The sequence below is a fragment of the Panthera leo genome, chromosome A1 (genome assembly GCF_018350215.1).
Source record: "Panthera leo isolate Ple1 chromosome A1, P.leo_Ple1_pat1.1, whole genome shotgun sequence".
In the NCBI taxonomy this organism is placed as follows: domain Eukaryota; kingdom Metazoa; phylum Chordata; class Mammalia; order Carnivora; family Felidae; genus Panthera; species Panthera leo.
The window spans coordinates 94,363,276-94,502,365 of NC_056679.1; the positions used below are offsets into that span (position 1 = coordinate 94,363,276).

Here is a 139,090-nt window from a genome sequence, read left to right on the forward strand (position 1 = left end):
AAAGGAGAGACTTTTTCACCTCCTTCCAGTCTGTAGCCCACCTCCTCTTTCCTTCAACCAGAATCTGCCTCTTCCCAGAATGACACCCCCCTTTGGGGAAAGCCTGCCCCAACCTATCCTCCATCCCCTACATCTGGGTATGACTGGCCCTCTGGCTGCAGCAGGACACTCACAACAGAAAACGATCCAACAGCAATGCTTACTGAAGTTGGACTCATTGGTTTTGAACAACACCGAGAGAGGATCACATGCAGGATTATTCCAAGCCAGTCCAGGGCCTTCCCAAGTCTCTTCTGCAGAGTGAGGGGATCCTGAAGCTATCTTGTGTCCTCCTACAAATCTCTGCAACTAGTCTTCTGTGGGCCAAAGCGTGACCACACACACGACCCATCCAGAGAGAAGATCCCTTTGTTGCAAAGTAACAACAAAGTCTGTGGAGAGACATACATCCAATTCATATGATCACCCAGAGCATTTGGCTTATTTATCTCAACACTGGTGTAGAGATAAACAATGACATCACAGTTTTCCCAAAAGGAAGGGGTGGGGCTCCTTGGTTCCCTGATTTATATTTATGTTACTCCAAGATAGAAAATATTTTCCAAGAACAAAACATTAGTGTTTCCTAAAAGTAATTCAGAAGGTGCTTGCCAGCACTGTTGACAACAGCCAAAGTATGGAAAGAGCCCAAATGTCCATTGATGGGTGAATGGATAAAGAAGATGTGGTATACATATACAATGGAGTATTACTTGGCAATCAAAAAGAATGAAATCTTGCCATTTGCAACTACGTGGATGGAACTAGAGGGTATTATGCTAAGCAAAATTAGTCAGAGAAAGACAAAAATCATATGACTTCACCCATATGAGGACTTTAAGAGACAAACCAGATGAACATAAGGGAAGGGAAGCAAAAATAATATAAAAACAAGGAGGAGGACAAAACATAAGAGACTCTTAAATACAGAGAACATGGGGCGCCTGGGTGGCTCAGTCAGATTAGGCATCCGACTTCAGCTCAGGTCACAATCTCGCAGTCCATGAGTTCGAGCCCTGTGTCGGGCTCTGGGCTGATGGCTCAGAGCCTGGAGCCTGCTTAGGATTTTGTGTCTCCCTCTCTCTCCTCCCCTCCCCCGTTCATGCTCTGTCTCTCTCTGTCTCAAAAATAAATAAACGTTAAAAAAAAATACGGAGAACAAATTAAGGGTTGCTGGAGGGGTTGTGGGGGGGGGATTGACTAAATGGGCAAGGGGCATTAAGGAGGACACTTGTTGGGATGAGCACTGGGTGTTATACGCAGGGGATGAATCACTGGCATCTATTCCTGAAGTCACTATTGCACTATATGCTAACTAACTTGGATGTAAATGAAAAAAATTAAAAAAAGGTGCTTGCAACTCTCAATCATACCCCCCCCCCTTTTTTTTTTGTCATCCACGTTTCTAAAAATACTAGGGCATCCCATAACACTTACTTATCTCCTACCTGAGAAAAATGTGGAGGCTTCCCTGTGTCATGTATGTTTAAAGGAAGTACTTCACTTTTGTGTGTGTTGATGACAATGATGCACATTTGGAACCTTTGGTAAGTGCCTGTTGCCTGCCAAGGACCAAGAATGACTAATTTCTTTATTTTATTTTCTTTATTTATTTTTAAATTTACATCCAAGTTAGCATATAGTGCAACAATGATTTCAGGAGTAGATTCCTTCGTGCCCCTTACCCATTTGGCCCATCCCCCCTCCCACCACCCCTCCCGTAACCCTCTGTTTGTTCTCCATATTTAAGAGTCTCTTCTGTTTTGTCCCACTCCCTGTTTTTATTTTATTTTTGTTTCCCTTCCCTTATGTTCATCTGTTTTGTCTCTTAATGTCCTCATATGAGTGAAGTCCTATGATATTTGTCTTTCTCTGACTAATTTAGCTTAGCATAATACCCTCTAGTTCCATTCACTTGGTTGCAAATGGCAAGATTTCATTCTTTTTGATTGCCGAGTAATATTCCATTGTATATACATATCACATCTTCTTTATTGTTCATCCATCGACGTACATTTGAGCTCTTTCCATACTTTGGATATTGTAGATAGTGCTGCTATAAACATTGGGGTGCACGTGTCCCTTCGAAACAGCACAGCTGTATTCCTTGGATAAATACCTAGTAGTGCAATTGCTGGGTCGTAGGGTAGTTCTGTTTTTAGTTTTTTGAGGAACCTCCATACTGTTTTCCAGAATGGCTGCACCAGCTTGCATTCCCAAGAATGACTAATTTCTAAGCTGCTGTAATGTAAGACGCATATTTGCAGAAGGAGGCCAAACAAAGTGCATCTCTCAGCTAGCTCCACAAGCTTGCAACGGGCTCACCACATCCCTGAATGACACTGACCTCTGTATTCTTACACCACCTGTCTGTGCCCTTTTGCTCCAGACTTGAACTTATTTTGAATTAGAAAGCAAAGTGTTTTTAGCAGATTCTTGCCCTGGGGTCCAGTGGGGGGCAAGTCAATGAATCTGATCCCAGCTTACAGAAAATCCCTTTTCGAACTCAGCGTTGGCTTCAGCAGCCAGGATCTTATCCAACATTGAAAGCGTTTTATTTTTCTGTAAGTCAAATTTAATTCCACCTCTTGGCCAATATCCTGCCAGGCTTTTTGTTTTTATTGGAGGGAGTGCCTTCCCCTCTCACGATTATACTGGAATGCAAGTAGGTGCAGGCTGAGAAAATAAGTGTCTCTGGGATCCAGTTCATCTTTGTTGTGACTGGTAGGCTTAGTGCTTAAATCTGTATGGTCCCTGGAAAGACCTGCTTTGTGCCATGGCTGGGGGCACTAGTCCCTAGAGTCTGACCTGCTTTTATTTAAAAAAAAAATTTTTTTTAACGTTTATTATTTTTGAGAGAGAGGGAGAAACACCATGGGAGCAGGGGAGGGGCAGAAAGAGAGGGAGATACAGAATCCAAAGCAGGCTCCAGGCTCTGAGCTGTCAGCATAGAGCCAGACACGGGGCTTGAACCCATGAACCACGAGATCATGACCTGAGCGAAGTCAGACACTCAACCGACTGAGCCACCCAGGCGCCCCTAAGAGTCTGACCTTCTTAGGTGCACCAGAAATCTGCTCTTTTTGGAAATACTTCTTCTTTTTTTTTTTTTTTTATGATATTTATTGTCAAACTGGTTTCCACACAATACCCAGTGCTCATCCCAGCAGGTGCCCTCCTCAGTGCCCATCACCCACTTTCCTCTCCTTCCCACCAACCCTCAGTTTATTCTCAGTTTTTAAGAGTCTCTTATGGTTTGGCTCCCTCCCTCTCTAACTTTATGGAAATACTTCTAAGAAAGGAGTCACAGGTCCTACTAAAAGAAACCATGTCCTTTTCTATTCAGCTAGTATCCTCAAAGACTTCTAAGAGCCTGCCTACCCACCCCCCTGGAACATCCACCATAATCTCCTCAATCAGTTTAGGCTTTAGGGGGAGAAAAAGACCAGGAGGAAAGGTTGTTCAGAAGCCACGTGCTGGGGCACCTGGGTGGCTCAGCTGGTTGAGCATCCGACTTCAGCTCAGGTCATGATCTCACGGTTCATGAGTTCGAGCTCTACGTCAGGCTTGCTGCTGTCAGTGTGGAGCCTGCTTAGGGTTCTCTCTCTCTCTCTCTCTCTCTCTCTCTGCACCTCCCCCACTCGCATGCTCTCTCTAAAAAATGATCATTTAAAAAAAAAAAAAAAAAAAAGAAGCCACTTCTTTACATCCCGAGGCAAGAGTTTTCAAAGGCCACTACTCTCTTGGAATGAGGGAAGGAAAATACAAGCAGAAAAAAAGCCAGTGCCTGATATTCTTTCTGATTTCTGTAAAGAAGCCTAAGCAAGATACAAACAAATAGTCTTTAAAAAAAATTGTCTTGCTCAGTACAAGGAGAATAAGCTGGGGCCCACAGAATCAGGTTCTGTCCAGCCCTCGGGAGTCTATTATCTGGTAGTAGATCAAACACAAATTCCTGCGGCAGAACAGAACGTGCAAACAGCTGCAAGAAAGTGAAAATGAAATTCTATGGAATCCTAGAGATGGAGAGATTCCCTCCCATGGGGGTAGCTTATGAAAGACATGGTACTTGAGCTGGGGAAGTATCACCTTGAGAGGAGTTGCTATTTCTACCAGAAGGCAGGGTACTGGGGCAAGGTGCATTTCAGGAAGGAGATGGGAGAACAGAGCCAGCGAGGTAGGAAAGTGTGATTTGGCCAAAGCTCAGGAATGCCTAACATCTGAATGGAAAACCTGGCTCTGTTGTGAGCTGGGGGGCGGGGGAGTGAAGTGTGGTCACAACAGGAGCTGGGATGTGGTTCTAACAGACTTTACTGCGGTTCCGGTCTGGGAATGAATGTTACAAGAGTGATCTGGTCAATTCACAATGGCGGCGAAAAGACTCCCAACTCCCTAGCCTTATTTTATGTAGACTGGGGAGTAGATGGAATGGGGTTGCTGCTAGGACAGGAGGATCTGCCAACTCCTGATAAGTCCTGAACAGAAATGCCTGTCGCCAACCTCTGAGTGACTTTTGGCAGCCCTTTTTAACGTAGGAGGTATTTGATACCTTGTTTTCAGCCTTAAGACTTCACTAGATTCTGGGACGATGGAAAATTACAAAATGTGGTAATTCTAGTGGAAAAATTTTGATATGGGCTTGATGGAGGATATTTAGATATTGGAGTTTTCTTAAAAAAAAAATAAGTTTACTTACTTATTTTTGAGAGGGGGGAAGGGCAGAGAGAGAAGGATAGAGAGGATCCCAAGAAGGAAGCACAGAACCTGAGGTGGGGCTCAAACCCATGAACGGTGAGATCATGACCTGAGCCAAAACCAGGAGTTGGACACTTAACCGACTGAGCCACCCAGGCACCCCTGGATATTGGAGCTTTCTTTGGAAAATACCCGTGAGTCCATCTGTAAAGTCCTCTGTCTTTGGAGCGATGGAGTGTTTTATAAGTTTCAGCAGTAAAAGAAGAGAAAGAAAAACAATTAGTCTTGCATTGTTTAAAATGGTGTTATCAGGGGTAAAAAAGGTGATGATTTAGTTGCCGTGATCTTTCATTCTGCACCCTTGGTTCCTTGATTTATATTTATGTTACTCCATATTCATTTATTCATTAATTCAACACATACCTATCGGGCTCCTATGTAATGGACATCTGTTGATTTTCTGCTTACCTACTGTATATAGTCTCCTCTTTCTTCTTTCTTCTCATAGCAGAATTCTAATTTTCCTCGATGACCCCAACCCCCACACCAAGCTGTTTGATTTGGTGGACCTTGTTCCAGCCTTGACTCCAGAGGCAAACACATGACTCAGGCCAGGGCAGAGATCACACCCTGCTGGCCGCAGCAAATGGGTCAGGGATGGGCGTGTGATGTAATCAGAGTCCATATACCTACATTCCTTAACTTCTATTGAGAGATTGTGAAGAAATAACCCCTAATCCTACCAAAATTGAAATGGAAGTTGTGAATCTGGAGATCTTAATGCCACAAGGGTAGACTTTAGAGTCAAAAAATATGGAGAGCAAGATAGAGTCCTAAAAATCAGTTTGGATCCCTTGATACAGCCTTGCCTGAATTACATGAGCTTGTTTTGTTCAAGTCAGTTTGAGTTACATTTTGTCAGTTGCATTTGAGCGAGTCTTTATCAAAATAATGTGGAATCCTGGTCTGGTGCCATGTGGTAGAACTAACATAAAAGTGACATAACCCTAAGAATTATAACCTGTACCCTGTCACATAAGTAAGAATAAAGCACAACCCAGTCCCAACCTTTGCTGCGACATGAGAACTAATTGGATTCACTTGCGGAAAAAAAGACTCTTAACTGACCCATCCAGACTGAGTACCTCATGAGTGTTTTTTTTTTTAAACTACAACGTCTCAACCAGTTGACAGATTTCGGACGGAAGAGCCATAGAAACACCATTGCATGGGGCACCTTGTTGATTTTCTGTCCTTGCTCAATAGCTTTTCTCTTTTGCCAAAGTTCCAACGTGTCTGAGCAGAACCAATGTCTGTTTTGGTTTTTCCATTACCTAGCTGTGTGTCCTTGGGTAAACTATTTCATCTGCATTGTGCCTAAATGTCCTTACCTCTGAAGTGGGCTGGGGAGAAATAATATTGCTCTCTAACCTTAAAGGATTTCTCTGAAGTGACAACAACATATATCTATATATACAAAAAGCGATTTAAATTTTTAAGGTGCAGGGGCGCCTGGGTGGCTCAGTTAGTTAAGCGACCAACTTTGGCTCAGGTCATAGTCTCTGGGTTTGTGGGTTCGACCCCCGTGTGGGGAGGTGTGCTGACAGTTAACAGCCTGCTTTGGATTCTGTGTCTCCCTCTCTCTATGCCCCTCCCCGCTCATTCTCTCTCTCTCTCTCTCTCTCTCTCTCTCAAATAAACATTAGAAAACATTAAAAAAATAAATAAATAAAAGTGAAATAAAAATGAAAGGGTAAGAATGTATACTTAAATAGTCCAGGCAAACATTGTCTTTGTTTTGAAATGACTGAATGGCCTTAGACCCAGTGGAATGTCGGCAAATGTCTAACAGGCTCTTTGAGGGAAGAAAACTACCCTGATTTATAGCATTGACAGATTCCCACAGTGTAAATACTCCTGCTGTGATCAATTTTCATCTACCAATCAGCTTGCAGAATTCCTGGATATCAGCTGTCATGTGTGAACCTGCACTGGTATAGCATTGCTTGGGCATTGCTTGGTTAACTTTCACCTCACTTGCCTCAGTTTCTCTATTTATAATACGACTTGTTTGGATCAGTGGTCACTCAAGTACATTTCATCTTCATGACTGCATAAGATCATAATTTTATGTTTATCAGTTAGATGAACCACAGATGCATAAATTTACAATCATACAGCTTTTGCCGGAAGCTACATTGCAGTGATCTGTAGCGTAACGACACTTTTTCTCTTTGCTATGGCATGCCGAGGACGACTCTTGGCATTGAAGGCTAATCCACCATCCTCAATTGCATTTGATTAATTTCTAGTTCTATAATATTTCGACCCCTGCTGTGCAAGTTTTTCTGGTCGCACTTTTAGGTAAACATTATACATATCACTATAGTGTATGGATATATAAATATAAATATATTAAACAGACCACCACTTTTCGAGCTTGTATAAGGAAGGATGTCCCTCAGACCACTGCTTTTGGTTTGACTCAGTGTTTGGAACCATGTTTCAGTAGCTCTGAGTCTCTCACAGCTTCTTCTTGTGAATTACTTGTCTTTTTGTGAATTACTTGAAAAAGAAACAAAATGCCCCGGCATTAAACAACTGGAGACGCGTTTTTTCAAAGCTATCACCTGTTCTCGCATCTTCATTACCCAAAAAGCTCAGTGATAAAAAAAAACACAAAAAACAAAACTCAATGACCACATCAGGAAAGCATTGACTCCCCCGTTGAGTGCAGGAGGAATTCTAAACTGACCATGACCAGATCATTAATTTTCTCACGAACACGTGGACCTTCTTGCCTGTGGTAAGTAAGCCCTGTGAGTCTCAAGCTTCCGAGAGCATTGGAGGCTTCACATGAATGCATGTGACCACTTCACAGGGTGGAAGCCCTAAAATGGAAAGCAGTGACATTGGGGGACAGCTCCTGCACGGTGGGGGTACTCTTCAGCCAGGGCAATTTGCCACAACCTTGTGCTGTCACCTCATTTCCTGGGGCCGAGTTATCTCGTTTGCTTTGTAATAAAGAAGTGTGTCAACTGATACTTGTGAAATGACATTATGCACACGGTTGTCATTGTGGAGCGGTTTGTAATTGTAGAAGGCTGGAAATCATGTCAAAGTCCAGTAACAGGGGATTGGTGAACTAAACCAGGGTACGTTTGTGTGATGGAAATACCATGACCCGTGGCTACAAAAGAACGAAGGACATGTTTGTATTCCAGTGTGGAAAGCTCTCCTTGTAAGTGTACAATGTGGACTTCAGAATGTTACCCTACGTATAAATGATAAAAAATAAACAAGCAAACACAGAAAGTGGTAATATAGGTTACCTCTAAAGAGGGAAACTCCATATAATTTTTTTTAAGTTTATTTTTTTTTTGAGAGAGAGAAAGAGCGCATGTGCAGATGTGCAAGTGGGAGAGGGGCCAAGAGAGACAGAGAGAGAGAGCCCGACATAGGGCTTGAACCCATGAACCAGGAGATCATAACCTGAGTGGAAATCAAGAGTTGGATGCTTAACCAACTGAGCCAGCCAGCTGCCCACACCAAATTCTTTTCATGTCTTTATGTTTTCCATGACAATATGTCTCACCTATTTCAACATACACACGTATCTGTATGCATTTTTTTCCTCACATTCGCTCTTTTTTTTAAAAGATATTAGAGCTTTCTGGAAAAAAAAAAAAAGAAAGAAAGATATTAGAGCTTTCTTTGGGGAATACCCATGAGTCTATCTGTCAACTCCTCTGCCTTTGAAGTGATGTTTTTTAAAAATTAAAGTATAAGGGCACCTTATACTCAGTTGGTAGATCATGTGACTCTTGGTCTCAGGGTTGTGAGTTTGAGCCCCACATTGTGTCTAGAGATTCCTTAAAAGTAAAAACTTAAAAAAAAATTCAAGTATAATTAACATACAGTGTTATATTAGTTTCAGGTGTATAATACAATGATTCAACAATTCTATACATTACTCAGTGCCCATCACAATAAATGTACCTTTTTTTATTTATTTATTTATTATTTTTATTTATTTTTTATTTATTTTTGGGACAGAGAGAGACAGAGCATGAACGGGGGAGGGTCAGAGAGAGAGGGAGACACAGAATCGGAAACAGGCTCCAGGCTCTGAGCCATCAGCCCAGAGCCTGACGCAGGGCTCGAACTCACGGACCGCGAGATCGTGACCTGGCTGAAGTCGGACGCTTAACCGACTGCGCCATCCAGGCGCCCCTAATGTACCTTTTTTTAAAACTCATTCCTTCATTGTCCTCTCCTCAGCAGCAACCTCCCCACTGTGTGCCACAATGAGTGTACTCTTAATCCCCTTAACCTATTCCATGATGGGGCATTTTGTAAGTTTCACCAGTAAAAATATTCATAATTATGGAAAAATATACATAATATTTATTATATTAACCAGCCACAAAAGTACAATTCAGTGGCATCAGATATATTCACAATGGTGTGTACCTATCACCAGTATCTACAAGCAAATCATTTTCTAAATATATAATTTTATTTTAATATAAATATATATTTATATAATATAAATGAATATATTAATGTTTAATTATATTATAATTACATTATGTTAGAATAGATGAATGTTATATGAATATTTATGTAATATAAATATCTAGTAATATAAATATTTTATTTTATTATTATTATTTTTATTTTATTTTATTACTTTTTTAATGTTTATTTATTTTTGAGAGAGAGACAGAGAGAGAGCATGAGCAGACAGGGGCAAAGAGAGAAGGAGACACAGAATGTGAAGCAGGCTCCAGGCTCTGAGCTGTCAACACAGAGCCTGATGTGGGGTTTGAACTCACAGGCCACAAGATCATGACCTGAGCTGAAGTCAGCTGGTTGGTTAACCGATGGAGCCACCCAGGCACCCAAATATATATTTTATACAAATACTTAAATATATATACGTATATTACTTTAGAGAGAGAGAAAGAGCACAAACAGTAGAGGGGCAGAGGGAGAGACAGAGAGAAAGAGAGAGAATCTTAAGCAGGTTCCACATTTAGCACAGACTCTGACACGAAGCTCCATCCCACGACCCTGGGATCATGACCTGAGCCGAAATCAAGAGTTGGTCCCTCAACTGACTGGGCTACTAAGGCGGCCCCAAGCACATCACTTTCATGACTCCCAACTCTGTACCCATGAAACACTAACTCCCTCTCCCCCCAGCCCCTTCCCTCCAGGAAACTCCAGTCTATTTTTTGTCTCTATGGATTGGCTAAGTCCTTATCTAAGAGTGGAATCATACGATATTTGTTTTTTTCTGTGTCTGGCTTATTTCACTATTTTATACACTTTTTCTTTTCTTCTTTTTTTTTTTTCCATATATACTTTTTAAAGAAAACATCTACCAACTGGATACACAAAGTTGTGAAAGTCTAAAATGTCCTTCATGTTTTTAGAAACAAAGAGAACAGAACTTGTGAAATATGTGGACCTGCCTGGGACAAGGTAGCACCAGTTTCTGGTGTTTCCTGGAACCTTCCCCCACCTCCTCCTCCCACCCCCCCCCCCCCCCCCCCCCCGTCCCCCCACCTTGTAACTTTTAAAATGTTAACTAGTAGCCTAGCTTGCCAATGCCCTCCTATCTCAGAAAATGAACTCAAATAGCCATCACTTCCCACAAGCTTTGGCTCAGTAAGACAGGGTTCCTGGGGCGCCTGCGTGGCTCAATTAAGCGTCTGACTCTTGATTTAGGCTCAGGTCATGATTTCACGATTCTGAGATCAAATCCCACATCAGGCTCAGAGCAGAGTGTAGAGCCTGCTTAAGATTCTCTCTCTCTCTCTCTCTCTCTCTCTCTCTCTTTCTCCCCCTCCCTGGCTCATGTGCTCTCTCGCTCTCAAAATAAATAAAATAATCTTAAAAAAAAAAAAAAAGACAAGCTTCTTTAATGCGGATCCAGGGACCTAGGAATCTAGGAATCTAGACCCTAGGAGGGTCCAGGAATCTTTTCTGAAATTGTATGCAAATTTATGGTGTGCTGGGCTTTCTGGAGAGAATTTTCTCATTCAGAGGTTTTCAAAGTGGTCTGTGAATCAGAAAGAAAGAAAGAAAGAAAGAAAGAAAGAAAGAAAGAAAGAAAGGCTGGGCACCATTGCTAAGTGGGATAATTAATGCTGTCCCCACCCATGAAATGTATCTAAAAGCCTTTTCTTCATCAACTGGTTTGTCTAAGTACATAGTCAATGAACTCACACCAAAAGATAAGCCACTGACATGGGCCTAATGAAAGAAGTCTCTGGCTTCAAAATATGATTCTCAGAATTTCCATACTTAACAGAAAATAATATAACACATGTGTTTTGGTAACACAAGGAAACGACCGCAGCATCGGGGTACATTAATGCAAAATTGTTATATGAGGAGATTGAGAGTTTTTTAATTAAGTCTGTTTATTTTGAGAGAGAGAGTGGGAAAGGGGGCGGAGACGAAGGAAGAGAGAATCCCAGGCAGGATCTGTACCGATGCAGGGCTCAAACTCACAAGCCATGAGATCAAGACCTGAGCCAAGCCAGATGCTTAACCCAATGAGCCACCCAGTCACCCCAAGCCTTTTTTCATTCACTTCATACGTATTTATTGAGTACCTGCTCTGTGTCAGGTCTGACCTAAGGTCTGATAAGGCAGTAAATGAAATCCACCCATTGGGGCTTCCATCTTATTGGTAGGGAGGAAAAAAAGGAAGAACACTTTTCAGATAATCCTAAGTGGTTCAGTGAAATCATATGGAGAGTGGCTGGGTTTTGCTTTTTTCTTTTAAAGTTCATTTATTTTGAGAGAGAGAGAGAGAAGTACGAGCAAATGCATGAGTAGGGGAGGGGCAGAGAGAGAATCCCAGGCAAGCTGCGTACTTTCAGCACAGAGCCTGATGGGGAGCTCAATTTCACAATCAAGAGACCATGACCTGGGCTGAAATCAAGAATCGGTCGCTTAACCAACTGAGCCACCCAGAGGCCCTGAGAAGGAGTTTTAAAGGAAGTGGCTTGGGGTCAAATCCTAGCTCTGTAACATCTTGGCTGGATGAATTTGGCACATGTCTAAACCGTGCTGAACAATTCAAAATGTGGGGAACAATGGAGTCCCAAGGATTATGATAGAGCCTTACCCATTCCTGATTTAAATGATGAGATTTGGTCAAAATTTTGGACTTTCAGTTGACACTGTGATGGAGACCCTGGGATGGGGTGAATCTAGTTTGCATGTGGTATGGACATAGCTGTCTGGGAAGACGGGGGCACACTGTGGTAGGGTGACCCCCCCAAACATCCACATCCTGACCCCCAGCACCTATAAATACATTATCTCACATGCCAAGAGACTTTACAGATGGAAGGGTACAATCTAGAGATACAGATACTTTCTGGTTATTTGAGTGAGGAAAGAGTAGCAAAGAATGGGTCAGAGTGCCTAGATACAGGACTCAGTCCGCCATTGCTGGCTTAAAGATGGACAAGGGGATCCTGAGCCGGGCATTCCGGCTAGTCTCTAGAAGCTGGGGGAAAACACTCAATAACAGACCCCACACAAAACTCACACAAAGGAAATGCAAGCCTGCCGTTATTATGGATTTTAAGGCCGTGAAAGTCAGACTTCCGACCCATGGAGCTGTAGGATAATAAATTCGTGTTGCTTTAAGCCACTAAGTCTGTAGTGAAATACATTCAAGCAGCAGTAGAAAGCCAATATAGGACCTAATTCATGAAGAAACATTCCAGGAGTTTGTTAGTACGTCTGGACAACTGGTTAACAATGCCTACTACGTAGTAAGCACTCATTAAATGAGAGGAAGCAAGATGTAAATAATTCTATAGACGGTGGTGTGGTGTAAACAACACAGTGACCGATACAGAACCATCTTCAAAGGACTTTTTTTTTTTAAGAGAGAATGAGTGTGCATGCACACATGAGAGTGAGTGGAGGAGAGGGACAGAGAGGGAGACAGAATCTTAAGCAGGCTCCAGGCTCAGTGTGGAGCCCAACATGGGTCTTGATCTCACCATCCTGGGATCATGACCTGAGCCAAAATCCAGAGTCGGACACTCAAACGACTGAGCCACCCAGGCAACCCAAAGGACTTTACTTTCTAATTAAGCTTCTGGAGATAATGAATTCCAAGATTATGACAGATATTCCTAATATGACTGCCTGAAGCAGGGCAGAAAGCCGAAACGCATATGTGGTCTCTGCAAGTAACATCAACAGAGAGACAGGTAAGCCGGACACAGACTGGAGAGGTGGTCCCATCCAGCAGGCAGAGCTGAGCCCAGCTAACGGACATCCGTGAAAATGCCGAGAAGGAACTAGAAATGTTCAAGAAGCTAGAAATCTACATCTTCTAGGAAATCTCATTTTTAAATGCTGGAAACCAATTCGCATTTGAACACCTACAGAACACCCACAGATCCACCCACAATTCTCAGGCAAAACTGTTTATGTCAGTGAATCCCAAGAGAGCCAAGGGCCTCTGGGGTTGGGACTTCTGGGCAATTCCTGAACAACTGTGAAACACAAAAAGGTGAGCTCTTTTGAACTCATTTTTTGGCACTCTCACAACCGTAAGGGTTAGACCATAAAAGTATCTTTTTTAAAAATTTAAGGGGCACCTGGGTGGCTCAGTCAGTTAAGCATCCGACTTTGGCTCAGGTCATGATCTCTTGGTTCGTGAATTTGAGCCCCGCATCAGGCTCTGTGCTGACAGCTCAGAGCCTGGAACCTGCTTCAAATTCTTTGTCTCCTTCTCTCTCTCTCTCTCAAAAATAAACACACACAGGGGCGCCTGGGTGGCTCAGTCGGTTGAGCAACCGAGTTCAGCTCAGGTCATGATCTCACAGCTCATGAGTTTGAGCCCCGCGTCGGGCTCTATGCTGACAGCTCAGAGCCTGGAGCCTGCTTCTGCTTCTGTCTCCCTCTCTCTCTGCCCCTAACCCACTCGCATTCTGTCTCTCTCTCAAAAATAAATAAACATTACAAATAAATAAATAAACACTAAAAAAATTTAAAAATTTAGTTTTTATTTTTGAGCGAGAGAATACACGACCTGGGCAGAAGGGGAGAGACAGAGAGAGGGAGAGAGAGAATGAATCTCAAGCAGGTTCCACACTGTCAGTGCAGAGCCTGACATGGGACTCCAACTCACGAACCATGAGATCATGACCTGAGCTGAAATCAAGAGTCGGACCCTTAACTGACTGGGCCACCCAGGCACCCCCATCAAAGTATCTTTTGTCGTGCTTTCGGTACTTCATGTAAATCTAAGAAAGTATGAATTGTAGGAAATTCTTATCAAGTTAAACAGAAAGACAACACTGAATTGTATTCAAATCCAGTTTTATTAAAATTATTTGGCGATTTCAGGAGCAGTACAAAGTCTTTGACTATGACCGCTGCACACGTTTAGACAGGAGTATAATATTTTTTGGTCTGGTTTGTGTTTGGGTATGTGTACTTTTCTAAACCTTCTGTCCTTCCTTTCGTTACCAAATGACAAAGTTCCTTATGTTTTTCTCTGTCTACAATACCTTACTACGTATAGGACAGGAATTTGTAAAGTAAGACTGAAAAAATAAAATCCATAGATCCAAAAATTTCTCTGCAAATATTAAGAACATACAAAGGATACTAAAGGAATCTACATTTAGTCCTCCAAGTAGCAAGGCGAGCATTTGACGTCTGTGGTTTCTTGTTTTTATTTATTGCTAATTACAGTTCAGGGACCAAAGAGTTTCCAAAAGCATCCTTCATTGACATTCCCACCGTGGTTCCCCTGAATTTAGAGGATAAAACCAAGAGAGTACTTGATTTGGCCCTTACAATTACGATGCTTATTTTCTCTTTAGTGGGATTTTTCTTCTGCAGTAGCTCAGGGCACTATTTGCTTGCTCAATGCCTTACAATTAGCGTCTGCTTTGTAGTAGATCTAGGTATTGGCTTTGTAAAAGGTGTATTGTTGGACAGCAGATGGTGGGGAGGCCTCCCTGTCCAAGGCAAAACTTTTAGCAGACCTTAGAGTAAAACCTTAGAGGATTTGGTGCTTCTTAGTTGTTCTCCAGGGATCCTGAAACTGTCTGTAAGAAAGAAAGAAAGTTGTGTAAGAATCTTTTACACAAGACCTTTTCGGCTTGTTCCTAAGCAGTCCTGTTTTTTTAGCAGCGTACGTAAACTTGGCTTTGGCAGTGGAGCCCTGTAGTTTCATTCCTGTGATAAGACTATCTCTTGGGGATCAGAATGCAGAAAACCAAGCGGGGCAATCACCTGAGAAATGTCTGCCCTTGTTTCCCTCCAAGGCTGTGCTTTAAGATTTGTAAGGATGGCTTCCAGTATTGGATTTTCACGCATTGTCTATTTCTGGACATTCCTGGACATTCTTTTTTTTGAGAGAGTGGCTGCATGCGTGAGCAGGGGAGGGGCACAGGGAGAGGGAGAGAGAACCCCAAGCAGGTTCCCCGCTCAGCGTGGAGCTCGATGCAGGGCTTGATCTCAAGACCACGAGATCATGACCTGAGCCAAAATAAAGAGTCAGATGTTTCACCGACTGAGCCACCCAGGCACTCTGAAAACACATTTTCTTTAGTAGTGAGCTTACATTTTAAAATTTCTCAATAAATAATTCTTTGCATCTAATTTACATTATTTTATTTAATTAATTTATTAACAAAATTTTTTTCTATTTATTTATTTTTGAGAGAGAGACAGCATGGGAGCAAGGGAGGGGCAGACAGGGAGACACAGAATCCGAGGCAGGCTCCAGGCTCTGAGCTGTCAGCATAGAGCCCAACATAGGGCTCGAAGTCCTGAACTGTGAGATCATGACCTGAGCCAAGTGGGATGCTTAACTGGCTGAGCCACGCAGGTGCCCCAAATCTACGTTATTTTAAATAAACTGAAAACATTGTCATGTCTCCAAAGAAGAAAAGAATTAGGATGTCAGGGGCCTTTGCACCAAGTTAAGGTTCATCTCATTCTTCACTTTGAGAAAACTTAATTACAGTAAGACATACAGACAATATCTAGAACAAGCAGCGCATACAGTGTGTAATGTTGCCAACAGACAAAGCACTTAAGCCGAGAAGAGAGAAATTATACTTACAAATGGAATCCTGATTCCAAATTTGCTGTGGAATGTCATGGTGACTTTGTTTTTATGTCCTGTTCTTTGATCAAAGGCGTGGCATGTATCAAAAGGCGGGCTGTACAAGTGAAGGCTGACGGCAGGCTCTGTATGGCTGATATTCTCTACTCGATGTAAACCAATGGAATCTATACAATACCCAAGAAGGAAAAGCAGATGAAGGAGCTTAAATGACAGGTGCAGGTGAAAATCTGTCATCCTCCTAAGACCGTAAATCAATTCGATAAGGCTGGAATTAACAGAAATTACTCACTAGGGACTTTCCAGTTTAAGATAATAAGTGACATGTACTCTACTTTCCTGAAACCCCTCTACAATTACACCTGAAGAATTTTAAAAAGGCATCAATCCACAAAGACAAAAAAAAAAAAAAAGAGACAAGATAAAGCATCAATAAAAGTTTGAGAGCTTGAAAGAACATGAATAGCTTTACCAAGGACAGAAAGAGAAATCCTTAGCTACCCATGGGGAGAGCCAAAAATTAACCTGACTTCTATCCTGATATCATATCTATATCTATATATCTACATATCTATATACACACAATATATATATGTAAATGAACCTCACTGTTATCTTTAAAAAGAGTTTTTTTCATTTTTGAGAGAGACAGAGCATGAGTGGGGAAGGGGACAGAGAGGGAGACACAGAATCCGAAGCAGGCTCCAGGCGCTGAGCTGTCAGCACAGAGCCCGACGAGGGGCTTGAACTCATGGACTGCGAGATCATGACCTGAAGTTGGATGCTTAATCGACTGAGCCACCCAGGCGCCCCATAACCTCACTTATATCTTGATATCATAAATATGTATACATAAATATATAATATCTGTATCTGAATCTGTATCTGTGTCAAAAGTTTAGGGACTGGCAGCACAGATACTTCTGGAAATGAGGATGAAGGCAGGGCTAAAAATTCAAGACCTGGTTGAAAAGCCTATTTAAGTAGAGGCTCTGATCTCTTTTACCACTTTTCCCCCATTCCCCAGAGTATAAGTCTGAGATCTCTAGTCTAAAAGGAGTAGAATACATGAACTCAGGACTGGTGAATACCAGGTGAAAAACAAGTGACTTAACATACTGAATGGTGAGATCCCTGCTTTCTTCACCACCTAGCTGCAGGAATGCTGCCAGACAGGATTGTTTTCTCAGCGGTGGAGGGTGGAAATTCGAAGGAGCTTCTCAGAGAATCTGAACGGCTCCAGAATAAAGCTCTTAAAACACTGCCATTGGCTGTTCCTCAAGGAAAAAGCTCTGCCAGATTATTCTAGAGTGAAGGCCAGTTGACAGACACCATTCTTGTGTTCAGAGCTATCAGTTAACTTTTTTTTTTTTGTCCCTGGTTTTCAAATATTAGCCCACAGCCAAGGCCCCTAGATATTTGAGCAAGATCTCTAGTATTGGAGCACGTGGGTGGCTTAGTGGGTTAAGCATCCAACTTCCACTCAGGTCATGATCTCAGAGTTCATGAGTCTGAGCTCTGCATGTTGGGCTCTATGCTAAAAACAGCTCAGAGCCTGAAGGTGCTTCAGATTCTCTGTCCTCCTCTCCCTCTGCCCCTCCCCCGTTTGCTCTCTGTCTCTCAGAAATTAATTTAAAATGTTCAACAACAACAACAAAAAGATCTCTAGTATTAAAAAGGGCCAGAGAAAACCTCCCAAAAAACAACCTGAACAAACACTACTCAGGAGAAGACTGTAAGAAATCAGACAACCAGTTCAGGAGGTTTCCTAATTGAGCAACAGGAGTTTCAGAAATAGAATGAAACCAAACCCCAAAGAAATAACCTGAAAATATTTCCTGGATTAGAAGGACAGAGGTTTCCAGAATGAAAGAACCCACGGAGTACCCAACACAATGACTGAGAGTCGTGAAACAAGGGACATGACTGTAATGCTTGGGACAGGAAAAGATACCAAAAGAGAAGATCCCAAAGTTTCTAGAAAGAAAAAAATAGTTTCATAGAACGATTTAAGAATCAGAGTGGCAGCAGGCTTTCACAAAGATGACTGGAAACTAAAAGTCAAGGGATTACCTTTCATAGTTCTGGGAGAAGATTCTAGGCCCTAATTCCATATCAATCATGTTGTAACGATGGACTATAGAGACTTTCAGGTGAATGAGGTCTCAGAAATTTACTTTCCACGAACCCTTTCTCACCAAGGGAGATGAGATTGAGGAGATGTTCCACCAAAATAAGGGCACGAACCAAGAAGGAAGCAGACAGCATATCAGGAAATAAGGGTATCAGCAAAAGGAGGAAACAGAGGGAAAGACTGAATGATGTGAAGGTACTCCAGGATGACAGCTGAGCCCTGGCTTGGAAACAAACCAATTCAAACTGAAGCAAGTCTAGGGGCCCTGGGGGAGAGGAAGGAAGGAAGGAAGGAGAAAAGGAAGGAAGGAGAAAGAAAAGACAAAAACAATTTAAAAATATGTTGAGAAGAAATTTATAGTTAGGATAGAGTTTAAAGAATAATCAAGGAAGGAATTCAGGGTAATTTGTGTCGTTAATGTAGGCACCCAATTTGGTGCCTTTTTTATGATTTGTGATTCATGATCTGGCTCCACGAGCTTGCGAGAGAGAACAGAAAAGCCTTTAAGCGGAAGACTGAAGTTCTCCTCCCGGGCAGATAATAGCCAAGACCGCCTTCCCCCAACTCACAACTTCTGGGATCTTCAGCAGTTTTCCTCACTTCCAAAAATGGGACATAATTCTCACAGGTGCAACCTCTTTGGTTCTATAGCTTACTGCTCATAAGACGCTGGCTTAAGAACAATCTTGAACACAAGTTCCACCTTCTTAAGGAATGACTATCCCTTATGCAAATTATCATTTGTTTCTCCAGGTGCACATGCGTATGCTACCCAATGCAAGCCGTACAACCCTGCAAGCACAGACCCCACAAATCCTAGCCACCATCCTTTACAGAAACCCTGGAAACTCCTGTCTAATACCTATTGTTAACAATCCCAGCATCCATCCATCCATCCATCCATCCGTCCGTCCATCCGCCTCTGCCTCCTTTCCTTTATGCCCATGGGGTACCATCTTTCACAATAACCTTGAATCTTTCTTGGTGGTAGTTATGGACGCCAGACATGTCTACCATGTGCCTTTACGATAAGTAATTTGGTCTCCTTGTCCCAGTTTTCTCTTTCCTCCACCCTGTGTTGCATACTGCTACGGAACCCATCAAGACACTCCTGACAGAATTCTACTGACCAAAGCAGGCTCTTACATCAGCAGGTCATGGGAGGCCCAGGCCCTGATCTCACTTTACTCTCCTACTACTCCTGTCCAAGCCCACTGTCCCTTCTTCCCTCTGGCAAGACCATTCTTTGCAATCATTGTGCCTCCCCTGCCCTCACACTGTTTCCTGTGCAGGAAACATCCTTCCCGCTGACCACTATTCACCTGCACCCCTTCTCCTGCGTCTGTAAAAATCAAAGGTTGAATTTTTGAGGCCTTTGCTCTTACGGGAAATTCATCCACAGACCCATTCAGCTTATCCCACCCAATATTTTACCAATTGGCAACATTTCCCATAAAAATGGGAATTTCCCACTTTGGTGGAAAAAGAAATCAGAACAAAGGGCTGGAAACGGACGGCGGTCACTGCCCCTTGGACAGTGTGGCTTGCACACACCAGTACCCCAGCCTTATTCCTGCCCTGCGTCACTCACTGCTTGGCTCTGGTAGGTTCTCCATCAAAGACCCTTGAAAAAAGCTTACTTATTCTTTAAGATCTAATCTAGTTTTGTAGACTCTGTGACTCCAGCTGAAAGTATTTATTATGAAAGGCTCTGGGCTTTATTGTGAGTGATAGAGGCAACAAAATCGCTCTTGGAAATCTGGTGTGCCTTATACATACAGCAAGCCTCAAATAAAAGCTTCCTGTCACCTAAGAAACGAACATCTCTGTGTTTTGTGAATGGGAGAGAAAAGTTCCCATACAATCTGACCTTTGTAACTGGCTTGCATTCTTAAACTAATGAACAAATTCAGGCCAAGTATTAAAGCCAAAATGGGACTTTAAGATATAAGAAGAAACAAGGCGCCTGGGTGGCTCAGTTGGTTAAGCCACAGACTCTTGGTTTTGGCTCAGGTCACAGTTTCACGGTTCGTGAGTTCGAGCCCCACAACAGGCTCTGCGCTGACAGTGCTTGGGATTCTCTCTCTCCTTCTCTCAAAATAAATAAATAAACTTAAAAAAAAAAACAACAAAAGATACAAGAAGCAGCTGCATGACCAGAAAATCTCTGCAATATTTTACATCATGGGGATAGTATCCCAATTAAGAGTATGGTCTTTGGAATCGAATGGCTTGAGTTCAAATCCTGACTTGCACTAAGAGCTGAGGGACCTTGGCTGCATTACTTATTCTTCCTATGTGTTGGCAATCTCATCTATTAAATGGGAATTAAAAATGATCTCCTATAATCATTAACAGGCTATTTGGAAAGTTACTATCCTCTTTAGAAATACGATGTTAGGGGCACCTGGGTGGCTCAGTCAGTTAAATGTCCGAACTCGGCTCAGGTCGTGATCTCGCGGTTTGTGAGTTCCACCCTGCGTCAGGCTTTGTGCTGACAGCTCAGCGCGTGGAGCCTGCTTCGGATTCTGTGTCTCCTTCTCTCTCTGTCCACACCCCCACCCTCTGCTCGCAGTCTCTCTCTCTCTCTCTCTCAAAATAAATAAATAAACAACATTTAAAAAAAAAATACAGATGTTAATCACAGACTGTTCTTGAAAAGCATTTGGCTCTGCCAAATCACCTTTAGGAAAAAGAATGAATTCTTGGTTAGAGAGCTAGAAATCACTGCTAAATAACGTGCTTTGTAAAAGCTCCCTTGAGAATACTCTTAAGTATGCTGTATACATTTTATAAACAAGGACTATAGCTCACATTTCTAATTGTTTCCAGAATGTTTCTAACACAAAGACTAATATTTTCCACATAGCCTCACTCCCTTATTAAAACAATCTACTTTTGTAAATTCATATTCGATTCTAACTGTCCTAAGACTTGGCAGGAAATGCCTTTTCAGTGGACACTAATCTACGTGCATATATTTTGAATAAGTGATTCCAATTCAGACGCAAAACTTTAAAAACAAAACCAACTGCTTTTTAGGCCATTTTCCAAGTATCTGAAGTCACGACTCCATGATCCAAATTCGGCCGTACATGTGCAAGTAAGCAATATTGCAGATGGGGGTTCAAGGCTTTTCCCGCTCGCCCTTAAAGAAAGAAAGGTGTTGGATGTTACCGTTGATGTAGGCACACTGGTTTTCTCTCAAGATTCTTTCAGACTTCTTGATCATCTCGTTGGATTTTTTGTCAGGCCAGGCAAATAATGTCTCCTTTAGATTTCCCTGCAGCATCTTCAGAAAGCAGTGGGAGTCAGTGTGATCATGGATGCTGCTATATATACACAAAGAGACAACTGAGCTCAGTAAATGGTCCAGGCCCCACGCGTGCAGTAAGTCTGCCCAGAGCTTCCCGCCACATCCTATCATGAGGACAGGTCACAAATCACTTCAGCTGTATTTGTAAAGGTCATCAATTTATAATTAACATTGTTCAGGGCGACATATAAGATACAGTAAAACCTTGGATTGCAAGGAACTTGTTCTAGGAGTGCTCTGCAAGATGAGCGAACATTTTTCTTTTTTAATGTTTATTTTTGAGAGCCAGAGAGAGACACAGTGTGAGTGGGGAAGGGGCAGAGAGAGAAGGAGACACAGAATATGAAGCAGGCTCCAGGTTCTGAGCTGTCAGCACAGAGCCTGACGCAGGGCTCAAGTCTTGAACCGTGAGATCATGACGTGAGCTGAAGTCAGACGCTTAACCGACTGAGCCACCCAGGCGACCCAACGAGTGAACATTTCTAATAAATTTTAACCTGATAAACAAGAAATGTCTTGCAGTACATACCACATGATCACAACTGAGCCAATGGTTCTTGAAATTGTCTGTGATATACAAGTGCTTTGGATTATACACGTTTCCAAAATGAATTATATTCACAAACCAAGGTTTTACTGTACTATGGCTTTCATATCAATGTACATATGGCATTTTTTTCTTCTCCAAGACATAGCTTTTAATAACTTGGTTAAGCTGGGCTACAACCTGATTATACAATTACATTAGGGAAAATCTGGAAAGAATAAAGATAATTATCTACAATAACTGTGTCTCACTTGTAAGATCATGTAACATATAGTGTTTTTTTCTCACCCCAGGCCTTTTCTCTCTTTTCCTTCGAGGGACAAAAGATATGTATATGGATGTTAACACCCAGAAGTTATACTGTAATAATGTTAACATTTTGTAGGTTTAAAGTATTCCACCTGTGATTAACTCCCAATAACGGAGGGAGAAAGAAAGGACATTGGATTTGCAGGAAATATTTATTCATGTAATCGTAAACGGTATTTCAGTTTAATAAGTAGCATTAGCCATAGGGTTGATTAAAAGATAGGAAGCCATATATGTCATTAGCATTTAATGCCTATGTTGAATCCATTAAACTGTAAGAATTCATAAAACTGTAAGAACTCATTTCCTAAACCCACAGAGCCTAGTCCCACTTTCGACATATAATCTACTTTCAAAATATATTGAAAGAATGGATGCAACCAACTCCATTCCATAGGAGTAAATAAATGTCCTCGAGATAGACCTGACTCGCCCCCAAATCTCATAAATTCAGGTTTTCTTTCTCCCATCAAAAATGGGTCTGCAATTTTTGTACCATTCTCAAAAGCCTGAGAAGGATCTGTTTACAGAGAATAGCAACTCACAAATGTATCAACTAAAGACCAATGAAGGAACCAAGTTTCAAAGAATTGGAATTAGTTTAAGCTGCCTTACCCTCTACATAAAAAATTAAAAAGAAAACTAAAAAATTAACAGTCAACAATTAACTTGACGCAGAAAGAAATTTTCTGAACTGGTGAACTGCTTTTCTAGGTCCAGATGTGGACACTTTGGTCTTTGGTCCTGCAATTGATTGCATATCTCAAAGCACCACAAAGGTCAAGATTTAGCAAAATTCCATATATACTTAACTCCACAGAAGACAGAGATGAAGTTAAACTGGTTACATACATCCTTTGATTTACTACTCATTTTGGGGGGCTGGTTTTGACACCCAGGGTGTATGCCTAACTCCCTGACCCTAATTCCCGTAAGAATTTTTGTTGGGACGTTGTAAACAAAATAATTGTAACATGAGATGTGTTAGTGCTCCCAAGACCTGTGACCATTTTGGCACTGTACTTTCCTTACGATGGAACAGAGAATTAATAAGTATCTGCAAATGAATAATTGTATTACCTGCCATGACCTTCACCCCAACAGAGAATCATTAGATTAAATTTTCCATTTCCTTCATCCACAAGATTTCGGGTATACCTAAAAGGAAGGTATTCAGAAGTTTGAATCTGGTTGATGAAATATGCACTGGGAAAAAGAAGTGTGTCACAAAGTATGGCTGGTTGACAAATGCTAACATTTCCTCCTCCAAACAACTTCAAATGAAAACAAATAATTTTTCACAGTTCAACATTTTGGACATTTTTTGTATTTTGAACCACCATGTTTATAGATGTTCCGTTTTAATTAAAGGCACAAAAAAGATAACGGGGAAAAAAAGGAAATTCTTTGATTCTCCACATGACAGCCTGGAGGTGATAAAGAATCAGTTTCTCACAGAGGTATTTGCAGAGTGCATTGCTGCTGTATATGCAAAAAAGTTGCTATTGCTTTCTTTTTTCTCTTGTAAGCTAAACCATAAGAAACAAGGTTTCATTACACAGCTGTTTTTAGAATTCTCCATAATTTTTGCTATAGCCCAGACACAAACCACATTCAAAAGCACTCATGATTTAAAGTCCTCCACAAATAGGGTGGGGATTGATTTAAGTATACAACAAAGGAAATTTACATGAGCATAGTAAGTAACACCCTAAAACTTTTCCAGGAGAAGCCAGCAACTGGCCCCCTCAAAAAAATCCCAAATCAAAACCACCACAAGCCCATCATCAGGGAAAAAAAAAAAAAAAAAAAACCACAACAACCCACTTTCAAGTTTCTATGGATCAAAGGGGTACCATCCAGGGGTGCGTGGGTGGGTCAGTCAGTTAAGCCACGACTTCTGCTTAGGTCATGATCTTGCCCTCCAGGAGCTCAAGCCCCGGGCGGGGCTCTGGGCTGACAGCTCAGAGCCTGGAGCCTGCTTCCCATTCTGTCTCCCTCTCTCTCTCTCTGCCCCTCCCCTGCTCATGCTGTCTCAGTTTCTCAAAAGTAATAAACATTTAAAAAAAAAAGGGGGGGGGTATCACCCATACCATCTAATTAGTAAAGTTTGATAATTATGACATTCATTTAGATTTATTTATTTATTTATTTATTTATTTAATTATTTAAATTTAGATTTATTTTTTTAAGAGAAGGAATCTTTACCCCATATTTGGGGTACTGTTTGATCACAGAGTCATCTGTTCACTTATGTCCCTAATGCTCCTTCCTCCCCTTTCTTCCAGCAAGGCAGGAAGCCAGGTACTGGCAGAGGGAGAGAGTGGATTAGTAAGTGCTATTCAGATGTCAGTCATCCTAAATTTGTAGCCCTTGAGGACCTACCAAGAGGCTGTGCACACAGCCTTTAATTCACAATAAACTACATTTTGTTTCACACACACACACACACACACACACACACACACACACACACACAGACTCTTTCTCCCTCTACCAGTCTTAGGGGCCCCCCTCTTGCTTCTCTGGGACTGTTCCCAGAGAAATTACTGTCTGGCTCACACTAGAATATATTCTTAATTTTTTTTTTTGTAGTGTTTATTTTTGAGAGAGAGAGAGAGACACAGCGCCAACAGGGGGAGGGGCAGACAGAGAGGGAGACACAGAAACTGAAGCAGGCTCCAGGCTCTGAGCTGTCAGCACAGAGCTTGACGTGAACCTACGAACTGACATGAACCCATGACCCGAGCAGAAGTCCAGTGCTAACCCCCTGAGCCACCCAGGCGCCCCACACACAGAATATTCTGTCCTGGTTCTTCTGTACTGGCCTTCCCAAGGTCAGAGATCAGAATCCTTTGCAGTGCTAGGATACCTATTCCACACACACACAAATACTGCCCAAATGATTTCTGCTCTCCCACCTTTCTCCAAATGCCCACCCATTTATCTTCATTAGTTGCGCCCCGCATACCCATGCAATAGATCAATCCAAATGCTTGCATCTCAAGTGATTTAATTAGAGCTTGTCAGTCAAGATGAACTCAAAGCCTGGGGAAATGGCATTGTTCTATAGATAAAGAGCCCTCAGCCTACCCTGGTTGATGAATTTCACTTGATCAATAATCTACCTTGAAAGCAAACTATTACCACATCATCTGTCTGCAGTAAGTTTAGTAGTTGTTTGGAGGAAGGGCTCTGGGCTGTGGGACAAGGTTAATTTGAATCCTGGAGCTGCTACCTGATAGAAGTATGACCTGACGCAGGTAATCCAACCTTTTTATTAATGCCTACCACTCATCATCTGTAAAAAAAAAAAAAAAAAAAGGGTAAGAAATTGTACCTATCTCACAGGGCTGTCATGAGGTGCATGAGTTAATACAAGCATAAGGTAAGGAGTATCTGGGCCATAATAAGCCCTTGCTTACTTGGAGCTGGTGGCAAAATTAAAAAGTGGCCTCCGGTAGCTTTACTGGCAACCACTTCAGGATAGGAACCGAAGGAATTTCCTGGAGCCACTGCAAGCAGCCAATGGGATCTTACAAAGGCTTCACATTTTTATTTCAAGCCCTAAAATGCAGAGGAAACTGCCCTTGCTGACAAACACCTATGTTTAGGTGAGGGGACTAACAAAAACTGTTCCCAAGGAACACAGTCTCGGTTTATTCTGATCTTTCAGGGATCCTCCTCTCCCTACCCTCAGCCCGACTAACCATAAAGACTGAATCGCGAGCTGCCCGTCGGCAAAGAAACCCTCACCCTTCAGGGTGATTCAGGTTTACTTCTGGCCCCGGACGCCTGGTAGGGAGATTCATTTGTATTGGTACCACCAAGCGAGGGCTGCCACGGGCCCCCTCGCTCCATCACATGTGGCAAAGGCAGCGGTCTTCAACTGACATGCCTCAGAACTGAGGATTCGAGAAAGCACAACTGCTTGGGAGGGCTCAAACAGAAGCAGCCCTTCAACGCACACCCCTGATCGTGGGTTGAAACAAACCCGCAGTCCGGGAAGTTAAATGGGTTTGGGAGGGGCGGCACAAGTTGAAAAACAGCAGCAGCTGGGAACCCCACGACGCTATTTTAATATCGGCAAAATAAATAAATAAATAAATAAATAAATAAATAAATAAATAAATAAAAATGCGCGTTGGCAGGTGCCTGGCTGCAGGCGATCGAGTGATGGAGAACTGGCGGGGGGGAATCGAGTCCTCCAGCCGCCACCCCTGTCTCCCGGGGGCACGCTCCGACATTCCGGCCAGTCGGTCCCCCCCGGGCGGCGGGCCCGGCGGAGAATGAGTGCTTGGGGCCACCGGGGGTCCCCCCACCCCGCGCCGTGGCGGCCGGGGCGAGCGACTGCGCCGGAGGGCAGGGCAGTGCTCCCGGGGCCCGGAGAAGGCGGTGCACCGGCACGAAGAGGACAAAACCCTTTGCGGCCGCGCGGTGGCCTCCGCACCCGGAGCCTGCCGCAGTCTCCGGCCAGGCGGGGATGATCCACGTTTGGCCCAAAGCGCCGAGCCGCGGGCGAGCAGGCGTAGCGCGGGGGGTGCGGGAAAGGCTGACGAGCGGCGGGCCCGGAGCGGCCAGACCCCTCCTCCGCCGCGCCCTCGGATCCCTCTTCGGACCCGGATCCCGCGCCGGGGCTCCCGCGGCCAGGGCTAAGGCGCGCTCACCTGTACTGGTCGAACTTGGCGTACACTGCCCACTCGGCGGGGTCGCTCTCGTAGGCTTCCATGACGGCCTGCACCTCCTCCACGTTGACCTCCTCGCCGGCGAAAAGCTGGTGCAAGATGCGGATCAGATCCGCCAGGGTCCGCGGCTTTAGCACCTCGGTCTGCTCCATCCCTCGCCGAGCAGGCGGCGCGCGCGGCTCTCCGGTGCGGGAGCTGAGCGAACCGAGGAGCCGGCGGCGAGGGGCCTTAGCTGCTGGCTGGACGGCTACACACGCTCGAGCGCCGCAGCCGAAGGAACGCCCCCCACCAAGACGGCAAGAGACCCCCCCCGACGTCCTCCAGCGGCGTGGCGGATCCGGGATCGCAGGAGACGCGCCGCGCACACAAATCAGGACCAAATCGGCTGGCTTGGGCGGCCCCGGCCCTTTTTAAGCTCTCGGAGTCAGCGGGACTGTACCAACGGCTCTTGGAGGGTGGGGAGAGGCGGGGAGCGAGCTGGGCAGCCGGGCGGAGGCGGCGAGAGCGTGCGGACAAGGTCCACGCAGGCGGCCCCGAGCCCCCCGACAACGCAGCGCTCTCGGGAGCCCCCGTCTCGGCGTCCGCGCACTTGCGGTGGGCTTTGCGCGGGGTGTCCGCCACCTCCGCGCGGCGCCTTGTGTCCGCCCATCCCAGCCCCTCTGCCCGCGCCCCCTCCCTCCGCCCCCAGCTACTCTGGGAGGCTCCCCTCCGCCGCTGTAGTTGGCGACACTGGGACGTAGACAGAAGGGATCGGGAGGACGCTGGGGGGACCCGGCGGAGGGCGGAGGAAAGCGACCCTCGCTTCCAAACAGAGCTGAGGTTATGAAGAGCTTGCGAAGGTTGACGATGGAGTGTACTCTCTAGCTGGAGAGCTACTGTTTTGTTGATTGACACTGTCCATAATATGCTCCAGGCTAGGCGGGGGGAAAAATGGAAGTCTTTCTTGAAAAAAAAAAAAAAAAAAAAAAAAATTAAATGTACTGTACTGAAAGTACATTTTTCACAAAGGACACTCGGGACTCTAGCAAGACTAGCGAAACGAAGTAAGGCCAGGTAACCCTGTCTGATTTTAAAATCAAACATTTCCTTTCAGATAATATATATTCGGTGCAAAGACCTGATGTGTCAATTAATGGTGAGAGAAATGCTCTTCCGGGCTCCTAATGCAATAATTTATAGGGTTCTAATTATACTATTAAACTCAAATCTAGGCGTGCGCATGAATGAGCCTACTGGTTAGGGAAACATTTTCTGTGTGCTGTGCAGGGCACTTGGCATGCTTTGTGAACAACACAAATTGAGTAGGAATGAAAATAAATGTGAGGGACGGGAGAAATGCAAGTCTAGATTAATTCTCATTATAAATGGACCCAGGGAAGAGTTCAAATTCAGTGTTATTAAAGGCATAAATTTATGAAAGACTGCTCTTTGCATCAATGTATGTGTGTCTATTTTAAATTTACTTGTGCCGCCTAAGGTCTTATTTTGTAAGTTTATTTTTGGAGAAAGAGAGAGAGAGAGACAGCACCAGTTGGGGAGGGGCACAGAGAGAGAGAGAGAGAGAGGGAGAGCGAGAATCCCAAACAGACTCCATGTCAACAGCTCAGAGATCAGGAGTCTGAAGCTTAACCTTCAGAGCTACTGAGGTGCCCCATAAGGTCTAGTTTTGTTTTTTTTAAGTTTATTTTTTGAGAGAGAGAGGGAGAGAGATAGCACCAGATGGTAAGGGGCAGAGAGAGAGAGAGAGAGCGAGAGAGAGAGAGAGAGAGAGAGAGAGAGAATCCCAAGCAGACTCCATACTATCAGCTCAAAGATCAGAAGTCTGAAGCTTAACCTTCAGAGCCACTGAGGTGCCCCATAAGGTCTTATTTTAAACATCCCTGGTTAAACTAATTATACTGCAAGTATTCTAACAATGTTGTTAGGAAATAAAAATGACAGTTCAATCCCCATTGTTCAAAAAAAGGTAGAAGGCACTCCAGAACCCAACCTTTGGTGATATATGTTGCTGAGAGGTGGTTAGCTGGGGACAGAGTACATTGAACAGTTTTTATTGTTTATTCAAAATTATTTTTTTTATTCTTGTCAGTGTTTTCTATTGAGTCTCTTAATTGCTTCATTTCAGCTATCCTAATCTACGTTCACTGGCTCTTCTTCTGGACTTTCAAAGACTTCTAGAATCTACCTAATATACCCACATTCACACATTCATATTCATTGCCTCTCTTCTCTAAACCTTCCCGCAAACTCACAATTTCATTGGTCACTTCTGTGCGGATGCCTCCCACATCTCCCTAATTTTAAATACTGAGAGCAATGTCTATTTAACATCTTTTGGCATCTAAAATGCAAGATATTTGGAACTCCTTCCAAGCAAGCTTTTCAACTCCTGGAGTTTCTATTTCTTTTCTTCTTCTTCTTTTTTTTTTTTTTTAAGTTTTTATTTATTTATTTTGAGATAGAGAGAGATGGAGGGGCAGAGAGAGGAGAGAGAGAATCCCAAGCAGGCTCAGCACTGCCAGCACAGAGCCCTATGTGGGGCTCAAGCCGTGAGACCTAACCTGAGCCGAAACCAAGAGTCAGATGCTTAACCGACTGAGCCACACAGGTGCCCCTGGAGTTTCTATTTCTGCAGTGAGGCTACCTTGACTCAAAAGCCACATCCACCACTGCCTACCCTTTCTTTGCTTCATTCTGAAATCCTCCAACCCAATGCCAAATTTTGTACCTCCATATCTTTTGTGATTTCCTGCTTTTCTATTCTTAACTGCTACTGCACTTGCTCAAGCTGAATAATTTTGGCTGGATAATTGTACTGACCTCCTAAACTGTATTCCTTAGTTCCAGCTCCGCCCCCACCCCTCATGCCTTGTCAAAGCTTTTCTTCACAGCCACCAGATTCATTATCCTAAGGCAACAACTAAGGATGTTGTTTCCCAGATACTTTCAATAACTCTTATTTCCAACACATATGGTTTGTCAGGCTGGCATTCAAAGTTCTACACCTTTGGTTCTAAATAACGTTTTTCATCTTTCACCTTTTGCCATTCTTCCCCCCCCCCCCCCAATATATATCTTCCAGTGAAATGGGATTAGTGACTATTTCTGGTGCTTACCCAATCCATTCTTTTGCTTTAGCTTTTCCTTTTGACTAGATTCTAGAAGACTGTTTCTATGTCCAAATCTTAAGGACTTAGCTCAAATGCCTTCCTTCAAATAAGGTGTAGTATTTCTCCCTGAACTGGTACAATAATCAGTATCTTTTTTAGGGCACTTAACTACGTCAGAGCATGTATCCCAGTTGCTATGTGCATCATCTTAACAGGGAGAACCTTTAGGACAGACTCTGTTTACGTTTTATTTTCATATCCCCCTCACTGCCCAGTACACATTGCATTGTGTATGCAGGAATGGCAAAGTTAGGAAAAGCATAGGTAATTGGCTAGGGCAACTGAATTGCTAGTTTTTCTTTAGGGATCCTGGGGTAGTGAATTCAAATCCAAGAGACTTGTTTCTTTCAAGTATTTTTGGATTCTTTGCAAAGGACACCTGAATTCTTCAAGGGGGTGGAGGAGGAGGAAAGAAGGAGAAGGAAAAAAGAGGAAGAGGGGGAGGAGGATGAAAGGAGGAGGAGGAGGGGAAGGAGAAGAAAGTGATTGCCATTACAGGCTCTATTAACATAAGTAGAATACCCAGGTCCAGGGATGTAGGTTCACTGCACTTTGCATCGCCAAGGGTAAGGATTATCACATTTTCAGACATTGACATAGGGTAGATATCCAGAGAAAGGAATACGAATTACTACAGGTCTGGAAATAATGGTCTATCCATCCATTGAACACATTTTTAAAAGCATGTGCTATATACCAGGCACTCTTCACAAAACTAAGTCTTTGCCGTTACAGGGCTTATGCTCTAATAAGGTTGGGAGGGGGGGAGGTAGACACTGCCAACAAATATTATAGTATATAGGGAGAAATGGATACATAACGTACACAGATATATAATGGAGAAAAATAAGGCAGAAGCAGGGTGGGATGTGCTGAGGAATTGTCACTTTAGGGGAGTTTAGGGGAACACTTCTTGATGAAGTGGTATGTCAGCCGGGACTGAAGGAAGTCAGACTGCAGGTGTCTGGGGGAAGTTTCCAGGTAGAGGAAACAGTTAAGTGCACAAGCCCTGGGAGGAAACACTAAGTGTTTGAAGAACATGGATGTGGGTGGCAGGGTGTGGAAGTAGGGAGAACAATGGAAGCCATTCAGGGATTTTGGCCAGAGAGCAAGCAAATCAAGGGAAGCCAATTAGCTGGCTATTAACAGCAATGGGAGTGAGGGATAACTGTGGGCTGTGGCCAGAGCAGGGGCAGAAGAGAAATGGTTACACCAATGACACGTTTTGAAGGTAAAGCTGTCAGGATTTGCAGAGATTTGGAAGTGGGTTGTTCAAGAGGGATCAAGAATGAGTCTCACTGGAAGGAATAAATGTGCTATAGACTAAGAGAAGATTTAGGAGGACTGGGGGTGGGGATGTGGAAAAAGATAATCTTCAGAGATCTAGATACTAAAACTGGGAACAAACAGTTGGAGGAGGCAGGGAGGACCACAGAAGACGTTTCTAAGGAACTGAGCATTGTCAAAATGAATAGGGCCTTCTTTGTGGCGACCACGACAGGTGATCAACTTAAGCTTCCAGTGTATCTGCTAGGAGGACACAGAAGGAACTGTGGATTTATAACCTGAGATTTTACCCACTCATAAACATACGTGGTTTACTTTTCATTATTATGAAAGAAAACAGAGGTAAATCTAGTATCTGGTATAAATTCTTTTTGCTTTCCATCATTTCTAAAAATTCAGTGTAAAAATTTTCAAGATTTCAGTCTCCATCTAAAAACCTGCCTAATTAGAACAAAAGTGCTGAGAATATGGATCCTGTCTTACTCTAGAGCTGAGGGCTTAATAGGCACTTGGTATGTGAATGAACCAAGGGAAGGTACAAATAAGAGTTCAGGCTAGGCTTTTGATAGGTTTTGCTTAACTGCCCCTTGAAAATGTAGTGTCCATTCATATTCCGTGCACCAAGAATAGGACAGGATTTATTTCCCCACAACTTTGCCAGTACTGACAACTACAGTGCTTTCTGTGATGGCCACTATGATAGGTGACAAGTGGCATCTCAGTTATTTGCATAATGGAGTTTTGCACTTAAGCATCTATATTTTTAATGTTTGAAAAATTTTAACTCCAGTATAGTTAACATACGGTGTAATATTAGTTTCAGGTATACAACATAGTGATTCAACTCTTCCATACATCACTGGATGCTTATCACAAGTGTCCTCCTTAATCCCCATCATCTATTTCATCCACTCCTCCACATTGTATTCTTTCTTTTTAATTGTATTTTAAGGTTTTTTTGCCCATTTTCCAGGTGGTTCTTTTATTCTCATCAATTGAAATCAGTCCTTTATGCATACTGAGTATTAAAACCCTACACGTTGCAAATAATTTCCTTTACCTTCCCCCATACAAAAATGTAAAATATATTTCCTTTAATGTTGCTTTGCTAAATTGAATATTTTAAAGCCACATTTAAAAAGTTCGTTCACTCAGGCCACTTGGGTGGCTCAGTCAGTTAAGTGCCCGATTCTTGATTTTGACTCAGGTCATGATATCAGGTTTTGTGAGATAGAGCCCTGCATCGGGCTCTGCGCTGGGCTGTCCATAGAGCCTGCTTAAGATTCTCTCTCCCCCTGCCACTCCCCCACTTGTGTGCATGCACGGGCTCTCTCTCCCTCTCTCAAAAAAATTCATTCATTCAATATACAGTAAAACCTTGGTTTGCAAGCATAATTTGTTCCAGAAACATGCTTATAATCCTAACCACTTGTCTATCAAAGCGAATTTCAAGAACCATTGGCTCAGTTGTGATCATGTGACATTTGGTGTTGCATACTACATATCGCAAGACCTCACTCATTTATCAAATTAAAATTTATTAGAGACGTCTGCCTGTCTTGCGGAACACTCGCAGAACAAGTGACTCGCAATCCAAAGTTGTATTGTATAATCAATTACTGATTATATATGTATAAGGAAACATACTGAATATTATGCATGGAGACCAAATAAAACACCAAAAAGCATCCCTGTTTTCAGAGACATGACAATCATGAAAGGTGTTATAATATAGCTTATAAGTTGAAAGGTGCTTATAATATAGCATACAGTAAGTGCTGAAAGAGTGGGAGTTCGCTGTGAGTGTTCTTATGAGGGAGAGTATCCTAAATGATTTAGACAGGCTTTGAGGAAAAGTTAAAATCTGAATTAGGCAGAGAGGTAGGATTTTCAGAGGGGAAGGTCTCCGTATACTTCTAGAAGTGGACTGCATAAGTAGATGTAGGAAACAAAGCACAAGGCCTGTTCAGGAAACAGTGAGTAGTCCAGTGTGGGTTGGATAATGTAGGGAAAGAGCAAGACATTGCTGAACTATTTTGAATACTTTTCTTCCACCATGAGGTCTGTAATTGACTTCCCTACTGCCAGATGCTTACCCATTGTATTATGATCTTTGGAAAATGAAGAAGGTGCAGGAAAGGGGATTTTCATTTCCATAGTCCTTCAACACCGAGACCCCTCGGGCTCTGGGTTGAGCACAAATGAATCCAGCTGACTAGCGCCATACAATCTAAGGAGCAGTTTGCACTTGGTTTTCTAATCTGATTAGAGTAGATGTTTAAGGTCCCTTGGGGGTTAAAACTTCTACAAAATCATAGATTCCATGATGTAGCAAATCTTATTTTGACTACAGATAAAATTCTCAGCATACCTTATACCCTAAATGTGGGGGGGCTCATTATGAAATCCTTGGCACTGGGACCTTCAAAGACGGAAGCACAATATTCCATTACTATATATGTTGTGTGTGCTGTGGGTCATCTTCGCACAGCAAGGTAAGGCATGAAGTTACTGACATTGATTTTCTCATAAAGATGCAAAACTTGAAGTACAACTGGAAGGTTTGGTGCTCCCCGCCCCAGACTCAGTTACAATTAAGGCAGTTTAAACCAGATAATTGTAAAAATACTTGTGAAGTGTGTTTTAGTTTCTAGCCACTCAATAACTTATGAGATCCAGGCTTAAAAGTTAACTGTTGCAAAGTTAGCACAGAATGACTAAATCCTTTGGGCAAGGATTTAAGAGATAATAATGTAAATATGGTTTGAAAAATACATAAAGCCCCATATATTTTTCAAGGTTATTAGGGATGAAAACAAATAAGGTATGTATATTTAGCTAACCTTAGATTTGTCATTTAGATCAAAAAAGAATAATTAAGTTGATGTTACAAAGTCAAACTCAAGCAGTTTTGAATGCTGAGGTAGTAAATATTCTATCCGAAACCTCAATGGCAAATTTAATGTAATTTAAACACATTTTTGCTACATACACGCATATAAATAAATATATCCACACCCTTCAGTAACTATAAGTGGATAAAGCTAGAGAATAGATCTTTTCCATATCCAACTTATTTGACTTAAAAATAATACCCTTCCCAGCTTTCAACATATATATAAATTTCTTCCCCAGTCTTACAAGATAAATTTGCATAATTCACCCTGTATTATTCCAGCGCTAACTCCTAGCTATATTAATTTAGTACACAGGGCCATCAGTATAAGGAGACTTAAGAATTCATTCTTGGGCAGAAAAATGAGTACCGAAGAGTGATTGCATCACTGTAAACTGAATTGTTCCTTAGCATACCCTGATGCTAACATATGGCAGATCATTAACCATAAAGTACATCGTGGGATTTAAGGGACAAAAGTGTAGTTCAAAGTCTTTTGACAAAATCATAATTACCTTTGAAAATAAACACTCAGAATTCTCATCCATGTATTAGCTCCTGTTTGAACATTCCAATCCATTTATTGGAATGCTTTTTTGAAATGCTGCATTACCATTATAGTACAGAATGATAAAATACAGAATCTCACCTGTAAGCAATTACCAGTCTTACAGCATCAGGAAAAATGGTACTTTTAGTCATAGAATGAAATACACAAAAAACCTAAGGCTATCCATTATTCTTTGAGCATTTTCAGGGTAGAAAATGGATTATAAAAAACTCAAAGATGTTCCTGGCTTTACTCATTAAATGCTTTTGACATTGTAAAAATAAGACACAAAATGACACCACAGTTACAACCATTAGGACTCACACTCCTTAAATGATAGGACTGAAGTGCTGTATGCTCAGTTGTCCAGAATTTGTAAAATTCCTTACGTTTCCCACTAAAATAATTGTAAACCAGGCACATTCTCTAAAGCAGCCTTCTAATGTGTCAACATGCCTGCTCTCTCGGCTAGATGTTTGCTACAAAGTAGCAGGAGACGCTTTTTCCCTCCAATATCATCCGGGAAAAATGTAAAACCAAACTGCTGAAATCTTTCTGCCAGCTAGGCTGCCACCTACTGGACCATGTGAGATATAAAGCCAGTCAGTCTCTGTTCCTACTTCCTAACACCGTAGGTCTAAATGCACATGAGAAAAGGCATAACCCATACCTCAAACTGAACTTCCCTGAATGCACACAAAAAGAATCCCTTAGTAAACTGCCTTTTACAGTGGAAAAAATCAGCAGAGTGTTCATTCGACAAGTAAACAATTTCAGTCACTGAGAACTGGTAACGAAGAAGTTTTCTACAGTCTTAGTCTCCTTTTCAACACACTGGAGGCAGATTTGGAGCAAGAGCTGTAGTAATGGGTATACTCTAAAGTCAATCTTCTATGATGATTTGTGTATTAATACAAATCACATTTTTGTGAGCCCATCTACTCTATGGATTTCCTTAGGCATAAACAGAAGTCATGGTAGATACATGCTAACTAGATCACATACACAAGTCTCTTGTCACAAGTATCAAAACTTTTTCCAAGGCTGTTTCCTTTGTGAAGATTCATTTGGGTAGCAAGATCTTTTTCTCTGTACTTCATCCCCAGGCCTGAGATTTGCAGTAATGTAGGACCAGTTTACCATCACTGCCAAAACACTACAAAAAAAAAAAAAAGAAAAAAAAAAGGCAGTAAATTAAACTCAATTTTTGATGTTCCTGGATAAAACTAAGAAAAAAGTTACATGTATTATAAATGTCCTCATACACGTAAGTTATCTATAAGACTATTTCTTTCCACAGGTCCAGGTTACTCTCAGACACATATCAGTAATCATAAATATTTAATAAAACCTAGTATTTTAGGCATGGCTGGGCTTGCATAGTACCTTGTCCCATCTCTGACTATAAGGTATGTACTGTTTTCCAGTAGTGCTGCTAGTATGCACACTTGAGTGATTAGGACCAGTAACCCCCCGTAAGAATGTGGGATAAGAAAGTCATTCTTGGGTTGTCTTCCTTTTCAGTGTCTCGGGAGGCAGATCTGGATTTACTGTACTTCATAGTCATCTTCTGTTTGTATTATGCGTTTCCTAATTCCCCCATCACTATAATTTGAGATCCAACTATGTTCAAAGTGTTAGATATGACAAGAAAGTAATCTCTCCTTTCACGCCGACTAAGAATGGCCTATCATCTCTTCAAATGTTGTCAGTTAATGATCACATAATATATACAGATGTGCAGACTCCATCAAGAAAACAAAGCGCTGGGCACCTGGTAGGCCCAGTCGGTTAGGTATCCGCCTTCAGCTCAGGTCATGATCTCACAGTGCTGAGTTCTCAGGCTCCGTGCTGTCAGGGCAGAGCCTGCTTCAGATCCTCTGTCCCCCTCGCTCTTTGCCCCTGTCCCCGTGCACAAGCGCACAGGCCCACGTGTGCTCCCTCTTAAAAATAAACAAACTTAAAAAAAAATTATTAGGGGCGCCTGGGTGGCTCAGTCGGTTAAGCGTCCGACTTCGGCTCAGGTCGTGATCTCGCGGTTCGTGAGTTCAAGCCCCGCGTCGGGCTCTGTGCTGACAGCTCAGAGCCTGGAGCCTGTTTCTGATTCTGTGTCTTCCTCTCTCTGACCCTCCCCCGTTCATGCTCTGTCTCTCTCTGTCTCAAAAATAAATAAACATTAAAAAAAAAAAATTAAGGGGTGCCTGGGTGGCTCAGTTGGTTAAACCTCTGACTTCGGCTCAGGTCATGATCTCACAGTTCATGAGTTCAAGCCCCACGTCGGGCTCTGTGCTGACAGCTCAGAGCCTGGAGTCTGCTTCAGAGTCTGTGTCTCCCTCTCTCTCTGCCCCTCCCTTGCTAGTACTCTGTCTCTGTCTCTCTCTTTCTCTCAAAAATAAATAAAGACATGCAAAAAATTAAAAAATATATATGCCATGCTTTAAAAAAAGGATTAAAAAATTATTAAAGAAAAAAGAAAGAAAGAAAACAAAGCACTGATGTTTTACCTCATAGAGGGTTCCAACCTCCTGGTCTGGGGAGGGAGCAAAGGACTGATTCACATAAATAAACTGCAAGAGAGAAGAAAAAAGGTGACTCATGTTCAGTGGTATCCTGATTAATCTATACTTTTCTGTGCTCCAATCAATCAGCTATTTCAAGGTGTCTTCACAAGTGAAAAAAGCTTCCCTAAACTCCTTCTAATACTAATAAGTTAGTCAACCCAATGAAAGCTTTATAAAGATCAATCACCTCTTTCCTCTGGGTGAACACACATAACAAAATTTCTGGTCCTACAACAGTGGCTCCCAACTTTTTATAACTGAGAAACTTTTAAATACTGTCTTTACAAATAGCATTTAAAGGTTTATTCAAGGAATTGCTGGAAATATAAATTTTCCCATTTACTCATAATTAAAGACAGGCTTTCTCCTAAGGAAATTCCACACAGATACAGCCCCAAATCAAGAAATCTAGTATTTGAGCTACTTTGTGCATTTTGGGATGGGAGTATAAATGCCACACGTTTGGACTTAAAAACATTTTTTTTTTTTTTTTTAACCTTTATCACCTTTGAAGACTCTCAAAAGTACTGAACATCAGTGGAGTACCACTACTGTTTAGTCACACTTCCAGCCATATGAGATTAAAAAAAAGTAATGTAACTGAAACCTAGTATCCTTACAGCCTTGTTCTTTAAAGGATTCACTGTTCAATGCTTCGGTGGTCTGTTCTTACTAAAACATTTCTAGTACTTAAAACATTTCTGAAGATAACTGAAACAAAAGGCCTCGGTGTCAAAGTGGGTTTTGATAATTTTCTTTTTAGAAAACAAACAACATTATTTGCAGGTAACATATTCAATTTTCCTTTGTAATCAAACTTGAAGACTAAAATTTCCTGGGCTTAGCATAGTCTTAACTGGAAAAAAAAAAGACAACCAAACATCAGATCCTACGTGGATCACCAGCTATAGCAAGAATAAATGTTCCTTCCATTTCTCCCTTAGGCAATACAGTGTGGTAACTAAGAACAGAGGCTCTACAGAGATGGATCTAGGTTTGAATCTTGGCTCCAAATACAAATAACCTTTCTCACCCTGCTTCTTTATCTGCAAATGTGGAAAATAACAGTACTTGTGCTTCATGGGACTGTTGGAAAAGATAAAATGAGATAAGACACATCACCTATCAGTGCCTGGTACATATACATATACATATACATATACATATACATATACATATACACATACACATACACATACATATACTGTGCTGACAGCACAGAGCCTGCTTGGGATTCTCTCTCTCTCCTTCTCTCTCTACCCCTAACCCTGGCTTGTGCACTCTCTCTCTCAAAATAAATAAACTTAAAAAAAATTCCACAGAAGTAAAATGTGAAAAATGCAATCTTTTGGGGGCACCTGGGTGGCTCAGTTGGTTAAGCATCTGACTTTGGCTCCGGTCATGATCTCGCAGTTCATGAGTTCGAGCTCTGCATCAGGCTCCGTGCTCACAGCTTGGAGCCTGGAGCCTGCTTTGGATTCTGTGTCTCCCTCTCTCTCTGCTCCTCCCCTGCTTGCACTCTGTCTCTGTCTCTCTCTCAAAAATAAATAAACATTACAAAAAAAAACCAAAAACCTTAAAATGCAATCTTTTGTTAAATGCTACATCTTCAGAAGATAAATTTTTTTTCAAGAAACATTTAAGATTGTATTTATTTTATTTGAGAGAGAGAGAGAGCGAGAGAGAGCGAGAGAGAGCGAGAGAGCACGTGAGCACACAGAGGAGGGGGGCAGAGGGACAGAGAGAGAGAATCCCAAGCAGGCTCCATACCCAGCATAGAGTGTGATGCAGGGCCTGGGGTCATGATCTGAGCTGAAATCAAGAATCAGATGCTCAACTGACTAAGCTGGCCAGACGCCCTGGGAAGATTAAAAATTGATTTTGTTTTTAAATCACTAGTCTTTCATTGTTATGAAGTTTTTTTTTCTAGTAGCTTCTGCAGGAAGGGTTCATGGGGACAATTCCAAATTCTTGCACATTGCTAATAGTTTGTGCCTATTAAAAGTCAGTTTTGTTGCATATAAAATCCTTATCTCACATTTTCTTTCTTTGTAACTTTGCTGTCAAAGCTTGATGATAAACTAATTTTCTTTCAAAGTCATGTCCTCTTTTTCTCCCCTGTATGTGCAAAGGAGTTTTTTCTTTTAGTTTCAAGTGTAGTACAATCTTACCAGAATGTTTCTTGGGTACTTGTTATTCTTTGTTGATATTCTCAGGCACTTTTTCACTATGTAGTTTCAAATCTTTTTAAGACATTTTCCTTGGGGCACCTGGGTGGCTCACTCAATTAAGTGTCCGACTTCGGCTCAGGTCATGGTCTCATGGGTTCAGGCCCAGTGTCAGGCTCTGTGCCAACAGTTCAAGCCTGAAGGCTGCTTTGGATTCTGTTTCTCCCTCTCTCTCTTCCCTACCCTGCTCGTGTCTCTCTCTCAAAAATAAGTAAAAACATTAATAAAAAAATTTATGGTTTCAAATTATTGTTTTGATTTATAGTTTTAAATTATTTGTTTTGTTCCTTTGCTTTGCTTTCTCAGGGACCCCTGTTAACCATATGTTCACTCTCCTTTGCTCATACTCACCATTTGCCACCTTTTCTTATTTAATTTTTTTTATGTTTGAGAGAGAGAGAGAGAGAGAGAGAGAGAGAGAGAGAGAGAGAGAACATGCAAGTAGAGGAGGGGGAGAGAGGGAGACACAAAATCTGAAGCAGGCCCCAGGCTCTGTGGGGGCTCGAACTCATGAACCACGAGACCCTCAATCAACTGAACCACCTAGACGCCCTTGCCACCTTTTCTGAAATCTTTTCTACCTTCCATTTTTTTCTTTGTTTAAAAAATTGGTTTTTGCCTTCTACTTTTCCTAAAGCATTATCTGTTATTTGCTTTTATGTTTCTTCTACTTAAATCTCCATTTCTGAAATAACTTTTATTTATAAATCTTTTCCTTAGCTCTGTCACTTCACTTGAGTTTTACTGATGCTGATTATGGTTTTCTTAATGTCTTTTAGCTCGTTTTGAAATAAGTTAGTTATTGACTTCTATCACAGGCACATCTTTCTGGCATGCCTTGGTCTTCAGGAATGTCATTATTTTCTTGTAACATTGTATGGGACTTGAGCTTTGTACTTCTCCATTGCTTACTTTTATATATAATTTGTTTTCTTCAACTTTGAGCTTTCCACTGTTCCTCTCCACTTTGATCTGGTCTTTCTCTCTTCTCTCAGGTTGTTACGCTGCTCAATTTTGTTTCACTTCCAGAAGCTCTTCCTCAGTAGAGGAGCCCCACTGAGTCTGTTTTGACAGCTCTTTGGAGCTAGACTGTTCCAGCCTCTTCAGTCCTCCTTAGCACTGATACATATGTAATCACCTGCTACTGGAGAGGACCCGCTCAGGTTCAGCTACCATTCTTTTTTTTTTTAATTTTTTTTTCAACGTTTTTTATTTATTTTTGGGACAGAGAGAGACAGAGCATGAATGGGGGAGGGGCAGAGAGAGAGAGGCAGACACAGAATCGGAAACAGGCTCCGAGCCATCAGCCCAGAGCCTGACGCGGGGCTCGAACTCACAGACCGTGAGATCGTGACCTGGCTGAAGTCGGACGCTTAACCGACTGCGCCACCCAGGCGCCCCTCAGCTACCATTCTTAAACTGACCTGCTCCACTTTCCAGGGAATACTTGTTGGCTATTTTCAGGTTCTCCTTTTCCCAGTGCTGTCAGATACCAATCTGTTGCTTCCATGCTTCTCTTGGCATATTTGCTGATACCATGCATTTTAGGGTTCATGAGGATACTCTGTCATACAGTTTTTTCTTTTAATTTTTAAAAATGTTTTTATTTATTTTTGAGAGAGAGAGCGAGCGAGCACGAATGGGGGAAGGGCAGAAAGAGAGGGAGACACAAAATCCGAGGCAGGGTCCAGGCTCTGAGCTGTCAGCACGGAGCCTGACATGGGGTTCGAACTCACGAACCGTGAGATCAAGACCTGAGCCCAAGTCAGACGCTCAACCAACTAAGCCACCTAAGCGTCCCCAATTTTTTTTTTTTTTTTTTACTGTTTATTTATTTTTGAGAGAGAGAGGCAGGCAGAGCATGAGTCAGGGAGGGACAGACCTGAGCTGAAGTTGGAAGCTTAACCGACTAAGCCACCCAGGTGCCCGTCATCCAATTTTGTTATAAATACTGATCAACGTTTTTTGGTTTTGGTATCTAGTCGACTCTGTTTTTGTGGGAATTTGGAAACTTGATGACACCTCTGACACCACTTTGCTTAAAATAACATCCATTTTACTCAAAATAATGTGGGGTACACCTGGATGAAAGTCAGATTGAGTTCTACTTTAATTGATGAAAGTGACAAAATGATTCTACTTTTTTTTTTCCTACTGCTGAAATGGGAAGAACTAATCAGATTCACTACAAAGGTTTAAAGTCAAACCATACCAAACTGCTATTTTTATGTTACAGTGGTTGACTGATGACAATTTTATGTGGTTCAACCTAATACATACTGATATCTATCAGGTCCTTTCAGATTACTGGATATAGGCAATACAAAGAGTCAAGAGTCTAACATTAACATAGAACACAGCATCATTTCATTTTGTATTCATTAATTTCTAATAGTAATGCCTTATTTGGTACTCCTCTGGGTTTCTATTTCACCATCCCTTCAGGCTGCACCCTTAGTAGAGACAGCCTCTGCTCATTTCTTTTAAGTATTAGGTCCTCATTCCCCTAATTTTTCCATTTAGACTTGGAGTCTAGGCAAGGTCCTCTGCTACCACATGCATGTGGATGACACTATAATCTTGTGCCCATCTCTGGCATTTATTTAATTAAATTCTATATGGCATTCTTATAAAACAGATGCTTTACACACTCTCATTGGTCACAAAGGCAACTTCCTCTGGAAGAATCCTTGGTTTTATGCTATTCCTGTCTCAAATAACTTCTAGTGATTGACCTACCTTGCACTTACTTTTGTGCCTATAAACCTTTCATGAGAGCCACTTCTAGCCAAACTCTTAGATCTGTTTCTTCCTCTTTAATGGCAGAAATATATTTCAACACATTCCACTTTAATAAATTAATTCACTCATCTTATACATTCTCACTCCTAAGTTTACAAGCAACTCTATCCCTCCCCAACACTAATACATACAAACTCTTAATTTTTATTTTAAAAATACTTAGTGATTCTTCAATTACCTATCCACTCATACACTATCTGTATTAATACTAAGATTGTGATATGCAGATAAAGGGATCTTATATACTACTACGTGACAAAAAAATACCAGATGCCTGGAGACATTTAAATTTCTGTAGTCAAATACTAAATTAAAAACCAGTGGCATTTAAAATATTAATCCTTACAAATGCTACCACAAAGTACTATATTATGAAATAGATATCTCTCTTAGTTCTTCGATGATATGTGGCAAAAATATATTGCTTACCTCAATACTGGGAAGAAAGGAACATTGATAACAAAATAAATAAATAAATAAATAAAAAAACCCAGAATTTTTCTGTACTAATGTTCTATGAGAGATCTTTCTGCATGGGCATTCAGTGACTGAGAAAAACCACCAATATAGTAGGTACAAAAGTGGTTCACAATGTAAAAGCAAATCTAAAATTCATTTCATTTTGGGGTTCCCCAGAGAATTTAATAAAGTACAGAAATTCCACCAACATCTCAGTATACAACAATTATTTGTGGTTGCCTAGGAACTAATGTGAATTTATGTAGGCAAATGATCACTGTTGCTTTCATACCAACTGTTCAGAGGCCACAAGCTTAAGGAATTTTTTGATGAAGTCAATGAGTCCTTGAATGGTTCGGGTTCGCTCTACAGCCCACTTCTTTGTTTTCATTATAGGGGTGTCTCCCACAGCCTTCAAGAGGACATCAACTGTCAAAGAAAAAAAAAATACTGGCAATTATACTGAGCATCCAAAGAGAATGTGATATAAAAGACTTCAGAAAACTTAAACCTTTAATCTACACACGTTTGTGTATTTATGATACTGGAGGGATGTCCAAGACGTAGAAATGTTAGGCGATATTCTTTTTCATCATACTTTTGTGGATTCTTTCCTGTGATTCTACAGTCCCACAAAGGTTTCCCCATGAAACTGACCTTTAAAATGTATTTGGACATAACGGGCAATTCCAAAGAGAATAAATGTAAATATTTGGTCAATAAAGATACGAAAAAATCTTTATGATAAGGTCATGGCCTTTTTCATCAGCCAAACTAGTAAAATTACAGTAACTGTGTAGACATTATTACTGTTGGGAAAACAAAATGGTACATATACCTTTTCTGGAAAGTATTATGGTAATACAAATCAAAGTGCTTAAGATATGTTTTGACTCAGCAAAACTTCTAGGAATCTAATCTAAGAAAATATAAGATGTGAAAAGAGTCACTTAGAAGGATTTCACCTTTGCTGAAGAATTCATTTTTATAGAAACAAACAAAAAAACCTGGTAAACCTAAATATGTAGCAAGGATATTTAGAAGAGATTGGCTAAATGAAGGATATTACACTCTCTGATAAAATTTAAATAATATAGTAAAGTATACACATTCTAAACTCCTTGGATTCAAAATCCTGGCTCTGCTACTTGCTAGGTATATATATCTGGATAAGCTTTTATTTATTTATTTATTTTGAGAGAGAGAAGGTGAGAGAGAGAGAACGCACAGGGAAGGGGCAGAGACTGAGAGGGAGAGAGAATCCAAGGCAGGCACCACACTGTCAACACAGAGCCTGACACAGGGCTTGAACCCACAAACCGTGAGATCATTACCTGAGCTGAGATCAAGAGTCAGACGCTCAATCTACTGAGTCACTCAGGCGCCCCATGGATAAGCTTTTTAATCTCTCTGTGCCACAGTTTCTCCATTTGTAAAACGGTATCATCATCTACTTCATAAGGTTGGCAGGATTAAATGAGTTAATATGTGTAAAGTACTCAGAGCAATATCAGCTCATACTTACTGAGCCTTAGGATTAAGCAGCCATTAGAGAAACATTATAAAAGCATATTTAACAGTATGACTTATCAAAATGCACTAAATATAAAACAGCATGTATAATAGGATATTGATTTCATTAAAACCATCACACATATTCACGTAAATGTGAAATATGCACCAAAATGCTACTTCTCAGTAGTGACATTATAGACGATCATTTGATTTGATTTGTGCTTTTTGTAACCACCAACTTTTCCACAATAAACTTAATAAAGGAAAGTAATAGTATTAAAACGAAAGTACTAGATAATTTCAGATAGAGAAATCGTTTCAATAATCCAAAACACAACAGTGCTAATAATGCAAAGACTATGAACCTTTCTCCTAAAGTTACTTTGTTTACAACAAAAAAACAAAACACAAACAAAACCCAGACATCTACAATCAAAAGTAACACTGAAAGCAAAGTAGTGTACTGCTGCCCCCTAAAGTTAGCTCTCTTCTATTACATCCTTCTTGACTCACTCTTTGGTATTAAAAATGGATGGAGATTTCCACCAGGTCACTGAAATCAATTTCTCAAGCTTACCCCTGGAATGAAGGCACCTAGAACACAGAACACATACAACTTATCTTCCTGATAAAGTTTATCTTCCTTTTTCCATATAATAATTATGGCTTCAGTTACCTAAATAGGGATGAATTGGGAGGTAACAGAAGATTTTGGTGGATTCACCTTCCACACCTCCCCTAATTCCGTGGGGACTATCAATAACTCGGTTGTAATTGGGAATTTCAGTAAAGTGAAGCAGAAAATATTGTGAGTTACATATGCTGCTGAAGGAACAAGAGTGGGAGGGCAAGAAGCTAGAGAAGGGAAAGTTACTTATTGTAGTTATACCTTAACTTTTTCTTTTTTAAAATTCTACATGTGATTTGCCTAGAGTTCTCAACCCTAGCTATATATTAGAATCAACTAGGAGAACATTTACAAGAATACAGGTATCTAATATCAATTAAATGAGAATCTTTTGAAAGCAGGGCATTGGTATGTTCAAAATCTCTCCCAGGACATCCTAATGAGTTCCTAAGGACCAACAACCTTGGTGAGCTTCAAGAATCTTTATTCTTCTGTAGATTAAAACAAAGTGGATCATATGAAATACTGAAGCTTCTTTCACCAGAAGAGATCCTCAAAAAAAGGACAACTTCAGGGTAGAAATTCAACAGCTAGCAGCTAAGTTTTACATCACAGAGGCAAACTCCAATGTTTCCAAGAGCCAGAAAATGAAAATAGGATCTTCCAAAGGTGGTTTAAAGAAAAACAAAACAAGGGGCGCCTGGGTGGCTCAGTCGGTTAAGCGTCCGACTTCGGCTCAGGTCACGATCTCGCGGTATGTGAGTTCGAGCCCCGCGTCGGGCTCTGTGCTGACTGCTCAGAGCCTGGAGCCTGTTTCAGATTCTGTGTCTCCCTCTCTCTCTGACCCTCCCCCGTTCATGCTGTGTCTCTCTCTGTCTCAGAAATGAATAAATGTTAAAAAAAAAAACAAAAAAAAAACCACCCACCCAACTATGTAGACCAAAGAAAACATGCCATATAACCCCGAGTCCATATCTGGGTTGTGAGCCATTGTTTTTTCGCCTCTGTTTTACTCAGCTATCTTCAGGATCAAGTAGTAAGCTTTTGACTAAGGCTGTTAAAGCCAAAAAAACAAAAGAACCTTTGAAAAGTCTGTTCCTGCTTACAGTAAAAATGAAGGAAAAAAAAATAGCAAGAATCCATAAAAACCACGGAATTCTTCAGAAATAAAGATTCTAGTGGTAATCTACACACATAATCTTGGGTTTCTGTTTCTCTGCTAATGTATCATGTGGAAATAATAGAACAAGTTTTCCCACAAATGTAAAGGCGATCTGACTTAAAAGGGAGACAGTGCTGGGAGAGTCAATTCTCCAAAAGCAACAGCAACTGAATGAAGTTCTATTGAGAGGCTGTGAGATCAGGAAGTAGAAAACATACCATACCCATATTTAAAATTCTGGAGTGAGAAAAACGGTCTGAGGCCCAGGGTCAAATGATCCGCATCGTAATTGCTGATTTCAGTCCTTTTTCATCTGCAACTCTACATACAGTGCTCGAGGACAAGTGATTTCGTTAGGATTTTCCGTATTTTACAATGACAAACCAATTCTCAAGCAATGAAGGGTTGAGGGTTCAACCAATGAAATGACTCGCTTATAAAGGTTCCAAAATGGGCTGGAGGGGGTGGGCGGGGGAGGCGATGCTTATGCCTTTGGTTTTCTTTGAACATTCTTTACCCTTGATCAAATTTTAGTTTTTTGGTACAAGGAGTGAATTCGCGCGCCGTTGGTACAAAAAACAGCGAACCGGCCGGAAGGCGTGGATTCTAATCCAGGCTTGCTACCGACCATCCCTATCACCGTCCATCCCTATCACCATAAGTCGTTAATCAAATAATTAGGTCCCATACACACTAAGAGCCTGCAGCCACCGAGATCCCGCTCGGCTCCCATCTTCAACGACCTCGCAGTCTGGACAACTGAAAGGAAGAATCGAAGGCAGTGTAGTAAGTACCGTGGCAGCCAAGAACCGGTACCACACTGCTAAGGTGCGTCCAGAGATGGCTTTCTAGAGAAGGACTCGACTCAAAGGTCTCGAAAGCCGAAAACTACACTTCCTCTCTCCTGACAGGTCAAAAGCCACGCCTGGGACCAGCCCTCCTCTAAATTTTGCTTCTTTATTGGCCGCCAGGGACCTAGTCGGACGCACTCTAAGCCTCCCGCCACTGCCTAGAAAGAAACTGCTCTCAAAATTACTTTTTTTCTTGGTGTCGCCGGCAGGTTCCTCTGTTCCCGGGGAGACTGCAGCGGAAGAAGGAGGCTCCGGAGTGGCTGTTTCTGGGGAGACCTCCGTAGGTCCTTCGCCATCAGTAGTACTTGAGGGAGGGAGCTGCAGCGCAGACTCCGGCTCCTCAGCCATCTTGCTCAGTGGAAGGCGAGGGCGGAAGTGGTGGCTCAGCGCGTGCAGTGGGCGGGCTTTACGCCGAGGGCGTCGCTACGGAGGCGCCAGAGTAGGCGGGGACGACCCAACCCAACGGGGCTGGTTGGAGTTGCCGGTTGGTCCTCTATGTGGAACCTGTCGCAGAGCCCTGACTCTTAATACCGCAACTACGGTTTTCTCACAGCAACAGCCCCCGGAAGGAGTCACTGAACCACGTACCCGCGCCCCGCCAAGCGCGCAAGCGCCTGTGCGACAAGCGGGCTCGGGGCTGGAGATGTTTCCGCTTCCCTTCACGCCGGCCCCGCCCCGGCCCCGCCCAGACCCCGCCCCGCGGCTCGGGAGCGCGCGCGCGCGCGTGCGGGAGGGGGCGGGTGGGGAAGGATCGCCGGCGAGATCCCGAGGCGAGGCTCGCGCGCCCGCCCCCGCCCTGGCCCCCAGCGCGGTCGGCCCGGCTCAGCCATGATCAAGGCGATCCTCATCTTCAACAACCACGGGAAGCCGCGGCTCTCCAAGTTCTACCAGCCCTACGTGAGTATCCCGCCGCCGCCGATCCGCGAGAGGGGGAGTCGTTGGCGGCTGGCAGCGCCCTCAGGGCGACCCCCTCAGGCGCGCCTCGGCCCGTCGCGCGCCCCGGCCGCCTCGCGCTTCCCGGGCTGTCAGCTTCCCGCCGGGCGTGAGCTAGGTGCTCACCTCCCTCCGCGCTCCCGTGCTCCGACGGGGCTCTGCCCAGGCGGCTCCTCCGCCCGTCTGTGGGCTGGGTGTCTCCCCGGCGGCGCGGGCGAGGCCCGGGGGACTGCCCGGCGCGGGGCCCTCGGCGGTGGGGCGGCCGCAGCCCACCTGTGCCCTCGAGCCCACCCGGCGGAGCCCTGGCCTTCCTGCCGCCCGCGGCTTCTGTGCGCGCCGAGCCCCACCTCCCCGACTCGCAGCCTTTCCTGGTCGAGTTCTTTCTCTCCTCCTGTGGACAGAGAGGCTTCTGTTTTCCCCCCGTAATCCTCTGGTCGCGCAGGAACTTGGGCTTCCTGCGATCAGCCGGGCGCTCGCTCTGTGCGGTCTCTCCCTTGTGTTGCCATACAGCCAACGGCCGCCCGGTGTGACTTTCAGGTGTCTCTTTATTAAAGAAGAGAAGTGAGGACCTAACCTTTCGCTCGGGCTTCTCCCCTAGTGGCTGTAAATTAGGTCCTGCAATAACCGGCGACGTTTGTCCGCTGAGAACGGTTGACTCTCTCTACCTGAAAGTTACGATGTCAGCCTGCTAGTCTGGCAGTTCCCGGCCGAAGGGAATTTGCCCTCGTTTGTAGCTTTTCTCCCATTTAGGAGGAATAGTCATATTCCTGAAACTCTTTGACAAGTGTAAATGTTGTTGAAGAAAACGCAGGAGGTTTTAAGGGAGTAAGGATAAGTAATTTATCAATGATTGAGGAAGGGTTACAGACATATGTGCCCATCTGGGGGCAAAATTCACCCCCAGGTAAAACATAACATTGAGCTGTCAGGGTAAGGATTAATGTAGGGGTACAACTATTGGGGCGCTTCTGCTTATAGTCAGAAATGGACTTTCAACTAAAGATTGAACTTGTGCCAAGGCTAACACTTCTCTGCAGATAAAGCCCAGATGGAAAGGATTGCTGCCGTTAAAAATTAAATGTGAAAATGTCACTTTGCTGAAAATGATAATGCAGTCTGTGGAGGTGTTAGTCGAAGTGAGAAATCTTGAGCTTATTCCTCATTTTCTTAAGTGGTTTTGCTTTTGCTAGTGAGAAAGAATATTTTCTCCTTTTCCTGTTTGGTTTTAGTGTATAATTCAAATACTCGTGCTCTAGTCGCGAACTCAACATTGTTTGTTAACCCAGAATAAAATGGTAGTCGATCCTTCTGACTGGGGAAAAAAAAATGCCCTTAACTTTACATTGTTACCCATCTTTTTCTTAACCATATTGCGTTGGCTGTCCATTTGCAGTATAGAAAAGCTACGTTGCAATACAGAAACAGAAATCAAAGATGTGTTTTTTCATACTTACACTTAACAATCATTATTCAAAACAGTTAGGTTTCTTGCAAATCCGTAATGTCAGTGTAACCACTCATGTGGTGCAGTATTTAAGCATCTGCAGAAAAATGTATTTAATTTGGAAATCCAAGAATACATGTTTCTCTGATCCAAAAATGGATCAGAAATACTTTTTGCTTTTGCTTAGGGGTAACAGTGAAGGTTAATGTGGGAAGAGACAGTTCTGGCAGCAGTGGCAACTCTGGTGTCATTTTTGGCCATTGCATTAGTGACAGTGTTACTGGCGGCAGGGAGCTAAGAGGTGTGCACAGAAGAGCCTAGCGCTCGCTGGACATGTAGAAGTGGGGATGCCAGGAGCTGCTTCTGTGCATCAGTCTTTTAGAAATTAGGTTTTGCCAACTATGTTTTTGTCTTTCAAGAATAATGTAACATGGGGGCACCTGGGCAGCTCAGTCAGTTAAGCGTGTGGCTTCAGCCCAGGTCATGATCTCGCGGTCAGCAGATTGGAGCCCGTGTCAGGCTCTGTGCTGGCAGCTCAGAGCCTGGATGGAGCCTGCTTTGGATTCTGTGTCTCCGTCTGTATCCCTCCCCCACTTGTGTGCTCTCTCTCTCTCTCTCTCAAAAATAAACATTAAAAAAGAAAAGAATGATGTCACATAATTATTTGCTTCTACTAGATCATAACCTGTTTGAGGGCAGAAATCTTTTTTATGCGTTTATTCCATTAGCCAGTTTGTCAGCATATATTCATTTCATGCTTACCGTGTCCAGGTGGTGTTTTAAAATCTGGAAATGAGCAACTTCTCTTTTGGCAGGGGACGGACAAAGCCAATACATAGAGTATATACTGTGTCAGATGGTAGTAAGTGCTGTGGAAAAAATAAAGCAGGGAAGGGTGATAGGGGTGATAGGGAACACAAGGATGACTGTTTAAAATAGGATAGTTGTGGAACTTCTCACTGAGAGGGTGATGTTTGAGCAAAGCCTTGAAGGAGTTAAGAAGGCCAGCCTTGTGGGTATCTGAGGGAAGATCATTCCTGGCAGAGGAAGCAGCAGATGCAAAGGCCCTGAGGATGGAATGCCTATTTGAAGATCCAGAACACCAAGAAAACTGGTGTGGCCCAAGCAGACTGTGCATGGAAAGAGTCCTTGGAAACAAGGTGTATTTGTGTAGGGCTTCCGAGTTTATTCTTTTCTCACTGCCTGGAATGTCCTTCTCTTCTATTGCCAGATGTCCAGATTTGACCTCCTGTTCCCCATTTAACTCAAACATCACTTAAACATTTCCTGAACCTTTTTTATCTTGCTGGATGACTCTGCCTGGTTCTTAGGATTTTATTTTTATCTTAATGGTATAATATTTAGTTTCACAGCCTGTAATTCCTTGGAGGCATCCTATAGGTTCCTTGAGAGAAGGGATCAGGTTTGAGATATATTTGTGTCACCCCCAGCAATCACCATTGAATTTTGAATATAGAAAGTTCTCAAAAATCTTTGTTTAACGGATTCATTAGATTCTCCTAGCTTAATATGGAGTCTGGATTAGAAGTGACTTCCTAGGGCTCCTTCCAACTTTTAATGTTTTGTCCTTCATTAACTAGAGGTTTTAAGAATTCATGCCTTCAGGGCCACCTGGGTGACTCGGTTAAGCCTCTGACTTTGGCTCTGGTCATGATCTCACAGTTCGGGAGTTTGAGCCCTACGTTGGACTCTGTGCTGACAGCTCAGAGTCCGGAGCCTGCTTCGGATTCTGTGTCTCCCTCTCTCCCTGTCCCTTCCCCACTCACGCTCTGTATCTCTCTGTCTCTCAAAAATAAATAAGCATAAAAAAAACGAAAAGAATTCATGCCTTCAGGATAAGAGCAATGGTGGAATAGCTGTTACTTCAACTATTTGTTTTAAGTTGAAGAAGTTTCTGAGAAGTGTATATTCAATAAGATTGACAGTTTTGAGTTTAATTTATTAAGCAGTACCTACGAGTGTGGTCCTGATAAGATGCAGAGATTTGAGTCCAACAGTAAAGGGGTTTAGCAGTGAGCAGTTTGAAAACTGTTGAACCATTTGCCAACCAGTTTCCCTTACTGCACTGAATTTCCATTCCCTGTTTATCGTTCCTCATGATACAACAATTTATTTGTTCATCTTTACCCTTTAGTAGTGCAGACTTCCGTTTCCTGCTGTAGTAGATTTTTAGATTTGATTGTTCCTTCACACTGCTGTGAGGTTTGATGTATATGAAGTCACACACCTGTTTTGCTAAACTGAAGTTTTTGATTCATTCTGCTGGAGTCACATATTAAGAATTCAAGGGTGGACTCAGAATGTCATCATTTCTTGTTTTTGCCCTCTGTATCCTTGAGCTATGACTGCAGAAGTTCAAACGTTTTCCTTGGTTTAATTGTTTCTTTAATTGATGTTTAGCCCCAGCAACTTGGCAACAATAAACTTTAGTCTTTTAATATTTGCCTGGCTGTATTTGTGTATTACTATGAAGGACTAATGGGATGTATAGTTCATAAGCCAGATATATTTTTACATAGCCATCAAACAAATAAAACCCTTGGGTTTTCATTCCTGTGTTATTAATAAACCCTGACATATCTATCGCTTTAAGTAAAGTAAAAGTGGGTTTTTTTTGGTATGAATTATAGTGGTTGTTTCTGCAGATACAAAAGATTGTGCATGTAGAGCATGCACTGTTCATACTGAGTTACAAACTGTTGTGTAGGTGAGTTGCCTCAATTGTCATATGAACTAAATCTGATTATTATTGTTTGTCAACTAAATGCAGGCCCTAGAAGGAACCTAAGATTGTTCTTTCCTTTGTTGAATTGGTTTACATGAAAAGTAAAAATTACAAGTATGTGCAAATTTTTCTGTTTAAATTTTTTAGAAAATATTTATTTTTGAGAGAGAGAGCACACAAGGGTGTGTGCCAGCACACGTGCACGAGTGCGGTACAGGCAGAGAGAGAGAGAGAGAGAGAGAGAGAGAGAATGAGAGAATCCCAAGCAGGCTCTGCACTGTTGTGCGGATTCCGATGCAGGCCTGCATCTCGCGGTTTGTGAGATCGTGACCTGAGCTGAAATCAAGAGTCAGACGCTTAACTGGACTGAGTCACTCAGGCGCTCCCTCCTTTTTAAATTTTTAGAAAGATGCATCAATGTTTACCGATACCTTTTCTTAGTGACTCTTAAGACAGTGTGGCAGATGGGATAGTTAAACTTCTTTTTATGATCAAAATATAATTTTCAACGGTTGTAAGGATTAAGGTGTTAGTATGTAATAATGTATACCATTGGAGCTCTTTTTGTTCGGAAAAGAATTCCAAATGACTTGATTTCTTTCCATATTAATTGGGATGCTTTGGCTATATAATTAGGGTTTTATGTAGCCTGACTTAAATTTGCTTGTAAAGAATCGTGTTAGGTTACATAATAGGAAGCGCAAAATAGTAGACAGATTCCAAAGTTATTTGTTTCGGCAAATTGATGACTTCATTGTAGATCCAGTTTCTCTCTCTTTGTCTGCCTTGCCTCTTCACAAAATTGATACCCAAAGGTTGGTTTCCTCATTGAAATCAGTGGTAATCAGTGTAGTCCACAAGGACAGTGTGATCTATTTCTGCAGTCTTAGAGTATGTCTTCCCCTTCAGTCTGGTTAGTTCCACCCAAGATAAATAACAGCTCATACTATCAAGATCCACCCTCGGAGCTGAGGATAAGGGTAGAAACATGAATGAAATGAGTATTCTGTTGGAAACGTGTAAGAGAAGAGTGGATGTTGGGTAGGCAAACAAGTGTCACTATTCCCACTTGATTAGTGGACGTTATTTCTTTTGAATAAATACTATTATTTCTTTCCCTGTAATTTTACATTGCTTCTGAGGTTGTTAATATCGGGAAACACATATTGATAATATGTGATTCTGAACACTGTACCGCAAAAGATCTGAGTTCAAGGTATTCCTTATATCAAAGTATCATTGAAAAATTCAAATTCTAATATCATCGTTTTTGTAGGTAGTATCCTTGAAATCTTCCTTTAAAAAATTAATATTAAATTTGTTGAAAATTCTGAAGAAGGAAATAAAATGCTCAAAATTACAGTGATTTTTCAGGGAAGCCTGGGTGGCTCAGTCAGTTAAGTGTACAAATTCAGTTCAGGTCATGATCTCACAGTTCATGGGTTCAAGCCCTATATTGGGCTCTGTGCTGACAGCTCAGAGCCTGGAGCCTGCTTCAAATACTGTGTATCCCTCTCTCTCTGCCCCTCCCCAACTAGCGCTCTGTCTCTGTCTCAAAAAATAAAATAAAAACTTTAAAAAAAATTTAAAAAAATACAGTGGTTTTCAGTTTTCATGAGAAGGTTATAAACAATATATAGGGCATTCCTCTGCCTGTCAGAAAAGTGGAGCGCTCTGTATAGGGTGGTTGTGTTATGTTTCTTTAGTAAAGTTATTGATTATTAAATTACTTATTTTGATTTTTAAATACATTTCCTTTTTGTGATTCCATGGAAAATATTTAAGTGTTAAGATCACTGAGGTCACCCTTGATTTCACCATTCATAGTTAACTGTTAACGTTTATTGTATTTCCTCCCATAACGTAATAGCTAAAAATATGTACCTTTTAGACATTCATAACATAAGATGAATGCATTGAAGCTATTGGTGGATTTGTCGAATGTTTGTGGCCTTAAGATAACCAAATATATTAATGTCTGGCTATCGTTAAAATGTTTAAAAATAACATTAATGTAAATCGCACTTTAATAATTTGCGTGCATTTTTTTCCTCCGTGTATATCTTTTTTCACAAATTGAACTTATCCCTTCCATTTCTTATCCCAAAGGGAAATCTTTGCTAATTTTTTTGGAAAGTCCAAGAATTCTTTTGTGTCGTTAGCACTTGGAATTGTCTTTGTACTTGTGGGTTATGGATTTCTTCACTGCTGCTGCTGAGCAAGGTGATTCTGAGTTGTCGTCTATCCAGATGAGCCAGTCTTCTTCCAGCCTCTGGTCACATAAAACTCTTACATTGGGATAAATTATACACGTGCTTTCCTTGCCCATTCTGCCTTATCAGCCTTCCCTTACCACATCCTTTGAACTGAAGTACAGATATGCATGCACGTTTTTTCACAGAAAGATCAGGCAAGGTAGAAGGATATTGCAGTGTAGGAGGAATAAAGGCCTGCGTTCTAGCTAATGGGTGTGAAATTCTTAAGCCCCTGAGGGGAGGCACTTCGTGACAGTGCTTTGAGAGGAGGAATGGTCTTTTTGGAGACTACCTGACCTGTCCATTGCACTCTGCTTTCTCTCTTTCCCAGCCCATGTTCCTTCCACAAATATCTGCTTTTTGTTTGTATAGCCCTGTCCTAAACAGCAGGTAACGCTGTCATGACTAAGACAGATACCATCCTTGTGCTATGAGTTTTACGTTCTAGTGATAGGGAATAGACAATAAACAAATCATGTGGGATTGTGATCAGTCTGTGAAGAAAAATCAAACAATGAAAAGGGAGAAAGAGTGATGGGGGAGAGATTATTAGATAAGATCATCAAGGAAAGCCTCTTTCAGGACGTGACATTTGAGAAGAGAACCGAATGAGGTAAGGGAGTATATGAGAACGGCTGAGGAAAGACTGTTTCAGGCAGAAAATGGTGCAGGATCTCTCACATGGGACCAAAGTTGGTGCCAAGGAATAAATAGCAAGAAGGAGAGCTGAGTGATCCCAGGGAAGAGTGGCAGGAGATGAGGCCGGAGACAAAGGCAGGGGCAGATCACGCCTGTATACCAAATCCTACAGCCCCTTTCCCCCCAAACTCTTTCAGTCTCATGACGTCACCCCCAACACGCTGTCCACAAGAAGAGATATTTCTCCTTGAATCCTACTTGTAGTTTGCACGATTGAGCAGTGCCTCTGGCCTCTACAGGATAGGCAGTGATGCTTTCTTCTGCTCAATTATTCTTTTCTCTACCCAGTCTACAATAGGCTCCAGAGAGGTGGGAGTGCCAACCCAATGAGTGCCCCAATTCTGTGCAGCCTCTATACTGCTGAGATCTGTGATCAAGCTGGCTCCATTTCCTAAGTCACCTGTGAACTCAAAAAAGCATTTATTTTTCTCAGACATCTCACAACTTTAATTATAGGTGAGCAAAGTTTAGGTGAAGCCCAGTAGACCACCTCTATTATTGTGCTGAGAAGCATTTACATCTTTCCTGCCTTGTTTGAAGCCTGGTGTAATTCAAGAGTCACTAGCTGTCAGTCATTGTTGTCTTTGTTACCCAGGCGAAAAGGGCTCTTTTTCAATGTGCCAGACCCATTGAATTGTTTTGATTTCTGTGTGCTAACTAAACGGGGAAGATTGCCAGTTCGTCCCACCACAAATATATTCTATTTCCTGTCATTAGTATATCTTAGTGTGATGGTTATAAGTTTTTTAAGATGGAAAAATATATGGGGGTGCCTGGATGGCTCAGTTGGTTGAGCACCCGAACTCTTGATTTTGGCTCAGGTCATTATTCCAGGGTCATGGGACTGAGCCCTGTGTTGGGCTCCCTACTGAGCACAGAGCCTGCTTAACATTCTCTCTGTCCCTCTGCCCTCTCCCCTGTGCGCCCCCCCCCCAATTAAAAAAAAAAGATTGAAAAATATACATAAAATTCACCATTTTAAGCATATAGTTTTGTGGCATTATGTCCATTCACATTGTTGTAGAATGGACACCACCATCCATCCCTGGAACTTCTTCATCTTTAGGAATTGAAACTTTGTACACGTTAAACTCTAACTCCTCATTCTTCTCTTTTCCCAGCCACAGACAACCACCGTTCTGTTTTTTGTCTCTGAATTTGACTACTCTAAGAACCTCATGAAAGAGGAATCATGTAATATTTGTCCTTTTGGACTGGCTTATTTTACTAGTATAATGTCTTCAAGGTTCACCTGTGTTTAGCTTGTGTCAAAATTTCCTTATTTTTTAAAACTAGATAATCTGTTATACTTCTTTTACTTCTTTTTCTACCCAGTGGAATCATGTGACTGGATCATGTGACAATTCTGTGTTTCATGTTTTTGAAGATTTGCTGTACCATTTTCCACGGTAGCTGTACCATTTTACATTCCCATCAGCAGTGCACAAGAGTTCTAATTTGTCTACATCCTTGCTGATGCTTGTTATTTTCTGTTTTTTCATTACATTTATCCATACAGCTATGAAGTGGTATCTCCTTGTGGTTTTGTTTTACATTTGTGTAATGACAGCGATGTTGAGCATCTTTATCATGTGCTCACTGACTATTTATATATCTTTGGAGAAATGTATATCAAGTCCTTTTCCCATTTTTTAACCTGGTTGGTTGTTTTCTTGTTGTTGAGTTTGAGGAGTTCTTTATGTATTCCGGATATCAGTCCCTTATCAGATACATAATTTGCACATATTATCTCCCAATCCATGCACAGCCTTTTCACCCAAACTGCAGTATCTTTTTTCAAAGGGATAATGTCCTTTGATGCACAAACGCTATTAATTTGGTAAGGTACAACTAATCTTTTATTTGGTCTCCTGTGCTTTTAGTGTCATATCCAGAAAATGATTTGTAATGACTTCATAATAGTTCATTGTATAATGTATCATAATTTATCTACCACAGCCTACTACTGTGGACTTTTGTTTTGAATAAGGTTTTATTTTATTTTATTTTATTTTATTTTATTTTATTTTATTTTATTTTTTTTAAGATTAAATAAGGAAATACTGTACTTGTAAAGGCTGACACATAATACAGATAAGTAATAAATAACAACAAAGTTGGTACTAACAATTATTTTTATTATTTCTAGTACTTGCTACTTCCTACCGTTGGTTGGAAGATTATATAGCTAAAGAACTGTAGAATATCCCAGAGATTGTTCTGAGATATTTTTTTGCATTTCCGCAGAATGAATTGTCTTTTTGTAGGCTTTGTTTTAGAATGAACTTCTTTGTTATTACAGAATACAGAGTCCTCCAAAATTATTCCAGAGAGCAGTTTTGTAAGAAGACTTTTTAGGAGAAAGTTAGTTATAAAACTTGCCCCAGCTTTTAATTTTTTTGTTTTTTTTATTTTTTATTTTTTTAAAGAATGTCCTAATCTTTAAAATATAAAATTCACATGCTATAAAACTCACCCATTGAAAGTGTACAGTTCAACACAATTTATAGTATTCACAGTTGTGTGTATGACCGGCACCATAATCTAAATTTGGAACATTTCCATCAAACCAGATGAAACCTAGTACCCGTTGACAGTTCCTTCCCACTCCCTTCTACCCCCCAGTCCCTGGCAACCACTAATCCATTTTTTGTGTCTACAAGTTTGTCATTTCTAGATTTCTCATTTAATGAAATCATGAAATATGTAGTCTTTTGTGACTGGCTTTTTTCACTTACCATGATGCTTTTAAGATTCACTGTTATAGCATGTGTTAGTACCGCATTCCTTTTAATGGCCAAATAATGCCCCATTGTATTGCCATACCACCTTTGTTTATCTCTTTATCAGGTGATGGGTGTCTGGGTTGTTTCCACTTTGACTACTATGAATAATGCTATGAACATGCATGTACAAATTTTTGCATGGCCATTTGTTTTCATTTCTCTTGGCGTATATCTAGATGTGGAATCGCTAGGTCATATGATAACTCTATTTTTAATTGTTTGGAGAACTGCCAGAGTGTTTTTCAAATTTTCTGTTCCATTTTACATTCTCATCAGAAGTGTGCGAATGGTTCCAATTTTTCCATATCCTCATTAACTAATTCTTGTTATTGTCCCTTTTTGATTGTGGCCATCCTGGTGGATGTCCAGTGCATCTATTGTGATTTTGATTTGTATTTTCCTAATGACAAATGATGTTGAGCATCTTTTCATGTGATTATTATTTGCGTATCTTCTTTGAAAAAAAGTCTTTTAAAATTGTTTGCCCATTTGTAAGTTGGGTTGTGTTTTTATCACTGAGTTGTAAGAGTCCTTTATATATTCTGAATGCAAGTGCCGTATCAGATACATGATTTGCAGATAATTGCTTCTCTTCTGGTTGTTGTCATTTTCCTGCTGATACCGTTTGTAGCTCAAAGATTTTTAATTTCGATGTCCAGTTTACCTATTTTCTTTGCTTGTGCTTTTGGTGTTACATTTAAGAAAGATTTGTCTAATACAAGATCATGAAGATTAATACCTGGGTTTTCTTCCAAGAGTTCTGTAGTTTTGGTTTTTACATTTAGGTTTCTGATCCATTTTGAGTTAGTTTTATATATGATATGAGGTAGGGATCTAACTTCATTCTTTTTGCATGTGGCTATCTAGTTTTCTCAGTATCATTTGTTGAAAAGACTGTTCTTTACTCATTGAATTGTCTTGGTCTCTTACTCCAACTCTCCCTGCCCCCCACCCTGGCCAATTTTGGCTTGTTCTTGAGTTCTCAGACCTTTTAGCAGCCACCAAGATTCAGACTCTCTCTTTAAATATTTTAAACTCAGTCTGTCACCTTCTCAGCTATATGTTATTTAAATTAAAAAAACAAAACAAAACAAAGAACTAGGATCTTTGCCACCAAAACTGGGTCATGTCTTACTATAGTGGATGGGAAGTTTCAGAGTGTCAATTAACAGCTGCCATTTATTGAGCACTTTCCTTGTTGTGCTAAGTGGTTTTCATACATTTTTATACGTTGTGAGGGAAGATGCCAGAGGGTTTTTGGGCAAGAACTAATACTCCTCCCTCCTTGTTTGGGATTTAAGTGTTGCACCATCCCAGTGGTTCATTCTTTATGCACTCAGGCTAATGTAAGGCCTGCTCACATATACCAAGTCTCCAGCCAGACTTCCTACTTGGGAGAGGCCTGGCAGAAAAACCACACTCCCTAAATTTTCTTTGCTGGGATCTTTTCTTTTTCATGATTTCTAAATGTTGGGCTGGTCTGAGGCTTAGTCTTCCTACCTCCCTTACTTTTAAAATTATTTCTTTATTATTTTTTTATTTTTGAGAGAGAGAGCGCAAGTTGGGAAGGTGGGGGGGAGGAGAGAGAGAGGGAGGGGGAGAGAGAGAGAGAGAGAGAGAGAGAGAGAGAATCTGAAGCAGGCTCCAGGCTCTGAGCTGTCAGCACAGAGCCCTATGTGGGGCTCAAACCCACAAACTGTGATGTCATGACCTGAGCCGAAGCTTAACCCACTGAGCCACCCAGGTGCCCCAATACCTCTCTTGCCTTTAATGAATAGCGAACTAATTATGATTCCTTATATATGCTCCTTGTTTTCCTGATCCCCAGTGTTTGTCCATTTTTTTTTTTTTTTCTGCTTTGGATGTCTTGCAACTTCACATTCTCTGTTCTCTGAATTTCTAAATTACTAAGTTTTTTTGTAGATACCTGTCTCTTTTTTTGAAGATGATGATCTTGCTACTGAAAATCATTGTTCCCCTTCACCTCTTGTAGCTTGTTGTGTGTACTGTTCTTATGTCAGGAAATGATCTCTAACTTTGATTATAAAGACGTCTATTTCTTTTGGAGAATGTTAAAAAAAAATAAGATACAGAACACTAAATAAAAATTTTAGATGGTTATATTCATTTTATTTCTTGTTTTAAGCTCTCTGAGAAAAAGATCTGTTTCTTGGTAATCTTTGATATTCTAGCATCTAGCAGAGTGAGTGAATGCGTTTTAAGAAAAAATTCTCCGAGTGTGTGTAGGAGGGAGGGATGAGGATTATGACATATTTACTGTTTGATTAGAGGCATGTTTTGGTTTTAAAATTGCCATTATGACAAAAGCACAGGAACAGGAAAGGAGCGTTGAGAAAGAGAATGTTTTATTAGTAGGTTACTGAATCTTTAAAATTTAGTTTTGATTAATTCATTAAGAAGTATTTAATAAAAGTTGTTGCCTTTATGCAACTCTAATTATCTTTAGACTGATGTAATCTAGGCGTTGTGACCAACTACAATGTATCTGTTGACTTCTGTGATGGAGCTACAGTGTTAGGAAATCTGATCAGCCTGAAGCAAGCTCCAGGCTTCTTTATGAAAGCCATTAAATTAAATTGATTATTAAAGAAAGGGAAATTACCTTATGTCAGCAGAGACTTGATTTGTTTAATCTTAGACTTTGGATGTTTGATTAAAATTTTAAGGCATTCTTTCCAGTATTGATTTTCTCAGATGAGTATTGCTGGCATTTTAAGAAAGGTAATTACGAGTGGCATTCTTAAAGTTTATATGAGGAATTTTTTTCACTGATAAAATAATAAAACATCCTTAAGGTTTAGCTTATGTAATCTGTAATTTGTTTATAAACAAAACATAATGCAAAAAGATAATTTTCCTTTTCTTTTCAAAAAGAAAACTCCTATAAGGTCTTTACACCCATCATTAGAATTCAAGAGCTTATTTCACAGACAATCCCAGACACAGATATTTTAAAATAAGTCATTGTTAATCAATACTTGTTATGTGCCAGGCATTGTTTTTAAGAGCTTTATGTGTATTAACTCAATCCTCCCAACAACTCTATGAGGTAGATATTGTTTGTTATTCATGCTACAAATGTTGCCTTATTCAGGCTCAGAGAGGTTAAGTAACTTGTTCAAAGTCACACAGTTAATAAAGAGTGTGTCCAGGAATAAACCCATGTAGTCTGCCTGCAGACTTCATACTCTCTTTCCTTCCTTCTTTATTTTTACTTTGTTTAACAAAGTTATACATACACATGGGTTAAAGAATCTAATGGTTCTTCTATAAGGTTTATTATAAAAAGTAATATTCTTTGATTTCCCCCTTCCTACAGGTAAGTACTTTGAGCTGCTTACTCAGTATTTATGTGCATGTCTCTAACACGCTTGTTTTCCTGCCTGATTTTTCAGTTGTCGGCATAATCTATTGACTTCTGCTATTGAAAATGCTTATTTAGCTCCCCACCCGTCCTGCCCAATGTCTGTATCCTTGCCAGTCTTCTCAGTGTTATTTCATAATATTGCTTAGAGCAGTATTCCGTGTTTTCTTTAATTTACTGTGTAAAATGCTTTTCTCACCTGAACCGTGTGGTAAATTGTGCTTGTTTTTTTCTCTCCTGACAGTTTATTTTCCTTGTAAATAAACAATTGCCTTTTACTTTGATGGGTTTTTTTTTACTTACCACTAATTCACGTCTTTGTCAGTTGTGTCAGTCATATGCTTCTATTGGTTTCACGTTCCTGGAGAAATAGCTTCTGGAGCCTTTTGCAAACTAGACCCAGTTTAGACCTGTTGGATGGCAGATGTGTCTGTTATCTTTTGCCTGTTTTTACATTGGACCTCCTGTTGCTTGATGGCATGGTTTAGTACCTTACCACGGTGAAACATGTCTTCCAGCAGCTTGTTGAGAAAGGCCATACGGAGATTTTTTGAGACCTTGCTTGTCTGCAAAGAGTCTTACTCCTAACTTCACATTGTCTGCCTACAGAATTCTAAGTTGGAAATAACTTTTCCCCAGTATTTTGATGGCATCACTCCATTACCTTTTAGTTTCCAGTATTGCTATCAAAAAGCTTAAAGCAATTTTGATTACTTTTTCTTTGTGTATGGTCGATTTTTACTGTCCAGAAAGTATGTACACTCTCGTTTTTCTGCATTTTCTAAAGTGTCACAGACCCTTTGTCTGAGGCTGTTTTTACCAGCTGTGCTGAGTACTTGATGAGCCTTTTATTTTGGAAATTCTTTTTCTCTCTGCTTGAAAAATTTCTCTGTTTTCTCTGTTCTTTTTTTGAATCTGCTTTTATTCAGCATCCCTCTGGACTGTTCTGTTTTTCTTATTCTTTCTCTTCTGTTTTCTATCATTTTGTCCTTTGGCTCTGTTTTCTGGTTGATTCTTTTTTTTCTCAGCTTTATTTTCCAGTCTTTCCCCTGAATTAAAAGATTTATCCTTATATTTTTAATTTCCATGAGCTTCTTCTAAAATTTCTGAATGTTGGCATCTTATAGTATGCTGTTTCACAGGTGCATTTTCTTTATTACTTCTCTGATATTAATTATAAGTATTTTACAATTTTCTTTGCCCTATGTGGTGTGTTTTCTCTGAGTTGCTTTCACCCACTATTTTGTCCTTAGTTTTTATGTTAGAACTGTCTTCCGATGTCCAGTAATGCTTGGTAGACTGATCCTGTCTAAGGGTGGCATACTGAAAGCTATAATTTAGAAGCTCTGAATTCATGATCAGAGGTTGCCCATATGAGCCGTTCTTGAGTTGATCTGAGTTGGCAGTTTAGTTGGTTTAAAAATGATAGTTGCTGTAACAATTCCCCAAATCTTAGTGGCTTTAACACAATAAAAGTGCATTTTTCACATAAAGTCCAGTATTGGTGAACCTGATCAGCTAGAAACTTCTGTGTTTGTTCTTTGTTTTTGAGGAAGGGCTTATCAAAGGAAACTCTGCTTCTAGTTAACATGGGAGATTGTGCAGGAATTTTATGGGTGAAGCTTGGACGGCATATTTTTATTTTTTTATTTAAAAAAAAATTTTTTTTTTTAACATTTATTTATTTTTGAGACAGAGAGAGACAGAGCATGAACGGGGGAGGGTCAGAGAGAGGGAGACACAGAATCCGAAACAGGCTCCAGGCTCTGAGTGGTCAGCACAGAGCCTGACGCGGGGCTCGAACTCACGGACCGCGAGATCACGACCTGAGCCGAAGTCGGCCGCTTAACCGACTGAGCCACCCAGGCGCCCCTGGACGGCATATTTTTAACAACCAGCTCACCTGGGAGGAAAAAGTGGTAGCATTTGCTGCGTGGGGTCAGTACTCCCGTAAGGGCCAGGTTTCAGGCTGTCAACATGGTGTCACATAATGCAGAGTTGGGAAGAGATGGGACAGTTGTGTTTCACTTGTGGCAGCTCTGGCAAACCACTGGCAGCCACATTTCACTGGCCAGAACCAGTTTGTGTGGGTCAACCTTAATTCAAGAGAGTATGAAAATCATTGTTGACTTGTGTGTCTGGGAAGTAAAGGAGCTATATTTTGGTGAACAGGTAACTGTTTCCACCATTGTTAGAGCTTCCAGTGTCATTCTCTTTAGATTTAGGTAGAGTTTCTGGAGAAGTTTGGGCCAGGCTCCTGCCTGCAGGGTGAAGAAGGCCTGGCCCAGGTATTCTGGGACCTGATTGAAAAAAGAGCTAGCATCAGGTATGTGTACATTTTCCTCAACTCCCTGTTTTCAGTATGATGCCTGTATTTGCTTTTTACTGCTGCCCTAACAAATGACCACAAACTTAGTGGCTTAAAACAATACAAACTTCTTACCACGCAGTTCGGTGAGCTATAAGTCTGACGTGGGATTTACTGGGCTAAAATCAGGGTATCGTCAGAACTGCATCCTCTTCTGAAGACTAGAGGAGAATCCATTTCTTTGCCTTTCCCAGCCCCCAGAGGCTGCCTCTATTCCTCAGCTCATGACCCTCTTCCTCCATCATCATAGCCAACTGAATAGCATCTCTTTGACTACTCTCTAGTCACATCTCCCTCTGACCACAGCCCAGGAAAACGGTTCTCTGATTTTAAGGAGCCATGTGATTAGATTAGGTAATGAGATAATCTGGGTATTCTCCCCAACTCAAGGTCTGTACTTTAATCAAACCTGTAAAGTCCTCTTTGTCATGTAAGGGGATATATTCATAGTTTCCAGGGATTAGGAAGTTGTCATCTTTGGTGAGCAATGCATTATTCTGCCTACCATAGTACCACTTGTTCTCCAAAGACCCTTTGCTTTATCTGCTCCTTGAAATAAGTTTACAGACTTTTCTTCAGGATGAAAAAGGGAATTTAGGGTCCTTCTACTTCTTAAGCTCATTATTTTACACTCCTCTTTTCATCTTCCCTTTCAGAAGTACCTAAAAGCACCAATTCTTGAGGCTTTGGCTAATTTTGTGATACATATTGGGTTAGCTCTTGGGTTTCTCTGTAACCAATTTGGGATTAAATTTTCTGAGGTTTACTTAATGCTTGACCACTCATTTAGCCCCTTGCTAAATTTTGTTGCCCTTGCCTTCCTTTCCTATTTTCCTCATCCTTGTGATTTATGCCTTTAAAAAAAGGTGTCGGGGGGGGGGAAGATTTTGATATTGTTTGAGCTGAGATTTGGCAAGGCAACAAAATAGATGTTTTTGTGCATTTAGTCTCTTAATTAGAACAGAGCTCATACCTTTAACTACTATACCATCCTGCATTTACTTTATTCCTCCCACCTTTTTTTGAGTATGTAACGTAACCCATGTATCTGATAATATAAATGGATGTGGATCCCATCTTCTACATTAGATATTCATTTATTCAGTGTACTCTTACTGGTGACTCTGTGCCAGCCACTCTTAAGCATTTCAGATTTAAAGAGATTTGTAGGGGTCAGAGTCTAATAGAACTCAGCTGCAAAGGAAATTTGAGCACACCATTAAAAGTATGCTGTAGGGGTCATCTGGGTGGCTCAGTCAGTTAAGCGTCGGACTCTGATTTTGGCTTAAGTCATTTTGGCTCAGGTCATGTTCTCATGGTTTGAGAGATCAAGCTCAGGGTTGGGCTCTGCACTGACAGAGTGGAACCTGCTTGGGATTCTCATTCTCATTCTCTCTCTCTCTCAAAATAAATAGGTAAACTTATTAAAAAGTATATCATAGGAATAGAAACAGTACAAAGGAAGCACTGGGGAATAAGGAACTAATTTTTCTTGGGAAAGTAAGAAAAGACTTCACATTTGATCTGAGTCTTCAAACGGTGTTGTTAGAGAATGGGAGAGAGTAGGAAAATGGAAGGGAGTGAATGGTGAGAAGTTCAGTGTGGTTGAAGGTGGGTTGTGTAGGGAGGAGAAATAGATGATGAAAGCTCAGAGTAGATCTGGATTCGATTTTGGAAGGCTTTGTGTATGGCGTGGTAGGGAGTTTGGATGTTAGGTCAGATGGAAACTGGACAACTTTAAGAAAAGGATGGAACAAATACTGTTTATTAGGAAGCAATTCTAGTGGCATATGTGGGGTGGTTTGGAGTGGAGAGACAGGTGGCAGAGTGAATGTTTAAGGTTTTTTTTTGTTTTTGTTTTTTAATTTTATTTTGAGAGAGAGGGAGAGAGAGAATCCCAAACAGGCTCCACATCATCAGCGCAGAGCCCGACATGGGGCTGGATCTCAGGAAGTGTAAAATCATGATGTGAGCCAAAACCAAGAGTAGGACACTTGACCAATTGAGCCACCCAGGTGCCCCTAGGTGGTTCTTAGAGTATCCTGGGTAAGAAGAATATGAGTTGAGACAATATCTTCGAATCCAGGTTTACTGTTGTTTCTGTGGTTGAATTAACAGGATTTGGTGACTGAAAGACTTGGGAGGTGAAAGAAAAGGAATCATCAAGATTTTTGACTTAAGAGACTAAATGAATGGTAATGCTATTAACTGAAATTAGAAATATAGGAGGGGCGCCTGGGTGGCTCAGTTGGTTAAGCCTGCGACTTCGGCTCAGGTCATGATCTTGTGGTTCATGAGTTCGAGCCCCGTGTCGGGCTCTGTGCTGATAGCTCAGAGCCTGGAGCCTGCTTTGGATTTTGTGTCTCCCTCTGTCTCTGCCTCACACTCTGTCTCTCTCTCTCTCCAAAATAAATAAACATTAAAAAAATTTTAAATAAGTTAATTAAAAAAAGAAATATAGGAATAAAAATGGGTTTTGTTAAGAGGTACAGACTTCTAGGTAAAATAAATGCATTGTGAAAAATGATGAGAAAAATGAGATGAAAAATACAGCTGAGGGAATATAGGCAATAACATCGTAAGGATGTTGAATGGTGACAGATGGCGATTGCACTTAAGCGTGCTGAACATTAAGCAGTGCATAGACCTGTCGAATCACTATGTCCTCCATCTGAAACTAATATAACAATGTATGTTAGTTGTGAAAGTCTTTCACAAGTTTTAATATCACTTTATGGAATATAAATGGAGATGTCTGTTTGCAAACTGGAAACATCTGTCTGTCACCAACTCAGAAAAGAAGATAGGCTTCTTTTAAGCACTGGGGATGTAGGAGAATTAAAGATTAGGGAGATCTCTAAAAAAAAAAAAATTAAAAAAAGACGTTTGTCAAGAAAAAAAGATTGGGGAGATTAACAAGGTTGAAGCTACATGAATAAGTCAGGTCATTCAAGGGACACCGTTTAGCTCTAGATGAAGAGTAGGAGGAGGTGATGGAGATGATAAAGGAAGAGGGTAGCAGTCTTCTACATTGGTTTTTCTTCCTCCCTCACTCTTTTCGATATTTTTCTGAAATATTGAATAGATGAAACATAAATGTGCCTATTAAATATCCACAGGGTACAAGAAATGCTACTCTAATTGCTGTGTGTTCACTATCCTCTTTCAAGAAAAATTACCAGTATCCTTGAAGTCTTTCTGCACCTCTCCCATTCTATCCTGTTACCCCTGTACTTAGATAACCACCACCTTGAATTTTTAAAATCATTCTCCTATTTTTGTTTTACCACGTTTTTGCCCTCAAACAGTTCACTGGTTAGTTTTACGTGTTTTTGAGCTTTTAAAAAACAGAATCATAGTATTCATATTCTTCTGTGACTTGAATTTTTTTTTTTTTAATTCAACATTTCTAACATCATTCCTGGTGTTTGGTCATTCATTTTCATCGCTGTGTAGTATTCCGTGCAAGACTAAAACACAGTTTATTTCTACATTTTGCACTGATGGACATTTTACTTTGTAATTGTTTTTGCTATTACAAACAGTGCTGCTGCTCTAAGCGTTCTTATAGATGTCTTTTTGAAACTCCTTAGGGTATAACTAGGAGTTGGGTCTGTTCATGTTCAACTTTACAAGGTAGTGCTGGTCTGTTTCCAGAAGTGGTTGTATCAGCTTACAGTTCTTTTAGCAGTATTGGTGCTTTGTTGCTCCGTATTCTTGCCCACACTTCATATTGTTAGACATATTTATATATCTTCCCTGATAGCATGAGTACTTAATGTTGTCATTATAGGTTTAACTATAAGTTTTTTTTTCCTTTCTCCCCTGTATGAAGTTGAATATCTTTCATAGTTTATTTACCATTTTAGTTTCCTTTTTTTGATGGTTTCCTAAGTCTTCTGTTTTGCTAAGTCATTTTTATGTTGAGATGTTTTTCTTATTGACATCTAAGTGTTTTTTATATATACTGGGTATTATTCCTTTGCCGTTTTTATGTATTGTGACTATATTCTTTGTGTTTGTAGCTCTCCTTTCTTTTTCTGGTGTCTTCTGAACATTAGGCATGCTTGCTTTTGATATCAAATATCAAATTTGTCAGTCTTTTTTTTTTTTTTTTCTTTCTTGTTACCCCCCCTCTTCCCTTCCCCGACCGGTCTTTTTCTTATGGTTAGCCTTAATTTGTGTCTTACTTAAAAGTTCGGCACTATTACAAAGTCATATAGGTATTTTCTGATTACGTCTTCAAAGCCTTTGTAGCTTGAGCATTGACATTCATTTTTAACCAACCTGGAGTGATTTTTTTTTTAGTGTAATGTAAGAGGTCAAAGTTCATTATAATAAAACAATGAAAACAACAACTGACTCTGGCACAATTCATGGAAATGTCTTTCTCTGTTGATCTACAGTGCCTACTTCGTTTTAAATTAAATTACCTTATATTTGCGTGGGTGTGTTTAAGGTTCAGTTCCATTAGTCACTTTCCCTATTTCTGTACCAATATCATGTTATCTTAATTACTGTGGCTTTATAATAATTCTTACCGGCTCAGCAGGTCCTCTTAACAAATTATTGTGGTTTTATAATAATTCTTACCTGCTCAGCAGGTCCTCTTAACATTCTACTTGAGAGTGTCTTGTCATTCTTGTCTTCTGATCTAATATATATATTTTGGAATCAGATTCAGGTTTTCAAGTTTCCCTCAGTCTCTCTCTCTCTCTGTCTCTGTCTCTGTCTCTGTCTCTGTCTCTGTCTCTGTCTCTCTTGGGATTTTCATTAGAATTACCTTGACCCTTTGGAGCATTTTGGAGATATAGAACATCTTCTTAATGTTGAATCATTCATTCTGTAATCACTGTACATTTCTCCATTTATTTGGCTCCTTTTTAATTTTTTTCAGTGAAGTTTTATATTTTCTCCATAGTAGTCTTGCATGTTTTGTTTCATTTATTCCTACACACTTCATATTTTTTTGATGGTATTGTATGTGGTATCTTTTTTAATTACACTTTCCAACTGATAGTTGGAGAAATTTAGAATTGCAATAGAATTTTATGTGCTGGCTATGTCTTGTTATATCTATTAGTTTCAACACTTTTGTGTAAGCTGTGTTAGATTTTCTACATGGAAAATCTTGTGGCCTTTGAATGACAGTTTTCTTTCTTTCTTTCAAATTCTTTTATCTTTTATTTTTCTTGTTTTTCTGATACTGATGACAGCTGGTATGGTGCTGAATAGGAAAACCATTATTAGTTATCTTGCTTCTGATCTTAAAAGAGAGACTCTGTAAACATTTTCTTCGTGACTATGTTTGCAAAAGGTGTTTGATAGGATAGTCTTAATTAGAGGAAGTTCTCTCTTTTTTTTTTTTAATTTACTAAGAGTTTTCTTTTTAATTCAAGAGTTGATGTTATTTTATCAGATGCTTTTTCTTCACCCATTGAAATGACCTATTTTTTCTCCCTAAATCTGTTAATATAGAAAATTACATCAATATGTTTTCTAATAAATCAACCTTGCATCACCAGGACAAACACGTTTATTTGGGTCATGTTATGTTAGTTTTTTTAAATATTAATTTTTGTATCTCTGGTCTTCAGTGAGATTGGCCTGCAGTGTTCATTTCTCATACATTCCTTGTCTCATTTTGTGTCATGTTAACCTCATAAAAATGAATTGAGGATGTTAATTCTTTGTGCTCTGGAGAGTTGTGTTAAATTGGAATGATCTGTCTCTTGAATCATTGGTCAGACTTGGTGTTAAAGTCATCAGGGCTTGATTTATTTTTGGTAGAGATCTTTTAAATTACTGTTTATTCTCTTTATGATAATAGGATTAATAAAGTTTTTCTATTTCTCCTTTGGAGTGTTTTACTAATTTTTTGAAGGCATTTTTTGCCACTTCATCTTAGATTTTTAAATCTATTGGCTTAAGATCTTCATCATACTAATTTATTATCTATTAAATTTCTGCAGCATCTGTAACTAGGTCTCCCTTTTGGATTATATATTGCTAGTGTATAGAAATACAGCTGTTTTTTGAGTGTTAATTTTGTATCTTGAACTTTGGTAGATTTGTTTATTAACTTTAATAGTTTTTTATGGATTCTTTTGAGTTTTGTAGACATATGATAAGTCTATCACAGATGTCATGTGTGAATAGAAATTCTACTTCTTTCCAATTTGAACGCCTGTTTGTGATTTTTAAAAAACATTCTTTTGGGGCGCCTGGGTGGCTCGGTCAGTTGAGCGTCCGACTTCGGCTCAGGTCACGATCTCGCGGTCCGTGAGTTCGAGCCCCATGTCGGGCTCCGTGCTGACAGCTCGGAGCCTGGAGCCTGTTTCGGATTCTGTGTCTCCCTCTCTCTCTGCCCCTCCCCTGTTCATGCTCTGTCTCTCTCTGTCTCAAAAATAAATAAACGTTAAAACAAAAAACAAAAAAACCCCATTCTTTTAATTATTATTTTTTTTAAAATTTATTTAAGCAATCTCTACACCCAATGTGGGGCTCAAACTCACGACCCCAAGATCAATAGTCACATGCTCTTCTGCCCCCCGTCGGGCTCTGTGCTGACAGCTCAGAGCCTGGAACCTGCTTCGGATTCTGTGTCTCCCTCTCCCTCTCTGCCCCTCCCCTGCTCATGCTCTGTCTCTCAAAAATGAATAAGTATTAAAAAAGAATTGTAAAAAGTCATATGCTCTTCTTACTGAGCCAGCCAGGCGCCCCAAAACATCCTTTTAGTTATTGATTATATTATCCAATTGCAATGTGGTTAAAGAATACAGTCTTTATAAAACCAATCCTTTGAAACATGATAATCATTCACTTGATTTTCTTTATAGTTTTATTTTTATTACCTATATGTGTGTCACTAAATAAAATATTATTATTTAGTTTTGCATTTTTTTGGAATTTATATTAGTGGAATGATTACATGTCATTCTGGTATTTGCTTTCTTCCCCCTGCTATAGACTGAATTCTGTCCCCCCACCTCCCAAATTCATATATTGAAGCCCTAACCCCCAATTTGATGGTATTTGGTATTGGGGCTTTGGGAGATACTTAGGTCTAGATTAAGTCATGAGGTGGGGCCCTCGTGATACTAGTGCGCTTATAAGAAGAGACCCCAGAGAGCTCGTTCCTGTTTTCTTTCCCTATCATGTGAGGCCCGTATGAAAAGAAACTGTCTTCAAGCCAGGAAGAGAGCACTCACCAGAAATCAACTATGCCAGCATTTTTTGTTTGTTTGTTTTAATGCTGGCACTTTGATCTTGAATCACTAGTTTCCACAATAATGAAAAAAAAATTTCTGTTAAAGCCACTGAGTCTGTGGTATTTTGTTATGGTAACCCGAGCTCAGATAAAGGGAAGGCCCTTTTCCACATTAAGTTTTTGACAATCCTTCATATGATGGGTATAATTTATTTCCTTACGTTTTGCTTCTTGGGGCGCCTGGGGGTCTTTGTTGGTTAAGTGCCGACTTCGGCTCAGATCATGATCTCATGGTTCCTGGGTCCGAGCCCCACGTCAGGCTCTGTGCTGACAGCTCGGAGCCTGGAGCCTGCTTCGGATTCTGTGTCTCCCTCTCTCTCTGCTCCTCGCCTACTCGCACTCTGCCTTTCTCTCTGTCTCTCAAAAATAAATAAACATTAAAAAAAATTTTTTTTTAATAAAAAAAGAAGTGTTCTTGTTACAGGATTCCATTGTGTGAACGTACCATAATTTATCCATTCTGGAATTGGTGGACATTTGGGTAATTTCAGGGGTTTTTTTGGTCATTACAGTGCTTTGATGAACATCTACATGTCTTTTGCTATACAGGTTAAGAGTTTATTGTGTATATGTAATTGCCAACACTGCTTTGTTTTTTATCTTCAAAAACAATGATTTCATATGGTTTAGTATAGTATCTAGGAGTGGAAATGCTGGACTATAAAACTGTTTTCTCAAGTGATTATGCCATTTACCCTCCCACTTGGTGTGATGAGTTTCTTTGGTCCCACATTTGGTACTGACAGACTTTTATGCTTGGCTACTGTGGTGCATGTGGAGTTATTTCCTTGTACTTTAATTTGTATTTCACTTTGTTACATTTTAACTTCTTTTCATATATTTATGGACCATCGTATTTCCTTTCCTGTGAAGTTTCTATTTGTGATTTTCCCCCGTTTTCTATTGCAGTGTTTGAGAGCTGGCTCTTTTTTACTGGGATGTGAATTGCTTGGTGAATTTAAAATCTTTTGAGCCAAATCTTGGTTTTAGGCTGTGCTTACATGACTAATATGGATGAATTCATCTCAGTTTGCATTTAAACAATTGGAAACTCTAAACTACTGTGTTTTTCTTCCAATAAAATATAGATCAGGTACATGAATTATTTATAATTTTCTCTTTCTGTTTCAGTTTACTTATTTGTAAAACAATGGGCTTTGACTGGTTAATACCTAGTATCCCTTTTACTAGTGTCTTTAATTCATCTAATATTTTTCTTCTTGGTTTTTGAAACTTAGAAATGTTAGTTTTATTATAGTACCAAACTGTAAAATGTTGGTTTGGTTTTGTTTTTTCCTTTTTGTTTTTCATCAGAAAATGGTGGATTTTGTTTCTGTGAGATGTGATGTTAGCTTTCCAAGGACCACTCCTTAGGTTAATGTCCCTGAGAGATATTAGTGCCTTTTACTTTTTTTTTAATTCTTAAAATGCTGTTAAACCTAGAAATTTAATCCTAACATGTATGAATTATTCTTTCTCAGAGTGAAGATACACAACAGCAAATCATCAGGGAGACATTCCATTTGGTATCTAAGAGAGATGAAAATGTTTGTAATTTCCTAGAAGGAGGATTGTAAGTAAAGCATTTCATGAACATTTCTAATCTTTGGCTATATGATTAAAATATATGCTGTTTAATTGGTTAATGGTAAAAATTTCCTACTTTTTATGAATTGGATTAGGAGATTACCACCTATGTTAGCTGTAAATCTAACTTGAATTTTTTGAAGATATGCAGTCTTTGTTGTTTTTTTAAAAATTTTTGTGGAGTCATTTTATATAAAGGTCATGGCAACAATTCACACGTTGCAGGGACATGTAAAATTATAAACTAAGTTTCCCTTTCCTGACTTTAGTCTTTCTCGATTTCTTGTGTATCCTTCTAGAAAATTAAGTTTTTTATGACTAACATATAAAAGTAAAATCTTATGGGATGCGTGGGTGGCTCAGTTGGTTAAGCATCCAGCTTCTGCTCAGGTCATGATCTTGTGGTCCGTGAATTCGAGCCCACTTTGGGCTCTGTGCTGACAGCTCAGAGGCTGGAGCCTGCTTTAGATTCTGTGTCTCCCTCTCTCTCTGCCCCTCCCCTGCTCGCACTGTCTCTCTCTCTCAAAAATAAAGAAACATTAAAAAACAAAAAAAACCCCTCAAAACTTACTTATGGGATCACACTAGGTATGCTTGTTTGCATGTTACTTGTTTTCACTTAATATTTTGAAAAGCATATAAGCACATTTAGAACAGCCTAGGTAAATGGACCTGTTCATAGAAATTTAGATTACATTCTTTATCTTATTATTGTAAACAAGCCTGAAGTCTGCTTTTCGCATATATATCAGTGTGAATGTATATGTATCTATGTATAGGCATATGTATATAGATAGAATTCAGCTAATACAGTTTTCTGTTTTTTAAAATGAATAAATAAAAATCAGTTATAATTATCTTGCCAACTATTATAAATACTTTTAAATTAATAGATTCCATGAAAGCAGTGTGTTCTCAAAATAGCTTTATAAATGTTCCCTCTAGTGTTTATATAATCAATTTCTTAATATTTCCTCATTGACAATTCAAACACTAAACTAGCTGAGCCCCATTATGAATAATCAGAGATTAGTCAGAGAAACCCACACTTTTCTGTATTTTAATGTGTATGATTTATGTTATGAAAAAGAGTTTGGATAATAAAAAATTCATTCTTTGTTGATCATAAATTATTTTTTAATCATGTAGAAAGTTTACTTGAATTTCTTAAAAGGGTATATCATGCTCCAGTTAAATTTTGCAAATACACATTTACAATTTATAAACTTACTTGTTTTTTTTGTTTTTGTTTTTGGTTTTTTTTTTGGCGAAAGAGTGAGGGAGCTTGAGCAGGGGAGGGGCAGAGAGAGAGGGAGAGGGAGCATCCCAAGCAGGCTTCGTCTGTCACTGTAGAGCCCAGCATGGGGCTGGATCCCAGGAAGCGTGAGACCATGACCCGAGCCAAAATCAAGAGTGAGACACTCAGTGTATCACTCAGCTTAACCAGCTGAGCTACCCAGCAGCCCCTCTCAGCCTCTTAATGTCACTCTTAAGAATCCATCTTAAGTAGCAAATCCATCAATATGGAATCCCCCTATTTTGAATCTCTTTGTAGTGTTTTCTACTCTGATCATTTTTTCTTATTTGTTTATTGTTTCTTACCCACTCTCAGTACCTGGCAAATGGTAGGTACTCAGTAGATAGCTTAATGAATTAATGAACTAAAATTAAGCACCAGCTTCTTTTACTTGTTATCTCTGAAGAAAACAGCCACGATAATTTACTTAATCTCCCAAGTTCACTTGAATGCTATGCCTTTAAATGCTATGCCCAGACATTTTATAAAGGGTTTTAAACACATTGTCAGTTTGCTTGAGCTAATGAAAATGTGTTTCATTTTATCCCTATACCATTCCATTTTTTGGTTTTGTTTTGTCATTTAGGTTAATTGGAGGATCTGACAACAAACTGATTTATAGACATTATGCAACATTATACTTTGTCTTCTGTGTGGATTCTTCAGAAAGTGAACTTGGCATTTTAGATCTAATTCAAGTAAGTTAACACTTATTGTCTTAATACCATTTTTGGCATTTATATATTTTAAAACTTGTATGCTCTAAATTTTCTAAAATGATGTTATGTTTGGTAAGAAATAAATTGTTGCATAGTAGATATTAGATGAGTGAAATGGGGACTAAGGGTGCTAAAACACATGGGTAAATTTAATCAGATTAAGACTAATCACAATTAATTTAATCATGCCCTTTTTTCCTGTTAACGTAAGTCATGCAAGAAGCCCACGATTCCGGATCTCTTACCATGTGTATCCAGATCTGATCCCCAAACCCACCCCTCCCTGCCTCCTGAAAATCTTTCTTAGTGTCCCTGGAACTCAAGGTCAGTCATAAGCACATTCCTCTGTATCTTCAACCTCTTTGTTAATGTTGCCTTCACTTTTTTGCTGTAATAAATTACATCTGGCTTCCCTGCTGACACTACCTGTAACCATCTCAAGTAATAACAGTCCTGCTCTCTTCTCTTCATACTGCTGAGCCTGCTAGTGTTTTCTTTGCTTCTTGTTGCTTTTTCCAGACCATTCTCTTGTTTAAAATGCCTCCAAACTTTGTTTCTTGTTTGTAAACTATACCACCTTCTCTGCCCATCCTGTTTGAGTAACCTCTCATCCCCACCTCCTATTTGTTGGGGATTTTATCAAAAACTTTCGAAGGTCTGAGATTCTACCCTACTTGCAAGCTAACAAGTTCACTACCACAGTGTCGTGGATGCCAGCAGAGGACAGGAGACTTCTGGATTAGAAACAAAGGACTTATTCCGAACAGCACAAACAGTAGACATAGTAACAGCATTTGCTTGCACTGGATCCCCACGCCAATCTCCAAAGTTGCCAAAGGGTGACGTTAAGAGGGCCAGATGATACCTGTACAAACAGTGGATTGAGTTATAGAAGAGGAACTGGAATCTTTTATACTGGACACTAATCATGTCGGCCCATGTCCTGGAGGAAAAGAATATCTTCCATGGGTATAGATAAACCTATCTGTTGCTTTGGAGAGAAATACTCTCTATTTTCTGGGGCTGTTTTCTTATACAGGCTTGCTTAAAAAGATAGTCCGCAAAAATAGCAGTCTGTACCTCTGCTTATATTATATGCAGAAATGGCAGACCCATGGGGTCTCCTAAAAATTTTACTCTTAGCTCACTGGCAGTCACTGGTACTACTTGTGTTCTAATTCTTGGTGATTTCAGTATTCAGTATTCATGTGGTTAATTCTCCCAGTACCCTGGTGTCTTCAGACTAAGTATTCCCTTTCATTGAACTTTTGCCTTCTTCTGCACCTGGTGTTCATTTCTAGACCTTGTTTTTATCCAAACTGCCATTCTCCATAATCTCCATTTCAGTTTCCCCTCTGTCTACCACCTTTCTCCATATCGCAATTTCTATTAATGCAATAATTCCTTGAGCCTGTTGGGACCTTCAGTCTTTTGAATCTTAGCTTTTTTTTTTTTTTTTTTTTTTTTTTTTTACTGTCCATCTTCCTGATGTCTTATATTCCTTACCCCACTTCAATTCCATAGTCAGTCGTGATAAATCATAGTCTGGTATACACTTAGCTCCTTTGTATCCAGATGTCTGAATGTACTTGTAGAAAAAAAACAAACATAGCCATTCCATAGGTCTCACTTTTTTTTTTCGAGAAAGAACAGAATATGGGTATATTTTTTAGAAATACAGAGGTATATATATGAGAAGAAAGATCTAAAAGAGTAAAAAGTGGTTTAGTCCCCACTGAAAGTACCCATCAGGTGCCTAGTACAATAAAGTTCAGAATGGTGGATCCCTGGGGCACCTGGGTGTCTCCGTCAGTTAAGTGTCTGTCTCCGGCTAGGGCATGATCTCACAGTTCATGAATTCCAGCCCTGCTTTGGGCTCTGTGCTGACAGCTTGGAGCCTGGAGCCTGCTTCGGATTCTGTCTCTCCCTCTCTCTTCTCTCTCTCTCTCTCTCTCTCTCTCTCTCTCTCCCCCCCCTTCCCCTGCTTGCACTCTGTGTCTCTCTCCCTCTCAAAAATAAATAAACATTAAAAAAAATTTTTTTTTAAAAAGAATGGTGGCTTCTCACCTGTATCCCCACTGAAAGCAGAAGTCAGTGCTGGAGTGGGGGCTAGACCCCACAGCTGCTCTTATTTTCATTTCATTTCATTTTTTTAATTTACATCCAAGTTAGTTAGCATATGGTGTGACAATGATTTCAGGAGTAGATTCCTTAGTGCCTCTTACCCATTTAGCCCACCCTCCCTCTCCCACATCCCCTCCAGCAACACTCAGTTTGTTCTCGATATTTATTAGTCTCTTATGTGTTGTACCCCCTCCCTGTTTTTATATTATTTTTGTTTCCCTTCCCTTACGTTCATCTGTTCTGTGTCTTAAAGTCCTCATGAGCGAAGTCATATGATACTTGTCTTTCTCTGACTGACTAATTTCACTTAGCCTAATACCCTCCAGTTCCATCCACGTAGTTGCAAATGGCAAGATTTCATTCTTTTTGATCACCGAGTAATACTCCATTGTATCTGTGTACCACATCTTCTTTATCCATTCATCCATCGATGGACATTTGGGCTCTTTCCATACTTTGGCTATTGTTGATAGTGCTGCTATAAACATTGGGGTGCATGTGCCCCTTTGAAACAGCATACCTGTATCCCTTGGATAAATACCTAGTAGTGCAATTGCTGGATTGTAGGGTAGTTCTAATTTTAATTTTTTGCGGAACCTCCATACTGTTTTCCAGAGTAGCTTGCACCAGTTTGCATTCCCACCAGTAGTGCAAAAGGGTTCCTCTTTGTCCACATCCTCATCAACATCTGTTGTTGCCTGAGTTGTTAATGGTAGCCATTCTGACAGATGTGAGGTGGTATCTCATTGTGGTTTTGATTTCTGTTTCCTTGATGATGAGTGATGAGCATTTTTTATGTCTTACATGAAATTGTCTTACATTTTGTCTTACAAAATGTCTTACATTTTGAGTTTATTTTCGTGTATGGTGTAAGAAAGTGGTCCAGGTTCATTCTTCTGCATGTCGCTGTCCAGTTTTCCCAGCATCACTTGCTGAAGTGACTGTCTTGATTCCATTGGATATTTTTTCCTGCTTTGTCAAAGATTAGTTGGCCATATGTTTGTGGGTCCATTTCTGGGTTCTCTATTCTGTTCCACTGATCTGAGTGTCTGTTGTTGTGCCAGTACCATACTGTCTTGATGATTACAGTTTTGTAAGACAGCTTGAAGTCCGGGATTGTGATGCTTCCAGCTTTGTTTTTCTTTTTCAAGATTGCTTTGGCTATTCGGGGTCTTTTCTGGTTCCATACAAATTTTAGGATTGTTTGTTCTAGCTCTGTGAAGCTACAGGTCTCACTTTAAATTTTAAGTTTAAATTTATAAATTTAAATTTATGATCTCCAACCTCGGTGAGTCCTTAATGCTACCCAGTAATCATATTTCCGTGATCCCTCCATCTCCCAGACTCCTGGTCAACTGGTAGGTTCTCCTTTGTCAAAGCTCTGGCACTTCTGGCGTCTTGCTTCCTCCTTCACTGAGAGAACTGAAGCCATCAGAAGAGAACTTCCATAGACTCCACATCTGGGTCCATGCACTCTGCTTTCTCTCCTGTGAGGGAGGAACTCCCCATGCTCCTGCCTAAGACCAGCTCACCCACTTATGAAGCAGTCTCCTCCCCATGGCTCTAGCACTTCTCCCTCTCTCTCCTGAATCCTTTTCCCTCTCTCTCCCCAGTCATTCCCACCAGCTCTAGTACGTTCTCCCATCTTGAAAGAAGTCCTACCCCTACTTCCCCCTTCAGCCACTGCCCCCTGTCTTTCCCTCCCTTTCTGTCAGAATGCCTTAAACAAGGTGTCAGCACACACGGTTTCAGATTTTTCTTCTCTTCTTCACTCTTTTTAAACATACTCCATTCAGGTTTTCAGCTCTGTTGTTGCTAAATCCAGAGGTTCTCATCAGTCCTCCTTTATTTGATTAAGATTCTTTACTTGCCAACCTGGCTTCTGGGCCACTGCACTCGCCTGCTTTTCACCTGCCCCTAGAGGTGCTTCATTTCAGTCGCCCGGTCTCTCTGACCTCTTCTTCAGCAAGTCCCGTAGGAGACACAGAATGTGACCACACACTATCTGCACGGCCACCACGCCGGTCCAGGCCTCCGTTGGCTCTTGCCTAGACTGTTAACATAGGTTCCTGATGTTCTTCCTGCTTCCACTGTCTTTTCTGTTTCATCTTTTCTTAGCAAAACAGCTGGCGATACTGTTGAAATAGGTCACCTCTTACATTCTGAATTCTCCGGTGGCTTTCCTTCTAGCTCCGAGTAAAATCCAGATTCCTTACGATTGACCCATGAGGCCCCACAGGCTCTGACTCCTCTCCCCGTACCCTTCTGCTTCTCTTACTTCATCTTCTCTCTTTCTCCCTTTTGCTCCAGCCCCTGTGGCCAGCTTGCTGTTTCTCAAATAACACCAGCCGTGCCTCCACCTCAGAACCTTTGTGTTTGTTCTTTTTTTTTTCTTTTTTAATTTTTAAAAAATGTTTGCTTACTTATTTTGGGACAGAGCATGAGCAGGGGAGGGGCACAAGGAGTTTGCTAGAAAAATAAAATTTAGTTGCTACGTGCTAGTGATATTTTATTTTGTTTATTTTTTTTTTTTATCTGAGCACTGATTCCATTGGCGAAAGTCATGAAGCTGTGTATGCACTTGAGATTTTTTGTACCTTTTGTTTGTGATAGTTAAAACTAACTCTGGCACAATAAACAAATGTAACTGCTACAAATAATTGTGCTGGAGTAAGATTATCGTGAAGGAGTGCTCTGAACATACATTTTCTTTCTCTTTCTTGGCCCCAGACAGGGCAAAAACATAGGGGCGTGGTGTAGGCACATGGTAGTCAATTGGAGAAAGCTGCATGTAAAAAGAAGTTTTTTTGTGCCAAATAAGTTTCATGGTTTTGCAGTCGGCACAAAGGGGGCATGCTTAGAGATCTAGTTAATATGATAGGGTAATGAGAAATTAACCAAAGCAGAAAACTTTGGCAGTAATTCTGAGTTCCAAAGCTTAAGAACAGTAAAAGTGGCCAGATTAAGGCTTTTGGTATCAAATATTGTTAATAATGGAAGAAAAAAAAAGGACAAGTGATAAATGGAGCATTTCATATGCCAAATTACTCTTGATCCATAATTTTCAAACTAGGTTTTGAGAAAGAGGTGGGTGTCTGAGTTCCATGAAGCCACAAAGTGATCATAGCAGACATTCTTGCTCTTTTTTTTTTTTTCCCCATTTTTTAAAAATTTGTTTTTGAGAGAGAGCACAAGCAGGGGTGGGACAGAAAGAGGGGGAGACACAGAATCCAAAGCCGACTCGGCTGTCAGCACAGAGCCCTATGTGGGGCTCGAACCCACGAACTGTGAGATCATGACCTGAGCTGAAGTCCGACGGTCAACTGACTGAGCCACCCAGTAGCCCCTGCTCTTTCATTTTTTAATTGGTGTGAAGAAATGATGCCTTTAAGATATATATGTTTGTAATATGAGGTAGAATAGAAATTTTTATAGTATTTAAAGCTGTAAGAGGAAACTTCAAAGAAATTTTGAGTTTGAGGTGAATATGCCTCACGAGCCCTTAGACAGCTACTTAATTTCCTCCTGGGGCCTCCGTGAGAAACGCTGCTAAGTTTTATTGTGTTTTGTTTTCCCAAAGGCTTTTCTAGTAAAGAAAAAAGAAGCAAACTTACTTATGTATGAATTAGGTAACAGTTAAGGGTTAATCAGAACCCAGTATTGCATTGCCTTTTAACTTTGTTCATTAACACATTTCTTGGTTTATCCCATATAGGTAGTAGTTAATTCATTACACTATTATTTCATAGAAACTTTGTGTTTTTTAGAAAATGATTTGTTAACATGAAACTGTGTTTTCTATTTCTCTCTCACTTGTCCACAACTGAAGGGAGTGGTAGACATACACAGTACATTCCAAAACACTTTTTTATTTCCTTGAGCTAGCTACTAATGTTACAAGAGGAAAAAAAGGAGAAAAGCAATCTGTTTCAAATTTACTCTGTAAGAGAAAGATTGCAGTTAAGAAAGACTAAAACAAATATGAATTTTCCTAGAGACCAATCAGAAGTATTTTATATTTGTGTCCTGGGATTTAAGCCATCATCATTATTTCTTTGTTTCTGTGACTGATCTTAATGGTTACGATAGTTTAGTGGTTATATCTCAGAAGAGAATTATATGGGGAGTTGTCAAAGAACAAATATCCTGCATCAAATCTGAAATAAATTCTATCACACCTTTCTGGAAAGTGGAAACTGGGTCTGTGTTTTGTAAGATATTTTAGCCATTACTGTTCAAATGTTGATAATTTCTCTTGATACTAGGTAAGACACAGAAAAGAAGATTTCAGGAGTATTGTGTCACTTAACTATTACTAATGTAGCTTAGAGCTGTTATTCTAAGAGAGTCCAATTGAGTTATCAAATGTTGATCTGTCATGTCATAAAAAAAAGTTCTGTAACTTCCCTTACAGGGACAATTAAATTTACCGCTTACCACCAACATGTTGGAGGTTCTGTGGTTGCTGTCTTTCCCCTGTGATTACCAGGGATCGTTAAATACTTCAGAGGGAGTGCTGAGCATGCATGAGGCAGTCACTTTAAAAATGTTGGTTGAATGAACAAAGTTGGAAGGGAATAGCTTATAGCTTCTTCTGTTTCATGAAACAGCTAATCAGAAGCTTAGTTAGAGCTGATTTTCTTGCTTCGTCCATCCTCTCTCTAGCTTCAAGAAAGTCAAGTGTAATGTTAAAAGTAGAAATGGAAAATTATAAATCAAGAGAGTTTAGATCAAAACTTCTTGGTCTTGTATATTCTTTAAAGAATTGATCAGGAAAACAAAACATCTATCTATCTATCTATCTATCTATCTATCTATCTATCTATCTATTTTATTTTATTTTATTATTTTTTTTTAATTTTTTTAATGTTTATTTATTTTTGAGACAGAGAGAGACAGAGCATGAATGGGGGAGGGTCAGAGAGAGAGAGGGAGACTCAGAATCGGAAGCAGGCTCCAGGCTCTGAGCTGTCAGCACAGAGCCTGACGCGGGGCTCGAACTCACAGACTGTGAGATCATGACCTGAGCCGAAGTCAGACGCTTAACCAACTGAGCCACCCAGGCGCCCCTATCTATCTATTTTAAATAAGTTTATTGATTTATTTTGAGAGAGAGAGCCCAAGCAGGGGAGGGGCAGAGAGGGATGGGGGACAGAGGATCCCAAGCAGGCTCTGTGCTGATAGCAGACAGCCCAATGTGGGGCTCGAACTCATGAACTGTGAGACCATGACCTGAGCCGAAATCAGAAGCTTAACTGACTGAGCCCCCCAGATGTCCCAAACGTCATCATATAATTCAGAAACATGCTAGATTTTGCTTTTTTTTCAATGTTGAAAATGATACCATTTAAATGATCATTGGGAGCATGTATTTTTATGCAGAGGTTTTGTGTTTCTGAGGTATGCATATGCTGTCCCAGATTTGACTTTTTATCTTTTGTGAAATCTGAGAGAAGGCATCATCACTAAACTCCCTGTGGAATTTAGGCCACTGTATCACCAAATTGAGTACCATCAGCCTCTGTTTTCTTTTGTCTCTTTTTTTAATTCTTTGTAAGTAAGTTGGGGAAATGGTGATCCTTTTTGTTTCTGATACATACTGTTCGAGTGTGATATTGACTGCCATATAAGCAAATTTCAGACTTGATACCTGGCTTTTTTTAGTCTTTCTGTTGTAGCATGTCTTCATTGGAAGCGTTAAAATATTTACAGAGTGAGAATGAGAGGTTCATTAAATATTGACAGTGGTTGGTTGAGTTATTTATAAGCAGTCATATTGTCCTCAATTAATTTATTATGCCAAGCTGATAATAAATGGAGGCATAAAAGTTCACTAGATAATTCCAAATTCTATTACAGTTTTCTGTACCGCATGTAGCAATTACCTCAGCATCAGGTCTTGTTTGGTTGTAGTCAGGACAAAATTGAGTATTAATGTTGCAGGATTTTCTACCTCAATACTCGGGATTCGTTGTCTTGCCACTTTGCAGGATGAAAGAGGTGGACAAAAATTGAGGAGCAGGCAAAAGTTATTAGAGTGCAAGAAAAGAAGAGTATTAGGAGAGCTCTCTTTACAGAGAGGGGGGCATTAGAAAATGAATACCCGGAACATAAGGCCAGGGTCCTTGTTTGATAAGGTTCTGATCAGCCCCCCTTCGTCCCTTCCCCCTAGTTCCTTCTCAGGTTCTACCCTTATTGGCTTGATAGCTCTAGGTGCTGGGTTGTCCATTCCTGATTGGCTCGACTCCATTGTGTGAGGGGTCGGACTGGTCGTACTGTCCCTCGTATAACATAAGTTTCATGGTTTACTTTTTTTAGTTAGGTACCTTGATTGTCAAATTCCTGAGGGGAACCTGAGGCGGGGAGTAGGTGGGCTCTGTTACATTCTTAAGAGGAACCTTACACCCAAGGGGGTTTGCTGTGGTTAGACACTCGTAGTACTGTTACAAAATATGTGTTTTTCCCCACCCAGGGACCTCAGGTCCTAACCTTTCCCTCTCTGCCTATTTTATCCTGTCCTTCCCTATTACACTAACAGCTGAACTTTTCTTTAGGTTAAAAAAGATGTTTGATCATACATGGTGTTATAATATGTATATAAACCAGAGCTCCATGTGTAGCATTTGTTGTTGCTGTGGTACTGAACGTTAGACCGACTTTTGTGAAATTATTTTACTTATGGCTGCTGATGCTGATTGAGCTTGTCGTTTGATTTTAATAGACCTTGAATTTTTTCACCTGTATAAAGCATGCCTATTTAATTTACTTATTTATTCCTTCCTTCCTTCCTTCCTTCATCCATTTATATTTTAGAGAGGGAGAAAGTGTGTGTGCACACGAGTTGGAGGAGGGGCAGAGAGAGAGAGAGAGAGAGAGAGAGGGAGAGAGAAAGAGAGAAAGTCTTAAGCAGCCTCCATACTCAGCATGGAGCCAGATGTAGGGCTTGATCCCACAACGCTGGGATCATGACCTGAGCTGAAATCAAGAGTCATCAGATGGTCACCCAGGTGCCCCAAGGGTGCCTATTTTAATTTGCTGCCTATAAACTTCATGAGGTTGTTAGAAAGATCAGTGAATTAAAGCAAGCTAGTTATGGTTAACATCATTCAGCCTCTGCCCCTGTACTGGCTGTGTAACTTTGTGCAAGTTACTTAACCTCTTTGACCTTCATTGACCTCATCTACAAAATGGAGTGATAATAATAATGCCAACCTATAGAGTAGGTATAAGCATCAAAAAAGATACATGAAGCTTATGGCTAAATGACTGACGTGTAGTAGACAGTGGTTTTTAGCTAACTTTACCATTAAAGCGTATATTTATAAGGAAGGCATACAAAGTATTATTTGTATCCATTAGTATGCAAATTGAATTGGATAAGGAAGTTCTATTTTATCTTATTTTTATGAGAATTTGTTAATCTTTTTATCCTCTATGTTGTGTGCTTAGAATGAATTTTATATGGTGATAGAGTTAGCCACTAAGAAATTGACCTAATTGGAGGAACTTGTAAGTCAAGAATACTTAAGTGAAGAAAGATCCCGTGATCTTCCCTTTATCACATAGGAAATTGTGCTAGGTGGGTGCTGCTGGACATAGAATGGTATGCCAGTGGAAGCCTCACTGCCTACCACCCCGTGTCATTGTTCTCTTTTATTATAAGGCTGTGCTTGAAAGCACCTTGTTAAGTAGCATACTGCATCAAATTTGGGCTCTCTAGGTTATTTTTAAGAATTATCTAGGAAGATCAGCTGACCAGCACTTAGGGACTTTGGGAAGTTGCAGCTCCCCTGGGCGGCGGGTGCCGGGAGATAAACCGCTGGTCCATGGGAGGATGAGTTCTGGTGCAGTTCCTCTTCTGACGAAAGAGGGAGCCCTGGCCCAGTTGGCTTATTTTGCCAGCAATCCAGAGTGATTACTTGGGATCATTTCAGGAAAATTTACACTTGCTACACCATACTTTAACCTGAGTATTAAAAGTTTCTGTTTTCAGTAAGATTCATTTCTCATATACATGTAAGAAACCAAAAAATGTTTCTATAAACAATTCGTTTTCTATCTTATTTTTACTGAGAAGTCTATTTCCCAAAATTGGAAATATATTCACTTTTCACTTATTTACACTGCTGCTTCGTGATAAATCTTGGTATTGAATTTGAAGATTCTTTTCTAATTTACCTGTTAACTTTTCAGCCACCCTCTAGGGAGGCATCATAGAGTCAGGTTGGTGTTTGGAGTCAAATGGCATGGATTTGAATACTGCCTCTTGCCATCTAACAGTTATATAACTTTGAGCAAATTACTTAACTGTATCCACTTATCCATTCCCAATTCTCTCGTCTGTAGGTGCTGATAGGCATACCTACCTTAACAACATTGTTGTAAGAATGAGAGCTAACGTGTATAGTTGGCATAGGGCCTAGAACATGGTAAATATGTTATTATGTAATTTCTAGTGGTGAAGAAAGTATTTAAAAAAAGTTTTTTAATGTTTATTTTTGAGAGAGAAAGTGTGAGTGGGGGAGGGGCAGAGAGAGAGAGAGGGCGACAGAAGATCTGATGTGGGCTCCCTGCTGACAGCCGCTAGCCCGAAGTGGGGCTCAAACTCACCGTGAGATCATGACCTGAGCTGACGTCGGACGCTCAGCCAACTGAGCCACTCAGGCACACCTGTAAAGAAAGTATTTTGGAACTCAGGTACTTAAAGTCAGAATTTTGGAACTAGAAAAAAATAAGATTTATTTTTTTCTCCTTTTAAAGTAGGTTTGAGAGAGAGAGAAAAACTCAACTTATCTTGGTGTTTTTCTTTGACTTAAGGTGAATTCCTAATTTGCCAGGGTAGGATGGTTGGTTTTCAGGGAGGAATTGGTAATACAGGAGGAGACTCATTAAGCTTGGGTTTTCAAATTTTCTTCTTCTTTAAAGTTTTCAAAAACATATGTTGAAATTATTTCATGCTTACAAAAGAGTGACAAGTACAATACAAAGAATTCTTGCATATCATACCTTCACCCAGATTCCCTAAATTTAACATCTTCTATAACCACAGTATAATGACTAAAATCGGGAAATCAACATTGATATAATACTATTATCTAATCTGCAGACCTCATTCAAAACTTGCCAGTTGTCCCATTATTGTCATTTTTCTCATTCAGAGTTTAATTCAAGTCACGTACTGCATTTAGTTTTCACGTCTCCTGAGTCTCCCTGACTCTGTAATAGTTCATCTTTGTCTTTCATGCATTCCAAGTCTTTCATATCTGGAGACTTTGAAGAGTACAAGCCCATTATTTTATAGAATATTCCTCAGTTTGAGTATACCACAGAAGTGCTGTTAACATCCTTTGCAGTGCATCGTATCAAGAGGGACAAGATCTCATTTTGTCTCACTATAATATTTATTCCGACCCCTTGGTTAAGACCGTGCCTGCCAGGTTCGTCTACTGTAAACTTCTGTTATCTCTTTGTGCTTGAAAGTATCTTATGGGGAATAATTTTGAGATGATGTAAATATCCTTTATCTAATCATCTTTTTGGTCATTAATTTCAGTTTGTATCAATGATTCTTGCCTGAAGAATTAGTGTTGTGGCGTTTGCCAAATGGTGATTTTCCAGTATGCCCTCTGTATTGACTAGTTAAAATTATATAAGGAAAATCTTTCTAGGTTTGCATTTATTTTATTTTGTTCTAAGTCATATCAATTGTACCATATACATGGAAGAACATTTTTTAATTATATGTGGGAGAATATTTTTCAAGATCAGATATGATTTTTAGATCAGCTTTTGCTTGTAAGTTTAAATATAATTTTAATAATCTCACGAGTTGCTTTTGTGCACAGAAGGAAATGATTCAGAGGCTATTTTCATTTTCAAAATTAGTATTTTGGGCACCTGGGTGGCTCAGTTGGTTGATTGTCCAACTTTGGCTCAGGTCTATGAGTTTGTGAGGTTGGCTCACAGTTTGTGAATTTGAGCCCTGCCTCAGGCTTTCTGCTGTCAGCATGGAGTCTGCTTAGAATCCTCTGTCCCTCTGTCTCTGCCCCTCCCCTGCTTGTGTGCGTATACACTCTTTCTCTCTCTCTCTTAAAAATAAACATTAAAAAAACCAAAATTAATATTTGGTTGAAAACCCTGGTTCTTCCTTAGACTTCTAAATCCAACATACAAATCATATTAAGTCATTTTAATGGAAGGGCTCCAATATAATTAAGTTTCCTATGGTACAAGAAGTCCGCTTTGCACAATTCTGTGTTCATGTGGGTGGTAGAAGTATTGAAAGTTAGTTTTTGCTTTATACTATTCTGTATTTTCCAAATTTTCTAAGTAACTACTTACTACATTAAAATCAAGTACTATTTCCTGTTGTTGGAGGCAGTATGCCTAGTGAATAAGAATTTGGGTTCTGCAGTGAGACTTTCTTCTACTTACCCGGGTTAGTAGTTAGTTGACTTTTTGCTAATCTAGAACCTTTCTTGCTGTAAGTGGCCGATAATAAAAGTATCTGCCTTATGACTTACCATGAAGGAGTAAATAAAATAATATATTTAAAGCGCCTGGAACCATAGCAATGACATAATAACATGTACTCAATAGATTTTGGCTATTATCATTAACCTTTTTTTTTTTTTTTAAGAAAAACAGAAATAAGTCACATAGAAAGAATCCTTGATGTGAACTCTTTTAGAATCATTTTGATGTGAGAGTAGAAGACAGATTGCCCTCTCATCAACTTTTAATTTTTACATGCTGAGGTTGAGAGTTTAATCTGTGTAAAGTACTGGTACGAGGTAAATGCACAATAAATGGCTCTGTTTTTACTAAGACTGTCCTCATCGGCATGTTAGCGTCCAGGTCAGGTTTGGTGGAAATTCGGTCCAGAACCCAGTCATATTCCAAGTTGAGTGCCATTTACACACCTTAAGCACCGTATTTTGAAGATCCTGAATCTCCATGCAGTAGTACGTACTGGAGAGTGTCCCTAGGCTGTATTCATCGTGTTCTTCAAAGGCCATTGATCTGGTTTTAAGTTCAGTTTGCCTTCCCCAGCTCTTCTGGTACATTTTTTTTTTTAATGTTTTTATTTATTTATTATTGATACAGAAAGACAGAGCATGAGCAGGAGAGGGGTAGAGAGAGAGGGAGACACAGAATCCAAAGCAGGCTTCAGGCTCTAAGCTGTCAGCACAGAGCCCGACGCAAGGCTCGAACTCATGGAGTGTGAGATCATGACCTGAGCTGAAGTTGGATGCTCAGCCAACTGAGCCACCCAGGCACCCCTCTTCTGGTACATTTTTAGTGGCGTTTTTTTGATTCTTGGCTTGAGCTAAACCAGTATCTCTCTAGAACATCTTGCTGCTGACTAAAAACAATTTTTTTTTTAGATCTCTTGCCATATTATTAGTATTCTTAAATTTGTGCCTCCTATTTTGGGGTTTAAGACTTTTTCTATCTTATGATATGTCTATTTAACATTTACATATTTCACTTAATGTTATAGATTTCCTGCTGAAATCTGATAGAAATCCTCAAACTCAGAAAAAAAAAATTATATTTTACCTAAAAACAAAACTCTAAAGGGAGGGTGGGGGGCTCCTGGGTGACTCAATTAGTTAAGTGTCTGACTTCAGCTCAGGTCATGATCTGATGGTCTATGAGTTTGAGCCCCTCGTCAGGCTCTGCTGACAGCTCAGAGCCTGGAGTCTGCTTTGGATTCTGTGACTCCTTCTCTCTCTGCCTCTCCCCCCCACACACTCTGTCTCTTAAAAAATATATTTTTTTTAAAATAAAGTTGGGGGGGGGGTGGGTCTGCCACGTAAGTGATACTGCTTAAGGATATTTTGTGGCTTCTGTTTTACCTAAGGCATATTTTTATTTCTCCATATTATATACTGTATATTATATATTGTATATTATATATACATATATTATGTATTATATATACATATATTATGTATACATATATATTATATACTGTATATTATAATACTAGCCAACATACATATTCTTGAAGGGAGACATTGTTCTAAGCCCTTTATGTGTATTCATTTTTTTTTAATGTTTTATTTTATTTTTGAGAGACAGCACAAGTGGGGTAGCGGCAGAGAGAGAGGGAGACACAGAATTTGAAGCAGGCTCCAGGCTCTGAGCTGTCAGCACAGAGCCTGATGCGGGGCTTGAACTCGAGCTGTGAGATCATGACCTGAGCCGAAGTTGGACGCTTAACTGACTGAGCCACCCAGGTGCCCCGATTTTTGATTGTTTTATGTGCTTGAATTCTCTCATGAGAGTCTCAACTTAATACCCTGCTTATGTATTCCCAAGATAGCTTCAACTTGATTTCTTTGGCCTTTGTCCTCCAAGAGTTCATTTTCTTGTCATTGAGTGTGGCTTTATTTTCATCAATATATGTTTAATTTTTTTTTTAATGTTTATTTTTGAGAGAGGGAGAGACAGAGACAGAGCATGAGTGGGGGAGGGGCAGAGAGAGAGAGAGGGAGACAGAATCTGAAGGCAGGTTCCAGGCCCTGAGCTGTCAGCACTGAGCCGATGGGGGGCTCAAATTCACAGACTGTGATATCATGACCTGAGCCAAAGTTGGATGCTTAACCTCCTGAGCCCCCCAGGCGCCCCTATATATATTCATCACTAAAACGACTGTATGGCAAAGGTACCATTATTATGTCCAGATGAAGAAACTGAGATTTAGAGTTAAATAACTTGCCCTAGATTTCATAGAGGCTAAGCTGGAATTTTAATAGAGACATGCTTGCCAAAGCTTATGGTCTTACGTTCTAAGCACTGTTAAATACTAAGCTGCCTCATAACAGATTCCGGTTACCTTTGTGGCCTAGACCCAGGTTTGTAATTAAAGATAAAGGAAACAGAAGAAAATTTTGTTACAAGGGCACTGGGAAGGGAGAGTATTTCTATGTGGATGTGAATCTGTTTTTTTTTGTTTCTTTTTGGAAAATTAGATAATTATTAAAATGCGGGAAAACTTAAAATATGATTCTCTTAGTAAATTAATATTTTCCCCATTAACCTTTGAATTTTTGGAGGGCAGAGATTATTGAGTTGCTGCTTAGTAGATAACCGTTCTATTTAAATTGACCTTAAAACTTGTATCATTTTTATTTTTTTATTTGTATTATTTTTGTTAAGCTTATTTATTTTGAGAGAGAAAGAGAGAAGGAAGTGGGAGAGGGACAGAGAGAGAGGGAGAAAGAATCCCAAGCAGATTCCACCATGGCAGCACGGAGCCTGACGTGGGGCTCGATCTCTTGAACCGTGAGATCATGACCTGAGCCAAAATCGAGAGTCAGACACAAATGACTGAGCCACCTAGGCACCCCAACATTTTTATCATTTTGAAAATGAAACATAAAAGTGGTGCCTGGGCTCAGTTGGTTAAGTGTGTGGCTTGATTTCAGCCCAGATCATGATCTCACGGTTTGAGAGGTCCAGCCCTGCATTGGGCTCTGCGCTGACAGCGCAGAACCTGCTTGGTCTCCTCTCTCTGCCCTTCCCCCACTTGTGCTCACTTTCTCCCTCTTCCTCTATCTCAAATAAGCTTAAAAAAAAATGAAACGTAAGAGAGTGGTATTTACCATGTCACTTTTAGTACTTTGTTCTTTTTATCTATTTCCTTGTGAAATATAATGCAGTCACAACTTTGTTACTATTTTTTGTTCTGGCTAGAACCCCAAAGGCCCATTAATTCGTTGTTCTTAATTTCTTTACTTCAGTTTGTAGATTATTAGTTTTGTCTTGGCCTTGTCCATATGACACATCAGTGTGTGTATCTATATACAAAGCTCCAGATTTCTAACTATATTAAGAATTTTTGCTAAATCAAAATAAAATTAATGGAAACTTTTTTCTAAGATTTATTTTTTAAGTAATCTCTACACACAACATGGTGCTCAAACTCGCAACCCCAAAGAGTCGCGTGCTCTATGACTGAACCAGCCAGGCACCCAGTGGAAGAGGGTTTTTTTGAAGAGGGTTTTTGATTTGTTTAGACCAGACGTAGCATTTAAATGTCTTAAATCTTAATAATTCTTTTCCTAAATTAAGAACCTGTAGTTATAATGACATTGTACTGCAGAACACTTTTTTTTGTATTTATATTTTTCAAAGGTGGTATTGTTCTGGTTTAAATATAGGCAACATTTTTCTTTCTATATTAATAAGCATATCACAAAGGCCTGCCAGCCTCAGCAGGTAGTCACCTTGCTTTTATATCAGTGTTTACCTGCAGAATTAGACTTTTCTATTTCTGTTTCAATTTTATAATCCTTGCATGTTTTGAACAGCCAGATGAACAGTACTGGTTTCCTTTTATTAGATGTGTTACGCACTTTATCACAATTATCGAGCTAGATCTGTGAGGTAATCCAAAAAGGTAGGTAGTTTTATCACTGTTTTCTATGAGGTTTGGGGGAGTAAGTGATGCTGAAGCTCACATAGCAAGGTAGCAACCGAGTTGGTTTCCTCACCACTAGACCCTACTGTCTCTTTGACAGGCCATAATTTTTTGCTACTCCATGGTTTGCCACTGGCTCACTTAAAGCTACCAGGAAAATTGTTTTCACTTTGCCCAACATAGTCTGCACATTGATTCAGTGGGTTCCACTGATCTTTTATAAGTGTACATAAATGGAGGGAAAGTATTTAGACAGCATTTTCACCAGGATAGTCATCTTCTGATGGCTAAAAACCAATGGCTTATAGTATATGGGTAATGAAACCAGGTAATTTGGAAAAAGTAAGCATGGAAAAATAAAGACATATTAGAAACTTTTGACTCTGATGGGTAGGTCTAATAATGATTTTATTTATTATTTTTTTAATTTTTAGTAGGCTCCACACTCACTTGGGGCTTGAACTCACAACTCTGAGATGAAGAGTCGCATGCTTTACCAACTGAGCGAGGCATCCCTAATAATGATTTTAAATTAAAGAAGATTAAATTCAACCACGCCATACACAAAAATCTCCACTAGATTTAGTCGAAACATGAAAGATAAAACAGTAAAGCTTTTGTTTTCTTCTGGGAGAATATCTTCTTGATGTTACTGTAGGCTAAGATTTCTTAAATTGGACATAAAAAAAAGATTAACCTTAGAGACTGATAAATTGGAAAATATTGAAAGTGAAAACTTCCAAGAACGTTGGTAGAATAAAAAGGCAAGCCACAGAGTGGGAGAAGATATCTGTAATATGTATAGATGACAAGACTGTATCTAGGATAATTTAAGAATTTTTAGACACTAGCAAGAAAGACCGATACAAAAATGAGCAGAAATCTTGAACAGACATCACAAAGAAAGATATCTAAATGGCTGATAAATATGAAACAGCGCTCAGTGTCATTACAGCTATCAGGGAAATACAAATTGATGTTACAATGACTTACTGCCACATATCCATGAGATTGGTTAAAATTAAAAGATGGACAACATAACGCTCTGACAAGGGTGTGTGATTGTGGGAACTCTCATATACTGCTCTTTGGGGTATCCAGCTTTAGAATTGCTTTGGAAGTCTGTTTGAAGCCGTCTGCTACCCTGTGACCCCACAGTTCTCCTGTGTGTGTGCACTCAGTGGGTATGTGTGCATCCATTCAGTAATAGACACGAATAAGAATATTCCTAGTAGTGCTAACTATAATGGCTCCATACTGGAAACAACCCAAACTGTCAACAGCGAAATGGATAAATACTTTCATGCAATGGCATACAGTAGATGAGAATGAATGAGCTATTAGGTAATAGTTGAATCTCACAAAAATATTGATGAATAAAAGGCACCACTCACAAAAGATTGCATACTGTGTGATCTCATATAATATAGTTCAGAAATAGGCAAAACGGATCTGTTGTATTAGAAAGAAAGTGGTTACCTTTAATGGTGATGGTGACTTACTGAAGTATGAGAGCCTTCTGCAGTGCAGGTAATATTTCAACACCTGATTTGGGTGTTGGTTACACAGGTATGTTTACTTTGTGAAAATTCATCAGGTTATATACATTGTTGTGATTTGTGTACTTCTGTGTATGTATGTTATGCTTCAGGAAAAATTTCCTGGAGCTGGGGAGCAGAAGTGAAATGGCTTTACATACTATAACTTATTTAATTATGATGTTATAAATTGGAATTCAGATCATTTCCAACTTAAAGGTACGGTTTCAGAAGTAATATTTTCTACTTTATCAATGGGAAAAGTTTGTTTCTTCTTCTCACATTCTTCTAAGAAGTTCAAGTTTGTTAAGCTTGTTCAACTCTTTGTTCAAGCAGCGTTATCCCATTCAGTGCTTATAAGCAAGAATCTGCTATAAAAAGAAGGAAAATGAATCTGAATTAATTTCAAGTAGAGTGAATAAAGTCATTCCAGGTATCATGTCACTAAGACCTTGAGGAGAAATTAAGATAAAGTTGGGAGGTTGAGTGGATATTCTTTGTTTCCTACCTACCTCAAAAAATTGAAATTAACTGGAAACTTTGAGGCTGACCCCTGTATGCCCCCACAGTTGGTCATCTGAATAATTTGCATTCTCAAAAATGAAATTGTCGAGTAAAACTGCATGTTCTTTGTTACTTATAGACCTCTTACTTCTAGTGACTTTGGTCTAAGCCAGGGGCCAATAAACTACAGCAGGTCAAGTCCAGCTTGCTATACCTTTTTGTAAAGTTTTGTTGGAGCAGAGCCATGCTCATTAAAACAGTTGTTTTTTTTTTTTAATGTTTATTTATTTTGAGAGACGAGTATGAGCGGGGGGGGGGGGGCAGAGAGAGAGGGAGACACAGAATCTGAAGCAGACTCTTGTTAGCACAGAGCCCTACAGGGGGCTCGAACTCATGAGCCATGAGATCATGACCTGAGCCGAAGTCTGACACTTAACCAACTGAGCCAGCCAGGCACCCCCATGCTCATTGTTTATATATCTATATAGTTGCTTTTTGTTGCACCATATGGCCCACAAAGCTAAAATATTCATTCTGTGGTCCTTTGTGGAGAAAGTTTGCCAACTCTTGGTCTGAGAGATATTGATTATAGTCCTACAGTTCCTTGTTTGTAATGTTTCACCTATCTTACCATCTGCATGGATGGAAGGAACCTTGGGTTAGAGATCTGTGTAAATTGGCCTGAGATATGAGTAGTTTAGCAAGACGCCTGCTGTTTGCATTTTACTCCTTGTCCTATAGGATCACCTGTGAATAAAGTAACCATACGTTTCCATTTGGGAGTAAGTCCTTTATATCTTTCGTTCCAGGCTGTTAAGAAATTATGATAACATTGCATTCTATTATAGCTTAATAATCATAAAATTTTAGCTGCTCCTTTTTACTCCTCATGCCCCCAGTTTGTATGATAAATTTTGTGGTCATCCTGTCTGTGACAGTAACCTTTGAGAAGGGTGGTGGGAATAGAGATAGAAACAGAGTGACAGCCTATCCAAGGGAATTTAAGAAATTAATTTTCGAAAGTTTGTGTCTAAGGTCTTCAAGACCATCTCATTGATTTGCTAGGATTCACAGGACTCCAAAGTTGCTGTGCTCATGGTTAGGGTTTAGTACAGTGGTAAGAAACAGGAAAAGCACATGAGGGGATGTCTGGAGAAAACCAGGCACAAGCTTCGATGTGTCCCTTCCCACTGTAGTCACACAAGATATGTTTTAATTCCCCCAGAAATGGTATGTGTAAAGTGTTCGCAATCAGGGACAGTCACTCCTAGCCTGTGTGTCAGGATTTTTGTTGGGGGTCAGTCACATAGGCATGTGGCACCATTGTGACTTGACCTTGCTTACTTAAGCTCTAGAACCTCAGAGGTAAGGAGTTGTTCATCATAAATCACATTGTTAGCATAAACTGTTCATTCAGACTGGTATACAGTGCAGCCCAAGGACTCAGGCATGCCAGAACATACTTATCAGAACTTTGCAGGGGCTCAGAGCTCAGTTCCCAGGAGCTAGTCAAGGGCTAGTCTGGTAAACAGGCCATTTTGAGGGATGTGTAGGTTTTGAGCCTCACAGTCCTGTTGCGTTAACCCTTTCCCCCGCAAGGCCCTACAAGGTATTCAAACCAGAGCTTGAACTCAGTTAAGTCTGATTCCAAAGTCTTTTTTGCTTTTTCCATAGATAATTTTGAGTGATCTTTTATCCTGAATTAATTGCTTATTACCAACTGGATGCATTAGATGTGGTAGACTTGGACTGTGTCCATCTATCATGATAAATCTTTCCAGTAAGTTTTCTTTTTTCCTCACATGAAGATAGGGAGCCTGATTTGATTATTTTTTTCAACGCTTTTTAAAGTAATGGTGCTAAGAATTTCTAGTTTTAGTTATTTTCAGCAAAGTTTATTTTGTTTTGTATGTTAATGTATTGAAACATAGTTATGAGGAATAGCGTGTAATTATTCCTGTTGCACTTAATGCAGTATTTAATTTAAAACAAATGTGATAGCGGAGTTTAGAAAAGTGTTTGTTCACAATTAAGAATTGTCTCCTTTGTAGATGGTAGGTTTGAATGAATTTATACAGTTCTCAAGAGCTCTTAACCTTTTTTTCTTTTCTTTTTCTTCAGGTGTTTGTGGAAACGTTAGACAAGTGTTTTGAAAATGTCTGTGAACTGGATTTAATTTTCCATGTAGACAAGGTACTCTTTCTTATTGTTAAATCTTCTGAGCTCTGTATCTAAGAAAAATGTTATTTTGTATTTGTCAAAGTAAAAATGGATTTAGTGAATAATACTATTTTTATTCCTTATTTATTTAGTGTAACTAATAAATTATGTTTACTATGAACCAGGCACTGCGCTTGGTGCCGAAGATTCAGACCCTGGCCAGAGGAATCCACATCTAGAGGAGGAGACTGTGGCATTAATTAAGTAGCAGTGTGTTGAGTGTTAATGGAAACACAGCTGTCCCACCTGCCTCTGCCCAGGGGGATGTGAGTGGAGGAGATTACATTAAAGTTGGATTTTTAAGGATTAGTAGATATTTCACTGACCGAAGTGGAGAGGATGGCTCTGGAGGCAGAGATATAAAATACAGGCCTTTGGTGTGTGTGTTGTGGGGGGTGGGGGTGGGGTGGTATTGATTGAGAGGCCTAATTTAAGTGTCTTCAGTGCACGGATTTTGGACTTTGTTCTGACACACTTTAATTTTTTTAATAAAAATATGTATTGGCATTTATTGTTGCCTTGTTTGTACATTGGTTTTTGTTTTGTTTTGATTTGGCAAGATCAGTTTTTTCTACATTACGAAGATTGGATTGGATTGGATTGGTGGTAGGTGGGAGATTAAAGGCAGGGAAATCCGCTAGAAATCTTTTTGAGGAGTTCCAGAAAGAAGAGAAGTAAGACAGTACAGTAGGGATGCAGGAGGGTGAATTGATAAGACATCATGGTCTGCTAAAAAGCTCCACTTACCTATAGATTCCATACATGAGAGGAGGGAAGGATTGCTGAACTTCGTAGCCAGTATTTATTACCTGGTGCTGGTGATAGGGAATTTGGGAGGAAGAGAGTACACTTTTACCACACACAGGTTTTTTTCTTTATTAAGCTTATATAATGTAACAAGGTTTTTTGTTTTGGTTTGGTTTTAGTGTTTGTTTCTTTTTGAAAGAGACAGAGTGCGAGTTGGGGGAGGGGCAGAGAGAGGGGAAACAGAATCCAAAGCTCACGACTGAGCCACACAGGCCTCAGTAACAAGTTGTTTTGAATAATTAATCCATTGAATAAAATAGTCTGAAATAATATGCTGAAAATTTTAGCAGAAAAGGTGATTTTTAAAAATCAGCTTTATCGAGGTATAATTTACACACACCAAAATTCAGTTTAAAAATTTTTTTTATTTATTCTTTTTAACATTTATTTATTTTTGAGAGAGAGAGACAGAGCATGAGCTGGGGAGGGGCAGAGAGAGAGGGAAACACCGAATCTGAAACAGGCTCCAGGTTCCATGCTGACAGCACAGAGCCAGAAGTGGGGCTCAAACCGACAAACTGCAAGATTGTGACCTGAGCCAAAGTCGAACACTCAACCAACTGAGCCATCCAGGCGCCCCCAAAATTCGGCAGTTTTAAGCATACAGTTAGTTAGTCCCAGAAGATGTATATAGTTATGTGACTGCTACCACATTCAAGATAACAGCACAACGAAGGAATGCATTTTATTATTTCTGAATAATCAAAGAATACTTTTATTATTAGCCAGTTTTCTTGGTCATATTTCTTATTTACTAAATGACTTGATTTTGGGCAGAAGACTTAAACTTGATATTTTTAAGAGTCAGTTTTTAGTTTTTCTCTAATTACGGTACCTTGCACTTTTTCACAATTACAAAGGCTTCTGTTATTTTTAGGCATTAGGGTTTGCAATATTCAAAATTATGTTTTGGTACATGATTAAAATGCTTAAATATGATTAAAATGCTTAAAAAAGACTGTTCAAAATCATTAGTTTGTGTAATACATCTAGCAGTTTAAGAAAATTGAGGAATCTCTTAGAAACATTGTAGTAAGAGTAAAGTTCTCATGTTTGTACTAGAGAATAAAAGAGATCTGTAAGAGGGAAATTAAGCTCCACTTATCTACAGATTCCGTACATGGCACACAATGTTTTTAAAATTTCCTCTTTTTTTTAATGTTTATTTTTGAGAGAGAGAAACAGAGCGCAAGGGGGGGAGGGGCAGAGAGAGAGGGAGACACAGAATCCGAAGCAGGCTCCAGGCTCCGAGCTGTCAGCCCAGAGCCCATCTTGGGGCTTGAACTCACGAATCGTGAGATCATGACCTGAGCCGAAGTCGATGATCAACCAACTGAGCCACCCAGGCGCCCCTTAAAACTTCTAATTTACATTGCTTGATATACATTCACTTAAGAAAAATCAGAAAATACAGATAAGTGGAAAATAAGTAGAAGCCATTCAATTTCAGAGGTTGCCTTATGTTAAAAGAAAAGCTGAGGCATATTAAGAGTTTTATCAGGGGCTCCTGGGTGGCTCAGTCGGTTGGGCGTCCGACTCCGGCTCAGGTCATGATCTCGCGGTCCATGAGTTCGAGCCCCGCATCGGGCTCTGTGCTGACAGCTCAGAGCCTGGAGCCTGTTTCAGATTCTGTGTCTCCCTCTCTCTCTGACCTTCCCCCATTCATGCTCTGTCTCTCTCTGTCTCAAAAATGAATAAATGTTAAAAAAAAATTAAAAAAAAAAAGAGTTTTATCAGTTTATTTGAACAATACTGATTCAAATTGGGCGGTGCCAAACCAGGGATGTTTAGGAGTATTCCAACAGGAGCGAGGGGAGAGGCTTCTATAGAGAAAAGGCGGAAGCAAAGCAAGGGAATTAACTGACCGATTATAACTCAAGCAGTTGTATTATTTGAAAAAGTCGAGTTTGCTGTGATTGGTTGTCTTTAGGCTTTGATTTCTTAACCTTGAGACATTTACAGGCTTAGGTTTCAGTTTGCTTACTTAGGCTGTTAGATATTAGAACCACCTCACTCTAATTGTTTAATGAACATTAGTGTTAACATTTTAGAGTGTTAGAGTTCTAGATTGTTTTGTACAAGTAAGTACAGAAACAAATACATCTTTTTTTTTAATTTCTTTTTTAACGTTTATTTATTTTTGAGACAGAGAGACAGAGCATGAACGGGGAGGGTCAGAGAGAGGGAGACACAGAATCCAAAACAGGCTCCAGGCTCTGAGCCATCAGCACAGAGCCTGACGCAGGGTTTGAACTCACGAACCGCGAGATCATGACCTGAGCCGAAGTCGGCCGCTTAACCGACAGAGCCTCCCAGGCACCCCAACAAATACGTCAACAAGACCAACACAAATGGAATCCTGCAGTATATAGTATGTGTAGCCTATACCTTTGTACAACAGTGTATCACTATTTTAGAACCTGCCAAAATTAACTAGATCTGTTCTTTCTGGGCTAAGCTCTTGTTTTAATTTTTTTCAGTGCAATGAGATAAAAGCTTCAGGATAGCAGGACCTTTCCTATCCCTCCCTTCTCTGTCTAAAACAATGCTAGTCTTGTTTTGAGCCCTTCTATGAAAGTAGGATTGTTTTCAACTCTTAAGCAGCCCTGGACCTTCCCCAGCCAGGGATCTCCTAACCAGCTCAGCTCATTTTTTCTTAGGGGCAGGTACAAAATTTTGCACGCAGCCCTCAGCCTCCTTTTGGACCACAGCTGGTTCAGTGAAAGGGGGAAGTTGTAAAGATTACCCCTTCTGTTTTCAATCGGGATGGGCTAGTTTATGCTACAGTTTAGCATAGCAGAATAGCAGAATACCTCTCATTCATGCAGTATGTTTATCTTGTTCCATATACCTTAATTCTGGGATCCACAGTAACAAAGCTGTCACTGTCCGGAGTATTGTCAGTTTCTATGTCAGAGAGAAGAGCTTTCGTGGGCAAATTTATCTGCTTTTCAGAGTGTCACAGGTGATAGCTTTACCAAATGTTTTGCTACTGCATACATCGATCACTCATTTTCTAGCCTCAGTATACCACTTTCCATGTGGCCCAATGCCCAGCCCTTAAGCTAGTGTCTTTTCCTTTACTGTCTTTATTGTATCTTATTATGAATCTTTAAGTACTTATTTCTGTATCAGCCACATAAACTAACATTGTAGACACCCTGAGGTAGAGATAGCCCCCCGCTACCCAGAATTGGTCTGGATGTGAAGACTAAAGATGGCACACACACACACACCAAGACGTTCTGATCTGAAACAGTTTCTCGCTCACATAGGAAGGTTTTACAAGTAATAGTAAAGTCATTTATTTGATTAAGAGAAAATAGAAATCATAATCATTATTATAAACAGTAGAATCTTTGGTTTAAAAGAGGAGGGGGAGAATATAAGTAAAATTTGATCAAACCAACCAACTTTGTGATGAAAAATGAAAGTAACTTAAATGAAATTTTAAAGTAGATATTTAGTACACTAAGTGTGAACTAAATGAATTAAAAGACAGAGATGATGGGTTTAAAAGGTACAGTTTGTATAGGAAAGGCAGGTAAATTCTTGACCAGTTTTCATAACCATTTGGTTCCCTAATACCCACCAAAAATGATTGTTTGTTTGTTTCTTTCTTTCTTTCTTTTTCTTTTAAGTACCCTGTAACGTAGGACTTTGAACAGAATTTGTTTTATTTATTTATTTATTTTTTTCTAACGTTTATTTATTTTTGAGGAGGGGCAGAGAGAGGGAGACACAGAATCTGAAACAGGCTCCAGGCTCTGAGCTGTCCGCACAGAGCCCGACGTAGGGCTCGAACTCACAGCCCACGAGATCACGACCTGAGCCAAAGTTGGACGCTTAACCGACTGAGCCACCCAGGCGCCCCAGAATTGATTTGTTTTAATCCACTGGAGATATTACTTTTTTGGATGCTCAGATTGCCCTGTCTTGACCCATGGGAGCCCCTTCAGGTCGTCTTCTGGGTCCTTTTGCCGTTCCCTCCTCTCCATGGACTCTTGATAGCTGTTTTGTGTTCTGCAACAACTAGATGTTACAGACTCGCTTTCTTCATTTCTTCCTCTATAGACATATTGTCAGCCATTGCATGTAGGAGCCCTGATTCCTTTTAGTGGGAAATGGTGTATGGAAACCACAGTCTGGAGGTGCTCATAATTATGAGGCTGGTCATTGTTTCTAGGCCTTTTCTATGGAGAGAACATGTTTTCTGCCCGGCCCTTGAGTCACCTATTTCTTCAAGGAACCCTGGTTCCTTTTAGGGGACAGTGATATTTAGAAATGACAGTCTTGGCATCATGTAACTCCTGGTTCTCTGAACCAAGCAGGGAAATAGATGTAGGTATGTGTGCACGCACACATGCACCCTAACCTATTTCTAAATATTTATGTATATCAAAAATCACTGAGTTCTTCTTAATGCCTCAGAGTCTAGTGCAACGCTACAGAAGTTATTCCAGCCTTCTCCTTTTCTGTATTTGTAACTTGCTACTCTGACAGTGAAAGATTATGCCGATTATTTTCATACTTAGTATTCCCATTATTTATTATGCATTTACTTACTTGCTCAATTCTTCCTTTCTGTAACCAAATTCCTGGCCGGGCTGTTGGAAAGCTAAACTCCAGACATGCCAGTCTCCACTCTTCCCTGCCAGCACCAGCCAAAAGGTTGGCCCCAGACCCACCAGCCCCTATCCCATCAACTGAGCGAGTTGTTAGAAAGTCAATTCTGATAAAATTTGTAATGAATAAAGTATTACAAAAAAGAGTCTAGATGATTGAAAAACAACTCCATAGAATTTCTAGAAGAGGCAGAACTTTCAAAATTAAAAATTTCAGTGGATGGGTATATAAAGGTAGATTACACATATCTGAGTAAATGGAAAAATAGAACACGTTGTCCAAAATGCAGCATAAAAAACTTCTTAAGAAAGAGTGAAAATATGGAAGACAGTTTATAGGTCAGGGAAGATAGAGCAAGAAAGGTCTAATGGACATTTATTCTCGGTTTCAGAAGAATAAATTCTTATTTATTTCACAACATCTGAAATTATGGGAATTTGCCAAAATTGAGGAAAGATACCAATCCACACGTTAAAGAATCACAAGTAGAATAAATAAAAATAAATCTACATTTAGACTAATTATAGTACAGTTGAAGAGCAGAGAAAGAGCTCTTAAAATCATCCAGAAATAAACATTACCTTCACAAGAGCAGCGGTTAAATTGGGAAATGACTTCTCAACGGCAGTCACAGAAGTTAGAAGGCAATGTATTGAGAAAATAGCTGTCCAACTGTAATTCTAAAGCTGGCAAAAATATCTTACAAGAAAATAAAATAAAGACTCTGTCAAAGAAAACTAATGAGGGAGTTTGCTTCAAGCCTTTCTCAAAAGAAATTCTAAAAGAAGGTACTTGACACAGAAGGAAGTGTCAGATATCAGGAGTGAGTTATAGAAGGAAGAAGAACAAAGAAAGTTGCAAATGTGTGGGTGAGGGTAAAAGAACATTGACTGTTAAAGTACTTGTGGAATTAATATGAAAAGAGTTTGTAGCATTAAAATACAAGTCGCCAAGAAAACATAAGCCAGGAAGGGGGGAAAAGGGAGTTGGAATAGTTTAAGATCTTTTAATGAGCAGCTCTGGCTTTTATAATAAGCAGTTTTTAAAAAGGATATCTTGATATTCAGCCCAGAATATAGAACAGAAAGTAGAACAGCTTTCCAGTTTTTCAGACTTGGAATATTTTGAATTTTCAGATTTTGAAATATTCAGTGTTAGTATAACATGCATCGTGTACCAAAATAGGTTTACTCTTATCCGTTACTTTGAACTACTATATCCCTGTTGCTTTCCATTTGTTAATTGGTCAGTAATTAACAAATGTCTTCATTATTATTAATAAGTTACATGCTTTTCATTTCTACTTTTGTCTTGAAAATTGTACCAAAATTTTGATAGGCTAACAAAATATACTCCTAATTCCTTTCAGAATTATTTCCCAAATTGTCATACTTTAGAATGTTCTTTTATAACATGATATATGTTAGACTGATACGTTATAATGATAAGTCATTATGATAACATAGTATGAAAGACATCAGTAGTTTGGGGGAGGATAGTATTGTTTAGCAACAGCATCTGCTTAACTGACTCAGTCTCAAGATAATATTAACCAGATGACTATAAAACTGATTATTTTCTTAGCAAATACTTTATTTTTTTTTAAATGTTTATTTTGTGTGTGTGTGTGTGTGTGTGTGTGTGTGTGTGAGAGAGAGAGAGAGAGAGAGAGAGAGAGAGAGAACATGCATGTGAGCAGGGGAGGCGTAGAACATGAGGGAAAGAGACAATACCAAGCAGGCTCCACACTCAGCACAGAGCCCAGTGTGGCACTCAATCTCACTACCTGAGCTGAAATCAAGAGTCGGACACTCAACCTACTGAACCCCCCGGGTGCCCCAGCAAATACTTTCGTAAGGTTAATAACATCAACTGTAAGTTTTGATTTGTATAACACTTTGGTATGTCAGATAGCCTGTTGGAGAATAATTATAGCAAAATTTAAAAATACTTTTATTTTTATTTATTTATTTTCTTAATGTTTATTTTTGAGAGAAACAGAGACAGAACGGGCGAGGGGTAGAGAGGCTGAAGCAGGCTCCAGGCTCTGAGCTGTCAGCACAGAGCCTGACTCGGAACTCAAACTCAGGAACAGTCAGATCATGACCTGAGCCAAAGTCAGACACTTAACCAACTGAGCTACCCAGGCGCCCCTAGTCACTTCTTTCATTTTTTTTTTTTTAATGTCTATTTATTTTTTGAAGGAGAGAGGGAGAGACAGAGCATGAGCGGGGGAGGGGCAGAGAGAGGGGGAGACACAGAATCCAAAGCAGGCTCCTGGCTCTGAGCTGTCAGCACAGAGCCCAATGCGGGCCTCAAACTCATGGACCACAAGGTCATGACCTGAGCTGAAGTCAGACGCTTAACCAACTGAGCCATCCAGGAGCCCCTTAAAATAACTTTTAAATTGGGGTGCCTGAGAGATGCAGTTAGTTGAGCATCCGATTCTTGACTTGGGCTGAGGTCACGATCTCACGGTCGTGAGATCGAACCCCCACATTGGGCTCTGCGCTAACAGCATGGAGCCTGCTTGGGATTCTCTCTCTCTTTCTTTCTCTGCCCCTCCCCCACTTGCGCTCTCTCTCCCTCCCTCTTTCTCAAAATAAATAAAAACTTAAAAAAATATTTTTAGATTTAATTAAATTGTGATAAATCCATTTTGAGAGGGTATATCTCTGAAGCTAAGCTTTTTTTTTTCTCTTTAACTTAGAATCATTTCTAATGAATCTCTTTATCATAGATCCAGTTAATCAGGAAATCCTAATGCATTTACTTTCAGAATACATCCAGAATTAAACGTTTTTCTAATGTTGACAGTACACCAGTAAACCCCCAAAACATTCATTTTTTTACTTAAATTTTTTCATTGTAGCTTTTATTTTATTTAGCAACCCTCATGGGGCTAAAATTGAGAAAATACCATATTTCGTTGCCTCTAAAATTGCAGATTTCTCTCACATTTTAACACTTTTGAGATTGGGATGCATGTTATATTCTACAGCTTGTCATAATTTAATTGGCAGTGTTTTTCCTTTTCAGTAGTATGTAACATAATGGTTTTTTAAATAATCAGTTGTAGCTTAGATTTGAAGAAATACCAAAATATGAAGAGTGATCTGTTTACAACAGTTAGAATTGCAAATACAGGTGTTAATAGATTACTTTAGTGTTTAAAATTTTTATTAGCAAACGTATGTATTTAAGTTTTATTATCAAATCAGTAACAACAGTATGACCCACAGAAGTACATAAATTGAAATTTTCTAACAATTTAAAATCGGTCATTTCATTTTAATTGGCTATTCTGTCATAATAGTTAAAAAGTCATATCTTACAGTATTACAGTTTTTAGAGTAGACCTGTAACTCTGCTTTACTCCCCCTCCATCCATACTTTTAAAACTCCTGTTCAGTTTCCTTTTGCCTCAAGCGAGAGAAGGAGGAGGTGTTCCTTGCAAAACACATTAAAAAATATATATATTTATTGAGCCTTTAACCCTCTGCAGGGTGATGAGAAGATGGCGCTCTTATCCTTGTCTTCCTGTAGCTTGTCGTTTTCGAGCAGACACCTGTGTCTCTGTTTCTCTGACAGACATAAAACCATTAAAGAACATTACAGTGTTATGTATAGCAAACGATTTTATTATTTTAAAATTACATGAATAATACTTACCTTTCTTTAGAAACAAAGAAGCCCAACAGTACTAAAGACTATATGCTTAAACATTAAAGTTCTTCTTTTCTTGTCCCCTTCCTCATATCCACTCAACCTCATCCCACGCTGTTTCCCTACAGTCATTTCTCTTCCTGGTTTGGCTAGGTAGGCTTCCAGACTTTTTTCCTATGTATTTTCAAAGATAGGCATAGTTCTCTTGGTCTAGTGAGTGATCAGGTTGGTTTTTATTTTACACAGTGTTTCTGTGCCTTGCTTTATTAACTTCATGTGTCTTTAGAGTCTCCCGTCAATACGTACATATCCTTTTTATTCTTAGGTGAAGAATTAAACAGAATGATCTGCCGTATTTTACTTGACCACCCCTATCATCAAATATTAATGCAAAGTGAAAAATACTTGGTGCAGAGGACTTCATTTGTAACAGAAGTTAGAGCAAGTAACTTTGATACTCTGCAAACAAGTGACAGTCTGTAGAAAGGAATCTGTATAACTGGACCTCCTTTCCTTTTGTCATCTTTTGTTATATGCTTCATTCCATCCGGTGGAGGGCTGGGAACTGTTACAAGTGAAATGTGTTTGATTTAATCTTCATTTTAGTCTCCAGTGATTACGTGCACTTTCCTCAAACCAGGATGCTGCTGTCAGTGAGCTCTTTACATAAATATTTAATAAATGTGTGAGAAGCACCGGGTGATGTGTGGAAGTGCTGAATCACTAACTTGTACACCTGAAATTAATATTACACTGTATATTAACTGGGATTTAAATCAACACTTAAGAAAATATTTAATAAACATGATTTACTGATGGAGTGGTAAAAATTGCTAAAGAAAAACACATGGCTTGTTCTTCAACTTTTGAATTTTAGGATAATTGAGATAAATAATTTTGAAGAAAATTTGTGGGTAACATTCATTAGATACCCACAATGTACATTATATTTTATAAATAATGATAGAATAATATAGAGACTATTTATGTATTTTTTAGTGTTTGTTTATTTTTGAGAGAGTATGATTGGGGGAGGGATAGAGGAAGAGGGGACAGAGGATCTGAAGCGGCCTCTGCACTGACAGCAGAGAGCCCGATACGGGGGTCGAACGCACGAACCGTGAGATCATGACCTGAGCCAAAGTTGGACACTTAACCCACTGAGCCACCCAGGCGCCCCTAGAGAACATTTAATCTTAAATAAGTTAAAGTAGTTTTAAGCAAAAGTCTCCAAGTTCTGCACTGACACTTACAATGAGATAGAATTTTTACTATTTAAACGCATGGAAAAAGTGACCCGCTTCTCTTATCACTTACAAATATCCAACACCTTTGGGCTGCCTCTTAAATTAACCTAAATATGTGCATGGCTATAACCTTTAATATTATTTCTCTGAATTACTATGTGACACTCTTTTATTTTTAGCAAGCTTTTGTTTGTTTGTTTTTGTTTTAGTATATGCACATGCTAAAAGTTTTCAGAACAAATAAACAAAAACTATAAAGCGAAAGACAAGTCTCTATTCTTCCTCAGTCCTCCATTTCCATTCTCTAGGTAACTACTATCCTTTAAAAATATTTGCAGAAAATTAAAACAACAGTGAAATACCACTATACACCTGTTATTAGAATGGCCCAAATCCTGAACACTGACAGCACCTAGTGGTGATAAAGAACTCTCTTCATTTATTGCTGGTGGGAATGCAAAATGGGAAAGCCACTTTGGAAGACAGCATGGTGGTTTCTGAGAAAACTAAACATGTTCATACCATACAATCCAGCAATCATGCCCCTTGGTGTTTACCCAAAGGGGTTGCAAACTTAAGTCCACAAAAAAACCTGAACACATATGCGTATAGCAGCTTATTTCATAATTGCCAAAACGTGGAAGCAACCAAGATGTCCTTCAGTAGGTAAATGGATAAAAAGTATTTGCATGTCTTTCCAGGCATTTTCTGGGTATATCCAAGTAGGTGTGTACATGTAATTTTCTTGTATACCTCAGTGGGATCATATTATAGGTATTATTCTATCCCATCCACCTTTTCATTTAATAATCTGTATTACTAAGGAATCTGTAGATGTCTCTCATTAACAGGTAGATTTCCAAGAAACAGACTCTTAACTCTAGAGAACAAACTGATGGTTACCAGAGGGGCGGGGGTGGGGGGATGGGTTAAATAGGGGACCAGGATTAAGGAGTGTATGTGTTGTGATGAGCACCTGGTGGTGTCTGGAAGTGTTGAATCACTGTATTATACACCTGGAATTAATATTACACTAACTGGAATTTGAATACAATTTTAAAAAAAAATGGTATAGATTTACCATTTTACAGTTTTGGTTTTTTGTCTTTTTACTGTTACCAACAAAGTTGCTTGATCATTCTTGCACATATATCTGGCACCAGTATCTTTTATTATTTTCTTAACTCACATCCTTAATTCCCTAGTGCCTCTTTAAGTCCATTCCTTATTCTCTTGCAGAACTGTGACTATAATGTATATTATATGATTGTATAAATTAGACTTAGATTTACACACATATAACAAGTATATGCATAAAAAAGTTTTCAAGAAGGGTGTACAGGTTTTCCCTTGTTATCCAAAAAGTAGTGTTCCTATAAACCACTTCATAAGCCAAAGTGGCTTAAAGCACTGAATCAGTACCATTTCATAGAAGTTGAAAATTCTCTTTGGATTTCTTGCAGTTAACAAAAACAGATATGAGCATAGGTCTTTTGTAAAAGTGAAGGGACTCAAAGGAAACTTTGCGGGAAGTGGGAGAAAACTGTATAAGATGCAATTAACTGTGATTATCTTTGGATAGAGGGACCTACAGAGGTTGAGGGTGGTGGAGACTGTTACTGTTCATACTTAAGTTTCGGTATAGCTTGAACTTTTAACAATTTCCTTGTATTGTGATTTAAAAAAATTAAAATGAAATTAGAAATTCTGGTTTATGTCCATAAGAAGCTATGCGATTGGATAGATAGGGTATATATAGTTAAAACCAAACAAAAAAGCAAAAATACATCATTAATGTGGTATTTGCTACTTTTAAAAACACTTAAATACCTATAAGTATTCAGGAAAAGGGCATAAAAACCTATCGAACTCTTATTATAGGTGAACATCAAAGGATTTCAGTAGATGAGTTACGTTTCAAGCATATTGTCACCCTTTTATTTCCATTAAGTCTGTTTCAGGTAAAATTTAAAGACAAAATACTGGAATCTGTCATCTGTATGTGTTAGAGCTAAGCTAAAGCTTTTATCATCTTCTTTCTCTTAACTAAGTCTGCCAGAAATTCCTCCCAATCAATTCTTGAAACGTGGAAGTTTTCGGTCACTGGACAGTTTCTAAGTGATCCCTCCATACCTTACTTGAAAACCATAACCTTGAAAATACTGAACTGGCCTCCCAATTAATACTTCTCATTCCCATATGGTTAATCTCCTGGGACTTATACACATAGTACCTCCTCACCTAGAATACATTCTTTAGGCGCTTACTATATTTCTAATAAGTGACACCGTGTTTAAGGATTTAGCTCACAGGCTCTCGTTTATTTATTTTATTTTCTCTGGATTTCTGAATTTGCTTTCATAGGAGTTATTTTTACTTTGAGGACAGATTTACATCCTAGACCTTATTAAATTATCATACATTCTTAGAATTTCTTGGGTATGACCCACATTTGCAGGCTTCTCATATTTTGATACCTTTAAACTTGGTAGACATTTCTATAATACCGAAATCGACAATTTCTACTAATCTGCTTGTGCTTCTGAGATGTTTCTGGAAAGGCAGGAGTAAGTGTATGTAGGGGTGAGCCCCCCCAGAAAGCCTGAGCAAAGTCAGGTTGGTGGAGTTGCTACACTTTTATCAGCACTACAGTTTGTGCTTTCTCGTGAGAATTTGTTTTAAAAAGAAGAGGGAGGGGCACCTGGGTGGCTCACTTGGTTAAACGTATGACTCTTGATTTTGGCTCAGGTCACAGTCTTACGGTTGGTGAGTTCGAGCCCCATGTCGGGCTCTGCACTGACAGCATGGAGCCACTTGGGATTCTCTCTCTGCCCTCTCTCTCCCTGCCCTTCCCCTGCTTGTGTTCTGTCTCTCAAAATAAATAAACTTAAAAAAATAATAATAAAAAGAAGAGGGGAAATTCTACTGTTAAAACAAGTTTTAATGAATCTTTTGCTGGCCATGGCCTTTCTTTCTGAATACTTTTCCTCTGGATAGTACCTGTTAGCTATTGTGAGGACATTATATTTTATCACCTAATCACCTTCTTGGCCTTAATTGAATCTTCATAGAATATGGCTAAAAATTAATTTGGTGTATCAGTTTCACATTAACAGAAGAAAGCAAGGATTGGGACTTAGGTTTGAATTGTTTGTTTGCTACGTATTAGTTTACGTGTCTTGAGGAAGCTGGTTTATTCTCTCAACTGTAACAAAGGTTAATATGAGAATTAAATTAGATACTGTTAAATGCAACACCAAAACATAGTTTTAATAAATGGTATCTAGTTGCAGAAGAGGTAGCAGTCAGAAGTAATGATAGTTAGCCCTAGTACTTAAAACAGTTGTGACTTCTGGTTTTGTTTTGTTTGCAGGAAAAGTGATTTCTCTAATTCTTTCTTCAAGAATTGTACATCAGGTATCCCTCTTTCCAAAATGGAAAATTAGTAAATAATGATAGGATTTAAAAATCATGAATACATTTGTATACAGTCTTATAAAAGAATGAGAAATAATATAGGGGCGTCTGGGTGACTGAGTTGGTTAAGCATCCGACTTCAGCTCAGGTCATGATCTCATGGTCTGTGGGTTCAAGCCCCGTGTTGGACTGTGTGCTGACAGCTCGGAGGCTGGACCCTGCTCCAGATTCTGTATCTCCCTCTCTCTCTGCCCCTCCCCTGCTCTCTCTCTCTCTCTCTCTGTCAAAAATAAACTTAAAAAAAAAAAAAAAAAGAATGGAGACTCTGAAATTAGACTGGTATAAATACTGACTCTACCACTTATTACTTGTATGCCCTTTCATACATGTGCAACTACTACCTTATCTGTAAAATAGAGATAAAAACAGTATAGACACCTCATAGGGTTATCGTAAGAATAATTCAGGCAGAGTATGTAGCATAGGACCTAAAAGGTATTATAAAGTAATTTTATTAAAAAAAAAACTTCTTTTGGTTAAATATATATTATTCAATTTTATTTATTTCTTTTTTTAAATTTTTTTATTTAAAAAAAATTTTTTTTTTAATGTTTATTTATTTTTGAGACAGACACAGAGCATGAACAGGGGAGGGGCAGAGAGAGAGGGAGACACAGAATCTGAAACAGGCTCCAGGCTCTGAGCTGTCAGCACAGAGCCCGACGCGGGGCTCGAACTCGCGGACCGTGAGATCATGACCTGAGCCGAAGTCGGATGCTTAACTGACTGAGCCACCCAGGCGCCCCCTCTTTCTTTTTTTTTAAATCAAATCAAGAGTTGGATGCTTAACCGACTGAGCCACCCAGGCACCCCCCGAGTTATTATTTGTTGTTGTTGTTTTTTACATTTCATACTTATAAAATAGCCACAGCAGTTTTGAAACAAAAAGTACTGGAATCATGAAACATTTTTGTAGTGAGTTTTCCTTACGGCCATGTATTATTTTTTCCTTTAGGTTCACAATATTCTTGCAGAAATGGTGATGGGGGGGATGGTGTTGGAGACCAACATGAATGAGATCGTTACACAAATTGACGCCCAGAATAAACTGGAGAAGTCTGAGGTAAGAATGGAAAGTGCTCTAGGTAATGAAGGTAGAAAGCATGATCACAAATTATGCATGATGTGTAGCTTTCACCGTTTGTCCTTCAGTATCACCCTTTAAGGACAGCTGAGAGGCTTCTTCAGGTTATAAAAAATGGAATATACATATCTTAGTATGTTCAATGTTCTGTGACTATTATCCACCTGATAGTGTTGTCTATTCTCTTTTAGTCACAGTTGTAACTGCCTTGGGTAATAAACAGTTCAGATTCTTCTTGCTTGAAAATTAAAGAGATTAGATATTCAAATAATGAAATCAGGATTTGCCCTACAAAACCTAATTCAGTAATTATCAAGGAAATCCAAGAACTGATATTTTTAAAGACTATAAATTTAGTGTCACAGAACTATTTCTGGGACAGGAGAGGAGAGGAAATGGGATTCTCATGAGGAATAGAGCATTTCATTTGTTATGGTTTCAGTTGGGGCTTAGCAAGCCTGAGTGAACACTGAAAAAAATTCATTGCCTTAATTGCTTAATTCTGGATCCTTCTCAGAGGTCACTTACAAGTTGGCTAAGGCACATATTTTGTACACTGATACATGCATTTCATGGCTTTTACTGCATCCTAGATGAGAAAGATTTGGTTAGTCATACATGCCTAACTTTGTTCTGTTAGATTAGGTGCATGAGAATCAACCAGCACTTTAGCATTGCATACAGTCCTGCTTGAGAATTTTAGTGATTCTTTCCTCAAGTACTGAATGTCAATAACAGGTACTGTAGCTGAGCCACTCAAGTTCACACGATTTTGGTTGTTTCTTGTTATAATAGTGGAAGTTTAGAAAGATGAATAGTCTTGATATCTCATTCAACACTGTATTTGCTACTTTTGATATTTATAGTCATAACTCAGATTAGAAAAGCAAATTGTATATTTATAATTATTAGTTCAAGTTCAGGTGTTTGGTTGATTTAAAGTAAATATTACTATAAAAGCAGCAAGGTATTAAAAATATGCTAGCATTAATTTACAACAGGTGAGTTCTAAAGAGTTTTTATCTTGTTGGCACTTTAAAGGATCAGTTTAACATAATAATGCTATGCTCATTGGAATAGAATGAAACATAGGATGATGGATAAATCCAGCATCTGAGAATTAGAAATAGTTGAAGCTTTGTTGAACATTTTCCAATGTTTTCCAATAGCTCTGGATTTCTCTTTATCTCAATTTACCATCCCTATGATTGCCCAAAAGAGATACTTGTAATGGTGAAGAGCTTAAAATTATGATTCTTTTCAATAACTATGTATAGGCTATGTGTTCTACGGCAATTTTTAAAATACTGGTTTTTGAAAAGGGAAAACAAACTAGATTAATACAGAAAGCTTTGTTTTAGGACAAGGTAAAGAGCCAGAATATTATTGACTATAGTTGGTTTATCTTATTGTTTAGTATAGTAAGAGATTTACTATAACCTCTGAGCTGTAAAGTCTTAAGTGATAACTTGAAATTTATGTAATCTGTTAAAACTTGCTTTACAAAAATGTATGGATATAGATTTTAAATGCCAAGAGACAGTGACACAATCCATTAATAATCTGTCAGAAATGAATGGAAATGTGGTAATTCATGATTTCTGTGTGATTATCTGTAAAAATATATTGACCTTTTGTCTGGAATATTCACATTCCGGGTATTTATTTAACTTCTTTTCATGGATGGTGTCCTCCTCTTTTTTTTTTTTTTTTTTTTTTGGCCTTGGTTTGCTATTTATAATACTGACAGAAGTCATGAAGGACCTATTATAATTGCATAATGGATATTTGTTTTCTGATTGTCCAGTACAACTTTGTTAATGAGGCAGTTTTTCTTATCTGTGAAAAGCAGTAAAATACAAAATTTACATTTTCAATGGAAATCATTATAAGAATACTGTAACTTACAAAAAAGTCTTTTCACAGAACCATTTCTATTTAAAATGGTTTTAAGTACTGGTGAAAAAAGTACTGATATTTTTCATCCACTGATCATCTTTTAACTCGCACAATCTGCTGTTATCTGGTACAAATTAGGAGAAAAAGAAAATCTGGGAATAAACCACAACATTGTTTTTTATCAAGTATATCTCTAGATGTGATGTCTGCTAATGTTTTAAAGTAGGATTTTGAATTCAAGTGAGACCATTTAGTCCTGATCATATTTTCAGCAAAATAATGTTGACTTGGTGTAATTTTTCCGTAGTTTTCATACGTATGTTTTGAAGACTACCACCTTTATTCCAGACACATTGAAATGTCGGAAGTTTTCATATGGGTTCCATTTCCCTGTTTCTCTTAACTGGGCATTTATACCAAATATATGAATGATTATAGAATCATCCAGAATTATTTGAGGACACGCTATAAGCTTTTTTTTTTTTTTTTTATCTGATTCTTACTAACTTTTAGTTAAAATGCAAGCAAACACTTGCCCAGAAAGAATCAAATTCCAGAATATCGTGGTTGATGAAAAGACCTGGGGGGTATCATTTTTAAGATTAATTTAAGTGATATTTAGAGTATCATTTATCTTTTAGAAATCAGCCTAGGTATATTTAAGGTTAAACCTCTTGAGATGCAACATGGGTATATCTAGGTGCCTTTACCTTGTCAGAAATTGAAGAGTTTATTATTTTGGCTTAAAGGTAGTATATTTCCAGTGACAGTTGGAAGTGAACCACCTCAGTTCCCAGTGTAAGCGAAGATCAGCCAGATCTTTAAGGACAGTAGAAACAACCATATGCTCTGAATGTATTTTCATCTATCCTGATTTGACAGAAAAATGGTTTACTAACAATGGGGTCTGGGAAAAGGTTTAAGCTGGGAGGTTGATGGGTTTGGGGGAAGGTGTCAGAGGCACTCAGGAATCTGCCTGAGGAATACAGGACTCCCTGGGGGTGGGGGTAGAGGGGTGGAGTCGGGGAGACTTGTTAGCTTTTATGTATTTCATGTTATTTTTAAGATGAATAAATGGGATAAATGGGTCTGAATATAGTCACTACTTTTTTAAAGTCAGTCTTCTTTTTTTTCCGAACATCCTGATCTTTCTAGCTCTTTCCATTCTTCTCTCTTACAGACCTTTATCTTTCAATCTCCCAGACAGGACAGGTAGACAAGGTATTGCTGACTTTGAGAAAAATGTACTTTAACAAAGGGAAAGCAAAATGATGTCAAAGGCAATTAATTATTTAGGCCAGACTCAAAAATTCTTTGTGTTAATGAACCCATGTAGTCCCTGTAGCCAATTTTCCATTCTAGTTTCTCCTTGTAGTTTCTTCATCTTTTATTGGACTTACTGTATTTTACTAGTATCTCATCGATGTCATGTTTGTTGTGTTTTGTCTGCCTGCATTGTGAAAGGAAAGTAAATTTTTTGTTCTTTTTTTTTTAACATCGTCATTTAACTGACAAATTACATTTGTAGAAATGACAGTTTACTTTTATATAAAAATTTAGAGTTTATTTCGAGAATCATATGGTAGAATCAATCTAATTTAACTCTCACAGCTAGTTTTTTCTCCATCTTTCAAATTAGAATTCTAACATAAAATTGCCTGCTGAATTTTGGAAGCTGTGCTTTGAAAACTAAAGGCTTCATGAACCTTTAAAGTTTTGCATACAAAGTGAGAAGCAGTGAAGGCTTAGAATAGTGACTTAAATAGTACTTTCTCTCTCCCCATAATGGTTTTCAGTTCCAAAGTCTTAACAGAATTGCTTTTATGTTTTTGACTAACAAGTACATATTAAAAGTGGCCAACAAAAAGTATCAGATAACAAGTCTCCTAAAATTGCACTAAATGTTCTAAAAATTGGAATTAAATATTTTGACCAAAATAAAATGGCTTTCCAGCATAACAACCTTCTGACATCCCAAACATATTAGAATAAGACTCAGTAGACTCCTAGCTTCATAAAACTCTATATTCTCTGACATTTCCTGTGCATTTTTTCACACCCTAAATTAACTGTGTAAAGTATTTTTTAGAAATTTCAATCTAAATGATGATGAACAGCTTTTTCTGTACAAAAATGAAAATGCTTATAGGCCTCCATTAAAAAATTTCAAAGTGAAAATACTATATTGAGTCCCATAGAGGGAAAAAAAAATTTGAATTCACAAGTTAGATGACCCACTTGACTAATTAGAAAAATGCTACTGAGAATTTGGCATTGTTTTTCAGCCACGAATTTATTACTTTCTGGATGGGTTTGAGAAGCTGCAGCATACAGGTGGCTTATCTTATCCCAAGATCGCGGGTTGTGTCATGAAGCTAGGAGTACGACGTTTGGTCCTTAGATCTGTATTACTTTATCCCTGGAATAGAAAATCCATAATGGTCTCATTTACTCCACTGATCCACGTCACTGCCTATTTCTACGTTCTAGTCTTTAATGTATGTCAGATTGTTATTTTCTAGCCAAGAACTGCTTGGGTCTGTTAACTTCCATCACGAGAACTAGTAATTAGATTTCTTCTCTTTTGAAATCAAGTTTCTATTTTCAAAGAGCAGAGAGTAAGAAAAGTGGCCCTGAGACACAGTGATATTGGAAGGTCAGGTTGTGAGTTGGTCCCTGCTTCTTACCTTGACATGCAGTTATTCTATTCTTCTACAAAATTACAGTGAGGACCCCCTGAGGTCATTGGCACAGTCAGAACTAGTTCTGTTAAATCTGCAAATTGGGCACGAATCTGCTATATTTATTTCACACAGGCAAATCCTGTGCTTGAAATGAAAATATACCTGAAGATTATATAAAACGGATTATATGATTGGGAAGGTTTATAAATTTTTAAATATTCTAATTATGATAAAACTTTTTGATAAAATGTTCCAGTTCTTGCTCCCTAAAGGACTGTCATTAGCAGCATTTCTAACCTGTTTGTTTCTAATTGTAATATTAAAGCACTGCCTTTAAAGCAAAGAACAAGCCTGTTACAAGATCCCAGATTAAGTTATTCTACCTTACGTTCAGAAAGTAAAATACTGACATTTCCTATTTTGCTCAAAACGTGCATTCAAGAACTGCCATTATTTTGTTAATGATTTTGAGTCTGAAACCATTTAATACTGTGTTTATTAATGTTGCTGTTCTTTCACTTTGCTGTTAGGTCAAAATTATGAATGTGCATATAGCAGCTGCCAGCAGGAAGGGCGGGTAAAGGTTTCAGTAGGTACAAATTAATCCCACTACCATCTTACTTGGCATTTCAAGCTGGGAAAAATATTGCACGATGGTAGGATAGTAATTTATGTCTTAGATGAAATAAATATCTAGATTCTTTCCTTTTCCCTTCGAGCAAGTTAATTGCCTTATTGCATGAGGAAAAGGGAGCCTTTGAAATATATTTTAGCAATGCTGCTTTTCCACTTTTGCTTGCACATATTTTGTTTATTTTTGGGTCTGGCAATTTAAAAACAAAATCAAAAACAAATCATATCCATCCATTACTATCTTTGTGATTCAAGTGCTTGAAATTTTCGAGAGTATGTCTGTATAAGTCTTCTATCTGTTTGGCCTCATTTTGGTATACTTGCAGACTTCATTTTGTTTTCTTTCTCTTAATTCTGTTAATTTATTTAATCCCATGGGAGAGAAAACATGACCATCCTTTTATATACTGTACTTCATTCTCTCATCCAATTCATACTCTTAACTGCTTTGGAGTCACATATTTATTTTCGTTAGTGGAGTCGCTGCAGTCGGCCTGCCATGGTGGTGCTCGAGTACAATAACATAGACAGAAACAAGTTATTTCTCCAGTAGGGTTTCATTCTTTTTATTTCTGCTTTGTGTCAGCTGCGTAATCTCAGATCTTTAAGAGGGCTATGTTGTGCTGTCAGAGTATCTTAATTTTACATTTTACGTTGTACACACTACTAACAAGTCAGGTAAGCCTAATTTCTGTAAATTTTAGTGTCCAAAAAAACCCAAACAAACTAGTACACATTATCTTGTTGCTTTGAATGTATGTTACTGAAAGAAAAATAATCTTAACTAAGATAAAATTTACTTTATACCTCTCTGTTGGCAAACTAATCTCCTGATGGCAAATTACCTCATTTATATTTTTTTCTTTAATAAAAATGTTTCAGACTTCACTGTCGTGGAAGTCTGAAAAAAGAAATTTGTTTTACAGCACTTCTGGTATTGACCGCCTGAATAGTCTTTTTTTTTTTTTTTAAAGCCCTTCATTTTTGTATGGAGATATTGAAAGCTCATTTAAGCATCTATTTACTGATCAGCAGTCCTACTTACATTTTTCTTATATTTTATATTCTGCAGAATCTGATTTCTTAAAATGTTAGTTTAATTAAAACTTAACTGAAGTACACATTACAGGTTTTTTTGATTATTTCCTGCCATTTAAATTCATGACGTACTACACAAAAGTGTTGAACATGCTTGAGAAATAATTTGATTCTCTTAATTCATTTGCGTGTTCTGAATAGTTACCATCCTTTGCATGTCTACGGCTTGCTGCTTATGTTTAGAGGAATTGTAGTTTGTTGTACTTAGAAACTTCTTTTGGTTTTACATAATAAGAACTTGGCACATATATGCTATTTAAATCAATTGCTATATTGACTTTATGTATTCTCATTAGCAGCTAACAGTCGACACCATCTTTGGTCACAAACAAACGACTTAATCTAAAGAAATTTAACAGGACGCATTTTTATTCTCATTTTCTTTGCTCAGGTTCAGTCTAGAGCTGTTCATGGTACAGGGTGGTATGGAAAAGAAGGCTTTCTGGCAATGACATTTAATACTGAAAAAAATTATTTTCACTCTTTATAAAAGTTAAAACCATAGCATCCAGTAAAACACACACACATACCTACTTTCTCTCTCTGTCTCAGTAATAAAGTCCTCTAATAATTCCTGCCTTTTAAAATACTTGTATTCAAATATCTTATCAATACTTTTTCATAATCTACTCATCATTTGTACCCTGTATAGACACATCCAAGTAAAAATGGTGGCAAGTGGTTTTTAATTAGAAAGATACAAGCTCCAGGATGGCTGTAACTCTGTAAAATAATTTTTGTTCCTTGGCAGACAACAGATTTTGGGTGAAAGGAAGAGAGCCATAAGATGGATCCTTCTTTGGTCCTAAACCATTCTAAATTTTGGTAGCTAGACGTTGAACTTGAGATAATCAGGTTAAAGACCCTTTTGAATGAATACGCAATATTTATTCATATCTCCAACATCTTTTGGGGGTACACAAATTAACTGCATTGCTTCAGGTAGGTATAAATGTAGAGGTCAATGAAAAACAACTAACCTCTATTCACTTACAAAAATTGAATACTCCAGCCCTATTCATTTTTAATTGGATATGGAGTGTTTCATTTATATCACCCTATCACCCTTATCATTGCCTGTGTGGACCATAGCTATTATTAATATTATTTTACTGATTTTTCTATTATTTCCAATTCTGACTTGATAATCCATGGCTTTTATTTCATTGCTTAACAATGTTTGTATCCTTTATTCAGCAAATAGTTTACACTGGCCTATTTTGTATCAGTCAAGATTTTTCTCAGGTAACAGCTTTATTATTACTCTTATTTTAATTAACAAAAGAGGTAGGATTACATATGAGAAAAAGACCTAAAAGTTCAAAAAGGGACTTAAAACTAGTGTTTCTAATTACACAGACATTGTCTCATATGTGTAATTGAAGCAAAGTGGAAGATTTGTTTCTGTTACCTAATTGTCTGCTTTTGTGCAAGATGATGTGTGCCACTGAATTCAGACGTGTTTGTTGGCTTTCTTATATCACCTGAATAAAAATGGATGAAATCTAAATATTTTTAAATCCCAAAAGTATGAAGACTCTTGTAGCTATTTGAGAAAGATGATACAGTTGCATTTTTCTTTTAAATTTTAAGCATATTTTCTTTCAAAATTATTTCACAGATTATAAATTTCCCTATTAAGAATAAAGCCAAATATCGTACACTAATGCTACTAGAAGCTTTAAAATTCAGTTATTTATAGAAATACTGCCTTTTGTATTTATGCTGTTCTGTCTCTAAATTTGTATATTGTAAACTGAACATATGTCATTGAATCTACTTTATATGACAAAGTATTTTTAATCATCATATTGTCTCTAATGCATTGAAGGGTTGGAAAGATCCTCTTTGTTGCAGTTTCATTTTCAGGCAGAACTGTTCTCTTTGGACTGAGGCTTTGCTTGAAAAGCCTGATTTTTTTTTCAATGTTTTAGAACTTTCCTAGAAAAGTTTAGAAGAGCCTCCACAATTACAAGAATTTTTTTAAAAAAAATTGTCGTTTTGAAATGTTTTAAGGAGTTGGCTCTAAGTAAAGAAACTAAGCAAGCATGATCTATTACTTTCAGTTTTTATTTCATAGCACAGTTTGATAATAAATGCTATTTCAAAAGCAAAAAGAAAACAAAAAACAATAACAACAACAACAACAAAAAACAAACCCAAATCCATCATGTTGTTGCAAGAGATGTTTAAAAAGGAACTAATGTAAAATATGCCTCATGCTTCTATTATAAGTCAGTAAGTCAGGATATAGGTGAAGATGTAGTTTTTGTCATCTGCATATTGTATGTGGTATCTAAGCACAGGTTAACTTGTATGTAAATCTTTCCGTTGTTATCATTGCATGTATTCGCTGTACTTTTTAATGTGTCAACTGTTTTCTCTTTATAGATTAGAATTTCAAAGTAACCATCCCATACCAATTCCAACTACCATCTGGTCTCTAAGCTTGTTATATGAAAATCTTTTATCATTGTCCTCCATTTTTAGTGTTTTTTGATGAGCTACACCTGAGTTGTACATTTTCTTTTTCTTTTATTTGCTTCTGTATACAGGCTGGCTTAGCGGGAGCTCCAGCCCGTGCTGTATCAGCTGTAAAGAATATGAATCTTCCTGAGATCCCAAGAAATATTAACATTGGTGACATCAGTATAAAAGTGCCAAACCTGCCCTCTTTTAAATAAAAAAAATTAAAAAGGCCACTCCCAGGTAAAATCCAGGGGGAAAAGTCATCTAAGTTTACCATGCAGTTGTTTACCAAAAATAGAGGAGGAGAGTCTTAAGTTTTGCTCTTGGATTGAAGTCAAGGTACTGTAGAGAAGTTGCGTAAAACCCGTACGGAAGTTCAATGTTGCTTTTCCTGCTCAGTGATTTTGAAGAAATGGGGTAGTTCCAGTGTGATACTTCACTTTCTTTTCTAAACTGCATTCCCGTGCCCACCTAAGGCATGCCTCTATGTATTGGCTACTACAGTATTTCAGAAGGTGTGTGAGACATTTCTTTCAACTGTGTACAATCCAAACTGTTGGTGTTTTGTATGGATCACAAGTGCAGCATTCCATAGTTCTTTCTGTTATTTGTCACACTTGTTATTTAAAGAACCAAGTATGTATTGCATGAAAACATTATGATCTTTTTCTCTTAGTTTAAATAAACTCCAAGGTAACTGGACTTCTAAAGCACCTTTCTGTTTGCCTGATATCTACTTTAGCAATAATTTTTTTACGACCCTCTGACTCAACAAAGTAAATAAAAGTATATTTTATCACTGTTAAGCAGCTGTTGATGTTGATTTATTTAATTGAATAAATATTCAAAAACTGGTGAAATCCTTCTAAAACTCCATTATTTCAGAAGCCAAGTGTATGAGGTCACACACTGTGTAGAGAACTGGGGTGGGAGATGACAGATTTTTTTCTAAAATCCGTACTGAGAAATTGCAACATCTTGTTTTATACAGGTAGGTTTAAGTCTTTCATCCGGTCCCTTCTCCCTTCTTGCTCAGATGACAAAAAACGGTTGTGGCAAATACCTCATTGCTTTTGAACACAAACCCCTGCGGGGCTCCACTTGACTGTTGTACCCCAAAGTCAAGCTGTTTTCTTTCTTTCTTTCTTTCTTTCTTTCTTTCTTTCTTTCTTTCTTTTTTTTTTTTTTTTATGTTTATTCATTTTTGAGAGCGAGAGAGAGCACGAGCCGGGGAGGGGCAGAGAGAGAGGGAGACACAGAATCCAAAGCAGCCTCCAGGGTCCCAGCTGTCAGCACAGAGCCCAGAGCCCGAGGCAGGGCTCGAACTCACAGACCGTGAGATCATGACCTGAGCCGAAGTCAGACGCTCAACCGACTGAGCCACCCAGGCACCCTAAGCTCATTGTTTTCTTAAGTTTCATCACTCATGTTCTGATTTCTCACTATTGGTCCACACTTTCTTATTTGCTCTTCTCTTCTGGACCGTGAATTGGGTTCCTCTTCCAGTTAGGCCGAAGTTTGTTTTTCTTGTTTTTTGTTTTCGTGATTTTTACAATTCTAGTCCTTCTCAGATGTTCTCTTCGACACATTTCCTTAGATTTGTGGCACGTGTGAATTTTACCCCACGAGCTCTGGGATGTAAGAAAAGTCATTTTTTTTTTGACAGAACTGTCAAAATGAGAACCATCTGTAACGTTGCTGCAAATTGATCCCTAGAATATACTGTTAAGTGAGAAAAGCAAGATGGAAAAACATATTAGTCAACAGTTGGGCAAAACCAGCTGACACAAGGCTAATTTTATAATAAACGGTTGGATGTCTTGTGTAGCTTATTGATACTGTATTGAGTGTGAAAAACAACTGTCATATGGGTGTTTTTTTGCTTGTTTACCTTTGTGATTGCGTGGCTGACTGGAGCCGCCCAGCATCAGGAGAGAGTTTTGTGCCACATATCCCTAGCCTGGGGAAAGGTAAATATTCAAAATGTGAAGTACAGTTTCTACTGCATGCATATTGCTTTTGCGCCACCATGAAGTCACACAATTGTTAAGTCTGCACCATTGTAAGTTGGAGACTCCCTGTATAATGAGTTTAACATTTGAATCAGTAGGCTGAGTAAAGCAGATTTGGCCTTCCAAATGTGGGTGGGCCTTACCCAATCAGTTGAAGGTCTGAGTAGAATATAAGGGCTCATTCTCATCCAAATAAGAGAGATTTCCTTCTACCTGACTGCTTTCAAATTGGAATCTCAGCTTTCTCCTGCCTCCAGACAAACTGAAACATCAGCTTATCCTGGGTCTCAAGTCTGCAAGCCTTCAGACCAGAATTACAGCATTGGCCCTCCTGGTTCTCGGGCATTCAGATTTGGACTGGAACTTCACCTTCGGCTCTCTTAGGTCTCCAGATTGCTGACTCACTCTGTAGCTCTTGGGACTTGCCAGCCTTCATAATCACGTGGGCTAATCCTTTGTACTAAATCTCTTTACTTGAATAAAGTCATGGTGTTGGTGATATTTTTTAAATAACGTAAGAGATTTATTATAACACTCAGTTCAATTCTGAAGGCAGGAAAAAGCCAATGTCCCAGTTTGAAGACAGACAGGAGGAATTTTCTCATACTTGGATGAGGGTCAGCCTTTTTATTTGATTCATGTCTTTGACTGATTGGGTGAGGCCCACCCTCATTAGGGAGAGCTGTCTGCTTCACTCAGTATAGTGATTTTAATGTTAATTTCATGCAAAAACCCTCAGAAACATCCTCAATGTTTAAGCAAATGTCTGGGTACCCCTGTGGCCCAGCCAGCCATCACAGTAGGCTACCAATTATCTAAGAAAAAGAGAATGAGTGTGTTTGTGTGTGTGTGTGCATGTGTTTATGTACTTTTTTTTTTATGTTTTTTTTTTTGAGAGAGAGAGAGAGGCAGAGTGTGAGTCAGGGAGTGGCAGAGACAAAGGGAGACATAGTTGAAGCGGGCTCCAGGTTCTGAGGTGTCAGCACGGAGCTCAACGCGTTGGAACCCACAAGCTGTGAGATGGTGACCGGAGCCGAAATTGGACACTCAACCAAATGAGCCACCCACGCGCTCCTGTATTTATAGTTTAAAAAAAAATTTTTTTTTAACGTTTGTTTATTATTGAGAGAGACAGAGCATGAGCATGGGAGAGGCAGAGAGAGGGAGACACAGAATCTGAAGCAACCTCCAGGCTCTGAGCTGTCAGCACAGAGCCCAACACAGGGCTCGAACTCACAAACCGCGAGATCATGACCTGAGCCGAAGTTGGACGTTTAACCAACTGAGCCATCCAGGTGCCCTGCTCCTGTATTTACATTTTTAAATGGAAGGATACACTCTATAGTTTTTTAAATCTGTCTGTAGCGAGAGGGAGGACACAGAGCAGAAGTTGGGGGCTAGAAGCTGGACTTATGATGTTCTAGGGTACATTTTTGGGGGTGAAGTACTCATTCCCTCCACTGCTGGCAGTGTTGGTGGCTGAGCACATTGAGCAGAGTTGCTGTTTGAGAACTGCCACCAGCCGAAGAGAGTTACCTCACTTAAGTAATGACTTCTCTCCAAAGACCTACATCAAGGTTATCAAAGTCCAGCCCCCTTGGCTAAGGCAGGACAACTTTGGAAGGCCATCCCAGCCCCAGGGCTACCCATGACATCAGCTGAGGCCTTTGTTGTGAGTGCCTTGCTTGTTTAACTACATTTCTCTGCCTCATCCTCCTTCCTACAGACGCTTACAGGCTTTGATCCCAGTGGCGTACCACAGTGAATGTCTTGGATGCAGATCTCCATCTGAGACTTATTCAGGGCAGCCCATCTAAGGCAGCTGTATAGGCCAAGAATGGTCTCAGGAGGCAGATCCTAAAATAACGTTTTGGAGCGGGATCACCCACTGACAGGCTGGCAACGGAGGACCCTATTATTGGGGGCATATGGAACGTGGATCACCGCCAGCATGCCGTAGCAAGGTAATCGTTGAAACTTCCACTGGAATGAGTGGATACTGGAAATGCTCTGGTAGGGACAATGTCTTAGGCATTTGAGAAGTTCAAGAGAAGTAGTAATTACAAAGAGTACGGAATTGGAGGGTGGCTGCTGGGGGCAGTCCGTGCGGTAGAGAAACCTGAGGGTGATTAATCACCAATTAGAGGCTGTGTATGAAAGCCACAGGGCCTTCTTGATAGCATTTATATAAAAAGAGTGGGAGGGTGGAAGATGCCAAGGATCAGGGCCAGGACGTGACCCTGGGGTTGGCAGAACTCAAGAGAAGATTGGATTCAAGCAGCATCGTGTCTGCTAAGACAAGGTCAGGGAGATGACTGGAAAGAAGGAGGCCCTGAAACCTGGGATGAGGACATCTGGGCTTAACACCCATGAAAATCTTGGATATGGGCCTGCGGAAGCAGCCCGCTTCTTCTGTTACGCTACCATTCACTGCCTTCCTGTTCCGTGCTGAAAGAGGATGTGTTAACTCCTGCCTCGCAGGATAACATGTACCCTCCTCGGGATTGCCTCCCCTGCTCTGACACTAAGCCAGGAGGTAAGGAGAAGACACAACACAGGATCAAGTGCCGGCCTGCCAAAGTTGCTGCAGAACCTTGCCCAAATAAACTCGGAGGAGCCAGGAAGAGTATATACGAGCCAGGATCCTGAGGATTCTGGGTCAAGGGAGGAAGGAACATAAAGTTGGGTGAGAGAGTTTATTTATATGTAGGCACTTGCCAATGATAAAAGATTTAGCTCTGGCAGAGACCTGAGGAGACCGTGCCAGTACATGGCTAGGGTAGTTCGTGGAAGCTTGGAGAAAGCCTTAGCCACCTAGCTCGGCCCAGCTAAGTATCACAGAACTTCCAAGGCGAACAAGGAGAAGAAGGGATCAGAAAGCTCAGAGAAGGGGCGCCTGGGTGGCTTGGTCACTTAAGCATCTGACTTGGGCTCAGGTCATGATCCCATGGTTCATGAGTTCGAGCGCCGTTTTGGATTCTGTGTTTCCCTCTCTCTCTGCCCCTCCCCTTCCTTGTGGTCTCTCTCTGTCTCAAATAAATATTAAAAACAAAACAAAACAAAACAAAAAAAAACTCAGAGCAGTGTGTGTGTGTTAGACTGAGAATACTATGTAATGTGAGACAGCACAGAGGTTCCTCCATTTACCAAAGCAGTAAGGAGTGTGCTGTGTAAAGGGACACCGTCCTCAGTCCATAGAGTAAGAGCTACGGTAGAAAGGAAGACTTAAGTGGACACTTTGCAATTGCCCCCATACTCTCAGCCAAGATAGTAAATAGCGGTATCGCATCTTGGGTAGAAGCGAGGGATTAAGTGTCACACTCGACCTAAATGATGCAAGAACGGTGGTCTCTGCATACCCACTTAGTTGTCTAGTGTGTTCCCTGCAGGTGGGTCTTGGAGGATGACAGAGAGCCCCTGCAAACTTGACCGAGTTGTAGGTCCAGCTGTAGCTGCTGCACCAGACACGGCATCTTTGTTAAGGGAGGTGAGCAAGGGCTCACATGGATGGAGTGTGGCCACTGATCTGGTAAACGCCTTCTTTTTTGTCCCCTGTTCAGAGGGACAGAAAGTTGATGTTATGGCTGCACAACACAGTGTGCTCTAAATATTTAACTCGCCTGCCCTCAATAATAATACAGTTCTGGGGCCCCTGGGTGGCTCAGTCAGTTGGGCATCCAACTTTGGCTCAGGTCATGATCTCATGGTCCATGAGTTCGAGCCCCACGTTGGGCTCTGTGCTCACAGCTCGGAGCCTGGAGCCTGCTTCGGCTTCTGTGTCTCCCTCTCTCTGCCCCTGCCCCCTCTCAAAAGTAAATAAACATTAAAAATTTAATAATAATAATAATAATAATAATAATAATAATACAGTCCCAAGGGGTCTGGACCATGTGACATAGGATCACATTGGTTCATGGATAACACTCGGTTACGTGAGTTGGATGAATGAGGAGTTGCAAGCATGGTGAAGGCCTTGTTAAGACACATGCCCTCCACGGTAGGAGATAAGCCTACCGTAACATTTTTAGGGAGCCGGTGATCTAAGGTATTCCAGGGTGTCCCTTTCAAAGTAAAAAACAGTATTTCACAACTCCTACTCCGTGGCAAACACAGTGGTTGGTAGGTGTCTTCAGACTCTGGAGGTGGCATATTCCAGACTGGGAACACTGTTCCGGTTCATTTACACAAATAGCATCTCATCCAGTTTTGAGAGAGGCCCAGAACACGAGAGGGATCTGGGTCCAGGTTGCAGCGCAAGTGATCTTGCCTCTTGGACCATGCTGCCTGACATACCCAGTGATATTTGAGCTGTCAGCAATGGAAAAAGATGCCATGCGGTGTCTATGGCGCGGCCCAGTTGGAGAGTTAACAACATAAACTTCCTGTGAGTCTGCAACCATCCCTTGCCACCTGCAGTGTGAAATTATACATCATTGAAACCCAATTCCTTGGATGCCCCTGGGCTCTGGTTGAGACAAGCACGTGATCTTGGAAATGATCACGCATCCCGAACGGAGCTGGGATCTGCTAGGCGCAGAACCATAAGGTTCGGTGGACCCAGCAACAATGTGTAGGAAGGTGCAAGTGATACATGGGAAAGAATGGGATCAGAGGGCACAGATCAGCTGCACAAATCCTGACACCCGTTTCCCTTTCTGCTGTTGACCAGTGCCTCTCCTTTGGCTCCGGGGAAGGATAATGGTGAGGAGAAATCCTTCCCTGGTGCAGAGCTTTGGGTGGTATACCCGGACATGTACTGTGTGCAAAGTGGCCCAAGACTCAAAGGTAATAGCTGATGGTATGGCTGGCTAGGCAAAGGCCTGGGAAAAGAGAGATTGGAAGATCAGGGGTGAGGAGATGTGGGGAGAGGCATGTGAATAGACCCATAGGAACGAGCATGAAAATATGAAGATTGTTGAATCACGTGTTCTATGTATCGCAGAAGAGACACTATACTACCAAACAGAATGACTCAGGAAAGTGTCCGTGTGCTTCTGTAATAGGCCACTGCAGCGTGGATACAGTGGGAGCTTGAACAGAGTAGCGAAAGGTGGTGGTTACACATGGGTCCAACAGTGTGAGCTCCTTCTCACCAAGGCTGATTCAGCTCCAGCTTGTGTCGAATGTTCTGTCTGCCAGTAACAGACCAACACTTAGCCCCTGATAACAGCACCTTCCTTTGTGGAAACCAAGCAGCCACTCGGTGACAAGTAACTTTGGACCCCTTCCATCTTAGAAAAGGGTGTGAGTTATCCTGACTAGAACTGACACATATTCTGGGTCTGAGTTTACCTTTTCTGGCTGCATCGTCTCTGCCAACATCACAATGCAAGGATTTGCAGAGCATTTGACGGACCTACATAGGATCCTACATACCATCATAAAGAACCAAAGAATCCCCTTTACAACAAAGGAGACACAGCAATAAACAGAACAATGAGATTGACTGATCCTGTCATTGGCTGCCAAACTCAGAATCTGCTGGGCTCATAGAGTGATGGAATATCCTTTTTATTTTTATTTTTTAGTTTTGGAATATCCTCTTTAAAAGGCACACCTGAAGCAACAGGCAGGAGAGGACACCCTGAAAAGATGGCACCGCATTCTCCAGGGTGTGACATATATTCTGAACCAACAATCATTATGTGGTGTTGTGTTCTCAGTAGGTATACTACATGGGTCCAGGTACCAAGGGATAGAAGTAAGCATAGCACTCCCAGTGACCCACCAGGGGAATCTGTTTCCTGTTCTTGCGACTCTAGGATCTGTGGATTCAGAGGCCTTGGTTCCCGCCAGCGTCACAACAAGAGTTTTAAACCTTATAGCTGCCTTCCATTCATTTCAGGCTCCTCCTATCAAAAGACCAGTTGGCAAAGAAAAGAGCCTCTGTCCACCACTCCTCCATGGCTCCTTGACATCTGACCAAAAAAAGTCCTTCACAGCACCAAAAGGAACTTCATCCAGTGAAAATCACAGCTATCTTGTGGAGATAGATTTCATTAGGACCCTGCTGCTGGGTTCCCAGCGGCTGACAACACAGCTTACTCGATGCAACTCTGAAATCAGATATTAAAATATGTTGGGGGAGGAGTGTGGAGAGAGAGAGAGAGAGAGAGAGAGAGAGAGAGAGATCTCAAATTGAAGAGAGGGAAACTGGTTATTGCGGGTGAAGCAGAGGTGAGGGTACCTAGTAGGCTCCCACCCATGCAGTATCACAGAATTGGGATAATATTATTTCTGTGTCCGAATTCCCTTCTTTAGTGGATTGGTCCCTAAGAATTGATAAGGAGTGATGTCAGCATCATGGAGGTGTAGGATTCTCCTCCTTCCCCCCCCTTTTAAAACCACTAATTGGAAATTTATGCATGAACAAGAGGGCCTCCCTGGGAGCTATTGGACCCAGCACCCTACACCAAGGAATCTGAGAGGACTCTTACCTACCTGTGCTTTCAAAAGTAAACACCGGGTAAAGGCTGTGGACCCAAGGTAGTCCTGCGGACCTCTGCTTGCCCCAGTAAGGGAAAAAAAACCTGAAGAGCACTAGCCTATTCAGATACACATGGGCAAGAAAGAATTTGTAGAAATCCAGCCTGCTTGTGGGGAGATGCCAACACACCTTTGGAACGAGAAGGATGAGTTTGTACTCAGTGGAAAGAGAGAAGCTCTTGCTAGAGCCCTCCCACCCAGGGCAACACTCCATGGGGCTAAACTGTCAGGTGTGGGCAACCACTCCTGTGGAGGAGGCAGAGCACTGTGAGTGAGTGCCTGACTACCCCAATTAATCCAGTTCTGTGGGTCATGGCTCAAGAAACCCATTTCCCTCCAGCAGCACCCAGGGTAGGACATCCATGACTGGGGGAAGGAGGGGAAAGGGTAGGAAACAAACAAGAATATCAAAGGGCATTAAAGGAACGTGGTTCCTTCTGACTGCTTCAGGACTTCACCAGGAAGTCGGCCCCCAAGCCTTCGGGAACATCCCACTTGAGAACCCCACCCCCCCACCTTGAGTGCTAGACCTGCACCTCCCCCACCCTGTGGCCCCCCACTTTGTGAGTGGTCCCAAGTGCACGGGTGAGAGCAGGTCCAGTTATTGGAGAACTCTCAGAAAAACGGGTCTGTGGGCAAAGGAGAAACCACAAACTGCAACTGTAAGAGTCACTTTATGGAAAACGAGAGGGTTCGAGCAGCAGCCTCGTGAGTTACAAGCCTAGGAAAAGATGGAAAAGCTTAAGAACTCTGCCACAAGAAGGAGTGAGGATAGTGGAGCCAGGTCTACCCATTCAAAGGCTGAGGAAACCCCAGATTTAGTAACTCCAGTGATCACTACCCCCATCTGAAGCAATCAATAAAGATTTAAGAAGATGAATGGGAAGACAGCAATGCAAAAATATAAGGAATGTGAAAAATAAAATACGTCACCCCCCAAAAGATATAATTTCCCAATAACCCAGTTGTTATAATTTCCCAACAACTCAACAGAATACTGTGATCTGACTGGTAAAGAAACAATTCAGGATAGCTATTTTGAAGATATTCAGTGATATTAGGGGAAAACCATACATGAACAACAAAAATGAATCCTCTACCAAAGATATGGAAATTCTAGAAGAGAACCAAACAAATTCTGAGGCTAGATTAATTCAGTGAGTGAGATGAAGAATATAGTAGAGAGCATTTGTAGCAGAATCACACAAATGGAAGATAGAATTAGTGACTTAGAGGACAGAAATTTAGAAATAATTCAGAAGTGAACAAAGAAAAAGGAATAAAAAAGAGCAAAGCCTGAGTGACCTATGGGACTTAGTCACAAGGGCAATCATTAGAATAATTGGGATTCCAGAAGGCGAAGAGAGGGAGAAGGAGACAAAGAGTTTATTTAAAGAAATAATAGCTGAAAACTTCCTAAACCTGAGGAAACACTTGGGCATCCAAGTTCATGAGAAAATAGATCACCAAGTTACATAACAATCAACAACTAATTAGACATCCATCCGTGAACAAAAGGTAGACATAAACAGAAGGAAAAATAAACAATGGGATGTACAAAACAACCAGAAAGCAATAGATAAGATGACCATAGTAAGTCCTTACAAATCAATAATTACTCTAAATTTAAATGGATTGAATTCACACAATCACATCCAGGCACAGAATGAATGGATGGATAAAAAAAAACAGGACCCAACAATGTGATGCCTATAAGAGATCCACTTCAGCTCTAAGGACGCAGGCTCAAAGTGAAGGGATGGAAAAAGATATCCCATACATGTAGAAACCAAAAGAAAGCAGGATAGCTATACTAATGTCAGAAAAAATAGACTTTAAACCAAACATGGAAACAGGAAACAGAGGTCATTCATTATATAATGATAAAGGTGTCAACACACCAAGAAGATAGAGGAGTCGTAAATATGTACTCATCCAACATTGGTGCACCTAACTACTTTAAGCAATTACTAATAGATCTGAAGGGAGAAAGAGACAATATAATAATAGTAGGGGACTTCATGGGGCGCCTGGCTGGCTCAGTCGCTTGAGCATCCAACTTTGACTCAGATCATGATCTCATATGTCGGGCTTGTGCTGACAGCTCAGAGCCTGGAGCCTGCTTCAGATTCTGTGACTCCCTCTCTCTCTGCCCCTCCCCTGCTCGTGCTCCATCTCTCTCTCTCTCAAAACTAAATAAACATTAAAAAAAAAAAAATAGTAGGGGACTTCAATACCCCACTTTCAGCAAAGGATAGATCATTCAGATAGAAAATCAACAAGGAAACATTGGAATTGGATCATACTTTAGACCAAATGGACTTAACAGACCTATGTAGAACATGCTATCCAATAACAGCAGAATACACATTCTTCTCACGTGAACGTGGAACATTCTCCAGGATAGATCATATAAGATAAAAGACAAATCTTAGCAAATTTAAGGAGATTGAAATAATACTAGCTATCTCTTCCAACCACAATGGTGTGAAACTAGATACCAGTAAATAACAAGAAGAAAGCTGGAAAATCTACAAATATGTGTAAGTAACACACTTCTGAACAACCAGTGGGTCAAAGGAGAAATCAAAAAGGAAATAAATAAATATCTTGAAATAAATGAAAATGGAGGGGCGCCTGGGTGGCTCAGTTGGTTAAGCGACTGACTTCAGCTTGGGTCATGATCTCGCAATTGATCCCCGCGCTGGGCTCTGTGCTGACAGCTCAGAGCCTGGAGCTTACTTCGGATTCTGTGTTTCCCCCTCTCTCTACCCCTCCCCTGCTCATGTTCTGTGTCTCTCTGTCTCTCAATAATAAATAAATGGTAAAAAAAAATTAAAGAAAAACAAAGAAATAAATGAAAATGGAAACACAACAGACTAAAATTTATGGGATGCTGCAAAAGTTCTGAGAGGGAAGTTCACAGCAATAAATGCATCCATTAAAAATGTTAGAAAGAGTTTTGGGGCATCTAGATGGTTCGGTCAGTTAAGCATCCAACTCTTGGTTTCAGCTCGGGTCACGATCTCAGAATTTGTGAGTTCGAGCCCTGCATCAGGTTCCTTGCTGTCTCAGACCCTGCTTGGGATTCTCTCTTTCTCCCTCTCTCTTTCTACCCCTCCCCTCAAAAAATAAACAAATAAACTTTAAAAAAATTGGAAAGATATCAAACAACCTAATTTACATCTGAAGGAATTAGAAAAAGAGAAGCCCAAAATTAGTAGAAAGAAGGAAATAATAAAGACTGGTGAATAAGTGAAAGATAAGAAAAACAATTAAAAAACCCAACAAAACTGAGTTGGCTTTTCAAAAAGACAAAACGGACAAACCTTTAGTTAGACTAACCAAGGAAAAATAGAACATTCAAATCAGAAACAAAAGAGGAGACATTATAACTGCAGAAATGCATAGGATCATGAGACTACTATGAACAATTATATGCCAACAAATTAGACAACCTAGATAAATTCCTAGAAACATGGAACACTGAATTGGGACAAAATAGAAAATATGAATAGACCAATAGTAAGTAAAGAGATTGAATCAATAATCAAAAACTTTCCAACACAGAGGGCTGGACGGCTTTACTGGTGAATAACACCAAACATTTAAAGAATTAATGGCAATCTTTTGCAAAATCTTCCAAAAAACTGAAGAGGAGGGAACTAAACCTGTTAGGCAAGCCCAATATTACCCTGATACCAAAGTCAGATAAGGACACTACAAAGGAAAGAGAACTGTAGATCAGTATCCCTGATAAATATAGACGCAAAAATTCTCAGAAAATATTAGCAAACTGAATGCAAGAACATTATGCATCATGATCAAGTGATATGTGTCCCTAGGATGTGAGGAGGGTTCAACATATGCAAATCAATAAATGTTTTACACCACATTAATAGAATGAAAGATAAAAATCATGTCATCTCACAATAGACACAGAAGAAACATTTGACAAAATACAATATTCTTTCATGATAAATATCCTCAATAGATGGGGTATAGAAGTAACATACATAAAGGCCATGTATGACAGACTCACAGCTAACATTATACTCAATGGAGGAAAATTGAAAGCTGTTTCCTCTAAGATCAAAAACTAGACAAGTATGCCCATTGTCATCATTCTTACTCAACATAGTACCGGAAGTCCTTGCCAGAGTAATTAGACAAGACAAAAATTTAAATAAAAGGCATCCAATTGGGAAAGGAAGAAGTAAAATTGATATTATTTGCAGATGATATTATTTTACATAGGGAAATCCCAAAGACTCAACCAAAAACTACTGGCACTAATCAAATTTAGTAAGATTGAAGGATATAAAATCAACATACAGAAATCAGTTGCATCTCTACACACTAACAATTGAAATGCTTAAAAAAGCAACAAAGAAAAATATCCTAGTCACAGTAACCTCAAAACCAACAAAATAAGAATAAATTTAACTAGGGAAGTGAAGGATCTATACAATGAAAACTGTAGGACTTCACTGAAAGAAATCAAAGAAGGCACAAACAAATGGAAAGTCATTGTGTGTTCATCGATGGGAAGAATTAATATAGTTACAATGTCCAAACTACCCAAAGCCCCATTACCCATACTACCTTATTGTTTATTTTTACCTTTGCTAGAGTATTGTGCACTTTCATTTACTTCTATGTAAGTAATTAGCATCTTTTCATTTCAGCTTGAGGAACTTCTTTGAGCATTTCTTGCAAGGCAGGTCTAGTGGTGGTGAACTCCCTAAGTTTTGTCTGAGAAAACCTTTGTTTCTCCTTCATATTTGAAGGATAACGTGGCCATAAAAGTATTGTGGGCTGGCAGTTTTTATTTTTTAGCACGTAAAAATGTCATTCTATTCTCTCCCGGCTTGTAGCGTTTCTGCTGAGAAATCTGATACTCTAATGGGGGTTTCTTTGTCAGTTGTGTTCTTTTTTTCCCCTGGCTGCCTTTATGATTCTTTATCATTGATTTTTGACAGTTTCATTGTAATGTGTCTTGGAGAAGATTTTTTGCACTGAGATAAGTTTGTTCTATAGGGTTCTTGGACTTGTATTTCCAGTTCCTTCCCCAGGGTTGGGAAATTCTCAGCTAGTATTTCTCTAAATATACTCTCTGCTCCCTTTACCCTCTGTTCTCTTTCAGGTAGACCAGTTATTGTTATATATGCACTTCTTATCTTATCCAATAGCTCTCATAGGATGCCTTCACTTTTTTAAAATCTTAGTTCTCTCTCTTCTTCTAACTGGATTATTTCTAAATATTTATCCTCCAGATCATTAATTCTTTCTTCAGTCTAATCTGTACTATTTCCTAGGCTCTAATGCATTCTTCATTGGATTCACTGAATTCTTTAGCTCCAGAATTTCTGTCTGGTTCTTTTTAAAATTTTCCATTTCTTTGGTGCAGAACTCCTCTGAAGAACTCCTTAATTTTATTCCTGAATTTCTTGAACTGCCTTTCTGAGTTTTCTTGTAATCTGTTGAATCTCTTCATAACAGCTATTTTGAATTATCACTTAGATCACTGTTCTATGTCTTTGGGTTTGATTGCCGGAGAATTATCACTTTCTTTTTGTGATACCATATTACCATGATGTTTCATAGTGTTTGATGAAACGTGCCTCTGTTGTTGCATCTGAAGTAGCACACACTTGTCTTGTTCTTTTTGACAATTCTACAGACTAGCAGTTAGAAACTTGGTTTTCCACAAGGTGGCAGTATATCTCAAATTTTTGGTTTCTCTTCCCCTGAACTGGCTCTGGGGCAGCACTGGGGAGGGCACACTTTAAAAAGCTGGTATAAAGAAAGGTGGTTGGGTGGGGGGGAAAGGGTGTGAACTTAGCACCTGGGGATTTGTGGGTGCCCACTGCCTGAAAGGGGGATCCTTGAGTGGGGGTACTCCCAGAGTTTTATGGGCAGACCTTCCACTGAGATCTTAAAGCAGACAGCATGAAACTCCTACCTTCAAAGCCTTGGTTATTCTAGTCTGCCTCTTTCCTTTTCTCTCCTTCTCTCCATCCCCCACTCGCCACCCCCTAGTAATGGAGGTCCCTCCTCAGAAACCATATTCCTGGAAGAAAACAGGTCCCTCTGTCTGTGACCTGCTCAGCCGGGTGGTCAGTTAGTCACACATCTTTTGCTTTCTACTTCTTCTGTGTGGGAGGTCACTGTCGTTGCTGCTGGCAAAACCCCAGGGCACTGCAGCGCCACCCTGGGGAATGGGACTGACTCCTTAATAGCCTCCTTCCCCTCTGTCTCCATACTCATCTCTGTCCTGCTCCAATGGCATGCCTGCTTCTCCATCAGGCTGCTAGAACTCTACGAATTTTCTACATCCCTTGCATGTCTGCTCTGTTTTGTATTCTCCACTTTTGCTTCCGCCACTAGCCCTTATTGTGTCAAGTGAGGGTGTGGAGACTCAGTGACTCCCTTGAATCCACAGCCCCCTTCAAAGTTCAGGACTACTACTTTCTGAATCACAGTTGGTAGAAATCTCCTGTGTACTCTGGTGTAATGTCCAGAGGTACTTCTGTTTCATTATGAATGACAAATTAGTTGCAAATAAAAGGAAAAAGGAAAAAGGTAAAAGGTATAACTTATGCTGCCATGATGCTGACATCATCCTACCCAAAGCCATCTATAGGGTCAACGCAATCCCTACCAAAATTCCAATGGCATTTTTCACAGAAATAGAAAAAAAACTTAAAATTTGTACAGAACCACAAAAGACCCCAGCTATCCAAAGCAATCATGAAAAAGAAAACAAAGCCAGAGGCACCGCACTTTTAGGTTTCAAATTATACTACAAAGCTATAGTCATTAAAACAGTATGGTACTCACATAAAAATAGACACATAGACCAATGGAACAGAACAGAAAGCTCAGAATTAACCCCCTGCGTATATCCTCAACTAATAATTGACTAGGAACCAAGAATGCCTAATGGAGAAAGAACTGTCTTTTCAACAAATGGTGCTGGGAAAACTGGGTAGACACATGCAGAAAAATGAAATTGAACCCCTATCTTACACCACTCACAAAAATCAACTTGAAGTGACTCTGGAAAACAATAAGGAATTTCCCCAAAAAGTTAAAACTAGAACTACCTATGGTCCAGCAACTGCACTACTAGGTATTTACCCAAAGAATACAAAAATACTATTTCAAAGAGATACATGCACCATGATGTTTACAGCAGCATTATTTACAATAGCCAATTATATGGAGACAGCCTAAGTGTCCATCAACTGATGAATGGATAAAGCAGATGTGGTATACATGTATACAATGGGATATTACTCAGCCATAAGAAACGAATGAAATCTTGTCATTTTCAAAAAATGGATGGAGCTAGGGAATAATATGCTAAGCTAAATAAGTCAGTCAGAGTAAGACTAATACCATATGATTTCATTCATATGAGGAATTTAAGAAATAAAACAAATGAGAAAAGGGGAAGAAGAGGCAGACCAAGAAAAAGACTCTTAACTATAGAGAACAAATTGATGGTTACCCATGGAGAGGTGGATAGGGAGATGGGTTAAATAGGTGATAGGGATTAAGGAGGGCACTTGTGATGAGCACAGGGTGATATATGGAAGTGTTGAATCATTATTTTGTACACCTGAAACTATGCTGTATGTTAACTAACTGGAATTTAAATAAAAACTTAAAAAAAATTAACCTGAAGTAGATCAAAGACTTAAAGATATGACCTGATACCATAAAACTCCTAGAAAAAAAAGCACAGGAACAAAGCTCCTTGACATTGCTCTTGGCAATTATTTTTTGGATTGATACCAAGAGCGCAAACAACCAAAAGTAAAAATCAACAAGTAGGACTAATGCTTCTCCACAGCAAAAGAAACAATCAACAAAATGAAAAAGGCAACCTACAGAATGAGAGAAGATATTTGCAAACCATATATGAGACAAGGGGTTAATATCCAATATATATAAAGAACTCACAACTCAATAACAAAAAAAAACTGATTTAAAAATGGATATTGGAACTAAATAGATATTTTTCTAAAGAAGACATCCAGATGGCCAACAGGTACATGAAAAGAGGCTCAACATTACTAATCATCAAATGCAAATCAAATGCAAATCAAAGCCGCAATGAGATATCACATTACACCTGTTAAAATGGCTGTCATCAAGAAGACAGAAGATAACAAGAACTGCGGAGGATGTAGAGAAAAGGGAACTCTGTGCACTGTTGGTAGGAACACACATTTTTTTACACTGCTACAGAAAACAATAGGGTGGTTCCTCAAAAAAATAAGAACAAACCTATCATATCCAATAATTCCACATCTGGATATATACCTTAATAAAATAAAAACACAATATTTAAGAAACATAAGCAGTATTATGTTTATTGCAGTCTTCTGCACAACAGTCAACAGTCAAGATACAGAAACAATTTAAATGCCCATAAAGGAAGAATGGATAAGAAGATATATATAGATATATGTCATGAAATATTTGTGACAACATGAATGGACTTTGAGAGCATCATGCTAAGTGTGATAAGTCAGACAGGGAAAGAATTCTGTATGATATCACTTATATATGGAATCTAAAAAAAGCTGAACTCATGAAAACAGAGTAGAATGGTGGTTACAAGGGGCTGGTGGATAAGGGAACGGGAGAGATGTTTAATGGTACAAACTTGAAACTAGTATAAAATAAGTTCTGTACAAAATTAATACCCATTTATAAGTGGTGTTTTTTTTTTTAATTTTTTAAACGTTTATTTATTTCTGAGAGCCAGAGAGAGACTGAGTACAAGCCGGGCAGGGGCAGAGAGAGAGGGAGACACAGAATCTGAAGCAGGCTCCAGGCTCTGATCTGTCAGCACAGAGCCCGACACAGGACTCGAACCCACAAACCGTGAAATCATAAACTGAGCTGAAGTCAGGTGCTTAACTGACTGAGCCACCCAGGTGCCCCTAAATCAGTGGTGTTTCTATACACTAATAATGAAGTAGCAGAAAGAGAAATTAAGAAAACAATTCCATTTACCATTGTACCAAAAATAACAAAATACCTAAGATTATACTTAACCAAAGAAGTGAAAGACTTGTACTCTGAAAACTATAAAACACTGATGAAAGAAATTGAAGACAACACAAACAAATGGAAAGATAGTCCATGATCATGGATTGGAGGAATTCATATCGTTAAAATATCCATAGTACCTAAAGCAACCTACAAATTCAGCAATATCCCTATGAAAATGCCAATAGCATTCTTAACAGAATTAGAGCAAACAATACTAAAATTTGTACAAACTACAAAGACCCAAAATAGCCAAAGCAATCTTGAGAAAGAAGAACAATGCTGTGTATCACAATTCCAGACTTCAAGCTGTATTACAAAGCTGTAATCATGAAGACAGTACGGTACTGGCACAAAAATAGACACATAAATCAATGGAACAGAATACAGCCCAGAAATAAACCCATGCTTATATGGTCAATTAATCTATGGCAAAGGAGAATATACAATGGGGAAAAGACAGTTTTTCCAAAAAATGGTGCTGGAAAAAACTGGACAGCTACCTGCAAAAGAATAAAACTGGACCACTTTCTAACACCATACACAAAAATAAACTCAAAATAGATTGAAGATTTAAATGTGAGATCTCAAACCATAAAAATTGTAGAGAAGAACACAGGCAGTAATTTCTTTGGCATTGGCAACATTTGTCCAGAAATGTCTCCTCAGGCAAGGAAGCAAAAACAAAAATAAACCATTAGGACTACATCAAAATTAAAAGTTTTGCACAGTGAAGGAAACCATCAACAAAACTAAAAAGCAACCTACTGAATGAGAGAAGATATTTGCTAATAATCTGTCCAATAAGGGATTGATACCCAGAATATATAAAGAACTACAACTCAACACAAAGAAAACCAAATAGTCCACTTAAAAAATGTGCAGAGGACCTGAATAGACGTTTTTCCAAAGAAGACATACAGATGGCCAATATACACATGAAAAGATGCTCAACATTACTCATCATCAGGGGTAGATGCAAAGTAAAACCGCAATGAAGTATTACCTCACACTTGTCAGAATGGCTAAAATAAAAAAGATAATCATAAGTGTTGACAAAGATGTGGAGAAAAAGGAATCTGTTGGTGGGAATGTAAACTGGCACAGCCACTGTGGAAAGCAATATAAAGTTTCTCAAAAAATTAAAAATAGTAATACCATAAGATCCAACAATTCTACTACTGGATATTTACCCAAAGAAATGAAACACTAATTTGTAAAGACATACGCACCCCTGTTTATTATAGCATTATTTACAGTAGCTAAGATATGGAACCAACCCAAGTGTCCATCAATAGATAAGTAAATGGAGAAGTTGTAGTTTAAATATACAATGGAATACTACACAGCCATAAAAAGAATGATATTTTTGCCACTTGGGACGAGATGGATGGACTTCGAGTGTGTTATGCTAAGTAAATAAGTCAAAGTAGGAAAGACAAATACCATATGATTCCACTCATATGTGAACTCTAGAAAGCAAAACAAATGAATAAACAAACAAAAAGCAGAATCAAGTCTATAAATACAGAGATCAAGCTGATGGTTGCCAGAGGGGAGGTCAGTGGGGGGGGGGGGGGTTGGAGGATGGACAAAATGGGTGGAGAAGAGTGGGAGATACAGGTTTCCATTTATGGAATGAATAAGTCATGGGAATAAAAGGAACAGTGTGGGAATGATGGTCGATGGTACTGTAATAGCATTGTATGGTGACAAATGGGGGCTACACTTGGGGTGAACACACCATATACAGAGAAGTTGAATCACTGTTGTGTACCTGAAACTAACGTAACACTGTATCAAATATGCTTAAATAAAAATTTTTTTAAAAAAAGACACTTGGGTGGTGGAGAAAAAAGAAAAAGAATCCTGGAAATCTATGTATAGTATGGTGATTACAGATAACAAGATTGTATTACAAAAATCAAACTTGGGGCACCTGCGTGGCCCAGTTGGTTAAGTGTCCAACTTTGGCTCAGGTCATGATCTTGCGGTTTGTGAGTTCAAGCCCCACGTCAGGCTCTGTGCTGATAGCTCGGAGCCTGGAGCCTGATTCAGATTCTGTGTCTCCTTCTCTCACTGCCCCTTACTGTCTTGCTCTCTCTCTCAAAAATAAGTAAACATTTAAAAAAATCAGAAAAAAATCAAACTTGCCAAGAGCCCAGATTTTAGTTATTTCCACCACAGAAAACAAATGATATGTGATATGGTAGAGGTACTAACAACAATGACAATCATCCTGGATTATGTACATGTATAAAATCAACATGTACACCTTAAGTTTACACAATGGTATATGTGAAATATATTTCGGTTAAAAAAATTGATAGGACTGGGAAAAGGAAAAAGAAACTCACAGACGTCTCTATTTCAGCTGTCCATATTTCAACCAGCCATTGCTTTCACCTTGAGCCCGCGCACCGCGTGCTCCAGGACTGATTACCTGCATGGCCTCTAGAGTCAAATTGTCCCATTTCTAATCCTCACATGGCCCCTTGTTAATCCAAACCCTCAGTCCCTGTGAGCCTCAATTTTCTCGTGTGTAAGTGGGAATGCCAATAG

General features: G+C 39.6%; 3 protein-coding genes across 7 annotated transcripts; 1 reads left to right on the forward strand and 2 right to left on the reverse strand.

Moving 5' to 3' along the window:
• Nucleotides 1-14,086: 14,086 nt before the first annotated feature.
• Nucleotides 14,087-27,238, reverse strand: CDO1 (cysteine dioxygenase type 1). Of its 3 annotated transcripts, none has more exons than XM_042933403.1 (5): nt 26,839-27,238; nt 23,252-23,329; nt 21,177-21,331; nt 15,863-16,032; nt 14,087-14,840 (listed from the first exon to the last, which is right to left on the reverse strand). In XM_042933403.1, exons 1-5 carry the CDS (start codon nt 27,006-27,008, stop codon nt 14,811-14,813), a joined length of 603 nt encoding a protein of 200 aa, XP_042789337.1. In that variant the 5' UTR covers nt 27,009-27,238; the 3' UTR covers nt 14,087-14,810. The 3 variants fall into 3 exon arrangements, with proteins under 3 accessions (XP_042789337.1, XP_042789346.1, XP_042789354.1); XM_042933412.1 differs by lacking the exon at nt 26,839-27,238 and adding an exon at nt 25,882-26,031; XM_042933420.1 differs by lacking the exon at nt 26,839-27,238 and adding an exon at nt 25,597-25,618.
• A 7,520-nt stretch (nt 27,239-34,758) lies between these two features.
• On the reverse strand, nt 34,759-47,642 carry ATG12 (autophagy related 12). Of its 3 annotated transcripts, XR_006200947.1 has the most exons (5): nt 47,151-47,627; nt 43,102-43,238; nt 38,354-38,406; nt 37,264-37,326; nt 35,889-35,915 (listed from the first exon to the last, which is right to left on the reverse strand). XR_006200947.1 is itself a non-coding variant. In XM_042933446.1 (4 exons), the coding sequence occupies exons 1-4, from the start codon at nt 47,311-47,313 to the stop codon at nt 35,856-35,858; spliced, it is 423 nt and encodes a 140-aa protein (XP_042789380.1). In that variant the 5' UTR covers nt 47,314-47,625; the 3' UTR covers nt 34,759-35,855. The 3 variants fall into 3 exon arrangements, 2 of the variants coding, with proteins under 2 accessions (XP_042789380.1, XP_042789392.1); XM_042933446.1 differs by lacking the exon at nt 38,354-38,406 and having other exon boundaries at nt 34,759-35,915; nt 47,151-47,625; XM_042933458.1 differs by lacking the exons at nt 35,889-35,915; nt 38,354-38,406; nt 43,102-43,238 and having other exon boundaries at nt 37,265-37,326; nt 47,151-47,642.
• A 128-nt stretch (nt 47,643-47,770) lies between these two features.
• On the forward strand, nt 47,771-119,767 carry AP3S1 (adaptor related protein complex 3 subunit sigma 1). Its single transcript, XM_042933433.1, has 6 exons — nt 47,771-47,862; nt 72,333-72,424; nt 74,322-74,433; nt 95,173-95,244; nt 110,050-110,157; nt 119,048-119,767. The coding sequence occupies exons 1-6, from the start codon at nt 47,794-47,796 to the stop codon at nt 119,174-119,176; spliced, it is 582 nt and encodes a 193-aa protein (XP_042789367.1). The 5' UTR covers nt 47,771-47,793; the 3' UTR covers nt 119,177-119,767.
• The last annotated feature ends 19,323 nt before the right edge of the window (nt 119,768-139,090 follow it).

Coding starts and splice junctions, on each gene's coding strand:
- CDO1 (XM_042933403.1), bottom strand. CDS start 27,008: ATGGAGCAGACCGAGGTGCTAAAGCCGCGGACCCTGGCGGATCTGATC. Junction 16,033..21,176: donor CCAGTGTGCCTACATCAACG/GTAACATCCAAC, acceptor GGTATTGTATAG/ATTCCATTGGTTTACATCGA. Junction 14,841..15,862: donor TTGGAATCAGGATTCCATTT/GTAAGTATAATT, acceptor TCTTTCTTACAG/ACAGTTTCAGGATCCCTGGA.
- ATG12 (XM_042933446.1), bottom strand. CDS start 47,313: ATGGCTGAGGAGCCGGAGTCTGCGCTGCAGCTCCCTCCCTCAAGTACT. Junction 37,327..43,101: donor TTGTGGCCTCTGAACAGTTG/GTATGAAAGCAA, acceptor TCTCTCTTGCAG/TTTATTTATGTGAATCAGTC. Junction 35,916..37,263: donor AGGTTGGAACCCTCTATGAG/GTAAAACATCAG, acceptor TTTTTTTTGTAG/TGTTTTGGCAGTGATGGTAA.
- AP3S1 (XM_042933433.1), top strand. CDS start 47,794: ATGATCAAGGCGATCCTCATCTTCAACAACCACGGGAAGCCGCGGCTC. Junction 95,245..110,049: donor TAATTTTCCATGTAGACAAG/GTACTCTTTCTT, acceptor TTTTTCCTTTAG/GTTCACAATATTCTTGCAGA. Junction 110,158..119,047: donor ATAAACTGGAGAAGTCTGAG/GTAAGAATGGAA, acceptor TTCTGTATACAG/GCTGGCTTAGCGGGAGCTCC.